General features: G+C 39.5%; 8 protein-coding genes across 14 annotated transcripts; 4 read left to right on the forward strand and 4 right to left on the reverse strand.

Annotated features, from left to right (window-relative positions):
* Window positions 1-13,435: 13,435 nt before the first annotated feature.
* On the forward strand, window positions 13,436-15,615 carry LOC105389001. The gene is made up of 5 exons (XM_048624477.1): window positions 13,436-13,487; window positions 13,895-14,106; window positions 14,439-14,574; window positions 14,852-15,111; window positions 15,412-15,615. The coding sequence occupies exons 1-5, from the start codon at window positions 13,436-13,438 to the stop codon at window positions 15,613-15,615; spliced, it is 864 nt and encodes a 287-aa protein (XP_048480434.1).
* A 1,415-nt stretch (window positions 15,616-17,030) lies between these two features.
* LOC105389019 (protein borderless) lies at window positions 17,031-41,668 on the reverse strand. The gene is made up of 9 exons (XM_048624724.1): window positions 41,495-41,668; window positions 26,746-26,977; window positions 26,152-26,433; window positions 25,103-25,293; window positions 24,596-24,811; window positions 24,106-24,334; window positions 21,506-21,712; window positions 17,703-17,927; window positions 17,031-17,261 (listed from the first exon to the last, which is right to left on the reverse strand). Exons 1-9 carry the CDS (start codon window positions 41,666-41,668, stop codon window positions 17,044-17,046), a joined length of 1,974 nt encoding a protein of 657 aa, XP_048480681.1. The 3' UTR covers window positions 17,031-17,043.
* A 3,589-nt stretch (window positions 41,669-45,257) lies between these two features.
* LOC105388997 (myosin-2 essential light chain) lies at window positions 45,258-48,915 on the reverse strand. 4 transcript variants are annotated; one of them, XM_048624726.1, is made up of 6 exons: window positions 48,761-48,915; window positions 48,660-48,687; window positions 47,513-47,694; window positions 47,073-47,114; window positions 46,185-46,331; window positions 45,258-45,507 (listed from the first exon to the last, which is right to left on the reverse strand). In XM_048624726.1, exons 1-6 carry the CDS (start codon window positions 48,761-48,763, stop codon window positions 45,424-45,426), a joined length of 486 nt encoding a protein of 161 aa, XP_048480683.1. In that variant the 5' UTR covers window positions 48,764-48,915; the 3' UTR covers window positions 45,258-45,423. The 4 variants fall into 4 exon arrangements, with proteins under 4 accessions (XP_048480683.1, XP_037975271.2, XP_048480682.1 ...); XM_038119343.2 differs by lacking the exon at window positions 47,073-47,114 and having other exon boundaries at window positions 48,761-48,912; XM_048624725.1 differs by lacking the exons at window positions 48,660-48,687; window positions 48,761-48,915 and adding an exon at window positions 48,248-48,522.
* A 627-nt stretch (window positions 48,916-49,542) lies between these two features.
* LOC105388996 (serine/threonine-protein kinase grp) lies at window positions 49,543-63,956 on the forward strand. Its single transcript, XM_048624722.1, has 9 exons — window positions 49,543-49,685; window positions 50,096-50,171; window positions 53,626-53,855; window positions 55,222-55,399; window positions 56,727-56,878; window positions 58,278-58,496; window positions 59,687-59,844; window positions 60,345-60,476; window positions 63,043-63,956. The coding sequence occupies exons 2-9, from the start codon at window positions 50,107-50,109 to the stop codon at window positions 63,292-63,294; spliced, it is 1,386 nt and encodes a 461-aa protein (XP_048480679.1). The 5' UTR covers window positions 49,543-49,685; window positions 50,096-50,106; the 3' UTR covers window positions 63,295-63,956.
* A 138-nt stretch (window positions 63,957-64,094) lies between these two features.
* LOC105388995 (protein phosphatase 1 regulatory subunit 14B) lies at window positions 64,095-88,407 on the reverse strand. Of its 2 annotated transcripts, none has more exons than XM_038119134.2 (6): window positions 88,295-88,407; window positions 69,184-69,351; window positions 67,617-67,742; window positions 66,570-66,662; window positions 66,189-66,230; window positions 64,095-65,924 (listed from the first exon to the last, which is right to left on the reverse strand). In XM_038119134.2, the coding sequence occupies exons 1-6, from the start codon at window positions 88,319-88,321 to the stop codon at window positions 65,883-65,885; spliced, it is 498 nt and encodes a 165-aa protein (XP_037975062.2). In that variant the 5' UTR covers window positions 88,322-88,407; the 3' UTR covers window positions 64,095-65,882. The 2 variants fall into 2 exon arrangements, with proteins under 2 accessions (XP_037975062.2, XP_037975063.2); XM_038119135.2 differs by lacking the exon at window positions 88,295-88,407 and adding an exon at window positions 84,390-84,582.
* On the forward strand, window positions 88,335-102,199 carry LOC119694051. Of its 3 annotated transcripts, none has more exons than XM_048624719.1 (11): window positions 88,335-88,704; window positions 89,459-89,628; window positions 89,855-89,955; window positions 91,434-91,636; window positions 97,387-97,495; window positions 97,906-97,966; window positions 98,050-98,138; window positions 98,462-98,568; window positions 98,852-99,085; window positions 99,549-99,684; window positions 100,589-102,199. In XM_048624719.1, exons 1-11 carry the CDS (start codon window positions 88,465-88,467, stop codon window positions 100,717-100,719), a joined length of 1,581 nt encoding a protein of 526 aa, XP_048480676.1. In that variant the 5' UTR covers window positions 88,335-88,464; the 3' UTR covers window positions 100,720-102,199. The 3 variants fall into 3 exon arrangements, with proteins under 3 accessions (XP_048480676.1, XP_048480677.1, XP_048480678.1); XM_048624720.1 differs by having other exon boundaries at window positions 98,855-99,085; XM_048624721.1 differs by having other exon boundaries at window positions 89,855-89,949.
* A 4,480-nt stretch (window positions 102,200-106,679) lies between these two features.
* On the reverse strand, window positions 106,680-112,431 carry LOC119694052 (blastoderm-specific protein 25D). Its single transcript, XM_048624478.1, is given in 6 exon segments — window positions 106,680-106,862; window positions 107,369-107,471; window positions 108,426-109,080; window positions 110,027-110,349; window positions 110,444-111,605; window positions 111,607-112,431. Coding segments are annotated over 6 exon segments (2,754 nt in total). The 5' UTR covers window positions 111,957-112,431; the 3' UTR covers window positions 106,680-106,701.
* A 262-nt stretch (window positions 112,432-112,693) lies between these two features.
* On the forward strand, window positions 112,694-115,613 carry LOC119694008 (chitinase-3-like protein 1). The gene has a single exon (XM_038119347.2). The coding sequence runs from the start codon at window positions 112,856-112,858 to the stop codon at window positions 114,395-114,397; it is 1,542 nt and encodes a 513-aa protein (XP_037975275.2). The 5' UTR covers window positions 112,694-112,855; the 3' UTR covers window positions 114,398-115,613.
* Window positions 115,614-115,814: the final 201 nt, after the last annotated feature.

The following is a 115,814-nucleotide window of genomic DNA, read 5'->3' on the forward strand; positions in this document are numbered from 1 at the left end:
GCGTTCGTGCGTTTTAGTGCCCATAACGGACGTTCTTTCATATCTATTCAATTTACATTTTGTTTGTCGGTAAGTAGGTCCAAGCTTACAAATGGATTATGTTTTCAAGTTGGCACGATCCTTAAGTAGCTACGACTATATGCATAGTTACTACTAACCTACCTAACTTAGAACTAGGTACTTACTTACATAACTATGACCAATAAGTACCAGTAAGGGTACGTTCAATAGGAAACCCCAAGAGAAGCGTGAATAATAGGAGCCTTTACCTTAAATACTTACAAAGTTCGTCATTTTAATTTTGCATCGAAAATGTGTAAACTAGTACGTACTTATATTGTAGTCTTGCTTCATTTGTGGGCACCATTCGTAATAAAACAGGAGCACAGGCCCTATTCCGGTAATCTTTGACCACAAAGCAAAACTTTTTTTGGTATGGTAGGTATAAGTACATAATACTGGTAGACGTAATACTGGTATAATGGAAGGACGAAATGTTTAAGATTTGAAAGACCTGGAATTGTCCGACTGGTCAGATTTAGCACACAATAAAGAATAATGACGCACTTTAAAGTCTTAAAAGTTCTAGGTAAGTCTTTAAAGCTCCACTTCGGGTCGCTTGGCCAGAAGTAACTTAACTAATCAAAGTATATTATGTCCGTGCGAGATGGGTAGGATAGGAGTTTGTTTCCAGGGTTGACTGGAAGAGATCGCGTTTAGGCGATAAGTCCGCCCTTGTATACTAGTTTAGTTTAATCTTTTACTGTACCTAGGTATTTATGTATACAATGATGTTGATTCTGAAGGCAGAAATTATAATTTTAGAGCTGTCAAAACCTTAATTTCTTTAATTAAAATTCATCTCTATGAGTGTTTCCGCAAATGTCATTTTTAGCTAGCAAAATTTATAGTTTGACAGCGTTAAAATTATAATTTCTGCCTTCAGAATAGCTACCAATAAAGTGTTAAAAATTAAAATAAAATAGAACCGAAAAGATATCCGTTAGATGAGAACTCCGCTGTACCAGAATAGCCCCGCCGAGGACAGCGCAACTGCAATGGCGCCGAAAAAGGACACGAACAAATAAGGGCCCAACAATACCTTTTAATTCTGGCAAATGATATGTAGGTGTCGAGAGCCTGCACTCTTGCTTTACAAACCATGACTTACTGGCCCTGTAGCACAGGGAAGGACCAAGGACAGGTGGAAAAGGGCTAGTACGGGGCGCATTTAAGACGTGACAAAAGTTCTACGTCGCGCTCACTCTTGAAGATGCGCTATGTGAGTGACAGCGATGCAAAACTTTTGTCACGTCTTAAATGCGCCCCGTACTAGCCCTTTTCCCCCTGTCCTTGGTTTCATACCTTCTTTAGGGCTTTCTTAGATACGGGTAAGGTAGTGAGGTTTTGCAAAATATTCATACCTACCTCCTTATGCAAACCCTGCATGGATAGAAGAAGGAAAGAGTAGGTTTTGTTAGTAGTTTACATTCCTGAAATCGTGAAATCGGAGTGATCCCCCTGTCTGGACTGTGCTGGCTTTGTCATAGTTTAATACCTATGTACTTATAGGTAAGTAGTAGTAAGTACTATAGTTGAATTTTCACAGTAGCTGGTATAACTTCTTTACTTACTTTTGTGAAGCTTTGAGATTAAAAAGAAAATAAATCAAATGAATCTTGAATATACCTAAACATCATAAAAGATGAAAGTTAACTTGAGATATCTTCTTAGGTCGCTGACGGGCAGTGGATGCTACCCTTTCTTTAAAACAGAAGAATAAGGACGCGTTTACACTAAGCCCGTGTAAACTGTACACAATGAAACGTCTACGTCTTAAGTATGTACAATATACACCTAGCTACCTAAACACTTAATTATCATTTAAATGGAGCAGCAAATTCAGATAGACGTCACAACAACAATGGCGAAGTAAATTATGCTCAGATTAGTCTTAGGCATTAAGTACTACTTCCACCTTATGGTAACAGTAGGTACTTACCTAGGATACCTAGGATAGCTGTTACAAAATGCTACTTATAGCTCGGGGTATATTTTGAATTACTATGTAGAGGGTGAAATTGGTAATAAATAACATCAGATGTTGAAAATAAACCATTTAGTTAATAATTAGGTATTATAACTTGTATTTTAAGTATTCGTACCTACATTTCGACTTCGTACCATCAAGGGTACTTATTACTTATACAGGGGTACAATTTAAATCATCACCAAAAAAAAATTGTACGCTAATACATTGCACCAAAAAAAATAATTAAAACCAAATTAATTAAAACAACCCCAAAATCGAAACCCCAAAAAAAAACGTTTACGTTCCAAAATAAATAAACACGCCTCCAAATAATTGCAACTTTACAATAGAAAATCTTTTTCGTCGCCAAAACGGATAAATCATCACCAAATTATGCTATACTAAAATATAAACATTGACACCAAAACTAAGTGTTCAATTTTTTTTGAGCCAGGGTACCTAATTGTATGGATGGCTAGCCTACTAGGTCATCCTTTAGGTTCTGTTTTCACCTAAAGCTATTGTGAATCACAGTTAATGTGAGTCACCCCCTTTCGTCACCACCAATTTTACATCCTGTATTTTAATGTCTAATTTTATTATTGTTATAATTATATTATAATGTGTTATAATAAAATTGTACCATCGGGAGGGAAAACATGCAAATAAAAAAAGTGCATTGCAGTGCTTAGTGCATTGTACTGCGAAATCCATCGAAAACAATTTTATAGTAAGGTGCTGGCTGTTACCTAGGTATCTATTTCTTACGTGTCACCTTGGATGTACTTTTACCTACATTTAAGTGTAAGTATAGTTACTTAAACCTATCCTACCTGTAATGTATCAAATACAAACTTATGGCTTTAGCAGCTCCATCTTACTGCTACCTTCCTGCCTTCAGTTTACAACGAGCCAAGCTTCCACACGCGGTGAACGTAACGCGATCAATTGAACGAAAAATTCGCGCCTTTTCACATTTTATAAATGTTTACGAATATCTCGACAGTTTTTAATTAAAATAGTGCTGTGATTGTGACTTCATTACTCTCTGAGTTTTTAAATGTGTCAGAATAAAGATAAGTTAATAATTTATTAGTTAAGGTGGCAGTTAAATATTGTTAAGTGTTGAAGGATCCCTCGTATCAAGAAGGCAAGGAGAAGGAAGAAGTAAGGAACATTTTTTATTATGGACTGATCAAACTTCTTAGTTACTTACTCGTTAACTTGATCGTGTTACGTGTATAGTTAGCTAAGTGCCTCGTTGTATTCGTCATTCGTCTATCAGCCTTTTTGATGACCCAAGTTTGATGAGCAATTTTCTAGAGGGGGAAAAAGGATCTCCAAATATCAAAATTATTTTAAGAATATATGTTGTTATGTTGTCTTGGATAAGTCAATAATTATTGTACTTAGGTAGGTACATTAGGTACGCCTTACAGTTTGTCCCTAGTGTTGCAGAAAGTTGATTGAAGTTCTACTGTTCTAACTAATTAGTATTTATAAATACTTATGTCTACTTATAAGCTTATTTACAACTTTAGAATTTAAAATTCAACCGTAAATTAAATATCACTAGCAGTGGGCCAAGCAAGCTAGTTACTACTTAGGTGCTTACTTACCAACTTAAGCTAAGATACACTTATTTTATTTTATTTTATTTATTTTTTTATTTTAATTTATTGCATGGAAAACCAACAGCTTTATACTAATAACAAGTTAATCTTATTTAAACATAAATAGACGAAAAGCTAATTATAATAATAATAATAATAAATAATAATAATTTATTTATTCATAAAGCCTTACAACAATAACAATCATAACATAAATTTACATTTACATCAATAATAATTATGTTTACATTCCAATACTTACTAATAATAATTACTAATGGTATAAAATAAATTAGGCTAGAACAAATTCATTTTGTGTAATAAGACCCCTGGCTCCTAAACTAGGGTAACCTGTATCTTAGGAGCCAGTGTTCTTCTGATGTACATCGCGTAGCCTGAGCAACAATTACAAAATAGCAAGCAGACGGACGGAATTTTAGGGAAAGACAAAAGTAAAAATTAAACTAAAATTTAAAATATGTTTTACAATAATAATAAGTAAATATTAAAGTAATAGTTAAAATAAAAATACAAGATATTTACAAATATAATTAAAGATATTGATATAATGTCCTAGGCAGATTACAATTGATTCATAATTCTAAATGCAAGCACAAGTCCAGGAAATTCATTTTATTTGAAATTAATTGTTCTGTTTTACAGTAATCAAGTTTATAAAGGAAATTTGTAATTTTTTGTTTACATTCATACTTGTTAATGGGATAAATGTTTAAGAGTCTGTTGATAACGTTATAGAGTCGCGCACTAGCAATTTTGTGCTGCGAGCGAGCAAACTCCGTTCTTGTTTTCTCAGTGGGGCACACCAGATCATCCCGGCGCCTGGTAACGTTATGCATTCCAACGTATGGCACTGTGGTGTGCTTACGAAGAACGATAGAGAGCACATAGAGCTGTCTGATTGATAAAACCTTAAGTTCTGAGTGTAGTTTTACCGTTGGGTAAATAAATGGTTTTTTGAGCATAACTTTCAGAACCTGCGCTCTCTCCAGCTCAATAAGGGTTGTTTTAAAACATCCCCCCCACACTGGAATACAATAGGAGAACAAGGATTGACACAAGGAGAAATATACCATCATCAAGGTATTTTTGTCTGCAGAGCCACGCAGTTTTTTAAATATATATATTGTTTTTCGGGCCCTTGCTATCACGGACTTAACATGGACGCTCCAGTTTAGGTTTTCGTCGATAAAAACTCCCAGGTATTTGATATTGGAGACTCTACTCAGTGACGGACAGTTCGGCTGTCCCATTTCAAAACACAGTAACCGCCAACTTAAAAAAAAAACGGGTCTTTGATTTATACATTATTTTAGGCTATTCCGCACAAAACTGCATTGTCAGAATATCAAAAAACCGCTTAGAAACGAAAATAAAATTTCTAAAAACCTAGTAACTCCACCCTGCGAAATCAAAAATGCCACGAAAACCATTTCAAAACATAGTAAGAGCCACCAACCATTTTAAAACACAGTAAGTGAAAATGACTTACTAGGTTTTAAAATGGTCAATGGCGGTTACTAGGTTTTGAAATGGTCAGCAAAGGACAATTTTCGTCCGTTAATTTTAGTAAGTCACAAATGGCATACATTATTACTAACACTTTTTTCGAACAAAATATCAGACATTTCAGAACCTGTATCTTTGCACCAATGAGACCTAGAGAGTTGAATTAAAAGTAGAACATAAGCAAATTTTGTCTTCTTTATAAAAGCCATAGAAACCTTTCTCGTCAGAACCTTTCTAATAGCCCTATTTGCATAAACCAAAATAAAAACAAGTTATAAATAAGATAAAACTGATTTTTAGATAGAAATTTAGGAAATATTGTCTAATTGAAAGCAGCCATAAATAATTTTCATGTTAGAGCCTTCTTAATATGGCTATTTAATTCATTTACATAAAACAAACATAAAAATATGCCCGTATTTCAGCTATTACTTATAGTGCCGTCGTGTAAAAGTGCTGCAAAATTGGATTTATAATATGTGAAGGATCCCAAACATATAAAAAATGAAATTATTACGCAATTATTGCAATTTCAATATACTTAACTTGTCTTAAATGACAAAAATAATGGCCCTTACTAGGTTATGAAATGGTCAGTGAGGGCGGTTTTAGGGTCAGAAAACCATATAAAACCTAGTTAGTGTTTTCTTTTGTGCATTACAGCAACAATTTTAGTCATATTTAAATGAAATAGTATTGTATGTAAAGCCTAGGTTCTGCCGCTTCTTTTAAGCCTACATTTGTTCAGATATCTATCATAGTTTTACCAGGGCATTGAAATGAAGGGACCAAAACGTTTTTTGGCTCTCCTGAACATTTTGTCTCATGGCTGTTACTGTGTTTTAAAATGGGACAGCCGAGTTACAATCCAGCCCCAATCTGTTACAGTTATGAGCTGCGATGGCAAGGTTATCCAGTTGAATGCTCTTGGTATTTCGCATTCTAAATGCGATATACTTAGTTTTAGCTAAATTTAAGGTCAATAAGTTAAAAGAAAGCCAGTTCATAACTTGATGAATGGCGTTTTCAGCATGGTGCACAGTGCTATCCCAGTCATCTCCATGAACCAGCAAGGCAGTATCGTCGGCATATGAAGAGATGCTACAGTTAGTTAGTTGAAGATTGCACAATTCATTAATATAGATCAGGAATAGAGTCGGCCCAAGGATACTACCTTGAGGAATTCCAAAAGTTATAATTTCATGTTCACTAATGTAAGGTCCTATTTTTACAGCCTGGGATCTATTATTGAGATAGTCTCTAAATATATTTAGCCCTACGCCACGAATACCGATGTCTTCCATCTTGCACAGAAGTCTAGGAACAGAGACAGTGTCAAAAGCCTTCGAGAGATCAAGGAAAATACCGAGAGTTTTCTTCCTGTCATCCAGTCTTTTTACAGCTTCTTCTGTAAGAAAAGCAACAGCGTCTTCGGTAGATAGACCTGACCTAAATCCAAATTGATTAGGGGCCAGAATGTTATTTATTTCGAGGTAGCTGACAAGACGGCAGTTCAGTAATCTTTCCAAGATTTTTGATAGAGCTGGTAAAACAGAGATTGGCCTATAGTTATTGACACTGTCCCTGTCCCCACCCTTAAAAACGGGATGAACTAGCGCCTTTTTAAAAACTGACGGGAATACTCCAGAACTTAGCGCCAGATTGCAAATGTGGGTGATATAGGGGATTAATTTAGGAGCGGAAGATTTTATGACTCTACTCGGTATGTTATCCCACCCTGTCGCACAGCCATGCCTAAGCTCCTTGACGAGCTTCTCTATCTCTGCGTGATCTGTGTCTAATAGAGCAAAGGAGTTAAGTTGGCTCTGATGCCTGCTAGGCCGATTTGGGGGTGCTTGATCTGGTAGTTGAATTTTGCTAGCAAGCTTCTGACCAACGTCTACAAAATACTTATTAATGGAGTTAACAGATTGTGAAACATTTTGTGAGCTTTTTAATAATTCAACTGGACATGATTTTGAAAGTTGGGTATCACATATATTTTTTATAACTTCCCAGGTGGCCTTAGGATTGTTTTTAGCTTTCGTAAACTGTTCCTGTTGATATGAAATTCTTAGTTTTTTTATTAAGCCATTACAAAAATTTCGGTATCTACTGTACGTTATTTTGATGATAAGATTGGTAGGGTTATTTTTAAGTTTTAAGTGCATTTTGTCGCGGTTTCGAATTTATTTATTTTATTTATTTATTAACAAACACATATTGGTACATATAATTAACAGTATACAACACCACATAAGCCTTCAAAGGTTTGTGTGTGATGCGATTTTAATCTACCATACAAGTTATTTTTAAGTAATGATTAACGTAGTCATACAATATAAGTAGGTATAAGCCATATAAGCAAAAATATTCTAGCACATTAACATACGATCACAAAAAAAATACAGCGAGCGAGACCGTGCCGGCCGGCAGATAACACTATTCATTTCTTCATAGCTCTTGATAGAATAGTAATAAGAGTGGTTTTTAATTACACTTGCAGGACGGGCGATCACACTAAAGAAACTACCGACATTGTAAAATTTATCACATTGACGACATATACAGGGTGCTAATTATTTTCTAATGATTGTAGGAAAAACTCTTTTAACTTTATTTTTATATTTAAGGGAGTAATTTTTTTCCGGATTTCGTTTGGAATACTATTTATTATGATAGGTACTTGCTGCGCAGTTATGCGTTTTCCATAGTAATTGTTGTGTTTGGGTATTTTGAGAAAGTTATTGGCAATTTTTCGAGTAAAGATTTTGTGGGATATGGGCTTTTGGATTTCCTGGTTAAAAAATTGTTCTTTGAGAAGCACGTATTTAAATTTTAAGTCCACGGGCAGAACACCACAGTGCTTGAATAGGCCGTTGCAGTTTTCTCTGAACTTATTTTTAATTTTAGGGCCAACTATGTTTTTGATGATTCTAGTCTGCAGGTTTAATAGGGGCTCGAGGTATGACTTGAACGTGCGTCCGTAGCTACTAAGTCCATAATCTACCACTGGTTCAACTAATGCCTTGTACAATGTCATCAATGTGTGGAAGGTTAACCTATTGCGGATGATGTATATTTTGGCTAGTATTGCCCGTAGTCTGTTATTGACTTCATCAATGTGGGGACCCCAGCTGAAGTGCTCATCAATCACGAGGCCGAGGTATCTCTGGCTCTTGACTAGCTCTATTGACTCACACTTGCAGCTTTGAGTCCTCAAATGTAGGCAGCTGTGACTATGTGCTTTCAGTTCGATGAGTTGGTCGTTTTTAATGTGAGGTGAGTGTATGTGAACCATTTTAGTCTTTTGTGCGTTGAGGACAAGTCCAGAATCGTGAGACCACATACACAGCCTGTCAAAGTCTTTTTGTAATTTTGATATTGCATCCTTGACATTACGATCAGCTGATATGATGCATGTGTCATCGGCAAATTGATATACCTGGCAGTGCTTCAGGACATTAACTAGGTCGTTGACATACACGAGGAAGTGAAGGGGTCCGATTACCGAACCCTGTGCTGTACCATGGGTCGCCACGCTTCGTTTACTTAGTGAGTTGCAAATTTTTACATAGCTACACCTATTCGCGACATAACTATCGCACCACTTAAGCAGTGGGCCCCTGATGCCACTAGCGTGGAGCTTTTGTGATAGTTTTTTATGATCCAGGACATCAAACGCCTTTGAATAATCTATGAACAGCGCAAAAACGTGTTTTTTATCGTTAAGGTGGGCATTTACGCTATCTGTGAAGTCCGACAGTAGCTGGGTGCAACTTTTGTTAGGCTGGAAGCCGTATTGTAGTTTAGTCAGTACGTCATGCTTACCATAAAACTCTTGCATTTGTTTACAGACTGCCTTTTCCACAATTTTATCTATGCAGGATAATATGGTAATGGGCCTGTATTTACCTACATCGTCTCGTTTACCTCCTTTATGGATAGGTCGTACGCAACCCTCTTTTAGTTCATCAGGATAATGTCCCTGTCGTATGCTTGTGTTTATTAGTTTGGCTATGGCGATAGATATATTTTGTGCTAAATTTATTACGTCAATGGTTTTAATACCATCGATGCCTGCTGCCTTCTTAGGTTTTAGTGTTTTTATTATTTTATGAACATCCCCTGCAGTAACCTTTTTGAATCGTATGCTGGCGTTAGTGGGCTTTAGATATGATGTTTCATCTAGTATGGGGGATTTGCACTTTGGTATAGTCGTTTGCACGTTAGTATTGAATTCCGTTGAGAACTTATTGGCAATTTCTTCGTCGGTTAGTAGGTAGGAGAAGCTATTTTTTATGGCTTCGTCTAGAGTAGGTTTAATTCTGCCAGTAATCCTATTAAGAAGCTCCCATATTCGACGTGAGTTTCCATGATTAATTTTAAATTCGTTTTTAAAGTAATTATTCTTACATTGATGTAACATCTTATTTGCGCGGTTTCTAATTTTATTGTATTGTAATCTAAGTAGTTTATTGTTACTGTCTTTGCGTAGTTTTTGGTATAACTTATTTTTATGCTCACATAATTTATTGATACTTCTATTTATCCAAGGTTCACCACTCCTATTAGTTTTTTGTGAATTGAACTTAAGCGTCGAAGAGGCGTTTTTATATGCATTACTAAAATTGTCTCTAATGAAGTTGTAAATTGTGTTAGGGCAATCATAATCTTTAATTTTATTCCAATCGCAAGTACTAAGATATTCCGACACTTTTTTCTGATCTATTTTTGTAATGGTCAAAGGAGCAGCCTGTACATGAACCTTATTAACGCATACAATCGCAGTCATTCTGTGGTCGGCCAGTACGGTGTCGATAGCTCCGGTGTACGGTTCAAGCGAGTGGAAGCGTCCGAATATGTGGTCCAAGCACGATTTACTTATTATTCCATTTCTTTCCTCAATTCTGGTGTAGTCAGAGATTCCGCTCGCTAGGCCGTGCCCGTAAAGGGTCGATAAGTAACAGTCTGTAACAGAGTTAGATATTTTTAAATCCAAGTTCATGTCGCCGATTAGTATGAGGTTTATACATTGGCTAAGTTTGTTTACAAGCTTATTCAGTTCGTCGATAAAACAGGATTTATTCTTTATAGGAGGTTTGTACAGTGCACACAGTGTTATGGGAATATTGTCTGGTGATACAATAGTGCCGATGAGGTTTTCAAATGAGTACGTTTTAATTATTCGTTGCGTGAATTTAAGTGGATTGAGCGTATATATAATGATGCCTCCGCCTTTTTGTTTTTTTCGTAACTCCGTGTGCATTGTGTAGCCTCTCAATTTAAATAATTCTGAAATACTGTCAGTTATGTTAGCCTCGGTTATAACAATAATATGAATTTTATTAAGGCTAGATGATACTAAACTTTCTAATTTAGGGAAATTTTTAATCATTGATCGGATATTAATATGGATACAGGTAAGGCTTAGGTTTAGATTACAATTCGTTTTAGGTATCTGTGCAATTAAATTATTTAGGTTAGTGCAATCAAAGATTTCTGTAATTTCTGGTTCTAAATCCATTAAGTATACTTGCGGTTGAGTAGATGGATAATCTATCTGGTAGTAAGTTACTTGTCAGCCATTGATAGTATGTCCACTTCGGTTCGTATTTGCATTACTTTAGCATTTTCATTCTTCTTAATCAGAATTCTACCGTTGCTCGTCCAGATAAATTTAAAAGAGTTGCGAAGTTGTTGCTTAGTTTTCCACAGTAAGGTTTTATTGTACTGTGTTAGTGCTTCGCGGATGTAGATGGGTGTTCCGGCCAGTTCTTTAGGTGTGTCTTCAAGCACCTCGCCTACAGACAGCGGGGTGTTGCGAGCGGCTTTGATCCATGACTCTTTCATGTTCTTGGACTTCAGCTCCACGATAAGGCTGCCATTACGTTCTCCACGGGGTGGTACCTCACGTATGAGCTGCATATCAGTTGGCTCGATCTTACTGTACCTGGCAATTTGTTTCACCATTGCATCTGGGGTCAGGTTGGGCAATTTGGGGATCCCGGCTATCTCAATTTGGTTGCAAAGAAGGTTCTGTTCGAATTCTTGCTGCTTCTCCTCCAGGACAGCCATTCGAAGCTCAATGTTTTTGTTGCTGTTTAGAATATTGGAATTCTTACCTTCCAGGTTCCTCAGCTTCGATTCCATGGTTTCAATGCGTTCCTGGAAATCATCGAATCTGTCGCTCAGAAAGTCCAATGAACTTTGTATGGGTCCTACTTCTTCCTTGATTGCTTTTCGTATTTCAGAACTGATGTCCCGGAGCAATTTCTTCACGTCGAATGCAGCTGTTTCAGGCAGATTTGGTGCGTGCTCCTCGTTCTCCTCCTCCTCGGGGACATAGAATGAGCCTCGCTTCGGGGTGTTCCTGCAGCACTCGTTACAGCTCCATTCCAGGCTGTTGGATGAGCGGAGCGCGGTCAGCTGTTTCGCTGATACTTTCGCACAGTCGACACTAGCATGCACCTTTTTTGTACATCTGCTGCACTCCAGGCCAGGGCTTCTTTTGGTAATTGACTTATTACACGAATCACATTTATTCATTTTATTTTTATAAAATATATGCAGTTACGTTAATTACGTCTTGACGTCGCAAAAGTTGCGGGTAGATTGGAAATTGAATACATTTGAGAAGTCCCGGCGTGATCCAAGGTTTAATGTTTCGGTCCCTTTTTCTGACATTGATTACCGTGGTGTTATCTTTTATAATATTCGAAATAGTAGAGACAAGTTTCTCAGCTGCCTCATTTGTATCAGATATGCTCATGATTGAGGACAAGTCGGCTGTGTCAATTTGACTTTTTATAGCACAATAGTCAACTCGGAGAGATGTTTTAACTACTTTCTTGGTTGAAGACCTTTTGGCATCAAAACACAAAATAACAGGTTCATGGTCAGTGATGTAAGTTTCTAGGACTATTGATGATGATGTTTTATTGGACTTAAGCATAACATGGTCTAGGCAATTTTTTAATCTAGTAGGGTAAATATGGCCTGGTAAAAGTCCATGAGAAGCTGCAAGTGTTAAGTATTCATGTGAATGAGGATCAACGTTATCTTTTTTTATGTCTATGTTTATATCTCCGATAACAGCGATACTCTGATATTGCTTTAAAGAAAAAAGTACGGTATTATATATATTATTGCTTTAAAGTAATTATAGGTTACTTACGGGTAATGAAAAAGTTCCACCTTTCATTGACGTTCCGTATGCCACTGGACCTTTTTCATTGCTCGTGTGGTGAAGTGTAAGTACCTACTTATTTACTATTTACTTACTAACATTATTCCAAGTACCTACTTCTATTTTATTTTAGGTTTGTATTAGGTTGATGTTTAGATATTTCCAGGAATACAGGTTATGGTTAATTTAGTGTAACTTGATTTTGACACGATTCTTGAGATGACTGCGACTAGCGACTGTAACGTGAGAGTTGGGGTTTTGTTATTATACTTACCGACATAATGTACAAATATTCTTCACACTGAAACATTCTTTACCTTTGATGTTTACGTACCTCACACCCATACCCATCTAAACAAATTGAAGCCTTAAAGGTCTTCCTCTACTTGCCAGGCGGCAGTGTAAGAGTGGTAGTACATAGGTACTTTTACTGTAGTAGGTTTTTTCAAAATACCTACTTAACTTTGATGAAAATGAAAAAAATGAAAAAATATTTATTTAAAATAAAGATTAAGAAGATACAAAAAATAGAGGTTGCAGCGTTTGTTAACAATTTAAAGGTGGTGATGTAGCAAGGGCTACCACACTAGGCTAGGCCTGTGTCGTGGACTGGATTCTAATAACATCTTCATATTATTTGTACAGGTACAAAAAATTATTGAATTAATAATCTATTCGAACAATGGTGACTATCTTCAGAGCCTTCAGACGGAACGTCTTCATTTTAAAAGTCGGTCGATATCTAAATGGAAATATTATAATACAGTTTTTCCCGCGAGCTTTGTTTCCAACAGGATTTCCGGGATAAACAGATTAAGGTATTATTCGAAGGTGTAGGCTTACTCTTTCCATAAAGATTAAAACATTTTCCCCAGAAAGAGTACCTAACCTACCAAACATCGATCGATACTTGAAATCTTATTGTATTTTTATATTAACTATTTACCTACTTGGATTTTATTAATCTAATGAGAAGTCACCTTTATATTTCAACTTAAGTAATTAATTTCAGGAATATAATGACAACATGATGAACCTGGTGAATCCCTGATGACTTCGTCACACACGCGGGCCATGGAGACCAGCAGGCTAGCCCCAGCAGTCGTCGCCATACAAATATTATTCGGTAAGGAAGTACGTCTATCTTCGAAGTTAGCTAGCTGGTCAGCTTACCGAGTTGGTTACGAGGGAGCTAACCCTCGTCATAGTCTCCTCTGCTTCTGTGTGGGATGGATAAACATAACCTGTCGTTGTTGGCAAACTCCAACGCCAAAACAAACAAACTTTAACAACAAATAAGTAGGTACCATCTCAATAGCTCTCAGCGGCCTGTAACACTTGCCGGTTGTGCCGGTAGTGGTTGGGTGACGAAGGCGATTGGAAAGATATTGTGGCGCTCCTTGGTAGAGGCTAATAGACGATTACTATGCTATGTATGTGGTACGCTATATATAGAGCCCGATGGAAACTGTTAAACTTTGAAAGACCATTATCATCTTCATCTATCTCACGCATGAACATGAACATCCCCAGGGCTCTCCCTAGGCCTGGAGCTGCTGGAGCTTCGCGTGCCGGCGCACGTGCCGCTGGGCACGCGCGCGCTGCTGGCGTGCCGCTGGGCGCTGGCGCCGCACGACTCGCTCTACTCCGTCAAGTGGTACAAGGACGGCAAGGAGTTCTTCCGACACGTGCCCAGAGACCTGGAGCCAAGGAGGAAGTTCCCGCTGCCCGGTGTTGATGTGGAGGTAGGCTACATTTTATTGAAGCAGTAGCATGTCTTTAGGTTACACATTATGCCGCGGCGCCGGCGCGCCGGCGTCTCAGTCCCCCAACCTTTTGCCAAGCGGCAACTGCCATCGTGTCCTGGGCATGCCGGGGCGACAGCAGCATGCCCGGGGCAAGGTGTCGGCACACAGTGCCGGCGGCTCGGCCGTATGCATAGCCGCTCGGCATGAACCCGGTGACAAGCCGCCGGCATGTGTGTAGTACGCTTTCCATCATGTGGTCCGATCCAGTGCCACACCACACAATCATCAGTAATCTTCCCATTTATTAATGTCGTTCGTTTTGGTTCCAGAAGTCGGACTTGTCAGGGTCTACGCTGACGCTGTCTCCGGCCGTGGTGGAGACGGCGGGGCGCTACCGCTGCGAGGTGTCGGGGGAGCGCCCGCTCTTCCCCACCGTGTCCGACCACGCCCACATGATGGTCGTTGGTAAGAATGAGAACCCATCTAGGAAATCATCTTATAGTGCGGTTGACTGCACTACTAGAATAATGGGTCTCTCTGTAGATTTATAGCCATTTCATTGGCTCCGCATTCATCATTCATTCCGCCTTCTGAATTGGATTTCCCCGGGTTATATCGATAGGACCAAAATCTCGGATGATGGAACTTTGTCCTCTAACCAAACTTCTTTGTTTTGTTAACTGTTCCCGCGAGCTTCGCATCCCTTCGAAAACCACCTCAAAATCTTCGATTCATTCCACAGCGCTACCATCAGAAGGGCCCACAATAACCGGTCTACAATCCCACTACCGCGTTGGTGAGCTTCTCTCCATCAGCTGCACGTCAGGCCGCGCGCGCCCCGCCGCCGCCCTGGCCTGGTACGTCAACGGTGAGCCAGCGTCACCCCTGACCCTGGTTCCGATGGAGAGCATACGTCATGATGATGGCCTGGAGTCGTCTAGCCTCGGGCTGAGCTTCGTAATCAGTGAGGAGCACTTTAGAGATGACGTGATTAAGGTTAAGGTGAGTTTTGGAGTACATATTTATTTCCTTATCGATACTTTTGTGGTTATAGAACACATGTAAAATAATATATTATGGAGAGTATACCTATCAATAGAAGTTCAAGTTCGTTTTTTTAGTATCAAACAGATAAACTTTCCCTAATATGTTTATAAATAAGCATGGGTGACTGGGCGAGGATTTGTCTTTATTTTGCACCGGCTTTCCTTACCAGCAGCGACTAAGTATATTGTTCAAGACTTTTCTTTCCGGGTGTAATAAAGTAACAGTCTAATCATAAGTACATACTTCTGATTTCAGTGTCTGGCAACTCTCGGGTCCGTCTACTGGCGGAGCAACGAAGAGAGCGCTCACAGGAGCAGCCCTCGAACCTACGATCCTGTGAACGTGAAGCGACAAGCTTTAGACCTGCACATCCAGGCTGACTACCGGAGCCCAGCCGCTGCCGTCATTCCCATGAGGTTCATAATGTTCCTTGTGGCTCCACTTGTTATTAACTTTTAGACAAAGGAATGTGATGTGCTAAGTGTGAATGTAAATACTGTAATTATGAGATAATTATGTAGATACGGGTGATAAGCGTAAGCTACCTAGGTAAAGCTTTTGTTTAGGTTCTTACCAGAAATAAGTTCTTATAAGTACTTATATACCCTATACCAACTAGGGAATTTCATTTCTTGAATAAAAACGGTGCGGTAAATTTAAAATATTTTCTGTTCAGTCTAGAAAACATGAGCTTTCCGTCATAAAATCCGGAGCTTTCCTGAAAGCTCACTCGCCCAAGTTGCCGACACACAGACGCTATTGAAAATACATTTCCTTGAGAGTTATCTAAATTAAAAATCTATACCAGGTGAAGTAAGTTACCTGAAGTAAGTTATTCTGCATGCATACAGGTGCTCCCCCTGCTCCTGTCGACCCAATCCTCGGTTTTCCACTCTGAATATTGTCCGAGAAAATAACATATTAGAGAGGGGAAAGAGGACATCTTAAATGCATAGAACGTAGCAGCGGCGTTGCCACTTAATAGTTTAGTTAGACGCTGAAAAGAAATTGTATATTGTATCCCGCTGCTTTTGTATGCAAAATCGGGATAAGCCACTTATTTTGAGACTGCCTGTGGCATGTAGGTCGACATTTTATAAATCCTTTTCCTCTTATACCTACTTAGATGACCGACTTGTACGAAGTTTGGAGTTTAGAAAAAACTACTTAGATATAAAAACGAAATAATTTATTTAAAATCGATTAACATTAAAACTACCTACTTACTTAAACAAACGGTCAACTTTACATCGTAGAAGCAATTAAATTGTTCAATAACTGAAGCTTTTATTGAAATGTTTCGGTGGTGATATTGATGATGATGATTAAATTATATTTTTTTGTTAAATAATACAAAAAAAATGTTACATAAACGATTTATGATGATATGATGCTTTGTTGATTTCTTACATAACTACCTTCTTACAGTTTTTTTTTTCATAAATGGAGGAGTGATAGAAATGGAAACGGCTAGGTAGTGGCAGAAAAATAGTTTAGAGAGCATAAACTTACAAACATTATAATTATTTTAACTTAGCCGATGTTTCTTAGATTAAATTTTAACAAGTGTGAGAATGGATTGATTTCTAAAAGTTCAAAACAATACAATACATTTATAAATTGTCTGTTTTTCTTAGATCCTAAAACAATGAACTGAATACTGCAAGCATAGCATACCCAAGCCCTCACACAAGTGAAAATCCAACCTAAGGCTGTTTTCAACAGCATCCGGATTTGATCACGCACGCTGGATTGCACTTCATTTTCCCGCGCCTCGCGAGCTTATTCTACGCGTTACAATGAATACATTTATGAAGCGTGCGGGGCAATCCCGCGTGCGTGATCAAATCCACATACTATTAAGAACCGCCTTACGCAACTACGCTCCTAATGTCTTCTCTTGTCGCGTCTTGGCGGGCACACCCGGTCCCGGGCGAGGTACAACACGACGGCCAGAACAGCCAGCAGCAGCGCGGCGACCGCGCAGCCCACAGCCACGGCCTTCAGCCGCCCGTACTCCGGCACGTGGATAGAGGCCACCCCGGAGCCTCCGGAGACGCACTCCACGCGCAGCCAGTAGCGCTCGCCGTCCTCTACCTCTGGAACTGAAGGGAGGAGGGTTTGGTTTGTCAATCAACAATCGATCACTGGGAAACAGTGATACATATACAGGGTGTTGCAAAAAGGGTGACTAAGCCGAAAGGGGTGACTCATGGGGTCATTCTGAAGAACTTTTGTGCTACAAGTTTTAAAATTTCACGAAAAAATATCATTTTCTATAGAAACAATTCCCTTTTCCTAAGGAGCGCCACGACTTTAGGCTTTTAGCTTTCCTGATTCCACCACATGTAAAATCGTCAATCGTCAGTCTCACGGGCTAGCTAGGGTCAATGATGGACAAGCTATTTATTTCAGCCAACCTTTATGACGAATAGGAGAAGAATAATAATTGAACTTGAGGGCATCAGCTCTGCTGGTAAAGCTAAACACGTTCCATTATATAATTTCCTCACACTGTTCAAAAAAGGACTAATACCAAAACTTACTCAGCATGTAATTCTCCACCGTAGACTTGGTAGCCACCAATCTCCTGTCAGCGCCAGCATAGCACCTGATAGTGCACCTGGACTCGTCCATGGGGTCTCGGTCCCAGCGCACGAGCGCGCCCTCGTCGATCAATCGCACGGAGACCTCCAGCTCGTCCTGGGCTCCTGGTGCCTGCGTCACGGGCACCGCGTGGAACGCTTCTTCTGCGCCCACGATCTCTGTGTCTGTAAGGGTTGTGTGTGTTTTGGTAACTATGTTATTGGGTCACGGTTGTCTAAAAGAAGTTTATACTTACATATTTTTTATAAGTGATCAGTATGCCTATATGTATGACTTTGTACCTACCTTTGAAACTTATGGACCTACTTATTTGAAATTGGGTAACAAGTTTGTTTTGTTTCAATGTAATCATAAAAACACATTACAATTGACAATGACCCACAAAACCAGTTTACTGGTTTGTCTGTGGATTCAGACTTCACTCTTAATAAACTAATTATATACGTTAGATTGTGACACAGCATTCAACGTTTTTCACGATATCTTAATCAACGCATTTAATGCTTACTGTCCAGAGATCAGAGTCCGAACTGGAAATACACGAAATGATCGTGGCTGGATCACTCCAGGTATAAAAAAGTCATGCGACACGAAAAGAAAATTGTTCATTGAATTGAAAACAACTAAAAACTCAGACTTAATTAAACGATACAACCTATTCTGTTCAATTCTTAATAGGGTTATATCTTATTCTAAAAGGACATTCAATGAAAATAAAATTATGAAATCTGATGATAAGGTAAAAGCTACCTGGAACTTAATAAATCAGCACGTCAAAGGCACTAAACAGATAGAAGTAAATAGCTACATAGGACTAACAGATGGAAATAAAAAGCTTTTATCTGATACCGGTGCTCCTGACCTGTTCAATAATTTCTTTAACAATAACGCAGGTGAAGCAAAAATTGGTTCAGGTACAGACGATAGCGATCAAATAAATCGACCTACACACAGTTCTAACACGATGTTTTCTAGACCGACGACATTGGAAGAATTACATAAAACGATACATTCATTAAAAAATAAGAAATCTTGTGGCTATGACAACATTCCAACCAGCGTAATCAAGTTCATATCTGAAGCAATTTCTGGTCCCTTGATGTTCTTGATAAACTTGTCACTATCTCAAGGAAAATTCCCAGCTCGTCTTAAAAAAGCACACATTAAACCTATACATAAAAAAGATGACAAATTAGACGTTAACAACTACCGACCAATATCATTGCTGGTGACGCTTTCAAAAATTTTTGAAAAGATCATGATAAGCAGGTTACGGTCCTTTTTAGTGTCGAATAACGTACTTGCGAGGGAACAATTCGGTTTCCAGAAGGGCGTATCCACAAATGATGCGATCTTCGACATGGCCGACTTTGTCGCAGAAGCTCTGGACCATCGACAGATCATCTCTACAGTTCTGCTAGATCTCTCAAAGGCCTTTGATCATGTTGACCATGAAACTCTTCTAGATATTTTGGATAGGTATGGGATTCGGGGCACTGTAAATGATTGGTTTAGGTCATACCTTCAAGACAGAGAGCAAAGCGTACTTTTGCCTGTCATAAATCAAAAACATACAATGGTCAACATGGAGTCGGAAGTATTGGTTGTCAGAAGAGGCGTGCCTCAGGGAAGCATACTGGGACCGTTACTTTTCCTATTGTATGTAAACCACCTTCCCAATATTATCAATGAAAAAATTATTATGTTCGCTGATGATGTTTCAGTCTTTTTCAAATTTGATAAAGACACCGTAATCAATAGGGCAACTGTCACTTCAGAGTCAATTCAAAATATAATAACCTGGTTTAAACAATTAAATTTAAGTACAAATGTAAATAAAACTAAAATGCTCCACTTCAGGAACTATAACACACCCAAAAATGACCTTGTGATAAATTATAGTGACTCAATTATTGAAAGTGTTCCTCACACAAAATTTCTAGGCATCTATGTAGATGAATACTTAAACTGGAAGAAACACATCGAAATGCTTGAAAGTCGATTAAGCAGCTTTTGTTACGCACTAAGATCACTGTCCTACATCTCCACAAGCAAAGCTTGCCTCGAGAGTTACTTTGCTTTTTTCCAATCCAGGATTTTGTATGGGCTGGCAGTATGGGGTGGTAGTGTACACATTGGAACTATTTTTCTTCTACAAAAACGTTGTATACGTATCCTGGATGGTTTAAAATCAAATAGGGAGTCTTGTAGGGAATCATTTAAGAAATTAAATATCCACACCATCACATCTCTATACGTAATCGAGCTGTGTAAATTGGTGAAGCGATACCCATCAAAGTTCCCCCCAAGACCCCAGGGCCCGAGCAACCGACTTAACGAGAGGCTTAAATTTGATTTGGAGGTGCCTCAGACCAGGACCTCTACATACTCTCGAACGGTCAAAATAGCGGCAATAAAAACTTTTAATAGCCTACCAGAGGATATCAAATCATTGACGGGAACAAAATTTTTTTGGAAATTAAAAACCTACCTGCTTCAACATTGCCCATATAGCCTCAATGAATTTTATGAGTTGAATAAAATTAATGGTTAAAAATTATAAACGTAATGCGAATTCAATATACTTAATGATTTATAATGATTGATTTTAATTATTTTTTATTTATTTTTTATTATATCTCTAAGAATTGAAATTATTTTTATTAATAATCGATAACATATCTTGCTATTAAAACAGTAATTGTAAGAATGATATGTAATTAAATCATAGGCAATGTTAATTTATAATGTTAATTGTGGTTATTTAAATTGTTATTTCTATTCTCATGCAATGTAATGTAATGTTAAATTATAATGTTAATGCAAGGCAATGGTAATTTATAATGTTAATTGTGGTTACTTAAATTGTTATTTATATTCTCATGCATACTGTGTTATTTTGTGCTACACCCAAAGCGGTAAAATTACATTGATACTTTTATTCTTGTACCTAAGACTAACAATATACATGTAATTTAAGGCAATAAAGAACTGAACTGAACTGAACTTATATTCTATTTTTAAGAAACTTAGTGCTTAACAATAAAATTAACTTGTTTAAACATCAGACAATAGGTATCTATATTTTACTTAACAAATGTTTTTTTAACAATCTTGAGAATCTTGCCTTATTTGTTTCATCCCTTATTTCAGTAGGTAGATCATTTAATAATTTAGGTAATTGTTTTGTTAAGGTCCGACCTCCATAGAAGTTATTAACCCTAGGTATTTCATATTTACCCTGAGTAACCATCCTAGTACCTATACCATGCTGGTGCTGTGTTATATGCTCCGTACTGCCATGGTTGTTCATTGCTAATAAATATTTATGCTTAAGGCTGACTGGTAATACTTTAAGAATTTTGAATAATTGACTATAATCATTTTGGCATTTTCTCTGTGTTTTTTTGTCAACTAGAAGTTTAAGAAATCTTATTTGAAGAGCTTCTATTTTATCAATATAAGTTTTAAATGATAAACCATAGCAGTCAAGGGCATAGCTTACTATAGAATCCACTAAAGCAAGGTAAATACATTTTAGAACATCTTTAGGTATTTTAAAACTTAGTTGATAAAACTAAAACGAGGCACGGTCTTATTTTTCTTCAGGCGTCTTCATAACGTGACTGAAGCAAGTGTACTCACAATCAATCAAAAAGTTCCAGTGACATAATAATATGGAGCTTTTTCATTACCTAAGTGGAATTTTGAATAACACCTATGAGAAAGCAGTAATACCAACCTAAAGTCCTAACAAACAGTGACTTGCTGAACATCCCATCTCCCAGGTGGTCCTGCGAGAGCACCCGGAGCTCGTACTCCGTGCCGGGCCGCAGGTTCACCAGCGTGGCCTCCGTGACGTCACGAGACAGGATCTTCATTGTGCGCCACTCGTGCACGGCGCGCTCGCGGTACCATATGTTATAGTCTATCTCGAGACCTTTGTGGCCTGTGAAACGGTGGGTTAAGTTTTGGTTGAGGTTGTAGCTGACTGGGGATGTTGGGAAGACTTGGCCAATGTTTGAAAAGAAGTTGGTATAAGTTCAGTAGCTACTGCAGAAAACTCAACAAGGTTCGGAAATGCCTAACTATGTCAAGTGCATGACCGGCGTTGATGATGATCAGGGGCGTATTTACCCTAGGGCTAAAAGGGCTACAGCCCGGGGCGGCAGGCGGCGAAGGGCGGCCGGCAGGCCGCCCTTTGGCTTTAGGTTGGAGGATTAAAAAAGCATATAATTTTTTTTAGGACGTATGCCTAGAAAGGCCCTGAGCCATCTTTCCACGTGTTGATTTAATGTCTAAAGAAATATGATTTAAAGTATGAAAGCCGGTCTTTGTTCTTTTCTGAACCGGTGGAATAGTCTTTTTTTTTCCGCCTCGGTATATTTTTGAAGGACATCTAAAGAAAAAAAAGTTTTGCCTCACTCAGTCGCCCTGCACTAGTATATTTCTAAATGTTCTAAAATGTACTCGTCTATCCACAAAAATCTTTTTTTTGTTCGGAAGATATCATTATCTACTCAAATCTATCACCACAATGTTCTTATACTTATATGTTATGTTCTTATCTTATATGTAGGTCGGTAGGTATTCTACACTTCTTCTTCTTTCGTGTCAGTGAACATGCGATTTTTTAAATTTGTCCAGACCAAAAAGAAGCAACTTGGATAGCATTCTGGTTGGCCTGGAGTAAATCTTCTCGAGTGCAGGTGGAAGGGAACAGGGGACAGGAGAGTAATGCTCCATAGTCAGGGGGCGGTACCACAGTCGCATAGGTTGGTACCAACAGTGTAGCCCCACTTGCAAAAATTGTCCTTGCTCTAACCTAGCTCTGCTGATGCTCTGATTTAGAGTCTTCAAAATGTGCCAGGGGAGACTGTAACCGGGAGCAAGTTGTTCCTCAAGAGGTAGGAGAGGATCCTGGGGCTGTTTTTCCTCCCAGGCCTTAGCCTTGCGTTTTGTGGCTTTTCATCCGTTAAGGAAGGTGCGGTAGTATGTGAGTTAAGTGGATGTCTGCATTCTTGTTTGGCTTTCTCAACAGAACATGCCACTTTTCGCCGTATGCTAGGGGGTGATATCCCAGCCAGAGAGTAGACTTTGTAGAGCGGTGTCGGTTTGATGCATCCCGTTACTATACGAACTGTGTCGTTAAGAGCAAAATCTACTTCTCTAGCATGCGCGGATCTTGCCCATCGACAATTCTACATCATCATCATCTCAGCCAATAATCATCCACTGCTGGACATAGGCCTCTCCTAAGGAGGGCCACAACACTCGCTCCTCATCCAACCACTACCGGCTACCCGCCTAAGGTCATCAGTCCAGCGGGCAGGAGGGCGTCCCACGCTGCATTTGCCTGTTTGTGGTCTCCACTCGGGAACTCATCTACCCCAACGGTTATCGGTTCTTCGGCAGATATGACCAGCCCACTGCCACTTCAGCTTGCATATTTTGACAGCTATGTCGGTAACCTTAGTCCTCTGACGGCGGATAACCTCATTTCTGATACGATCCATCAGAGAAACTCCAAGCATAGCTCTCTCCATCCAGTCCTACCGTCAGTGTCTACGTCTCTGCACCATACGTCATCACTGGCAGGACGCACTGGTTGAAGACTTTTGTCTTCAGGCTCTGAGGAATGGGAATCTTGCCCATATGGGGCAGGCAAATTAAGCAGCTGAGAAGCAGAGTGCTAGGCTTTCTTATTGGTGTTTTGGCAGTGAATTTTGTGGTTTTGTACGTGAGGGATCTATCCGGGGTCACTCCGAGGTATTTTGGTTACTTTGGCCTTTGTTCTTTTCTGAACCGGTGAATAGTCTATTTTTTCCGCCTCGGTATTTTTTTGAAAGAAAACTAAAGAAAAAAAATTGCCTCACTCAGTCGCCCTGCACAAGTTTATTTCTAAACATTCTAAAATGTACTCGTCTATCCAGAAAAATCTTTTTTGTTGTTCGGAAGATATCATTATCTATGCAAAGCTATCACCACAATGTTCTTATACATAGTATGTAGGTCGGTAGGTACTCTACACTACACTGACTGACTGCTCTTTTTGTTTTCTTTCATTCCTTGATGGGGCGGAAAACTACAGGAGCCCAGGGCGCGCAATCTTTAAATACGCCCCTGATGATGATACAAGTAAATTGATATCTAAAATTGATATCAAATATTGATATCTAAAGATCATGATAAGACCGCCTTTTGTACCCTAATTAAATTGCAATTTGTTATATAATTATGATTCTTTGTTGGTGTGCAAATAAAGCGTATTCTATCTATCTATCTATATCGAACCACTATCTAACTCTCTGGTATTAGCAAAGTGATATTGATGAATCTCACCAGGCACCCAAGTCAGATGAATCGAGTCCACGGACGGCAAAGCGCTCAGATTATACGGAGCTCTCGGAGGCACGTTCTCTATCAACAACTCCGCCTCGGCCCGCAGGGTGCTGGCCTCGTTCCGGAGCTCGCACACGTAGATGCCGCGGTCTTCTACCACCACGTCCGAGATGGTGAGGTTGCCGCCGTCCAGGTAGTAGCGGCCCGGAGCCAGCTCGGAACCGTCTTTCTGAAAATTGGAGACGGAGTTTATTTAGTGGTGCACATTATGGGGGTTTCGTTCAAGGGTTTGTAAGCTTATTTTTAGCACAATGTTTTTGATCAACGGTAACGTCAATCGGTTCTGAGAGTTGTTGTGCAAGTTTAGGATCTCTCAAGAACAAGTATAGGTGTTCGTATAGGCTGGACACCTTTCTTACTAAATCAAGGCATACATATACGTCACACACACACATACGCTTCTATTTCCATCTCTCAACCACCAACTCACCCTAACCCACTCAATGGCGGGCGCCTTCTCATCAGTGTAGGCGGCGGCACACGGCAGCGTGATGCTGGCTCCGAGCCTGGTGAGGTACAGCGGCAGAGGGCGGATGGCGAGCGTGGGGGGCCGCTGGACTCGCACCTTCACCAGGGGAGACGGGCCTTCGGAGCCCAGCGAGTTGTAGGGAGTGCACGAGTAGGAGCCTTCGTGGGATTCGTCTACCTGCGGTGTGATAAGTGATAAAGTAAGTAGGTACCTATTATAAACATTGACGGTTACCTACAATATCTATTTTTTTTAAATGCATGGTCAAATCATAGTATGTTAATAAGCCTAGCAAACACTTAATAGCCACTTTATACAAGATCTAATGATAATCCAGCCAAGGCCAGCCCAAACCAACTTGTCACGGGCCACCTAACCAATTTTTTACCTACTCTCCGCGCCTCTTGCGCGCCTCTGAACTCCATGCGATGTCCTAATAGTCGCCACAAACTAAGCTAAGATAATGACCTCGTTAAACAGCAGACTGCCGTTCCGACTGTAGAAGACTCCCTGCACATTGTAGGGGTCGAAGAGGAAGCCATCCTTCTCCCAGCGCAGGTTGGTGAGCGGCGGGTTGGCGCTGAAGTGGCAGTCCAGGCTCGCCGGGCGCCCGTGCAGGAGGTACCGCTCTTTCGGTGCGTACACCACTTTGGCTTTATCTGGAAAAAAGGGATGTTAGGGAATTAAAACTTGTACTTGAACATTGTGTGTGTTGGTGTCCTTCGAAGTTTGTTTGTCCGTTTGTCCCCTAGGGTTCCAGACCTATTAGCTGTGGTATTTTGGGCCCCTCATCTTGTCAAAAGACATTCAAAATAACGCAATGTAACCTGAGAACAAAGGCTAGGCGAATCTATTTTACGAAAATTGGCCAATTATTGAATCTTCGATGAAAAAATGACCAACAAAGATTGGCGATCATTAAATCATTCATAGATGTTCGTTGTTGTTGGTAATTTAGATGGTCAGTCTGCAGCGACTGGTCGACGGGCCCCCTTGACTATGAACAATTTGGAAAATTGAACCGCGTTATCCTTTTTGTAATACCTAAACTATGAGCGAGGCACATCATATGATTAAATAATATTTTACATTCTTTGCAACCTATTAAATACTAAAGGGAGGTAACGGATCTTAACACTGTTAAACATGATGTTGCTCTAAGGGGCCGTCCATTAATCACGTGAGGCTCAAAGGGGGGGGGGGAGGGGGTACTGAAAACCTCACGAAACATCACGAGGGGGGAGGGGGGGTTCTCGTTAGACATCACGTGTATTAATTTTTTGTCAAAAATTTGGTATTTCTGAACCGATATTTTGGACGGTGCAAAAATTTTATTGCCTTTACATAGACTTCCAAAAAAATACACGTGATCCAGGGGGGGGAGGGCGGGGTTGGTCCCAAACCTCACCAAATATCACCAGGGGGGAGGGGGGGGTCAAAAAATGAGAAAAACGACCTCACGTGATTAATGGACGGCCCCTAAGTATATTTCCGACAGATATAGAATCTTAACTTACATTGCACGTCCAGAAACGCGCTAGCGCTCTGCACCTGTCCGTCTGTATCCTGGACATGACACTCGTACTCCCCGGGGTCCGTGCTCTCCGCCTTCCTGATGACCAGACTCCCGTTCTCCACCAGCTCAGCTCGCGTCGCCAGCTCCGGAATCGCCCCGATAGGCGTCCCATCCTTGTACCACTGCACTATGGTCTCTAAATTCTTCGGCATACACTCGAACTCAGCTCGTTCCCCCTCCAAGACAGTTGAGTTCATTGGAGGTGTGACTATAAGATTGCTTCCTGGAATGTTGTTGGAGTTGTTTTGTTTAGATTATGCGGCACGAGTATGCAATTGTTTGGGGGATTTATTTTAGGATCGCTTTGTTTTCTGGGTCCTGCTGGTCAGGTAAATACTTTGTGGTAATAAGGTAACTAGGTAGATCAGATTATAGATGATAATTATACATGTACCTACTGAAATCATAACACAGAAGATGCCGTCTGATGTCTTACAAAGTACCTACTAGCGCACCCAACCACTGATCTAAACTTCAGTAAACATCTTTAGGCAGATCTATACCCCAATTAAAACCCAGACAATCCGAAACTCACCATCAACATCCAAATAATAAAACGTGCCGTTATTCCTCGCCGGCGGGGTCCTATTCGGGAACGTAACTCGGCAGCGGTACAGGCCGGCGTCGGTCTCCCTGACGGCTGAGACGTTGATGGAGCCCCTGCCTAGGCCCAGGCGCCCGTCGCCCAGCCGGGTCACGCGGCCCCCCCAGCGGTCCGCCAGCCGCGGCGCGCTGTCGCTGCTGTACCACGAGAATATTGTCTCACCCTGGAAATAAATGAATCTATTATAAATGTATCACATGACCGTGGAACTTGATGATGATGAACATGATGGAGCATGGAGGAGGCCTATACCCTGCACTGAGGTGACATAGGGTGTTGATGATAATGATTATTTTAAATGACTAGGTGTTACAAAAGTGGTATGGATTCTTAGTAAGCAAAAAGGGGATGACTTAGGGGGTCATTCTGAACCAATTTTGTACCAATTTTGCACCACAGTGTATAATTTTATTTGTGTTCAAAAGTGTAAATAATGCTTATACAATACAGAAGTGGGCGAAAAGTGGTATGGCTCTGAAAGCGCTCCCAAAAATCTCCGTAGATTTGCCAGAGATGTTTTGAGTAAACTTTTGCCCCCGTCAATCTTGGTACATAATTATACTCAGAACACTCGGAAGCTGACAAATTAATAGTTGTAGTACAGTTGGCTCCACTGAAACCTGATCCCCTCTCAGTAGCAATGTCTTTCTAATTTATTTATTTTGTAAATTGTAGATGGTAGTGGGTAGGAATATGCATGGACATCATCTTAAGAGCTTTTAGAGTTAGCTGGACTACGACATATTTGAAGGATTGATGGAATTACGAAAAAAAATTAAAAGAGTCGTACCAGATAGATAGTATTTGCCAGTCGTTGACACCCTAAGTAGATTATTTTATCAAAGAATTAGTTACTACCAGTCAAGGAAGCTCCTTTCATCAAACATTGTGCACCATAGGCAAGCATTATACCGCACTATAACCCTGCACTCCTGTTAACGGCAATCCAGCAAAGAGGACAATTTCCTCCAAATATTCGTTCCTCAGCCGGGAAGTCCCCGTGGATCCAGCTGAGGACATTGGCTTCCTCTTTCGACACCGTAATTCGTAAATGAGTCCGTGTTAATTTGTCACTCGCCCCATTTGTGAGCGTATCTAGCTTATTGAATTAGGTGTGACTGAGTGACTGAGGGTACTGAAGGCCACGGGAGATTGTTATAGTAGTTAAGTATAAGTACTTAACTATATTTAACTACTATAGATTAGGTATTTAATCATCTTATTATTTTGTCTTCGTGGATAGGTTTTGCCTACCTTGAATCTACTTTGGAGTTCACGATAACTACTTAAGACTTAAACCATGTTTAAATGTATTTAAAAGTAAATCAACTTTTTGTATCTAGTAAGATGATACCAGACCATAGGGCCCATTTAAACCGAGTATTACTTAGCGGGGAAAAACTTTATATACTTACGTAGATCTACGTAAACGTAGATATATCTGCATCCTTACAGCATAAAAGGACTCTTAACCTTGTCAATAATATTACTTAGTGATTTGGATGAAAAACCCACGAGATCCAGAAAAGGTTAACCCTACTGTACCCAACCCCATCATCTGCAGAGAGTGTGTCAGAGTTCACCGCGCGACTCGCGACCGGTTAATTATTCCGTCCATGCTTCCTGTCCGGGCTATCTCATGCTAATTATAGTAACTTCACCCTTATATCGAAGACTCTAAGGTGTAAGGTCTCGGCCTAGAATAGCTGTAGATGAGACTTTTTGACGAGTGTACCAAGTTACTGTCTCTCAGTGGAATATTAATTAATTGGAGAGATTCTTTGACTAAACTACTTTTAGGTGTATGATATCTAGAGGAAGTTACTTATAAGTACCTACTGCTGAGCTGACTGCAATACTGTTTTTGAAAGAACTGAAATAGATAAGTACTAGAACATAGGTACTTAACTATAACACTATCAAGTTTTTTATTTATAAACGCTTTATTGTACACAAACAAACAATATACAAAACAGATTACAAATTTAAAACATATAGGACGTATACAAAGGCGGGCTTATTGCCAAAAAGCAATTTCTTCCAGCCAACCTACGACTGGGTGAAAGAGAAATAGAAAATTAAATCTTTTAACTAATTAAATTTGAAGTAGGTACAATTAACAAAAATAATAAAACCTAACTATTATTAAAGCAAACATGAGACAAAACTACAAATATAAATATAAATAATATCATAATAAATTATAAATATAAAATAGAACTGCATACATATATACTTTAAATTATAAATAATATATATTATAAAATATATATATATATACATATATTATTTTATCTGCCAACCTAACGATTCAAAATAGTGATTCTTCACATTTTTTTTAAAAGTTGCCAGCGATGGTGACTGTCGCACGCTCTCTGGCAAGGAGTTCCACAGGCACGCTGCCTTCATAGCGAATGAATCGCTATATGAGGCGGAATTATGAACAGGAATGCTCAACAATTTGTTTTCTACCGACCTCAATGCTCTACCCTGAGAATGAGAACACAAAAATGAGAACTTGCACTTCAGGTATTGGGGAGATGACGGGTTATTTAAAACACTGTACAATATGTTGAGAATATGAGTATTCCGGCGAAGGCGAATTGGAAGCCACTGTAATTGAGCTCGATACTCAGAAATGTGATCATATTTGCGCAATCCGAAAATGAATCGAATGCACAAGTTCTGGAGACGTTCGAGTTTGCTGAGTAGCTCTTCAGTGAGGTCAAGATAGCTTACATCACAAGTTATTTTAAATATCCACAGGGTTTAGCCTGTAGGGTAATGAGAAGTGTCTACAAAGATCCAAAATTCATGCGACTAGGATTGGGATTAAATGAGACTGTTTCAGGCCACTAGGTTAGGTTACTTAGGTTGTATAATGTATAGTACCTAGGTTCCAACTTGTGCACTAACTAATTCCCTGTAAGCAATCACGGCCCCTTGCGTGTTGCAGCCGATAAGTGCTCTAAGAAATATAGCGCAGACATTGCCCACGCAGCGGCGGTATCATTCTAATAATGACACCACATCTAGATTAACGAATCTGGCAATGAGTAGGTGCATCTATTTGTTTGCTTAGGTTTGACCTACCTAATTAAAGACGGGAACAACTACTTATACGTTGTGTGCATTGCTGCGTGGTAAATTGGTTTCGTTGCACACCTCATCAGTTGACAGTCAATGTAATACACAATTCATAAACTTATGCGCCACTGAGCTCTGTATGGTACCTAGTTACATCAGCCAAGTGAATGACACATGGTATGTCAGCCAAATGGTTAAAGACCTCTTGAATCTATTAACCTGGAACTATGTGTCCGTACGTCCGTACAAAACAAAGTTCTTAACCCTAGACTGAACTAAATGACTGCATTCCTGCCACTTCAATCTGCGCGCGTCATTTTAAACTAATGCAGGTGGACTGTGAGTACTGTGACTGTCGTTCTGTGGATGTCATGGTCGCTGGGCGTGATATTCACGAGAAGAGAAGGCAGTCAGTGGTATTCCATCTGAAACTTTTCCTACAGGCCCAAGGCACGCCTTCAGTAAAGTTATGGCGTGAGGGCTTAGACAAAGTAATAACCAAAGTGGCCACAATAGGGAATATGCAAGTGGTTCAAATAAAGGTCAAATATTATTTATAATAAACTTTGTTGTTTCATAACTACGACTCCATCATTATTTTTGATTATAATTTATTTTTGAGCAAGTAAATAAAGTTGAAAAGTACAAAAAAACTTCGGTAAATTCTAACTTCCTAGAAACGTCACCCATTTTCTTAGGGCGGATGTGACGTCATAATTCTTTATATATCAATCTCAGAATAATAACTTCTTTGCGTTTGCGTATAGTTAAATAAATGTCAAGTGTAAACAAAGAAATGTTAATGTCACCGAGTATTTGTGATGCTCGTTGTGATCAGATACGATGGATCACATAAAAATTCTTCCAATACGAGTAGATCCTAGCCTCCTATAACCTCTCCACTTCTTGTTTGATATGCTTGTTTGTTTGCAAAGTTTAGGACTTTTTATATTTTTTGTTGGTAGTGTATGGGCTGCCACTAGTTGTTCTATTGTAATGAGGCGTAAACAGCCATTCGCTAGTCAACGAGCCACTCAAATATGCTCCATATTGCAACACAATAAAATTAAATTTGTATTGTAAGTATTATGACATGAACATGACACAAGTTGCTCTTTCTACTTTTAGGTTATAATGGCAGTCGTTAGTATATTTCAAAAGTTGTTATTTTTTTCTAAATTAAGTTATGGAAGAATTCTCGTAATCAGAAGAACTGGACACATTAAATTTATTACGCAGTATGAACGAGTAAACTGTGGTCAGCTGCGGAAAAGGACAGCAAAGACTATTGAAAAGTCGAGAGCCGTGTGCCCAAATATTAGGGAATATGCATATATTTTTATACTCTTATTCGATAGTTTAGATAAGGGGGTTTAGACCTTTGAGATATGCACAATGGTTCCATTCAAGAGAGCCAGGTGCAGGTTCTTACACCCCCACAGATAATAGAATAGAATGACCCACTAACCCTAGTCTCTCTTACTGAGAACCAAAGTTACAGTAAGTACTTACATACAATACAAATATTACTTTATATTCATATTGCCATAATAGCGTAATATTGTGTACAAAGGTCCTCTGGTTTGCGCGCTCCCATTTCAAAAGAGCTACTAGCAGCTATTTACGAGCTCCCATTACAAAACAGCCACTGGTCACACTTTATTACCATTACAAAACAGCCACTGATCACACTTTATACACTTCCTTTTTCGTTTGTTACCATGACAACATTGGTTTGTTGAAAATACAAAAGTACTCTGTGATTACTTGATTAGGTAAAAAATCTATGCCGACTGACGGGACTCATTATTCTGAGCCGTGAAATTAAACGATTATGACGTCACGACAGCCCGCCATCCTGACGGGAATTTCAAAGTGGTCGTGATGGTTGTAATTTTTTAACTTTCTTTAAAATACCTTAAATTACTTATTTTGGCGTTGAATTTTTTTTTACTATAATAAAGTGATGTAAAACTATCCAATAAAAGTATAAAAAAAAATTACGCATATTCCCTATTAAAGGACATGAAGATGATTATTAACGATGATACTTACATAATAAGTAGGCACTTATACATTTTGTATACACTGAGTAGACCAAAAATGCTGCTCCGAGGAGCGCTACAACACATAGCCATCAGTCTTCCTAATCTAAAAACCCTATTTGAGGAATTATAAAAATTTATAACAACGGATGAAAATGTTATGTTTTTATTTTTAGGCGTTGTAATATATTTCTAGTAAATGAAATAACACCGCTATAATCTATAGTTATTAAAATCTATTGTGTAATTACGGTATTATAAGTACTTATTTAATAAAATGAAAAAATGTGGCGGTTAGTATGAATTAATTTCTGTTTTGTTACCATTCTTGGGGCTTAAATAATTTATTAAACTTTAGGTATTCTTTAAATTTAACGTATTGAAGGAAAGCCACAGTCTTCTTAAATGACATTATCAAGGGAAAAAAGTCGTATATTCTTTAGAAATCAGTTAAAAATTCAATAATGTCTCAGTTTTGTTACCACAGTCAACAAATCAAGAATTATTTTTAATGCCTGAGGCGTAATTTAAACAACAACACATTAATAACTTTTACATAGGTTGGGGAATAAATAATATTAAATAATTAGAACCAAATAAGGTAACGGTTCCATATATCGCGGTATTCAAAATGGCGTCCTTATTTCGAGTTATATTTATTTTCATGATTATTACTCATTTTAATAGGTTTGGATACTCTAAAATTACATTTAATCGTTCATTATCTTTAACTGAAACTACTTGATGTAGTAAATATGTTTAAAATTGCCTAAAATTACTAAAAACTCATGTAATGTGCCGTGAGGGCGACGCCGCCATGTTTTTCATACAAACGCGACCCGGCTTACGTAAGGCCAGCCATATTTAATAATTGTGTTTTTTAATATTTATACGACGTTCAACTTTGTAAATAGTTTATATTTAGTTTATTATATTCTTATACTTACATTAAATTTAAATTTTAACTCTTTTTAAACTAATTTAACCCCTTTAAACTCAAAAACAAAATACCTCGGTATAAGGGCCTGATTTTTATACGTTGTTCCTAACTCCGAGTTACCCTCGGTATAAGGAAAAATACTATGTCATGATTTTTAGCTTATAACTTTACAAATAATAACATTTGAAGTATATGCTTGATTACATAATAATAATGATGAACGTGACAAGCTTATAACCTAATTCGGCGGTACAAAATATCCTCTAGGAATCTTAATATAACACGATAATTGTTGACCCAAAAATCATGGTTACATAGAAAACCTTAACTTAGTATGTATATTTGAAATGATAAAAAACAGTGTTATTTCATCGCTATTAACGTAAGTGATACATAATTTTACCAATATTTTATGTATGATTTGAGTAACAAATCTATGTTGTTTCTAAATCGATAATTTGATAACTCGGAATATGGATTATTAAAATACTTGCTGAACCCCTAACATGGAGTATGACATTTTACATAGGTAGGTACCTCGGAAATCGGAATATGACTACATCACACCTTCGCAGTGTCATCCGATGCCGTCATCAAACCATAAAATCAAGATGAATTAGCGACTTTCTTCCTATATATAAAAGGGGTGTGGATAGATATGCCTGACTTTACGAAACTACTACTAGATACTACCTACTTATTACTCTTTATAAAAGAAGAAAGAAAGAAATTTGTAGACGTAATACTTTATTTGGGTGAATAAAATAACACACACGACCGTGGAGTTTTTATAACACCTATATACACAATTGCCTAATTTCATTTCTGTATTTTATTTCCATTATCCTTCTACTTCGAGGTCTGATGGCCGTTGTAATATTGTTATCCCAAAATTCCCAGATAAATGAATGTCCTGTATACTGCATTTCATGTTTGGTTTAGGGGTCTGGTTGATTTTTTCATTTTCTTGTTGTTGTCACTGAAAAATAAAGTAAGTAGGTAAATTGTATGGATAGTTGACAGAATTAAGCTTATCCTTATAAGTTGGTACCCATTTTCACAAAACTTAGTGAGTTTAGAAACGAAAACGCTAGAACAAAAACCTAGGTTAGTAACTAAACTGATGCCAAATTACTGATAAAAACATAAAAATATTTCCATTTTACGTAATTTCCTAAAATAATTCGCACACAAGCTTACCTTATCGATTTTCCAATTGCATATTGCAAATACAAACATAATAATTTAATAAAAGATGTTTGTTTTCTAATGTAAAGACTTAACAAAAATACTTTCAAAGAATAGCGGCAAACTTTTCGGCGGAAAATTGAACATGGCGCCGGCGCGCCTCCAGTCCAGCGCGCATGCGCCATAGAGATGTACCTTGTGCAATGTTCCTTGCTTCCGAGACTTCCGACCTATGCTTGAATGAAAAAATAATCGATGCTGGATCGATTCCTAGGTAGATACTTTTATTATAATCATATTCGTTTATGGTAAATACATTAGGTACTCATCGGAAATTAGTACTGATAAGGTATTTGGCTTTTGTAAGTATTCGATACTTTTCCTCATCCCTTACACATCTACTTTTATTACGTATCATCAACTTTTAAACATTTAAGTAAGAACATAAAATATCGTGGAAAAATTTTAGACCTTACTTAGATAAAAACTATAGTAAAAAATGTTTAAATCATTCGAGTTCAATAATCGATTATATTCGATTACTGTCACTATTTCATCAATTTACCCCATCTCTACTCTATTTTTTTTTAATCGCTTGGAAAAGTCCATAGAACATCATAGAAGCATTATGAATATTTTTTCTAGCCAATGTTACCAGTTGCAATAATGAATTATGAAAATGTTACATAAATAATAGAAATTATCACGAAAACCAATATAAATGGAGAGTATTTAATTCTTTTCATTATTTTCAACTACTATTTAGAATAATTAAATTTATTTGGAGTACTTTAGGGTTAAAAAAGTATATCGATATTTTAGATTGTAATTTCCTTATGTTCATGGCCACACTCATGGAGCCACTGACAGGACTAACTCGGAATATGGAACAGGCTACCTCGGTATATGGAAGAAACCATAATCCTACCTCGGTATAAGGGCAAATCGACATGTGTAATAAATTATATTTTTTTAAGTTTAATTAATGTGTTATCAATGAATCTGTGTTAAGAAATATAAAATTTAACGTATATTCTTACAGAAGACAATATTTCACATCAATATTGATGGTTACAAATGCTTATTTTTCTTACTTACTTTCAAATGTTGTTATTTACCTCGGAATATGGACCCGTTACCTTAAATTATAAAAGTAAAGAGTTTTAAACAAAATAGTACAAAATCTTCGAACAAAATGCAGGGACAGCTACAAAACGGACGGTAACAAAATTGTTGGGCTTGGTTTACATGGCACCAGCACAAAATTTGAACATGATGAATCTAAAACATGGGCCCAATTTTACATGAAATTCACTTCAAACATCTTCATAATAGGTTTAACTCTAAATTGGGTTATATGGCTCGATAAAACACATTTATAACAAAAAAAAACAATAAATAAACAGTCATAGCAATCCGACTTCCGTTATTAAAGTCGCCATGTAAACCTGTCGATTTTGTTACTTTTTCATTCCATCTATATGTTACCGTACCCTCAGTAACAAAACCGAAGTAACAAAACACGCCCACCTAACCTTTGAAAAAATATATTAGCCGTTCAGTTACTAGCAGTGATAAACCAAATACCACAATTTGTTTAGCATTAACCATGCCTTTTAATACTAATTTATCGAAAGAAATGTGTTAATAAATAATTTATTACGGTAGTAACAAACCTGACGACAAATTTGGTCACAGTTCGACCGGTAATAAAGACAGTCTCACTGAGCAAACCACGGAGGCCTTTTTCAATTTTTTAAGCCGGCAATCTCTATAATATCTTAGTATTGCCATATTTTAAAACCGAAAAATAAGCATTTGGTAAATTTGCTTTTGGAAAAAGTGCGGTAACAAAACCGACATTTCCGGATGTATCAAAATCAGGGCCGCAATTGTTTTCGATTTAAAAATATCAAAGGGCTATTATTCGCACTTTTAATGATGTCAAACGATAATTATTTAGTAGATCTTCCGTAAAAACCACTCCAAAAGTTCGGCTACTTAGTAAAATTTTGAATAAATTGAGCTTAAAGTTGCATTTTATGCTGGGGACAGGGCAAAATCGTGGGTCACGACTTGTTAAAATATTTTTGTAAAATTCAGTTTAAGCAGGATTTAATTACATTTTAGTTATAAATATAGTCAATAAGTTATATCTTCAGTTAAAAGGCATTTTTTTCCAATATAAGGAAAGAAATCCCTGCAAATAAATAAAGAAGTTGAGGGACATGCCAAAATGGCCGTTGTTATAAATTTTTATAATTCCTCATTTACTCAACTCAACCGACCTCTATTCATCGATGCATCTATAAGACACAATTGCGATGACAATTACCAATCGCATACCAATGTGGCGAGTGTCCTGAATAGTCAGGCTGCAAGGAGCCGCCTGATTGCCTGGTGCAGCGTGCGAAGAGTGCACTGGAGTGGAGTGGGCCTCAAGTGAGGCAAGTGGAAGATGACACTCCCACGCGAATCGCGCGCCCTACTGATCCATTTGCTTGACCACCACTCGTCAGGGCTAGCAATCTCAGGGTCTAGATCTTTGTGAGAGCCTGGATTCTCTGTTAGGTTAAAAGTATATATAGTAGATAGATATACTTATTCATTAATTTTGTGGTTGTAGCTAACTCTAGTGCGATTTTTTGTGAATATGTATTATCGAAAGATATTGCGAAAGAGTTCCTTTATGTTTGTTATACGCTCACGGGAAGACGGTGAGGTTAGTTTATCTACCTCTAACCTCATATATTTTTCACTGAAACTGAAATTCCTCTCCAAATTTGAGTTTGATAGTCATAATTCTTAGGTATCATATCGTATTGAATCAAGATATACATTACTCCACTCGATCAGTTTTTCTGTAGAGATAACTTCTTTTCCCTTTCACGGGGTGCGGTGCGTTGTTGATTAATACCTACCTGAGTTCCTATAAGGTAAGTACCTGTCCTGTTCCTATACACTATCTCAGAGATCGAAGTCTCGATTACAAGTTGCTGGATGAACTTGGGCTTCACAATAATCCAGATAGCGACGGTGTGAAGTAAAGTGACCGCATTCAAATGGTTTATATTACGAAGAGCATTCTGCATAAGAGGCGTTGATTTCAAAGATTAGACGTGTGACTTAAGCCGTTTTGTATTATTTTGCAAGTACTTATATGTATACCTATTTCATTAAAAAATCGTAAGTATGTAACTTAACTAAGGTACCTACTTAAGGTATAGTTGGTATCTATCTACTTTACTTAGGTACATCTATTGTATAGGTATTTTATAGGGATCCTATACAGCCCTAAGACTTTTAGGTATTAAAGTTTGTAAATCTTATTGTAGGTAAGTACGAAAGTATGATAGATTTTTACATAAAACTATGAAAGTTTACAAGTGGCGCCTCTCGCGGAATCTCTGATGAATTTAAACTAGAGTTTGTAAACTTTATCATTAGTGTAAACTATTTATCATATCGGGTGCCAGCAAATTTATCTAGATGCGTATATACTAAATACCCCGGTACTCTATCGAAAATATATCTTTGGGTGAAGATTTCTCAACTCAGTCGTCACTCATCTCTGGTGGGGAAAGAAGCTCGTCACAGAAAGGTCTGTACTTAGGAACCCTCGATGGAAGGTCATTAAGTCGGTAATTGAACAACAAAGTGTGGCCGGGCCTGTGTCCCGCTGTCCTTTATAAATAATGGCCCGGTATCCGCCCGTGCGTCGATTGTTCGATCGGTTTTGTTACATGTGGCTGCATGTACTTACTGTACCATTGATATCATGATGCTACGGGACTTAACGGGACTGGTATAATTTATTCATGGGTTTTAATATTCTGGTACTTTCGGCAATTACACACCCTAACAACTCTTAATTCTTAATATGTGATAATTATTTTTTAATTGTCCATATGTTTTTTAAATGAGGTAAACTTAAATACTTAAGTACCCACTTACTTACCTAGGTACCTAGTTACTAGGTAATTCTAAGTAAGTACTATTTAGGTCCCTCTATCATGTGCATAGGGATTCCCGAAAGGGAGGGCTTAGTGTTCTTTAAGGTGATCTAAGTAGTGCATGCCCTCAATTTTCAGAAGTTACCCTCACAATGATAATTACACTCACGTGCATAAAGTTCCACCATTAACACTCAATATTATGTCTTTTTACCTGACTGCCGAAGGAGGAGGGTAAAAAGTAGGTATTTTTATTAAGTAGGTACCATAGAAAGTTAAACCATCATGCATGTGGTCATAAAAATTAAAACACCATGGTGCTGGGCTGAGCTTCATCCTCGGGTTGGTGCAATTATGTTTAAAAGCGATAATAATATGTCTCTATATGGTCTTTTTATACTTAAGTACCTACCTGGGTGAATTTCCCGCGGCCAAAATTTGCGTGGCATCAATGAAATCGGTACTAAAAAACAAAGTTCTAATTTTCTAATATTTTTTTCCGGTTATGTGGAATAGTAATCTATATGAAGCACTAAATATTTTATCAATAGGATTAATGGATACTTTACAAAAAAATATTAAACCTCCAAATCTTTCATTGCCGTGTTTGTCCTCAGGTCATCTCGTTTTGTATTATTCTTCATTGATGAAAAAATATTGAGTGTTTAGATTTAAACTTAGTTTTATTTGATACATTAATAGTTAAAGTATTGTTACGAAATACATTTATTCAAATAAATAAAGAATATAACGAACGGTAAGTGAAAATTCATGTGTCCCAGAACTACATTTCATCGCCGTGACCTAAACATGATCAAGGATATTGTTTTATCTATGAACTTGGGTCCCCCCCTCGGTGCGCTAATCGTTTTTTACAAGTGTTGCCTAACTACTCGACGTGGAAAGAGGTACACAGGTGTCCACGTTTTCGCGCTATAGTGAAAATTATATTTGTTTTTGGTCACTGGACATTTTTTCTTTCATCGCCGTGGATAGATATAACTTCTATAAAATTAAGTTTGTCTTCTTGAGTAAGCATTCAAAAGAAAGCATTTTGAAAATATTCATCTTATAAAGTGTTTGTTTCTTCGAATAGTAAATTCATTTTTTGTTATTTATATTTAATGGCTTGATTTTCATCGCCATGCTTTCATTTCCGTGGTTTCCGTGGCCAAAATTTGCTATGGCAATGAAAAAAAAGTCACGGCAATGAAAAAAATTTCATCGCCATGTCTTGTAAAATAATATGTATTCATTGCCGTGGCCTGGTTATTCATTTCCGTGGCCAGGTTATTCATTTCCGTGGCCAGGTTATTCATTTCCGTGACATGTTTTCATCGCCATGGTATGTACGATTAGGCAAATAAAAATATATTTACCATCTTTTGTAATACAGTTAATAATACCGATCACTGAAATTACCTACAGGACTTGTCAAATTACCTTTTTTTGCAGTTCGATAAAACGGGCGCGTATCGCGATGTATAAAAACTAAATGTATAATTTATCATTAATAACAATCACAAAATAAGTATTATTATCGTCACAGGACTAAGGTTACCGACATAGCTGTCAAAATGTGCAAGCTTAGGCAGGTAGCCGTTAGTAGCTGGATTAGGAAGGCTGAGGACCGAGTGTTGTGGCGCTCCTTGGGAGAGACATATGTCCAGCAGTGGATGATTATAGGGTGATGATGATAAAATACATTTCATATTATTATATCAATTAAAATATACTTTCATTTAGCATAGAGCTCATAAAATATTCTATCATATCACGTAATCTGTGTAAAATCCATCAACATCCACAACACCATCAAAACCCCTAGCACCAAAACCTTAAGATAGGTGCGATAACAAGGAAAGCGAGGAGGAGCGGTTAAGTGCACATGCTGCGCCCCACTTCGCTGTTGACGAACATGTGCACCTAACTGCACCTATCTTTAGGTTTTCGTGCTTTTGGTGGTTTGTTCGGTGATTTGTAATTCAGCACAGATCATGTCACATCATAATATATTTTAAAATTAACAGTTCGTATACTGTATAATATTATCATAATCATCATCATCATCATCATCTCAGCCATATGACGTCCACTGCTGAACATAGGCCTCCCCCAATGATTTCCACCTTGTCCGATCGGAGGCGGCCCGCATCCAGTGCTTCCCCGCGGCCGGTACGTGGTCTCCACTTGAGGACTCTTCTGCTCCACTGACCATCCTTAAAGCAATGTGTCCGGCCCACTGCCATTTCTGCCATTTGACTCGATAGGCCATGTCGGTTACTTTGGTTCTTCTACGGATCTCTTCATTTCTGATTCGATCACGTAGAGATACTCCGAGCATAGCCCTTTCCATAGCTCGCTGGGTGACTCCGAGCCTATTTAAGAGGCCTAAAGACCACGTCTCGGCACCGTAGGTCATCACTGGCAACATGTATAATATTATACTTTATGAAAATATAGATGTTATACTAGGTAAGGTTAATTATATGTTGTGAACGATATTAATGTGAAATTAAACATTTCGTTTTTATAAGTTGCAATACGAACCTCATAATACTACTTAAAGAATTCCATACTACATTCTTTATTATTTTATACATACTGTCGTTCTTTCTTTCGTTTCAATATCTATCCAAATATTTCTACCATACATAATCTGTCTAAGTTTGCGTTTCCCTCACAGTTTTTTTTTTATTGCAGTGGATTGATTCTTTCATATCCATAGCACAGTTCTTTCATTGCCGTGGACGTTAGTTTCATTGCCGTGGATGTTTTTTTCATTGCCGTGGACGCTTATTTCATTTCCGTGAACGCATGTGTCATCGCCGTGGCACGAAATTTTTGATCATCTGTATCTCGTTAAGTTTTTAACTTATCTGATAGCCATTAAGTAAGAACACTAACATTAACAAAAACTTTAATAAAAGCGCTTTTTCAATATAAAAAACCTAAAGATAAAAAAGTCCACGGAAATGAAGATTTTTTAGGACTTGTTGAAATCCACCCACCTATTACTTTTCACACACACACACACACACACACACACACACACACACACACGCACACACACACACACACACACACACACACACACACACACACACACTCACGCCTTGTACTAATGTACTCCCTTGCGGGGTAGGCAGAGGTGCATTGCTGCACCCACTTTTCGCCAGAGTGTTATTACTATTACTTTTCATGGGTGAGTATTAGATAACTAATTAGTTAATCTATGTTTTTCTATAAATACCTATAGCTCATTAAGTACAAACTACAAACTGCTTATATTGGTACCTAGGTAAGTACATTAAATCATTGTGTGGGTACATAGGTATGCTTGAGGAAATGTTTGTCTACCAGAGATGTCTGAAAGTTATCTGCAAGTGTGCAAGTATAGATACTAGAGAAATATAGGTGGGTACTACTCACAGAACCTCCACAAAACAAAACACCCAAAAACTCACATCCTTATCCCACTGCAGATGGTACGGGATCTCGTTTCCGAACGGAAAGTCCAGATGACAGTTGAGCACCGCGAACCCTCCCACGCTCGCCTCCAGACGTTCCACGTCCAGAGGCAGCAAGGAGGCTCCCACCACCACTGCCACGACACTGGACACCACACATCGCACCCACATAGTAATCCAGAAAAAAAAATTTTTTTTATACGTCGCGCGGTGGTATGGAGCTGTCGACTGGACTCTTGCGCAATCGAGCGGGATCTGAGTAATAGAGTTAACCTCAGGATTGTAAGCGTAATGTCTCGCCTCGCGTAGGCTTATTATCATTAGGATTAGTTGGATGAGGAGGTTTGGAAGATTTTGTAGGAATGAGTGAGGGTGTGACGTAGCTAGGTCACTTAAACCAGAATAATACCTACCACTTATAAGTAAGGATTACAGGAGCCTCGCTATGTAGATAGTTTGAGTCTCTGACGTTGCATAGTAAAATTTCCATAAGTATCCGCGTAGGTAATCGGTTCAATTGATATGAAAGTATAATATCACACTGATATGATGTAATAAGTTACTAAATAATACACCCAGTCAGCAAAAGAAGGAACGCAGGTTAGTTTTAGCTGGCGCCTCCTGTAATTATGTTGACACTTTTTGTCTTGAATCATAATCATAAAAATATTGCTTATTAGATGCAAAGTTTTATGCAAGACTCCCGCGCAGCTAATGTCTCATACTCAGGATCACACTAACGCCGAACCGGAAAAGCCCAATCAAATTGTTAAGCACTTCAAAAGTTCTGCATATTCTTTGCCTTCTTAAGTCAGTGGGTACCTACCCACGGGTACTGTATCACTTAGGTACTATCGACGACCGAAAGAGGGTTGTAATAAGTTTGAAGTTCACATCTAGTCTATCTGCATACCGATGTAGTTACCTCTATATATTTTATATACCTAAATGTTTCTACATTTATCGAGGTCTTCATGTGGTTGATCTTTGATTGAATACGGATAGGGTACCTATTCTATCTATGTATGTAGGCGGTATACCACACCTATTTATGTGGGAGTGGAACAGAACGCAAGGTGAAGTATCCATGACGACGAATAACAGAGGAGCATAGAGTGAAAGCAGAGTGTGAAAAGACGTAAAGACGTAAAGACGATTAAGTTTGGTATAAATTAAACGACGTGATACATCATTAAAATACTACTTTTTATTTATCCCCACAAATTTGTCAGCCGAGTGTGGAGGGCGCTCAATTCGACTTATCAACGCAGCATCGCCACCACGCCGTTTGAGCTATTAATAGGAGCGAGGATGAAAAACAAAGATGATTTAGAGTTATGTAATTTAATTTCAGAAGAGACCAGAGCATGTTTTTTGCAGGAGAGAGATGATTTACGGTTAGCTGCTAAAGAGTCTATATTGAAGATTCAGGAGGAGAACGTGAGGAATTACAACAAAGGTAGGAAGGAGAGTCACAAGTACAAGGAGGGAGACTTGGTGGCAATTAAGAGGACTCAATTTGGTGTGTGTCTTAAATTGAAACCTAAGTACCTAGGTCCCTACGTAGTGAAGAAGGTGAAGCGGAATGACAGGTATGATGTAGAGAAATTAGATCCCAGCAGCGAAGGTCCAGGTCGTACTTCTAGCTCTGCAGACCACATGAAACCGTGGCCAGACCATAAAGAGTAAGTAAGTTCTTATTTTGTTTTGTTATTGCATAATATTCTATTGGTGTCGGTATGATAGTGATGATGAATGAAGAAGTCAGTGATGGTAATAAATAAGTTATGTGTGAGCAGTAAATAAAGTCAATCTAGATAGGTTTTGTAATGATTGTAAGGTTAAGTCTTGAAGGCTTAAGGCTCATATTCTTTACAAAAGGTGTGTTTAAACAAAACAGGTATTATAGGTATTTTGAATAGGTATTTCAAGATGTTGTTTGCATAGAATAGTTGTTTATGTTTTTCTGTCTAGACCCTAAGTTGAAATCTAACTAATCTAAATTGTTGTTAACTTGAGTTGCTAAGTTTTTAGTTTTTTGTTTTAATAAGAAGATTATCTTTAACGTTTGATAATGCTATGTTTTATATTGTGTGTAACCTTGTACTTTACAGTTATTGTAATGAATAAGGCTGACGGCAGCCTTAATGTCAGGATGGCCGAGTGTCGGAGTGGAACAGAACGCAAGGTGAAGTATCCATGACGACGAATAACAGAGGAGCATAGAGTGAAAGCAGAGTGTGAAAAGACGTAAAGACGTAAAGACGATTAAGTTTGGTATAAATTAAACGACGTGATACATCATTAAAATACTACTTTTTATTTATCCCCACATTTATGTATTAGTCTATTAACAGTATCCTAGCCATTTATCTACTTTTTCTAAACCTCAGAGGACATGAGAAATGACTCATTCCTCCATGCCAACTGGAACTATAAGTACTTCTTCTCGTGAAAGCTTCGTGAAAGTATACATTCGTCAACGCCGAGTTACCAATGTTTTTTTGGCAAATACAACGGTCCCTTTTCCGCTTTACGCAGACATAAAATTTATTTGGAAAGATGGTAGGTTTATAATGATGACTTCACTAGTGTATCGCTTTATCTATTATTGCCTTTGCTCACCTGCAGACCGCTTGAAACCGCCAGACAGCCCACAATGGCGGGCTGGGAAGGACATAGGCGCGGTCATAATTGCATCTAGTATTTGTAGTTTTGTACTCACGAAGTATTTAAAATGCGTAGTAGATCATCCGTAGTAAGCCCTGCCCCAGTTACAATTTAACTCAAACTAGTAAATACCAGTGTGAAACTATGGAACCTAGGTAGTTATCGTAACAAACTTTTAGTTATCGCTTGAATATATTAAATAACGTCTTAAACAGGAAGCATGGGTCTGGCCTGAAGGTCTGGGCTGAATGAAGAAGGCCGAGGATGGTGTTTTGGTGGAACTCCTCGGGAGAGGCCCATGTCCAGTCTTGCAGGATTACGGGCTGATGTTGACGACCCTTCTAATCACATAAATATGTCACGTCGTTATTGGATACTCGGCCAGATTTTTACCATCACTTTCAGACACTATCAGATAACATAATTTTAAATTAGTGATGTGTATGTGTATTCAGGGATGATGGTAGCAATTTTTATGGAATAAAAAACATATTATTTATAATACGAATATGTGTATTCATACAATTATAAATAACTTGTTTGTACATAATTTAAGTAAATTAACATTATGTATATTTTAATCTCTTAAGTCTACATAGTTTTAGGCGATATCATTTTGGAATCAAGGGTTAATGGGAATCGTTATGTTAAAATATCTACCTTGTAAAGGGCTCTTTGCTGCATCAATGGTAGAAGTCAGTACATTTAAATGCATTACATTCGAAAATAAAATCAAAAGACTATCAGATGAAAACAATCCGATATTTAAATAATATTGTCTGATAAAGAAATGCGTAGTTCAGTAGAAGATAAAAATGCAATGTTTGATATAAAACGGATGCAAAGAGCCACGTTACATTCTATAATACTTAAATTCAAAGAAACACCCCTTAAAATAAACTACAGTACATGCGTCAAAATGTTAGTCGTTGTATGAGGAAGACCCTCTTTTGGAGTTCCCATCTCTTAGCCATTTAATTTTTCTACAAAAAAACTTGTTGTATTTCTGTGTCTGTAGAGTGGTCTTTATCTAGCAGAAACTATTCATTGGCTGATGACGATTTTAAACTCAAGAAGTAGTCCATTCTGCGTCTGTGGAGTGGTTTATATCTAGCAGAAACTATTCATTGGCTGATGGCGATTTTAAACTCATGAATTGGTCCAAACATGTGGCCACAGTTGACCAACACTCGGACGCATGTACTGTAGGAGCTAGTTATATAAATGCCGGTGGCGGCGGTACTGTCGCGGACAGCTCAGCCCTGCATGATGAGGTGCACGAAGTTCTCGTAGTTGATGTTTCCCTGAGAGTCCTCCTGGCCTTGCAGCAGTTGCTCCACCTGAGAAAAGAACATTTTAAATTATTAAGAATCCTTTGGTAGATACGGATTATGGTTCAGTAATTATGAAGTACTAGAATGAGTGATAAAGAGTTGTAAGTTAGGGATAGAACATCAATAAGGAAACTGTTGTAAATAAAAAATAACAAACGGAAACATATCACAAATATATGGATAATGTTAACATTTATTACAGGAATTGCAAATTTCAGAGCAATAAAAACGAAATGCTTAGCTACTGTATAATCATCTCACAATAGATACAATTTCTAAATACGTCAGGTTGTGGATTGCTAATGAGAGATGGTGGTACTGTTATAATTTACTTTTTTATACGGTCGAAACAGAACTGGGAATCTCGCTATTCAGCGCCCAACGCTACGCTTGTCGGTACGTGATCTCCACTCGAGAACTCTTCTGCTCCACAGACCAGCCACTTTTCTAGCAATGTGTCCGGCCCACTGCCACTTCAGCTTACTGACTCGCTTAGCTATGGTGTAGATTTCGGTTTAGTATACCCTTTTAGCAACACCCTGTATAAGCGTAACTTTTCTTCTGTCAACCAGTAGAAAGCGAGCTCGCGAAAGCCTGGTTGACGGAGAAAAAAGGCGATCCGTTTACTTTACGCTTATATGTGCTGAGACCCTAAGGCCTAAGCTTATTGGCAATGTACTGACCTCGTCATCGCTGAGCTTCTCGCCCAGCGTGGACAGCAGGTGCCGCAGCTCGGCCGAGGAGATGAACCCGTTGCCGTCCTTGTCGAAGTGCCGGAGCCCCTCGATGAAGTCGTTGGCCGTGTCGCCGCTGCGCGCCTTCGAGATTGCCTGCGGACAGGGAAAGTTTTGAGGAATGAGGCAGGTTGTAATGAAGGAACAGAGAAGACTTTCTTCTAAAGCTCCTTATGGAATACTTTTAAGTGATGAACTATGAAGGTATGTAAATTAAAATAATGTACTGCTGTTCTATAAACAAATAAACATACCTACATTTAACAAGTTGCCAGTTACTAGGGTGCCCATGCAATACTTTCAAGACAAACATTATTAATTAAAAACATGGTGGAAACTGAAGTAATATAACTAAGAAGTTAATGACAAAAGAAAAATTGCAACTGCATGAAATCCCTGACTTGCCAAAGTTGATGCCTTTGATTAGGATTTATAAAGAGCTGACTATAATATGTGGAAAAAATGGTTGACTATGACAATTCAGTTTAAATATCTCCAAAAATTCATTGCAGTGTTAATACTGCAGGAAGTTGCATAACAAAATTGATAAATGGGTTATTAGATTACTGAAGCATGTTAACATAAAATAATAATAAGTATCTTCTACCTACAAGTACACACACTCACAACTGCTAGAACAAACACACTCACACAACAGCTAAGAGGTTTACAGTCCACATTCATAAGTGCAGTAGCAGTTACATTCGCTTGTACATAAAATTGTTAATGCCTCAGCCAGTCATAGACCATCTGGGAAACATTCATAGAAATATCAACCTTATAGAGGTAGTGTACTTATGAAGGCATCTGTACAACATATGACATGAATACACATACTGTTCTGGATTGCAGTTGCCGAGGGGGTCCCGTGGACAGTACCTTTCCAAATGTGAATTTAGAACTTGTTAATCCAATTAGGTAATTTTGTGTCTTCTTATAAATGTTTGGTGACTGAGTTATTTCTAATGAAGTGTAACTTTTTATTAGATGCAGTAAAATTTGGTTTAGCAGGTTGCAGTCTTAAATAGAAATAAATGGACCTACTGAGTATCAGTACACCTTTGTTATTATTATGTATCTCTTATGTATGATGATTATCGGTTAGTTATGGAACAATTAGACATTCTGTGAAAATCACATCCCTATTGAGATTAGGCTCTGATGTAAACATTATTTTACATACCTAATGACATTTTCAAAAGTAATTTTACTGCATCTATTTAAAAAGTTGGATTATAATACACAAATGTACCAAGTACTACCAAGACAGTTCATACCTGGTAAATAGGCAGGAAGACTTCGAAGGATATCCTCTCATCGGGCTTGAGGTGGTGCGTGCATTTCTTCACATCAGACTCGGTGGGGTTCTGGCCGAGGGCGCGGAGGGCGTCCCCGATCTGAGCCACATGGATCTTGCCGTCTCCACGAGAGTCAAAGAGCTGGAATGCCTCCTGGAATTCTGAACATCAAATGTTGCATTTTAAGTATAAATTATACTAATGTATATACTGCTATTTACCAGAAATAAAGAAGTGAAAAGTTGAAAACTCTCCAAAAACCTGTCTTTTAAAACTTTCATGACATAGTTTTACTGTGGCTGTTTTATAGATTCTCAATTTTCCACTGGAACCAGTTTTTTTTACATAATTATGCTGAGTTGGTGACTTTAAAATGTAAGGTAATTGTAATTTTTATCAAACTTTTGCTATAAACAGGTTTAATGTTATTTTATACACAAATTATAACCATATGGTGTTAGAGGTCACTTATTATAAGTCAATATCTTGTATTATGATTATGATGTTAGCACAGATTGTAGATGAAGATTAGTACTAGATGTTGGATGTTTTAGACTACCAACCAAATTTTGAATAATTTGTGACCAGGAAAGCTCATAACTACTGCTTATATCACCTTTAAGTAACTAGGTACCTTCAAAAGTACTTAAGTACATCTTATCTTGACAGTATGTATTGTAAAATATTGCAATTTTTTCTAAGTTATGTTTTTACCTTCAACAGAGTTGAGTTTCAGTTTGCTAGGGGGCTCGTACATGAACATTTCGACTATTTAACTGGATGTAGAGCACACAGGTGTAGCCTCAGCCCTGCAGGCACTCACAATGACGGCAACTCGCGCTCGGCGGCCGCGAACCGCCAGATGCTTTTAAAATACAGCCTTATAAGGTAAGTAGGGCGCCTGCAACTCACAGCTTTCTGCCCAATGTTGATCGACTCCGTGACATGAGTCATGCAAGACTACACGCACTCGCCCAGCCCAGCCCACCATTGCACAATAAACCGCTACACCCAACACACTAAATACTTCTGTGATCGATGCAATTAACAGGTATTTCAAGTTTAAATGCGTCCAGAAGATAATGGAAAGAAAGGAAGCGTCGATGTTAAGAATTTGTTTACTCACCAGCCAATTGGTCTTCGGAATATCCGGCCTGCGAAAGGGTATTTCAATGTTATTATAAGGTAAAACTAATATGCATTTAATATTAAAGGTCAAATACGTACCATTTTTCGTATTTTATGGAGATTAGAGCAGAAAATTTAGAAAAACGTTTGATTTCAATAATTTTATTTTACTTTCATTCAGCTTTTGTCTCTTTCTGACGTACAGAATGTGTCATGCATACGTCATTTTGCCAAACCGCCTTACGACCGTTCGGAACCTTCTAAAATCAAATTAAAATATTGATTGCAAATAGAACGTTATTTCAATCAAAATAACATTATAAATAATATATAATGATAATTTTAATGATTTATGAAGATTAAATACAAATATAATAATCACCTTGATCGGCTATTAATACAAGAAAAAGCTCGTCGGAAACCATTCTCCAAGCATTCTATTTATTGAACCGGCACGGCATAACGAACGCTATCAAATGTTATGGATTATGGAGGGACCTTAGAGGGACGATTCGTCTTTATTTGCGGTGATATGATTATTTCAGTGTTTGTCTTTTTTGCTGAGGTTTCGATACAATCTTTGCGTTGGCGAGAGTGTAGAAGTAGCATTTGCTCAAGGCATGAACCATAAACAAGTCATATTTTTTTTGAGGCGCGCGCTGTCGAACTTGTCTATTGAATGTACGTTCAAAACCTTATATAGTTTTACTTTAAAGTACGTTTGGAATTTATTTCTAACTTCGTTTATGTGCAAAATTTGTAAATTTAGATATTTTACAAGATTATAATAATTTCTAAAGTATTTTTACACTATCACGAATTCTATTTTACTTTAAAAGATAATAATATTATGTTAAGAAAATAAACTATTACAACATTTTGAACGTGATGCAGCCATTGATCTTTTTCATCCGGAAAATGCCGATTGCGCTCGAAGAATGATGGCGATGGCACGGTCGGCACGGCACGGCAGTTGAAGTTCAAGAAGTGTTCGTAAAAAGGAAATGGTGTAGCCGCTGAAACGGTTAGTTATTGTTTTATGTAGTCTAGCCCCTAGTAAATACGATATCTCCGGCCGGCACGCTTTACCCGCCGAATTGGTCCAAATTATCATTTCGGGTGTACGATTCGATTACCGTTATCGGACAAACGAGGTGGGAAGGTAACGTCGCCGCCGGCGTAAATCGCTTTGTTACTCTCCACGTGCCTTCGCCATTTGCACCGAGTTCAAGTTCTGTCAATCCGCCCGTGAGGTTACGCCTCGCTGTGGGGGCTAGCACAGATTTCGGCATGCATCAATAATTCGCGACGGTCTATCGCCGAAAAATGGCGAACCGCATTGTGAGCGCGGCGTGGTTGTGGTGGACCGTCTGCCACCACCCTGGCGGGGCGGCGGCGCGTGCAGGCGGCGTGACTGATGCGTGTGTGTTGCAGGCGGAGGCACCATGGCCGGCGAGTTTGTGGAGGGCTGGCTCGTGGCGCAGGTGCTGGGCGAGGGCTCCTACGGAGAGTGAGTACCACCTGACCTTCTTCCTCATTCTACACGCATGCCGCTGCTTCTCACAACCCAATACCGAAGTACGCATTTAGCGCATGCAACAAAGGATTTAAAATTTTTAGGTTATATCACATATCACCACTGTCTCTGGTTGGTTGAATGCTAATTTTGTTTGTGTTTTTCATCTGGCCCACCCAATGTCCTTGAGGCCATGATGCCGAAGTCCTGACCCAATTAATTCCATTTTTATTATTAATAGATTTTCTGTATTTTTGTTTATCTGCACACCTGCTTGATGAACCAAACATATGTTTACATTTTTATTTACAAATATAACCTTATATGTATTAATTTTATAGCCTGTGTGTGTTAAATGGATATTGATTCTTTAGTTTTTATTTTAAAATATAAAACATAAATCTTATTTAATTTGAAGTAAAATCCTTGCAATGTACAACAATACAGAAATTCTAAACATTTTATTTCCAGCTGATAGGTACATTACATTTTGATATATTAATACAGCCATTTATCTTTAAATTAATGGATAGCAGAACTGCAAAAAAAGACCATGAATTAAATGACCATGAACACAAAATAAATACATTTGGCTCTCCCACCATAGGGTTACAATTTTTTGTTCAAATAATGTACCCTCTCTTTATTATTATATTTAAACATCAATGTGTTGTGGGATCACAAAATTTAGTTTCCTATGCTCGGGTTGATGCATCCAAGTAGTTTGTAACTCCATAATAGTCCAACACCCGATCTGTCAGTCTGTAGTGAATTGAATTATAAGTTTAATATTTTTTTGAAGTATTAACATAGGACCATCAGGAGATTATGGTGCTAACAGTCTGTATGTGAGAGTAGCAAAGTTAAATTTAGTTTAAAAAAATACTTTAAGTAATTTTTTACTGAATTAATGCACTGCTACGTACATCTAACTAACAACTATCATTGTGTGGATGGGATTAAAGCTCTCCAGTGTTAATGTTTATTTAATTTTTCTACCTTTGTTAGGTATTCTATATTATTTTTCTGTTGATGCAGACAATCCCCATACTCATTTCGCTCATCTTAAGCTGTACATAAATAAATAAATACATATTTCCAATCAGCCCATACCATATGAAGGGTACAGGGAAAGAGAGGGCTCATTGATGTCGATTCTGAAGGCACAAATTCTATTCAATTCAATTTGAATTTTACAGTATTTTTTTAGAAAACCTTAATTTTTTTTGTGTAAAATTCGACTCTGAGTTTCCCTGTAAATAGCATTTTTCTCTGGTAAAATGTATATGTCGCAGGCAACTGATTTAATCTCCTGTTTGATTGAACCACTAGCCCGTTCATTGGATGGCGCTGTTCAGTTGTATGACTAAAGGACAACTCGTCAAGTCGTTGATTGTAACGTTTGACGTCTTGACTGAACGTCAACGTCGTGACAGCACTAAAATTAGAATTTGTGCCTTCAGAATCAACATTAATGAGCCCCTTCTTTTCCTGTACCCTTCATATACTTCCTCATCGCATCTCCCGACCACCTCTACCATGACGGCACGGCTTTTCTCAGAAGTGAGGGCGCAGCCTCCGAGCGGCCCGAGCCGCCGGCGGCCATTGAAAGGCGACTTGACCGTGACCGACGGATTTCACAGACAAAGACGGAACTGCTGCATTTCGACTAGAAAAAAATATGGCGCCGAACGGCTCGGCGCGCCGCATCCTTGAAAGTTTAACCACCCCGCGCGGTCACTGCCTTGTTTTTCGCCAACTTGCAAATGGCTGCCATCACAAAATAAATGATTGTTTGCACTCTTTCGGCGTCACGTTCTGTGGCGCGAGACCCAAGCGTAGCCAGGTAGATTATCTTTAGGTAGTCTTGCGTTTATTCCGTATTTTTTTCAAGTTCTCTGCCTATGCATAGAGAGACTAGGATTGCTACAACAGTATCGAAGATAAGCAATAGCGTTTCTCCACCATAAATGTACATTTTTCTCGAGTAAGCCACACCAGTTAGTTACGACTAGAGTCTAGGATTGTAATTTACTGTATAATCTATAATCCATCAGCCTAATGTCGCCATAATATTTGAACCTGCTGTAAATTTCCATCTCATCTCGGCGACAGACTCCGGTCGGCGTGGGCGAACATTTCTTCTGAGAAGTTACTCATATCTTATAGGCTCAAACATTAGCCTAGATACTAGGACCGTGGTAATTAAAAAACAAAATTTTCCAAGAAGAACTGGCTATGATAAATACCTAAATCACATTGTAATATTAGTTTTGTTCCACAGGCTTCCACTGAACTGTCGATATAACATCAAACGCGGTATTAATTAAAGCATAATTTACATCCACCATGTTCCGCTGAGCAACTTCTTATCAGTCTCCCACGACTCAACTGTAACCTCCATTGTACCCATTCTAATTCGCGAATAAGTCACGTATGTAACACAAACTGTAGCCATGTTATGTATTCTCGCTATACATTAGGTACCCAACGCTTACCTCACTCACAAATCTCGTGACGTCACGCAATATCGTTCTCTTTACATACAGGAGATGTCAATATGGAAACTGGTTTATTTGAATCGTTACCCTTCTAATGGGACTGAATGTAACTCGTTCATTACAGCTCAGTCGAGATAAGAGCCGGTGATGGCGTGTTATATAATTGAATATGCCATTTGATTACATTACTGTATTTACTTATGTTAGGATGTCTGTCTAGGGGTTTAATCTAAATATCGGTATATTATTACGGAGGAAATTAACATTGATCAGTTAGATAAGGCAGCTGTAGTTTCATCAACTCAAATACTTCAACGCTGGCAGTATTCTCTAATAACAAAAAGTACATTTTTCATTGAAATACAGCAACAACTGAGTTTCAGTCATGTTTCAGCCACTCTTGTCTACACAGCTTCCGTCGCAACTTTAAAAGCTTTAGCACGACCATTGTGTACTAACAGAATAATGCATAACTTCGATCCTAGAGCTTTCCCGGAGCCACAAGTTTAACACTAGTGGGTGTAGTCTGGTTGGTAACTTGTTGTCACAAAGTTAGCTTTCGTGTTCGGAGTTGTCTTGTTAGGTGAAGGCAGTAGTGATATCTACATGAAAGTTATTGCAGTTTAGGTACCTAGTTGTGTGCTTACGGTCGTAATTTATTGAATCAATCTTTCTGTTTATTTGTTACACAACATGTCATAAAAACTCACAGATCGAAAAAATATATACATTCACGCATAGGAAATAAAAAATATACATTCCATCATCTGCCAATTATCATCCACTGCTAGACTTCTCTCTGCTAGGCCTCTCCCAAGGTCTTCAAACAAACACTTTTACCACCACCGATCCATTTAAGGTCTAGCAGGCTGGAAGGTACTACAAGGCTTTACCCCTTCCCTATCACTCCCCTTACCTTCACCCACTAACCACCCCTCCACCCACAGGGTGCGGCTGCTAGTGAACGCGCGCACCGGCGCCTCCGTGGCCCTGAAGACGGTCCGCTCTGACCCTGCCTCGGGCTCCGCGGGCACCACGCTGGCGGCGCGCGAGGCGGCGCTGCACCGCGCGTTGAGACACCCGCACGTGTTGAGGTGTCTCGGCGAGCGCACGCACGGGGACTTGCACTACATGTTTCTGGAGTACGCGCAGGGAGGGGAGCTGTTTGATCGGATAGGTTAGTCGGTTTTTTTTATTTTTGCATGTCCCATTGTACAGCGAGGTGTCAGAGACGACGCCGAGTAATAGGCGCCAGGACACACATTTTGTGATCATTATTATAGAGCGTCTAACATTCCATTGACCTTAGGCGGGTTGCCGGTGGTTGGATGAGGAAGGCCAAGGACCGAGTCTTGTGGCTCTCCTTCACGAGAGGCCTATGTCCAGCAGTTGATGATTATTGGCCGATAATGATGATGATGTCTAAAATTTCAAGGAAGATTGACAGTGTTAAGAGATAACAATACGGTGGCTTATATTTACAGACACTCATTAACATAAGACACGTGCATTGTTGCACCCATTTATCGCCGATCGATGTCGCAGGGCGTGGTAATGCAGCTAAATTTTGAGGCGTATCCCAATAACACGAGCACAGCATAATATCTGAAGTATTCTAAAGTTAATAAACCAGCCGGGAATCGAACCCGGGGCCTTCGGCGAAGTCACCAGCCGCTGTCGCGAACTGGTTCTTACTGGGCTTTTATTGCGCAGTGAATCGTTTACGAGCGAGCGTCTGGCGGAGTCAGTCTGCGTACAAAAATGATGCGTTTTTTTTCTTGTTACAAAAAATATGCGTGTGTGAGTTGTTGCTAACTCGGTAACAGATAGGTAATAAAATTTTGAATATTCAAATGATCATTTTTATGCACACCTCATACGATGCTGTATTAGCAGTTACATAATGGAGTATCGTATTTCATTTACGATGCACTATAAACTATAACATCCATCAATCGGTTTGATTGGTATAGTTCAGATAGTTAGTGCTCCTACTTAATTAGGATAGCCCAGTGCATTATCATTTTAGATTTAAACCCCTAACCGTATAACAGTGGTTTGATAAATCTTATGAACCGACAGTAGACCATTGTTGATATTACAAAGGTATTCTCATCGATTATTTTAGACCTATCCGAACAGCTATTGAACACTTTTAAGCCCGTTCATACATAGGCTTTGACTTCGTCAGTGACAAACGTTTTCACCGCCGTAAAATGATTCGCCAGTCAAATTAGCGTCAGCGCGCTGACTGACTGTTGTTTAATTACGTGTGGGGCAACCTGAGGCTAGCACGGGGCGCATTTAAGGTAAAAGTTTTGCATCGCGCAGCCTCGAAGCGATGGTGAACTTGTCACGTCTTAAATGCGCCCCGTGCTATAGCCTCAGGTTGCCCCACACGTCCTAATCAAACAACAGGCGATAAATCATCTTAGAAGGCACATTCCGTGTACCCCTACTGACCGACTAGCTGATCCCATATCCTCATCCAACAGAGCCGGACTTGTCCCATAATATCATTTAATCCACTTACCCCCCAACAGAGCCCGACGTGGGCATGCCGTGCGGGCCGGCGCGGCGCTACTGGCGGCAGATCCTGGACGGCGTGCAGTACCTACACTCGCGGGGCGTCGCTCACCGCGACCTCAAGCCCGAGAACCTGCTGTTGGACCACGATGATAATGTCAAGATATCCGACTTCGGCATGGCCACGCTCTTTAGGTGAGGTATGTCGATGTTCACTTGTTTATTTATTATCCTAGGTTGGGTTGTTTATGGAAATATTTATTGCATTCATGTTGTACCGTTAGCCTGCATAAGTAGCTATACACTAGTGATGGGCCGAATGTGGTTTGAACCGAAGTTCGGCTTCGGCCGAACATTCGGTAAAAATTAAAAGTTCGGCCGAAGTTCGGCCAAATATTCGGTTAAATTTGTAGCTTTCGTAATTCTATTATACTTTGATAAACTTCAAAGTGCAAATTTTTGTTAGACTTAAGTATCGTAAAGCAATCACTGAATACCAAAAATGGTGTGAGCATAAGCATACCATTAATATTTATGAAATACGTATTCAACCATATCCCACATCATCAAAACAACAAAAATATTGATCCCCAATTTAGATGCAATGAAATAATAACTTGATACATTTACCCGTTTCTGAGAAAAAGTGTGGTGACAGACAGACAGACGGACGGATAACAAAGTGATCCAATAAGTTTTTTTCCATTCGAGATACGGAACCTTAAAAACGAATACAGCTGTTCTATAAATTTTAGTATTTAAGTTGTTCTATGAAATAAAGGGTTTTTTTTTCGAGATTTTAGAGTGGTTTAAAAAGTGGCCAAGCATTACTGGTAGTCTCACTCGCCTACAACTGATAACAACACTGAAAAAAATCCACACTGTATTCTATAAAAAAATGTAGAAATAGGTGTGCCGAATGTTCGGCATTTGAACCGAATTTCGGCCGAATACCGAAGTTCGGTTAAACCTGCCGAAGTTCGGTTGAACCGAATGTCTACCGAATTTCGGCCCATCTCTACTATACACTTTTGTACCTTGTCAAACTACCTACATAACCGACTGTCAATGTTTGAATAGGCAGTTTATGAGTTTGACAAGGTACAAATGTGTACAGCTACTTATGCAGCTGACTGTACATAGGAGGTTACAGTTTACAAAATCAGGTGTCATTACGTCCCCGCTTTCCCGAAGGGTATTGCTTTTGGTACCTTAACCTATATTTCTATTCAGATGTTTAAACATAATGATACAGTGGAGAAAAAAAAACTTCTCTTTTACAGTCATAGTCCTATGATATGTTCAGTGGATGGTTCACAACACAACACATCCCCAACCTTCGCCATCCAAACCACTCTACCGCATCTTACCTAGCACCTTCCTATCAAGCCATTCCCCACAGGCACGGCGGCACACTCTACCTGAGTCCTTGGCATAGTGATATGTTCAGTAGACACAACACATCCTCCATCACCATCCAAACCACTCTACTGCATCCTTACTAACAAGGCATCCCCCACAGGCACGGCGGCAAAGAGCGCGTGCTATCCCGAGTGTGCGGCACTTTACCCTACGCGGCCCCCGAGGTTCTTTCGGCGGCGCAGCGCCCGTACCGCGCCGCGCCCGCCGACCTGTGGGCCGTGGCCGTCGTGCTGGTCGCCATGCTGGCTGGAGGTCAGTGGAGGGTGCAGATGGAGGTGTTGAGGCAGATTCTGAAGTGCGGATTTGATCACACACGCGGATTCCACGTCTTAGAATGAATACTTGTATGAAAAGAGCACTTGTGGGTGTCGCGCATGCGGGGAAATCCGCACGATGTTAAAAACAGCCTTTACTTTAAAGGCACTCTTTGCTGGCTGAACAATTCAGAATCTGCCTCGACCAGTTCAATATTGTAGTATGTTTAATACTCTCAATTGTACATAGCCATTTTCATATATCTTTGTTACGTTAATGTGTTTCTTTTTACATAGGTGTCCATCATTGGGCATTGTTTTCAGCATGTCCCTCCGTTACCCTAACTCCCTAGTAACATTAAGCATGAAGTTTGAATTAACCATGTCGCATGTTCACGCAAGTGCAGTGAACGTTCACGAAGACCGCTAGTGAAGCTGCATGGGCGCGGCTCGGCTCTTTGGTATCCTAGCTGTAGGCGTTTACGAAGCGGCCTAAAGTTATGGTACCGAAGTCCCGGGCCTCGCCATTCGCTACGTACCTTTTTTGTTTGCAACCTTTTTGGTAAGCTTATTTTTTGTTATAACTTTTTTTTTGTTGTCGTACTGAAACTAGCCAGATCAAGGCCTGCCGAGATTATCTAATATGTTTGTGTTGTTTTACTGCAGTGTTATATTTTTTTATTGTTATGCCGTCATCATCATCAGAGGCACTTAGCAGTTCACTGTTCGTTCAGAGTTGAGCTCAGTAATGTTGGATGTTGTTAGACCAACCATAAACTACTTGGATAGTAGTATTATTTGATGCTTATAATAATACTACTATACATACTATTATTATAGTTTCCTAGCTATAATAATAAGGGAGAAGTTTCCTTTATGGCAACACTATTATTGTGCAAGAGCCCTAGTCTTGTCGCTTGGACTGTATATCTCACATATTGTTTCCAATATTTAATAGTTTCTTAATGGATTTGATTTGATGCTAATGTACTAGTGCATTAAAATTGTTTACCTAATCTTTGTTTTTATGATTCTGTACTAATAGTGTATGTAGAATATAACTTACATTGTACTTATAGTGATACTTACTACTACTTAAATTATCGATTACTTATTTAAGTTGGCCATACTTTCACCTAAGTTTAATCTACAGGTCTTCCACTGTGTGATAATATTTTGTATATTGTCTTATTGTACAGGGTGGAATTTTGTAAGTTAACCTCACAAAGACAGTTCTATGTAAGTACCTATTAGTTTGAGACCATCACTTATAGAAGAGTCTTCACAAAATTCCACCCTGTACTTTGAATGTGTCTTTAGTATATATCACTGTCATCACATTCTAACACTCAACCACCATCCTTACCAACCCTTAAACCTGCCACCGTCAACCGCAGAGCTCCCGTGGGAGAAAGCCCACCCTGACTGCGCCAACTACGCAGCCTGGCTCTCCGGCGGCGGCGCGCGGCCGTGGGGCAAGCTCACCACTCGCGCGCTGACGCTTGTGAAGCGAGCGCTGCAGCCGGAGCCCGCCAAGAGATACACCCTTGAACAGCTGATGAGGCACCCCTGGACTACGGCCAGCGGGGCGGATGAGGTCGACTCGCCTAAGGAAGGTATGTGGAGATGTGGGAAAGGGTGGAAATGGAGAGGCCAAGACTGTCTGGCTGGTTGGCTTTGCGAGTTGTAGATAATTTATTTGGAGACATGGATTGAATTGGCACCAGTGATCGAGATGTATTTGCACTTTGCAGTTGAAAATAAATTTTACATTTGGTAAAAGGCTTCGTGGTAACTGATTCAATCCAATATTTGTAGCACTTTAAGTGCAAATACTGCTTCCACTGTGTCCTTCATCTAAATAAACTGCTTTATATTGAATGTATTTAATGTAATGAGAAGACGCAAGATCTACCAAGATGGAAAAGTCATGTAGCGGTGATGAATTTATCTGATTATTGGTGACAAGAAGAGGAAACTAACGCAGGTCCATTCCAGGTACTAGGTGACTCTGAGTGGTTGAATATCTCAGAGCTGTCTGGTGCCTCAACATGGATCTCGGTAACCAATCCTCGAGACAACCAACTCACCAACTTCTACGTGCTCATCAAGAGCATAACACACTCTTGACATCAACAGCCAATTGGAATCGGAACCTATTTTAATATGAGCGAAATTGGACCGAGCGTTCACGTATCATGCACTCCTGGCTTGAGACTCAACACTACAGAAGACAGTGGATGAAGAAAAGTTACCCGACAATGGAAGACAAACGAAGCACCGCGCCGGCGCTTTGGCGATTTAGCTCCATGACGTGTCGCAGGCTCATAAAGCTAGATTACCAAAGCACCGTCCGTGCTGGTACTACGGTCGGCTGCCACTGGATAATATCACTGCTCAATGCATGTCTTTGTTAATGTTTTATGTATTTCTTGTGTCTGTGTATAATTACTTTTTTGATGAAATCATGGACTGCTGCTTTGGCTGTATGGCTTCGTCTTCCTTTCTAGTAGGAAAGTCGCACCGGACAAACATTGCCGACTAAACATTGATCTTTTTGGCAAAACTCGGGTCGAATTTGCTTTAACATGAAGACCGCTTTTTAGTACTGTTCCAACGTTAATTTCATTAACAGTGCAAATAAATGCTATTGTTTCGTAAATGCTATTCCTTTCGGTAGACCGGAAGAATAAGCGTACAAATACGGAGGCCTTTACCCTACAGTGGGCGATAGAAGGCTGATATAATGTTGATGATTATTTTCTATCCCTCAACCGCCCCTGAACCAACCACCCCACCCCCACAGAGTCGTCGTGGCGCGGCTACAGCTCGCAGCCGGCGGCGGCGGCGGGCGCGCTGTCGGCGGCCGACATGGACGACATGCTCAGCTACTCGCAGCCCGCGCACGCCGACGACATGTTGCTGGCGACACAGAGCGACAGGCAGACGCAGCTCACGCAACAGGTATGGACTATCGTGAAGACGGATAGAGTTTTTATGGGTGAGCCAGGAACTTTCTGATAGCTTGGTATCCTGATGCATATTCCTACCTCTTCACCAACATGTCAGCGTACTGCTACAATCTTTCAAATTCATTAAAGTTACCCGTATACTGGTAGCTATTCTGTAGGCAGAAATTCTAATTTTAACGCAGTCAAACTATAATTTTGCTAGCAAAAAAATACATTTGATACATGGAAACATTCGTAGAGTCAAATTTTAATTAAAGAATTTAAGTTTTTGATACCTCTAAAATTAGAATTTCTGCTTTCAGAATCGATATTGATAACTAGTTGTAACAAAGTGGTATTTGTACTAAGCCGCAACTTTGATGATGGTCACCCTTGCTTAGAATGCCACTTTTGCTACATTTTGTGTACTCAACTCCATAGTAAACTCCGTATGACCCCAAAAGTGAACAAACAATGCTGTGACTTCTATTCTAACCTTGTTCCCCCCCACAGAGCGTGCTCCAGCGCCTAGTCCGGCGCATGACGCGCGTGTGGGTGCGCGTGGACGAGGCGGCGGCGCTCCACGCGCTGTGCGGGGTGCTGAGCGAGCAGCACTACCAGCACCACTATGTGCACCCGAGGATCGTGAGTAGTCTCACTGTCTGTAGTATAGACAGGGTGTCCACTTTCTAGAAAGTCAGGGATAGTCAGGGAAAAGTCAGGGAAGCTCAAGGTGGTCATGGAAAGTCAGTGAAATTGATGGGCCACCTGGAAAGTCAGGGAAAAATGACTATTGAAGCTTTTTTTTTTGCAAAATTGTAGTTTTTTTTACAATTTTAAACGTAAAATACATAAGTCATAAAATAAAATCTCCTAAGCCAGATTCCAGACTCAGTTCATAGTTTGTTAAAATGATGTCCCCTTAATTCAATTTGTTTCAAAAAAGTGTGATTCAGCTTGCCATTCTAAACAACTTTTGTTTTAAGAGTTTTAGGAGTTGGTTATAAAAAAAAAGTCCTCATATAACGTGTTGGTGCAAACGAACTGTCGCTCTATTCTCATACCTACTTTGGCACGTAATGAAAAAATTTAAGACGTCGCGCCGATACGAAAATATTTGATTTCGGTTTTGTTTTAGTTAATTTGGTTTTTAAGGCCCTCACATTACTATACCCCTGGGACTGGTACAAGTTTTATACACAAAATTATAAAGTTTATTTTATCTAAGTACCTGCTTAAATTTCACATTTTCATTTACAATCTGAAAAATAAAATGAGGAGACGTACTTTCAATGCACACTACTAATCCTACCATCAATAAGTCTGTTTTTAAGGATAGATAATAGTTCTAACCAACGTCTTTTGCAATAATAACCAGTGGATCCCGCTTTGGCTTCCAGATTTAAATGTTATTTTTAAAATTAAAAAGAGCGGTGGTATGTCAGTTGGGTAAGCGCCCGCTTCTCACGCAAGAGATGCGGGTTCGAATCCCGGCGCTGACAGGTACCAATGAGTTATTTTAACTAAAGTACAATTCATACCATCGCTCTTACGGTGAAGGAAAACATCGTCAGGAAACCTGCATATCTAGATTTAGCACATCTATGTATGTGAACCCACCAACCCGCTGTGGACCAGCGTGGTGGGAAATGGTCCAAGCTTAGGAAGGCAGTTTATTTAAGAGAGCCAGGTGCAGGTACCTACCTACACAGAGACTAGAATAGAAATTATAATATATATATTTCTCAATTTCGCAAATACTAAAAATAATTACACGTTATGACAAAATAAACGTATTTAAACTTTGTTGTAAGTACCAAAAAATCAAGTAGGTAGGTACTTATTTTTACTTAATTTATCATTGTTTTCTATGTACAGAATGTTGCAATAGTGGTTGGTGTACATAGCCAAAATGGGGTGACTCAGGGGGTTAGTTCTACGAGTTTTTAAAATTCGCGATATATTATTTTTTTCTTCAATAGTAAAACTTCACCTGGCTTACAAAGTTGGTATAAAGCATTTTTATTCGAATTTTGTGTTGTTCAAAATGACCTGCCTGAGTCAATCTCGACTCTTTCGGCTTAATATAGATAGATAGATAGATAGAGTACTCTTTATTTGTACACCAAGAAATGATTAACAATTTTTCATAGACACTTAACTAGGGTACAAAAGGCGGTCTTATCGCTTATAGCGATCTCTTCCAGACAACCTTTGGATGGATGGACTAGAGATATAAAAGGGGTACAGTGTACTTACTCAAGGAATATAGTATAATTTAAGTTATTATTATCTAACTAAACACTAAATATAAGCAAAAAAAAATAATAAAAAATACACACAAGTACATACGCCTACTACATGTATTATAATACACAATTATATACAATATAATACATATATAAATATATACAAACACATATATACATATAATAATAATAATAATAATAATAATAATAATAAAAACGTTTATTCCGTGCCATCGCACACACACAGAAAAAAAAAGAAAACATAATGAAAAACAGTAATAAATGAACACAAAGACCTTATGACTAAACAAAAGAAATAGATGAGAGGATATGTGTGCGTTGTCTGGCACCGATATACATACATATATCATATACATACACATACATAATATACAGATTTTGCTGCCCCTTGTATAAATATTTTACGCAGTCGAAGTTCGTATAATAAGTTTGAAGCAACTGAACGGAAAACTTTCAAATCAAGCTTTTGTTTATTTTGATCTCTGGTCAGGGAAAATTTCTGAAATGGTCAGGGAAAGTCAGGGAAAAGTCAGGGATTTTTTGGAGCATTTTGAGTGGACACCCTGATAGAAGATGTAGGTTGTGATGATCTTGTGAGTTCTACTGACGCTGCAGGAGTTAGGTAGGTCATTATAGGATCGGTCACAAGCCTAGCTACGACTGATGGACATAGGCTTCTCCTAAAGTCCACGTCAAGAGCCACAACTATGGCCGTGGACACTGTCCTCGGCCGTATTCATCCAACCAAGTGTCTTTTTCGAGCTAGAAAGCTTTTACGATGACTCATCATTAAAACTGACAGACTTTAATTTTGTAAGGTATGTGTTCACTCACATGTTCTTCGACGGTTGTACATCATCTTACAACACTAACCTAGGTCCTAGACCAATTACGTAAGCCTCATCAGCACAAAGCTAACCGCCAACCCTTTACCTCCGCAGCTGGCCATCGAATGCGGCTCTGGCCTCAAGATGCGCGCGTGGGCGCTGCGAGCGGGCGCGGCCAGCGGGGACCCCACAGTTCTGTTGGAGTTCCGCCGCTCCCGGGGCTGCGGGCTCGAGTTCAAGCGCCGCTACCTGCAGATCAAGCAGGCCCTGGCTTCCATCGCCGCGCCCCCGCCGCCCCTGAGCCGGGACCTGTTGGCGCCCCCCATAGCCTCGCAGGATGTAGGCGAAGCCATGGATGAGACGTGACGTGGAGGTTTATGTCAGTGTATGAGATGTTTGGCTTACTTAGTTGCGTTCCCAGTAGGCAAACTGTTAGTGGCGAAACGGTTTAGTATGCCGAGTGTTCACAGTTAGCTCATTTACGCTGACTCAACGCGATTTGCAGCATTACATGCCCCGATGAGTAACGAGCGAACAGTTAGGCTACTGGGATCGCAAGCTTAAGTTAAAGTTTGTAATCGAAAGAGCTGTTAAATTGATGTTCAAGTTAAATGGTCTGATTTTTAATAGTGTGATTGTTTTAAATATGTAGTAGGTTAGAGCTTCCACGACTGCCATGGTTTCTGAAGCCATAATGAGATGTGTTTGAACGTAGTGGAATGTTCCAAGTCAGATTAATTATTCATAAAACAAATCTGATTTAGCGAAGCATGTTTTTAAGTATATTTTAGTGAAGTCGCCGTCTGTAAGATAATTCAAGGCGCAAGGATGTTTGTTTTAGATTTAGATATTTTTTTAACCTAAGTATGTATGTGTAAGTAAAGCTGGGCATCCGCCATGTGATAAATGACACTGTTAATCTGCACAATAGCGTTTAAAACATATTTTTGTACTTGTTAATACTTTTATATTTAAGACTGAATCATTTGATACTTTTAAAAAGATACAAATATAAAATCATTTAATTACGTCCTTCTTTAATTTAACTCTTGATAGGTCACAATATTATGAATCCATAAGGGGATATCGTTCTATAAAGGGTTTTAGGGATTATTAAGTTCCCTGGTATAGGGCATCATTTACATAGGGATAAATAAAACCAAAAATGATATTTTTCTATTAAAATGGTATATTATAAAAGTGCATGTCGACGGGCGGCGAGTAGTTCCGGGGGATCACTCGAGCTTACAAAACAGTCGTAATCGGTTCATTTTTGAAAATAGTTGTTTCAGGCCTAAACATGTAATTAGCGCGATGAACATTATTCTTTTATACATTTTGGAAACACTCCTTTAAAAATTAGATGTAACGAGATAAGAGTCTTAGCGCTCTGAAATATTTTTTCTTAAGCTAGAATGACCTCAGTCGCCGCCCGCCGGAGCGTCGCAATACGATTTTACTTTTATTTCATTAATTCACTATTTCATTACGACGCGGCCAAGTTAGTCATACAAATCACCAATCGTAGGTACTATTAGTATTTTTATAAAGATCTGTAATACCGAATTAGGCCGAAATGTTATCGACCAATATAATAAGGACCATGCTTCAACGGTTAAAGGTACTAGTGACAATTAAAATAACCTGAACCACAGTATCGAGAAAATGCAAACCGTGATACGTTAGAGATATGAGCATCTATATATTTTGGCTATCAGTTAACCTTACATGTTTTTGTATATTGTTTCACATTCCTATAGTACCTACTAATTTGTAACTTGAGACTACGATGGCATCGTTGTAATTTCATTTCACAAATACCAATCAATGGTTTCTTGTTCTAGGACAGCGTAAATAGCTGTGGTATTATTGTATAACTATTTGAATTATCGGTTACGTATGTAATTAATTACGATTCGACTACCAATTAATGCAATATGGCTTATAAATTTTGTTAACGCGTTGTCATTATTCGTGATTTTATGAGATTTCAATACCGTACTTACCATTTACTTGGCGATCATCACATTTTTATACTAAGAAGTACATTACTCTTATGAACAGACGTGCTCCTCAGTACGAATTCAATGGACAATGATATGTGGATTGCATTATATTTGTTCCCAGTTGACTGGGAATAACTGATAATTTATATTTGTGGAAACGCCTCCGAAACGGTTCATAAAATGGTAAAATGTATACCTAAATCAAAAAGATGCTTACAACTAGTTGAACTTTTACTGCTAAAACACGGCCCCTGTCGAGGCACTAGCTATTTACGTTTAAAATTACACATTGACTAATAATCCCATACAAAAAGTACAGCTTAGTTCACAAAACCTTTAGCAAAGTCACATCACATACCAACATTGACGTACGTAACGCGTTACACAAGCGCTCATTATCTTTGTGACCAGTCTATTAGTAGGCTTCTTCAAGCGGCCATCCGTCAGTCCATGTAGACTTTACGCTATTGGATTTAGTAAATACGGACAGCCACTTTTGAAATAACCCTATGTGGATTATCACAAACACAGTCTGTGCTCTATGTATAATACAATAATCGACATCACGCATTAGGCATGGAACTACTCCAATATAGGCAGTTCTTTATCTAATATCGTAACTTAAAAAACAAATTTCATGAAATTCTACTTAGAAATACCGGCACAAATCCCGCATCTCGAGACATATCGGGTTTACAGCAATGCGAAGCCTAGGGTACACAAAAACGTACACACATAAGATTACCTATTTATCAATGATTATCAAATTAATCTAAATATGTATAAGTCCATCTACACAAATCGAATCTCGTTAATAAACTGAGCGTGAAGACGGCTCGCACAATCCTTCACGTGCCAACCAGCGGCGGCCATCTTGTCCTGACGTGGCACTCAAAATGGCGGATACAATCTCGCCTCGTGATATTTGGTTCCTGCGCCCATCGCTCCTTACAGAGTCTTTGCCTTATCTAACAAATCGTTGATGAATTTCTGAAACAGAAACATAATTTTGTTATTTATTGATGCACGCAGTTACTAACTATTTCTACTTGTTAAAACCAGAAGAATGGGGAAAAACAAAGTTAAACTTTGGCAGTACATTCCAGTGTGCCTTTCAGGTTCTGATCAATTACATTATTGGGGAGAAAAAATGGCGACTGAACCAACCAATTAGAACTGGGGAATCAGGCACAGTTGTAATAAGCTTTTAGTTTTCTCCCCATCCTTACAAAATGTATGTAGAGTAGAGCATACCTTTACATCTTTTTGGGACTTCTTGGCATCAACTAGTAAATCCTGGAACAAAAACAAACCATTAGATAAATCAGTCAAGTCAGAAGAGCTAGTACGGGGCGCTATTAAGACGTGACAAAAGTTCTCCGTCGCGCTCGCTCTTGAGGCTGCGCGATGTGAGTGCGCGCGATGCAAAACTCTTGTCACGTCTTAAATGCGCCCCGTACTAGCCCTTCAGTTTCACAGTTGAGAAAGTCAAGATAAGTAGAGTTTCAGTATGGAATGCATTGCTGTGATTGGCTGAACCATCATTGAGAAGGTCTTAAGTTCATGCTTAGGTAGATTTACTCAAATGTGATCATGCAGTAACACGATGAATCTCATAAAGTGGTCCATCATTACCGCGAGATGGCGCCTCCGGTGGTCGTCGCTGTCCATGTCCAGCAGCTCGTCGATGTCCACCTCCACCTCCGTCGTGGGGTTCGAGCTGTCCTTCTGAAATACAACGCAGGGTTCATATATTATTCAGGGTGTAAATAAATACATAAGATAAGACAGACAAGGGTCAATTTATACTGAGACAAGGTGGATCGCATCGAAGCGTCTCTGTCTCTACTCTCTGTAACTATAAAGTGACCCTAAGGTTAAAAAAAATGTATGGGAGATAAAAAACTAAACTTATTGCTAGGGTATATTTTTTGGGCAAGTTGTTCAGTTTAATCAGTAGGTAAATTCATTTACATGAATTTTACACCTGTATATGTACGAAGAAAACTAAAGAATGTGATGGGTATCTAATCTCTGGTACGGCCAAGATAAAGGTTTATTCAGATGAGAGCGATATCGTTAACAGCATGTTTTATTGAATGACGCACAAATTAGTGTGTAAATCTTATCAGTGTTATTTTACAGTGATCCATTTGTCTTGATTATAGTTTCGGGGGACGCACAACGTACCTACAGGCAAGCATAGCGTGAGACGCTGAACGGCAAGCTGAACCGACCACCCCTTAGAGAGCAGGTAGCCGGTAGTGGCTGGATGAGAAAGCCCGAGGACAGATTTGTGAAAGGCCTATGTCCAGCAATGGACGATTACGGCTATCAATGATGATAGGTATGAGTGGTGAGACTGAGTATTATTTAATTCATCATCATCCGCTGCTGGACATAGGCCTCTCCCAAGGAGCGCCACAACACTCGGTCCTCGGCCTTCCTCATCCAGCCACTACCGGCTACCCGCCTAAAGTCGTCGCTCCAGCGGGCAGGAGGGCGTTCCACAATGTGTTTGCCTGTTCGTGATCTCCACTCGAGAACTCGTCTACCCCAACGGTTTTCGGTTCTTCGGCAGATATGACCAGCCTACTGCCAATTCAGCTTGCATATTTTGACAGCTATATCTGTAACCGGGGGAATAACGTTAGGAACACCCTGTATAACGTGGATACTCACAGGAGTCTCGTAGAGCTTCTGCAGCTCGTCGTAGAGCCACATCTCGACGGCGAGGCGCTTGCGGATCAGCGCCATCTGGTGGCTGCCGTACTTCGCCGTCAGGAACTTCTCGCGCCGCTCCTTCACCTGGAAATTACCACACAAATATTATTATGATTAAATTCTTAATGGCAGATAAATAAGTTATGTATTCTATAATACATTTCCAGATAACCCCGTCTCCCTCCTTACTCTTCTAGTTAAGAATCATCTTCAATTACCTAGGTTTACTTGTCTAGACTATTCGTAATAACTAAATAGAGGCAATAGATAGCTTATGATGACTATTTTTAATTTAAAACCTATGTTTTATATACCATGGACTAGACTGCTAAGATGTAAGTAGTAAGTACCTAGTAGTTTGTTTGTTTGCCTACAAGCTATCTACCTATAAGTAACTATAGCAGAACCAGCTTCTATCATAATCTAGGTAGGTAAATATGTATTTTAGATAAGCACAGCTCAAATAAGTATATTTCCAATATTTAGGTCAACAAATGGCGGCACATCCTGCAGCACATTGAATGGTAATCATTCCCGCGTCCCATAGCACAGCGATTGCCAATATCCTAGCTGGGATGAGGGCAAAAGCACTTAGCTAGTGGGATTATTACGTAGCTGATTATAACTTTAAATAGGTTTGACGATTGAGTTTTAATTGAATTTTATAATTACTATTGTAGTAATGGTATACTTAAAGTCGCATTATTTGTGGCAAATTTTGATTTTAGGAAGCCACAGTTTGTTACCTATTCCTAAAAGCTTCCAGGCATTAATTTACTATACATACCGGGAAATGGATTAGTTACTGGATTGTATAATGTGATAGAATCTAACTAGGAGTAAAAATTCAACCTTTACTACTGGTAGGTAGGTACTTACTAGTTATTATTCTGTCCTTATGTAAGTAAGTATAGGTTTTTCACATTGTTTTCAGTTTTCACATAGTACCTACCTAACCCATAAATGTAGGTACTTATTTAACTAAATGCTGTATCGGCAGTTTCGTAGCGTGATGTAGTACGAGTACAGTGCACACCTCGCTCTTATATGAATATGCATTTAACGTTACGTCAAAGCTGTTGTATTAATGTATTATGCATTCAATTTTATAGAGCAAGGATAATTTAGCATGGAGAATTCGTGTCTCCTTTGGGAATATTTTAGTCTCTGGAAGATATCAAAGGGTAGCCTACATACTGCCTGAAAACGTGCTGAAAACTGTGTTTGATATACTTCCTAGTGCTGAATAATAATAATGATCATGTAGGAGCACTGCACTCTGCTTTTCCGTCATGCTTCTATCAACCTACTTCCTTGGCTATGTTTTGAAACCGATCTTTTTACCGTGGCCACGACTGAAGACATTTATTTATAAGTAAGTAATAACACTATTTGAAGAGACCCATTATTTCGGGAGAATGGGACCGATTCGATAGATGGACTCGACTGATTCAACTGTCTAAAAGTGAACCTGTCATATTTAACTTCTATCACCTTTGGTGGGCAATTCAACATTATAACATACCTCTCCCTTGTCGCTAAAGTTGACATGCAGCCCCGACTTGGCCGGCGACCGCTCGGTGGGCGACAGCGCGGGGTGCGCGGGCAGGGGGGCCGCGCGGGGCGGCACGGGGGGCGCGGGGTACGCCGACACGCCGCACTCCATCCCGCACTCCGCTCCGCCTCCTCCTCTCTGGAACAATGGCGATTGTTGACGTTAACAGCTGATAACGTGATTACATAAAGTCATGTTGTAAGAAGGTTGTAAGGAGAATGAGAATCAAAATGATGGTGGTATAACTAGGTGGGTAGTGTAGGTGCCTGTACCTAATCCTTGTGAAGAATCGCTTGTGATCATCTAACGATGAAATACCAGTATTTAGACATAACACGAGAGATTTCAGCCAATTTGGTGGTCACCACTCAGGTCTTGGCTGTTTTGTAGCAATAGCTAGTAGGACGATACTATAAAAACATTACAGCACCTAGTTACCTACTTATTGCATGTTAAACAAAAGGGTGTATAGGTAGTATAAGTATGTTGTGTAAGCATTTATAAATTCTGAATTGGCTATTAAACCTAATTAATTCTTGAGTGACCTACTTCACGCAGGGAGCTCAGCTTTTATTAAACGACACGAGGAAAGCTCTTAGCGCAAAAGCTTTGAGGAAAGAATCTAGAACAAACCACATACCCGCATACCTACCTAACTATGTAGAGATTTCTGTAGGTCTAGTACAGGTTTGATAGATTGTCGAAAACTATAAAAGTTTCAGTCTTCTCGCATACAAAGTCGCGCCTCTAGCGGAAACTATCAAAGAAACTTTAGACAGATAATGTAGGTATGCAGGTGACAGAAGAAAATCAAAACTTTTTTCGTTACGTAAATTTCAAAACCCGTACTAGAGGCCCGGCCCGACATTACGCTTTGGTTTGCTTTTCTCGGCAATCTCGGTGTGTTATTGTTGTCGTATCGATTTGTTACAGACGGGTCAAGGAGGTCGGATTGGTATTATGCATGAGGATCGATCTATTCTGGAACATTTATTGTACAACTGTGGAACATAATGATTGCAGTGTTCTTTCAAGATTTTGAACTTTACAGGGACCTACCCAATAGTTTTAGTTAGCATAGAACACCGAGCTACTCATAGATACCTTATTGTACCTAAGATTGCTTTCCATTTAGTAATATGCCATTGCCATTTGACAACAACTAGAAAACTGGTAACACTTAATACCTAGTAGGAGGGGTAGGAATGTAGGTAGGTACTTAACGAGATAGAATAGAATAGAATAGAATAGAATATTTATTCAGAAAATACTTAATGCTAAATGTTATTTACAATAATAGGTCAACTCTTAATGCTAAAGGTAGTTTAAAATGCTGATCTGAACTAGGAAATAACAGAGTTTTTCCTGTATTTCAGATGGAAAAGCTCTAAATTAAACAATTTTAGAATCTAAATTAAATAATCTTTGAACAGAAAATATTAAGGTATCTTACTTTCTAAATGTTTTATGTTAGATTTATTATAAACAAGGCAATTTATGTTAGGTGTAGGTAATTATATAGGTTAAAAGTACATATTGTTTAGTTATACATTAATAATAATAAGTTAAATTAAACGGTAACAATTCTCACTTGACAATAGTTAATAAGTTCTCTGTATCTTCGTAGGACATCTCTTGTAGAGATTTCTGGAGAACGTTCTTACACTTGGTGTAAGTTAACGGGTAAAGGACCAATTTAGCATTTAACCTATTGTAAAGGATTGGTCCCAAGAACAAGTAAAACCTAGATGTTAACGCATGTTTGATTGTCTTTATTGTGCAAACTTTATCTACTCTCCTTTTGTTTGTTAATTCTGGGCTGTAGGGAAGTGCCGTGTGCTGCATTAATACTGTACTTGAAATAAATAACTGGCGGACTGTTAGTACTTTGCATGATTCATATAGAAGTTTCGTCGGATAACGGAAAGGGCGAAATGTTGAGACTTTAAGAACTGCTCTATGAGCTCTTTCGATCCTCAATAATAAGGTTTTAGCCGAGCCACCCCACGAAGTGATACAGTATGTTAATACTGATTGGCACAGCGCAAAGTAGACTTGTCTGATAATTTTGGAATCTGATATAAAACGAAGCTTTTTAAATACAAATATTAATTTACGAACTCTGCTGCTTAGAGCTTCTATATGTTGCTTGAAAGATAGAGTTTCGTCGATGATAATACCCAGATATTTAGTTATAAAGTGAGTAAGTAATCTATTTAAATAGGCGGTAGATAACTTTGATGGATTGTGCTGCAGTGAATGAGAACGAACCACATGCATCATCACTGTCTCACCACAACCTGTGGTGACACCTTGTTGATGGATTAGGCATCTACCACTTCTCTTGATGACTAACTGAGAGTAAAACTTAGGTAGGTAAGTACTTACTTAACTTAGATACCGGTGAAAAGAGAAACACGTATACATACCTAAGTATTTAAAGTAAGTACCTACGAAAGTACGCCTCACATGGTCCACATACAGTAGATAGAATAAGTAGAAATAAAGTATTTATCTAAGTATCTACCTGACCTGGTAGGTACGTGCGTGTTTTTTTAACGTTTGGTGATTCCATCAGCCGTGCGTAACCGCTTGATAGCCAAAAACACTTTTTATAACAATAAAAAGGCTTGACTCATGCCTTCATGATGCATTGTATTGTGCCGAGTCACCTCTTTTGTTAATCCGCCGAAGCAAGATGAATACTGTTTTTTACTCATCCATGTCTTCACAGGTGCCACTGCCAGTGGGTCCCTCTGGCTTACGAAAATTTTTGCATCGGACCGCCCGCTAAACCGCTTTACGCTAACCACGACACGATCACACGACTAGGTATATCTCGTTGTATTCAACGAACCGATCGCATGGTAGCTCTCATTCTTTCGTTCTGTCAACCTAGATTAACCATCCCGACTGCACCAGTCGGACAAAAGTCGTGCTCTCCACGTTAGAGGAACAGTACCTAATGTTTCTTTTGCTTGTTTTGTCGTCGATGCTGTCGGGCATCTCGTCCGAGTAAAATTGCATTGACGAAAGTTTAAAATAATGAAATCAGTCTAGCATTGGCTGATGGCTTTTGATTCTTTACCTCAGACTGAACCAAGACTGATTAAATATATTTTTGAACTTTCCGCATAACAATTTTACGTGGAATAAAGTTTAGTTTACTTCGCCTGGTCTAACTTTGACTAGACAGTTAACTGTCTGAATCTGCGATATTATTTATTAGTATTAGGCACCTACCTACCCTTTAGTTATACGAACGAGTCATTAAATCTACCAGTAAACATTAAACTTGTAAGTACAGTGCACACACGTTCCTTGTTTCCCGGAAGCCAAACAAACAGTGGGAAGATAATTCCCTTGATGTGGTAATGTGGCAGACTTGTTTATACTTCATGTGTAGGTACAGACACCTAGTACATCACCTACCTACGTAGGTACCACCGTGACAAGGCGATACGGTAATCTTGTTAGCTAATAGGTAGCTGTGCGAGGAAAGACTTATTGGAAATATTGGCGAAGACGGCGTGATAGGTGGTAACTTTTGCGTGTTTTAGTTAAGACAGAGACACTGATCAGTCCAGACCATATTAAGTTACAAGCTTATTAATTTATCTGTCTCCTTTAATAAGAAGTTTATTGCAGAGGTGTTCAGTAAATTGTATCGAAGTATAAAGGAAAGGTCTTGGTAAAACAAAATTCACTATCATATAACATACATAACACACCTCTAAATATACTCCTAAAATAATTTCACGTTGCTCGGCCCGAGCACTTCAGCTGAAGCCGAGGCTCGTTCCAAGTGGCTCCCGGGGGCATCGTGGTTTCATGGCACTGTTTATTAGGTAGGGGAGACCGGGGACAAAAGTAACAGCGGGTAGAAAGTAACAAAGACTCTGTGGACTTCCCCAATAGCCTTAACGTCCCAAGCTACAGCTGGTAGGCAGCATGCGATGCCCCCCGCGCATGATATCATTTTCCGCGCCCGTGCCGCGGTGCAAGCTTGTTTTAGTGAGTATTTCGTGATTTTACATACCAAAAGTAAGTTTTTTGGTGTTTATTCATTTAGTGTTTACGTAGAATTAAGATGCCAAGAACCATATGACTATTTGTTCATTGATTCATTATAAGATTGTCTGTAGTATGTCATAAATTGTTTTCGAATAACACGTGCTGTTTTAAAGTTATGTCGCCTGATATTTCAAAAATAGGGGTGGGTACAAAAGTAACAGCTCGCGGCAGGACAAAAGTAACGAATTACTTACGTAAGTTTGCCATGTCACATTATAAATTTTTATTTTTTGTTGTTTTGATTAGATATTTGTGTCATAATATTGTATATTATGGCACAAATAAAACAACTTCTTATCAGTTAGTCAGTTTAAATGATGGATCTCATTTACAGTTTATATTAAGATATTTTTTTTGTTTTGTCAATAAGTCATAAGTTTTTTTTAGTTTCGATAGTTTTTTAAGAAGTTTTCTTAACTAAATAGGTAATTTGATTGTTTTTTTTGTTCTTTCTTTTGAATCGTATTTATAACATTGGGCAGAATTTATGGGTTGTTACTTTCGACCCATGCCTTGTTACTTTCGTCCTGACAATGGGGTCGAAAGTAACGATTTCCCTTTTTTTTTTGAGGCCTTAGAAATGCTAAAATTCGAGATGTATTAAGTAAAGTAATAATGGATATTTGTAGACTATAGACGAAAGTTTTATGTGACTATATTTATTTTATCGTAAATGTTATTAATAACGAGAAATCAGACAGAAGATGCAAACTGTTACTTTTGTCCCCGGTCTCCCCTAAGTAGATGATAAACTTAATGCCACGTGTATGGTCAACGCTCTTTCATATCTTACCTAGTACCTACTTTGGTAGGTCGGTATAATTTAAGTAGCGATACTCGTATGGAATATAAACCAAGAACAGTTTAAAGTAGTCTAAGAGTTTACTTTAATTTTGAAATCCCACTATAACCATTAACATGACTTCTGTGTGCTTGTTTTTCATACTCACAAGTCTGATGCCTACATAAGCAGGTACCTATGAGATATCTTAATTATGTATCCAATTACCATGCCACAGAAGCTACTTAAATGACCTTTAGCATGCATCAAGGATTATCTTTCGTCCACCAGGAGATATCTAGAAGGTTTTTTTGTTAACATTTCTTGAGACAAAGGAAAGGAATGGCAGCGTGAGTCACGTAAGATGATGTGACCCAGATACGGGGCACTGGGGGGCACTGAGGGGCACGGGGGGGCACGAGAGACACTGGCTGACGAGAACATTAACCTTGGAATGATTGATCATGAGCGCTGGCGAACTTCTCATAAAAACAAAATTGATTCTGGCTGGAGAAAGTCGGCGAGGTGTAAAATGTCGTATAGGTACTTAGGTATACGTACTCAATCGTTTAAAGTAAGTAAGTACTTATCCAATCATAATAATATTGTGGTTAGTAGAAAATACGCAGTAGCTGCTATAAAACAACATGTAAGTAGATTAAATCTTAAACTTCTTTTCACTTTACAAAAGGAAATTTCGAAATTAGGAAAAGCTAATTAGTTAAATTATTTTTTGCCTAAAAACAATGGAAGTCAACAATCAATTTTGCAAAAATTAGACCACGGTTTCTATGAAGGGACGAGCAACATTAACAAGTTTACAAATAAAACGAAACAGCCTGTATATGGACGGAAGTCTCTCGAGCCAATAAAGAGTGATACCCAATCACCCAAACCCTCGGCTCGGTATCGGGTTCCAACAGTTTACTTTGCTCTCGCCTCGTGTTTGGTTCATTTATTTTTATTGTTGACTTTATATCCAGAGAATAAGCGTTTTTTGGGGGCATATAGGAATTAGGACATCGAATCGCATGTGTTGTTGCAAGCTGTTTCGAGAAAGAAAAAATAGAAGCGCTGACTAATGGCAATTCCGGATTAACGCAAATTTGGATTGGTGAGGCTGTAAAATATATTGTACAATAGAATATTATACTTATTATTATATAAAAGATAGGTAAATAAGTTATTGTAATCGTTCCATCTAGATGCGTGTAATATATCCTTGCTAAAAACAAGTCAATAGGAAATAGAAAACCTCAGAAGATGTTGCAACATCAAGTATCAAGTTATCCCACGGGGTGACTGACACGTCACGGTGGCCGGGCACCCCAGCCGCCGCCGACACCCCACACCGTAAAGACCTGTCTTCAGCAACCTGCGATCCTGTATGCTGATTACTGGCTACAGACCGCTAGCTCCCAGGGAAATGGACTCTAGGAATGCTTTTGTTTTGCCATCCAGGCGCTTCTCACACTGCTACGCATCACGCTGCATTTTGCGTGCAAGTGTGTCCGAACGTTGCTTGTAAGAATCTCCGTTTGTATAGAAAAGACGTGAAGCCCAACAGAAAACGCATCTACTTTGCGTTCATGCAAAAACATTACCCTCCTCCTTCGGCAGTCGGGTTAAAAATCAATTTTAACGCAACACGCTGCGAGATGCAGCAGGGCTGCTCTGCCTGCGTCAACTTATCAACGGAAATTCATTATTATAAGCAATGAGGGACACGTGATTTTCCACACATCTCATACAGTATAAATTTACGTAAAGGTCAAATTAATTTACGAGCATAAAAATAACCAAGTATTTCACTAGCGGACGCGAAGATGCAGTTGCTTCACCGCGACCTTCCCAAGTCGTAAATAAATAGTAAATAACACACGTAACTTCCTAAAACACTATAAATTACCGTCCACTACCACATTAGGAGCTAATCTATCCACACGCCATTCAACTGAAGACGAAGAATGTATGTCAAGTACGTACGGAATCATTTAACACCATATACATTTAAAAGCAAAGATAAGGTGGACTCGTTAGAGGGCCTAATAGCTAGTTGTTTTTTTGGCAACAACTTTCTCTATGCAAAACCAGACTGTTTAATCTATTATTCTCTAGATAAAGTCTACTAATTGATTGCTGAAAGTACTTAGGGACAGACAAAGGCGAGCTAGATCTGCCCTAGATACCAACAAAATATCATCGTAATTTGACCGCAAATTTAGAAAATGTAGTTCAACTTACTATGGAAGGAAATGACACAATTACCAACAATGATACTAACAAAAGCCATGACACTGCGAATGACTCACTCCAAATCTGTGTCAGTTAGGTACCTTCCTACTAAGTACCTATGTACCTCTACGTACAAAAAGAAAACAATTTAACTGTCATCTGATCATGATCGCGTAGAGAAGAGAGCGACATACATAACGGTACACGCGCTTCGAACTACACTACAGCCAAAGAAATATGAATACCCCTGCTTCGATCATATATATATTACCCGGTATATATATGATCGAAGATATCCCTGCTAAACGTATTTCAATGAGATTTACAAAATTCACGAGGCGTAACTACAGAAACATAGGGTCCTACTAAAAAAATACGGATGTGGAAGCTATTTATCAAGTCACCAATCTACATAATAAATAATAATAGTAAGAGAAGAAAACTCTATGTAAATTAGTTTAGGTTCAACAAATCCCAAAGTTAGCTAAGTACGATACGTACCTACATAATTTAAATAGGTATTATTGTACAGCAATTTTGACTTTTTTATCACGCATTAGTAGCTATGGGCGGTTTATTTCGGTAGTGCGCGGGGGAGGCCACGTGGGCAGTAGAAAGCTCGTGGTCTACTGCTGACGGCTATTAGCAGACTCATGATGGAGAAACCAGCACGCACGTGCTACACGCTCTGGGGGGTTACTCTACGAAATGCGAAGTTTCGGAGCACTCCAGCAGAGTCTCGAGAAAACTACACGAGACGCAGCGAATACGAGAGTGTAGGTAGAGGCCCTATTCTGCAAAGCTCGCCAGTATAGTTTTAATAGTGAATAGTTTTGTCGAGATCCGAGACAAAACCTCTCGTAAAGAGTATGGAGCGGGCTTAATAATATCTGTGTTACGACTAACGACTCTATCTCATTGCATAAAATGTGCCGATTGCATGAGAAATCTCCGAAATTTCGTATTTCATCAAGTTTGTTTAGCCCCAACCCTTCTCGGCTATCTATTCTATTATAGCAGTAGGTAGTCTAATCAAGGATACTTTGAGAACTAGGTATGTGAGTAGTATTAAAAGCTTATGCTCACGAGCTTCCCATTTCCACTAGCTGATCCGTGAAAAAATAGTGTAGTTACATTTCTATCAATTAAGCTTCAATTTCACAATAGTCAGTAAAATCGTAACCAGGGAAAGGTTCATCAATTATACGTCATCTCCATATAAAATTCTTGACAGATGTGTCAAAAGTCAACCATTCCTGGTTATGCTCTAACCGCCAATGCAGAAATTGGCACTAAACCTTTCATAATAATAATTAAGGCTCATGTCTTTTCGTAGTTTACAAACACTGGATTACAAGAATTGTTTATTAAATTTGAACGATCATTAGGTATATTGAATCGTATCATGGCATGGCGGGGCTAAGCAATATGTAAGCAGTGCGTGCTTGCATAACACCCATACATTAGTGTCACATAATATGAAAACACATAAATAAGCTTCCCATAAGAAAGTTACTACAAAAACTTATGCTTTTAGAACCGACTACTTAATGGCCCGATTTCCTTATTCATTCTTCTGTTTTCCAATAAGTTACGGCTGTTATACTGAGGAAGTATTATGTGAACCATGAAATAAGAATAAACACACGATTAACTACGTACTTAATATAAAGTAACAAACTTCTCAAAAAATCTCATTTTATGCAATTTTAAAAACCCTAATTTTTTTCCACATAGGTATTGCCTAATTCTTCAGAATATCCCTAATAGTTTTATTTTATTCTTTATGTTGGTTATGAAACTTATAAACGAGATTAGGTTACTTAAAGTCTGTTTAACGGTTCATCAACAGTCGACTGTCCCGCCAGTAGAACGATACGTCACTTAATCGCGACCGTTCAGAATCTCTCAATTTAGTATCTGAGATTAAAAAACAGATTTTAGCTTAACTTGGTTCATCGCACGAAAATTCATTGAAATAATAACAGCGATGACTGATTTATGAAAATGTATTCCAGTTGGTAGATTTTCAAAGATATAAAGTTTCATCTGAAAATTACTCTAAGATCTGAAATAATGTTGGAGTCACAAGGAATAATTCATCAGAATATTTGCGCGCGTGCCAAGATCAAATGCTTAGGTGTAATAGTAATAACAGTTTCACGAATTATGTTTGTTTTGTCTACGAAATTAGGCTAAAAGTTTAATGAATGCCTAGATATATGTACTTACTTACATCATTTGCAATAATATACAAGGTAAATCACATTCGCATCAATTCACTGTTTCAAACCGTTTTCACTAGAGCTAGAGGTCGACATTTAGGTACTATTGTAAGTATCTCTTTTTATTGTAAATTTCATTTTCCACTAATACAATTTACAGTATGACATCGCTAAATAAAATTTAAGTATATGCCTTCAGAATCGACATCATTGCCCATCCAACGTTTTCTGCGTAAACACATCGCGCTGACCTTTCGGCTGTAAACAATTTGCCCAATTTACGCAAAGCTGGGTGTTTTGCACCAGTGGTCAATACTGCAGGAGAAGTAGGTCATAGGTGGGTGACCGCCATTACAGACAACATGTTTGGCAAATGGGAAATTGTGCGGAACTTGCTCGGTAAATCATGTGAGGAAACGCGCGGGATACCGAGCCACTGAAGGCCTAGCACGGGACGCAAGACGCGCACGTGACAAAAGTTCTATCGCACTCGCTCTCGATGTGAGTGAGAGTGAGCGCAACGCAAAACTTTTGTTTAATAACAGTCAGGTAATCACATCAAAGTTGATATTCCATCAATATATTTTTTGTCCATGTGAAGATTTGAATAATGATCTATTTATACAGCGACATATCGATCGGTAGTTCGGTAGGTATTCGATACAATATTTTTAGATAAGTAAGTACTACAATATTTTCAGTAAATTGTTAAATGTCACGGACGGCACTTATACTATTCAAACGGCGCGTGGCGGTTTTCAGTACCTATAGGATTAATATTTTAACTCAATTCCGAGAGATAAAAATCTAGGTCTAACTAGGAAAAAACTTACTTAACCTCAAACGAATCCCTTAAAATTTTACGATTAAGTATAATTTAAGAGCCGTTAGCGTTCCTTTGAAGCGAGCAGTATTTCAAAGACGGAAGCTGTCGCTACAGGGTGATCTATTTCAGGCGGCTCAACGGAGAAGGTAAACGAACTTCGCGTGAAACGAGCGCTGAAAGAGCTCAAGTTACCGGTTAAAGATTCGCTGGAGGAAACTGCATTTATCAGCAAGCCTGCTTCGGCCTGCTATGAAGACATTGAATAGGTCGTTAGTATGTAATAGCATGTACTTATGTTATATGCACTATGCACCTATGACCTAGGACCTAGGTAATTTAAAAAATAAATATGTTTTGAATAGGCATATCGTTGCTGTAACGCCTTTTCATTGTGATCGCTCAAAAGTGTGAGGTGGTTCCCACAACAATTAGAAGGTATTATGCTTTATTTAAGTTATTACTTAAACAAATACCGTATTCCAGTAAATAATTCTGTCTCCTCGGAAAAACGACTCCAAAGATGTACATCACGACCCATTACGTCCCCACTGCTGTAAAGATGTACATACATTGTACTTAATTGTATAAAAGCAGATAAGTACATGCACAAGTGAAACTGATAACACCCCTCTTTTACTTTTACCATCGGTATAATACCTAATATCAATAATTTTACATAAGATAAATTTTTTCCACAAAAAAGGCGCAATTTCTATCCTCTTTTCAGTAAGGTCGTTACCTCCGCGGGGGCCCTCCCTGAGGGGAAGAGGGGGGCAGGGGGGGCAGACGTCTAGACACGGTCTAGCACTCTGTGATAACTAAATAGAGCTGGATCCCTGTAATGTAAAACGAATCTTCGTTCTAGGAGGTACCTACCTACTTTTGAATTTATTACAAATGATTTTATTTTTTGATTTTCTGATAATATCAGATTTAAAATGAAACTTAAGTACGATTCCCAATCACACTATCAAACATTACCTACAAAAAAACAATGCTTTCGGATGAGTGGCAGTCAAAGCAGAGCTTACAAACTTGACAGCGAAGGTTTTTGATCGTGTCACTATAATGCATACTTGCCTACCAATGTTTGAGCCATAATAGCAGTATAAGTACCTAGGCTTTACCTAGGTAAGGTACAAAAGCACTGTAAGCGCTGCTACACTTCGGCCTATTCAATGAGCTCTCCACACCCTTTACAGAACAGTTAAAGTGCTCTATTTACACTCCCTACAAAGAAACAAAGAGTTCTGTAGCAAAAAATACATTCTGCATGTATGGTGTACCACCATTTTTAAGCTGCGTACAGACCGGCCAAACGAACGCCAACGAACGGGTTTCGCTGACCTTCATTGCCGCAATCTGCCCTGTATTATGTATGATATCCATCCATCCAGATAAATATCCATCGTTAGGCGTTGGATGGGCCGGTCTGTACGCGGCTTTAGACGAACTGAAATAGCAGTATCGGAGGGTATTTCACAGTTCTGTTTGTTTCCTCACAGTCTGGTGATTGCTTTATTTGCAGATGCCACTATAATTCCTTGCAATTAACGTTGCAATTGCAAACCATTATCTATCGGGCTAATCGGTATTACGACTCTGAGCAATAGGCGTAATTAAATGTGGGTAACGTTTACATGCAAGTACTTAGCAATATTTTTGCGGCTTTATTGCAGTTAAGTTGTGCTATAAAGTTATCAATGAAACTTTCCGTTTCATCATAATTTAATTTTAGGAGTAGATTAGTTACAGTATGTTTAGTTTCTATGCTATTCAGGTTATAGACAGTTTTATATTTATTCACTTTGTTATAAAGATAGGGTCCGAGGTAAAGAAAGAATCTTTTAGTGAATGTAAAGTTAGGAGTGGGAAGTGTACAGATTCGGTCTTTACGTCGTGTGTTAGAGATAGTGTGTGGTGTTCAGGTGTGTTGAATAAAATTAAAAACAAACTGTTTCTATCTCGCAGCTACCACAGAGATTCGGTTAAATAGACAAATATGAGACTTGACTTTTAGAAAATTTAGTAATACTTATAGAGTTTGATTAAAAATCAGCATATAAAACAATTCTTGGCGAATGGACGCCAGAATCGTTTTCGAAAATCTAGAGTGAGTGAGTATCTCATCTGATTCTGGGATGCAGGATTCGTAAAGCCATCGCTCTGATAAACACACAGTCCAACAATAAACATAATTAACTACAGCGACGTCATTCCAGAACTGAAAATAGACATGAGCTTCAGCAACATAAACAAACTAATATTGGAACGGATTGTACAATTAGGGTGACCATGTGGCGAGGTCCGGCCCGGAATGTCCAGTATTTTACCCTGCTAATATTCGATTTAGTGTACTTAACTAGTTGTAAATTTTTCAATGAAGTAGGTACCTACATTGAAATAAAAATTAAGGCCAACAAATCCAGGTGCATTTCACGCCCCAACGTCATTATTAATTATTTCTATTTTGGGCTATTTTCTTAACGATATGCCTAAATATTTGTACTGAATATTTTTGATTCTTTCCTCGCGAGGCGAGTGTATAATGTCTATATGTAAGGAATATTTACCACGAACAAAGACCTGCCTGTCTTCACAGTGGCTAAGCAGCAGTGTTCAGCGGGCCAGGCGCAGCGCACCCGACCGCGTCGACGCACCGGCTGCGGTTGCGACAACTCACATAACTATTTATTACACCGCAGCATTGGTCACTGACCCGCGCGTGAGGCATCTTCACGTTACCTGTGTATCCAGGTCAAAGAACACAGGATTGCAAATGCTACGCAAGTGGTTTTATAGCCAAGTGCAATGTGAATTTTTTGCATTCCGTCTGCACTGCATTATGAAATGAATTAGATTAAGTTAGATCTCGTTAGCTTTGATAAAATGAAGATGTCTTGTCTTAGTTTGTCCTTAGTGGCAAGGTTTAATAAAATAATTATAATAAAGTTTAAACACGCTGAAGCACGGATAGTGCACATAATTCTTAGAAGAAAACTGCAATTACATAGTAATTATTATCGCAATTACAATTACTTCCCCGGTAAGCTGGTAAACGACTTGCATCGTAATAGAAACGGAAGCCTAGTTTCTATTAATGCGTTTGGATATTGAAGTTATAGCCTTCCTACACATCCATTGATCTAGTGCAGATATGATAGTAACGGCGACATAGAAAATATAATAGAATTGTGGCCGATTTCTTTGCGGCAAGATATTTTATTACTTAATGTCATATTTTTGCTTAGCTTGCTTGTTGACGCGACCCAATAAGACTTTGATAACACAAGTATACATTAAAGTATTGTATATTTTAAGGTTTACAGGTATTAAGCAGATGTTGTCTTAGAGATAATTCTTATTACCTGTAGGTATAGATAGGGGAAAAATATATTTTTTTTTCTATAGACTCCTTTTTTTGAAGTCCGTTAAAAGGCCGCCAGCCGGCACCGAACGCAAAACGTTATGCTAAGAGCGTCGTATTCAACGAAGTTATTCAAATCAAATGAATATCTAGTCCATTTTGCATAATTTTAAAATTTAAAAATGAAAGTAGGTATGTACTAACATACTGATGAAAGTCACTACCTATCTAACTTTCGTTTAAAATATTATGCAGATGATTAAATATTGGTATGTACCTATAAGCTAATTCGTATATTTTTAGGGAAAATATCATAATTTCTTCGAATATTTAAATGTATTTTAGTACCGAGTTACGTAAATTTTATAGCACCTATTAATTACGCTGAAATAGTTGAATGGAAAAAATGTCTAACGAAGCATCTTCAAATGGAACTCTAATTTAATTTATTTCACGAAGCCACTAAAGTAAGGAGAGATTAACGTTTTAAGCTGATTAAGTTGAAAACATGGAAAGACAAACTTATATTACACAGCAATTTAAGCGAATAAAGGATGTGTGTATTTGTTCTAACATAATTACAGTAAGTATAGTCACTGACAATAATCCACAAGTACCTAACTAAAATTTAGGCCAGATAATTATGTTAAAGTACCTATGTTAGTTATTTCAATTGCTATGAAAATAAGGTCATCAACCAATAACATTGTTATCGCATAGATAATATCGAAGACACCTGTGATATTGTTTTTTTGTTTTTATCCTGAAACTGTCATTGAATTTGATTTACCCTAAATTTACCTTAAATCCTTATTATCTTTGTAAAGCGAGTCAATGTCAAAGGGATTTGGATTAATAGGAGTGAAGCTGATAGGTTCTTCTGTACTTAACTACTATGTCGAAGTTAATAACTAGATAGATAGGTACGTGTAGGGCTAGGAAGGAAGGGACTGAATGTCAATACGCGGTTCCTTGGGTGACGCATCGGGAATTGCCACATCATGGTTACCCTATTTATTCTAAGAACTAGGTAAGTTCTAATCTATGTAAGTACCTACGTAGTTAGATTTAAGAAATTATGTAAGTAGATTAGGTAGTAGTAAGTACTTTGTTTATCCGATGGTCTACCTGGTATTGAAGATTAATAATGTTTGTTAGACAATTTAAGTAGTTAGTAGGTGTATAAATAAACTGATCGAAATCATGATAGTAAATCCACTAAAATCACGTCAATGCATGCTTATCTATCTGTTGATTTTATCATAACTTAATCGATTAGTTAATGGGTCAATCAGAACTCGGAAGGTATCAATCAACAATGCTACAATCCTCAAGGGATACCTAGATACCTACTAACCAATGTATATTATTTCCACATGTTTGCTCCATATCTGTGAAATTACAATAGAAAAACCAATTTGAAAACAAAGAACATCCGGCCGATAACAGAGCGCCTAAACAACATGCGATTATCCGGCCCAAAGGACCATAAAACCTAATTCCGGATCGAGTCCATTATGCGAGAATTTCGAACGCAATTATAAACTTTCGAGCGTTTAAAAAGCAACGGAGATGTTCCAGCTACCGTTATTCGGTACCTATTCAAATCACCGAAAGAAGGTAGAGCGTTCCGGTGGCGTGAGACGAGAGGAGATGAGATGTTCGTACCGTGATATCTGCGGTCAGTGCCCCGGGAGGCAGCGGGCGACGGCGGTGGCTCGTCACTGGGGTCGCTGCTGGCTGGTGCACTGTCACTGTCACAGGGTCACAGCGGGGGACTGCACGGCACTAGGGGCAGCGGACAAACAGAGAACACGTGCGCCCGGTATCGCGAAACAGCTTTGACTGACGCACTGGAAATAGTGTTGCCGTGTTCGAAACAGATTTCTACCAGAATGTATGAGTTATTCTAGCTGATGATTTCAATGCTGTGTGTACGAGTTTAATTTTACTGAGTGATTTGTTATGTGTATGAGTGTCATTTAATATACCTACTTATTAAAGAAATAAAGACAATTATCTGTTCAATTGACGATTATTGTATTGTATTGTATTTATTATTCATAATATTCATTACATGTCAGGGAAAAAATAAATAAAATAATAATAATATAGAAAATTAAGTCATACCTAAACTAAAATTAAATACTAAAATAACATTTAAATGTACGTAGTAGTACAAAAATTCGAATACTAATAGATAGTCAATGGTAAATTATACAATAATAAAATGTCAAGATAAAATAAGATTAGATAATTAGTATGGAGATCCATACTGACAGAAACGACGACCTTTCCGACTCAGCAAATAAATGACCACCTGCAATATCGTTATAAAAGCGTTGTAAAAAATATATATCTAATATGGATATTTTAACATTATATAGTGTATCAGTGAGGATTATGCACTTTACAGGAGCAAAAATGCTTTAAATTTCTACCATAATGTGGTGCACTGTCACTGTCACAGGGTCACAGCGGGGGACTGCACGGCACTAGGGGCAGCGGACGAACAGAGAACACGTGCGCCCGGTATCGCGAAACAGCTTTGACTGACGCACTGGAAATAGTGTTGCCGTGTTCGAAACAGATTTCTACCAGAATGTATGAGTTATTCTAGCTGATGATTTCAATGCTGTGTGTACGAGTTTAATTTTACTGAGTGATTTGTTATGTGTATGAGTGTCATTTAATATACCTACTTATTAAAGAAATAAAGACAATTATCTGTTCAATTGACGATTATTGTATTGTATTGTATTTATTATTCATAATATTCATTACATGTCAGGGAAAAAATAAATAAAATAATAATAATATAGAAAATTAAGTCATACCTAAACTAAAATTAAATACTAAAATAACATTTAAATGTACGTAGTAGTACAAAAATTCGAATACTAATAGATAGTCAATGGTAAATTATACAATAATAAAATGTCAAGATAAAATAAGATTAGATAATTAGTATGGAGATCCATACTGACAGAAACGACGACCTTTCCGACTCAGCAAATAAATGACCACCTGCAATATCGTTATAAAAGCGTTGTAAAAAATATATATCTAATATGGATATTTTAACATTATATAGTGTATCAGTGAGGATTATGCACTTTACAGGAGCAAAAATGCTTTAAATTTCTACCATAATGGTAGAGTTTTCCGAACTGTTTACCCCGGGGAGGTGGTTGTTTGCGCACAGCTGTTTAGTGATTGCACATCTTTGTTGAACCCTACATCCACCTGCCATCGTCTCATGAAGAAATCCGTTTTGCAGGCGATATACAGTAGTATATATGTAGTTCGGTACAGTGGCAATTTTTCTCCAAATTAATATTTTTTCAATAATATTACTCAACTTGTATATCTCAGTTTTAGTTTCAATGTATTTATTAATCACAAAAAAACACAATTAAATAATGACCCACAAAACCTAAACCAAAATATCTACGTTATATATTTAGTTATAAGTAACACACAATACACGCATGAGTCACTACTAGGAATCGGATTATGACTTGATAACTGTAATGAAAATGTAATAGATTTAAAGTGGTAATAAAACGACACCCAAAATTTTGAAAAACATAACGGCTGGCTACCCTACACTGTTCCGCATAATGATGTTTTTAGAAAATAATAGTTTATCTCTATCTAGTTAGGTAGGTATTATAATTTAAGATGAACAAAAATAATCACTGAAAATTGTAGCATGGGTGGAAAGTGATTAAATATACAAGGTGTAGTTAGTTTCTGAACTACGCCACTGCGCCGCGCCGTAGTTACTGGAAATTGCATATTTAACTTTTGCGCTTCAATTCGTAAATGACTTGGAAACTTTGTAGTTTCGGTCCAACTGGATAAGAAGGGTGTTATACGTATTTATTTATTATGTTATTATATTTTGCGCCCGCCTGTGGTCCGAAACTCCGAAAAGTAAACACAAGTCTTAGACAACACAAGTTACTAGATAACGGTTGAGACAATGTTTCAAAATCTAACTTTTCAGGACGTTCTCAACATTAACTAGTGATGGCCACTTCTAATAAGTAATTTATAAAATCGTGTATTTACCAAATTTTTATAAACAGAAGAATAACATGATTGATTGATGGCATGATTCAACAGCGGCCTGGGGCAGAAGATTGCAGGCTGTGGTTCTCGGAACATCACCATCATTGGAGTTAAAAAGGGCGTTTAGGGGTCGAACTTATAGAAAATATAATTACCAAAAACAAGTTCTACCTAAGGATTTATCCCACTGATTCCCAGTAGTCCCATAATACCTACATCTTCTAATTAGATATTTCATTTAGCTATCTCCGTGTTATTTTGTTTGCGTTGTGTCAACTTGTCTAAGCAACAAGGACAAACCAACCTATTCTCAGCGGAATCAAATCAACTTTGATTATCTTTTTCCCATTCAGGATAGGAATAAGTATTACGGATATCTGGGATAGAGAAAATCTGATTTCCTTGTGTAGGTTTTTTATACGAATTTTGTAGATATTAAGTAAGTAAGTACCTATATAAGAATAAATTTAATAATCTGAGTGTGCGATGGCTGGATGGCGTAGAGATTAATAGTACGAGTATAGTATCTCTGATGTGGTGTGGTGTGACTGATATGCTGGCTGGGTCATTTAAATATTTGTTTAAACACAGATTTTGTCCTCATGCTTCAGAAGAGAAGTTATGCTTTATCTGGAGCTAATTAAGTTACAGATACTCCGAGTATACTTAGTTACGTAGGTAGATAGGTCCATTATTTACAAAAATACCAACGGTATTTGTTGTCAGGCTCAACGTTCGATAAAATTGCAAAATACAAGTAGGTTTATACTACTTATCATATTTGCAACACAGAGCTATTAAACCTCTGTACTTAAGCCTATTTAGCACTAGCACTGATTGCTATATTTCAGGTTCAGGATAGCTATACAGGTATGCTTAAGTACCTACTTAGGCATATACTTATTAAGTTGCTTATTACACTTAGGTATTACCTTGATACCCATACCAAGTTTGAAGTGAAGTTGAAGTTGAAAGATATGTTACTTACTTATATGTACCTAGTTAATTTTGATAAAGATGTAGGTAAGTACTTACCTAAATAAAATAGAACTTTTCCCTAACTAATAAATAAATATCAACTCCCCAACGTTAAGGTCGGGTGTACTGAGAAGTCGTTGACCGGGGACGTGAGGTGACGGGCGCGGGCGTGGAGATCAGACGTATGGAATGGAGCGACCCAGGCCAGCCCGGGCACTGTCCCTGTCGCATCCTGACCCCGGACGGGCCCGGACCACAACACAAAGCATCACGTGATGTGGGCTGTTGCTGGGGACGAATCCCTTGTCACTTACAAATTCGTGAAAAATTACTTACCGTAATTAACCCGTTTACCTTTGGGAACCCGAAGTTTACAATAGCACCCCTTATCTATTACTCTATTAGGTAGTAGGTACATAAGTCAAGCTGTTAGAACTCACAGTTTTCACCCTTCACACATCAAGCCCCAATCAACACCAGCCAGAATCTATTAATTAAGTAATAAAGGTTCAACTCACGTTACGGAATTTGAAGAACATTGACATGTCGACAGCTGGTGACACGCGAGGGCCGCGATAAGACTGCCGGAGGCGCCGGGCGGGCCAATGACGCGGGGCGGCGCGCGCATGCGTGGTGGGACCCCGGGCATCGATTGGGGGCTCGCGCGGCAGTGCCCAGGTGTCGTCTGATGATGCGGTCGTCGGCTCTGTGGGTGTGTCTGCTGGCGGCGCTGGCGCGCGCGCGGGAGCTGGACCCTGCGGCCTGCGCGTCGCGCTTCGACGTGCAGCGAGACAAGATCATCAGGACGGAGGAGTCGCGGGAGATGGGGGCGAGGTACCTGTCGGAGCTGGACGTGGGCGCGCGCGCCGAGTGCCTGCGCCTCTGCTGCGAGACCGACAACTGCGATGTGTTCGTGTTTGAGGAGAAGGTTGGTGTTTGTGTAGCTGGTGGTTGAGAGGCTGTGAGTGTGAGGGAGGCTAAAGGGTTATCGGTGTTTGGAGGGTGTTAAAGTAGGTTATGTGTTATGATGGTGTAACTATGTACATACTTTGGTATATTTATTAAGGTACTTATCTTTTCCGTCTAGCAAGTGTAAATTGTGTTTTGTAATGACCGATGTGGCGGAAGATATTTTACTTTATGGAGCACTAGCAAATGGTAATACCAACATCGGATTAGGTAACTATTTAAGCTTTAAATAACAAGTAATTGGAAGGACTGTGTTTTCAGCAAGTCAATTTTTTTTTTTCGTGCTGTTACCAATTATGCATTTAGTCTACCCTATAACTTATAAGTAAGTATGCTATAGATAGGTAATAAGCCTCTAACCTAAAGTATGCCATTTAATAACCGTTATCAATGCTTCTGTTATTCAATCAATATCAGTACCTACCACCCTATCTAGCTTACTAATAAAACTGTATAATATATGAACATGATTGTATTTTACTAATCAGGCATCCAGTCCAGTCCTTTCATATTGAACATACAAGGATTAAAACTAAAGACGTCAGACAAGTAAACCACTATCTCTGCTAAAGACACATCAAAACCTCACCCTGTGTTAGAGTTAACATCTAGGCATTAGTTTGCATTTACTTAGACGTCGCATCGACCTACTTTATAATCATAATCAAGTGTTCAATATACCGTTCAACCAACCCCAACACCATCCCTTCCAGAGCCCAGGCAGCTGCTACCTCTTCACTTGCGGTCCTCCAGAGGACTTCCGCTGCAAGTTCACCGCCCACGGCAACTTCAGCAGCGGCGTGCTGGCCGTCAGCCGGCGCCTGGCTGAGTTGCAGGATCAGGAGACCTTGGCCAGTCACGAGCAGCAGCTGGCCAGCCTCAGGTAGGGGGGAGGGGGGGAGGGAGGGAAGGGGGGGGGTCGAGCTGCAGGATCAGGAGACGCTGGCGAGCCACGAGCAGCAGCTGGCCAGCCTCAGGTAGGGGAGGGGAGGGGAGGGGGGGAGGGGGTGGCCGTCAGCCGGCGCCTGGCCGAGCTGCAGGATCAGTTTACACTGTAAACGTTTACTACGGAAACGTGTTTAACCAGCCCCTATTTGTGTTAATTTCAGAGTGGCAACAACAACTACAGCGCGGAGCACCACGACCACGGTAACCGCCCCCGCCCCGCGCCCCCCGCCGGCGCCCAAACCCCCGCAAACACCCGGTAAGGGTAAGGCATACTTACTTACCCCTTGTTCTACCCTCCTAAAAAAAATTAACTTTCAGTTTTCGGCGGCTGCAAACTCCTGCTTTGTCTGAACCCTGTCGTGTCGTGGGTCTCCTCATTTTGTCATCGTACGAGTACGGTCTCTAGAGGCTATACCACTGACCCTGCAATCCTCACACCATTATTGGTCAAGTCAAGAGTCTTTGGTCTGTGCTCAGGAAGAACGTCCGACAGTTATTGAGGCCTTCTTATATCCCATTTTACAAAAACTACCCTTATGTAATAAGGGTTCTGTCAGATGTCTTTCCTCGTGGAATGGGATATAATTATTAAGTACAAATCCTGTAAAAATTGATTGTTTCTTGGCTCTAGAAAAGAAAGATCCAAAGGCTATAAAGTGTTAAGTAGGTAAAGATAAGTCCACCTTTTGTACACTTATTTCTCATATTTGTGCAATAAAGTATTAAATAAATAAATAAATAAAGATATCTGGGCCCGTTCCTTAGGAATACCTGAATCTACTTCAGCGGTGCCGATTAGAGCCTATATACGATATCTTTTGTACTTACAATTTATTAATGTTGGAAACTTTGCGAAAACCAATTTGGAATCTGAAATCATCAAAATGATGGTGGAGTATACCTACTTAGGACCCCATATCATATTGTATGAAATAAAATATAAAAGCCAATCCTATGAAAGATGACCGGCCGGAAGCATCAATAGAACTGCGTGTGGTCTGTCGATCATTATTACTACAAGAGATTAATCCGGCGACCAACTGTTTTCAATTCAATTCGTAATTCACACGCCACCGACATCGATTAGGCCCGCATCGCCCTTTATTCCCTCTATTAACTCACAAGCTCACAACGGAATCGTTGAACTGTGAAAAAGAAACAAGCAATCCGCAAGATTTATTGTCTTCGTTGCCGTTAAACTTTATGGACCCTCATTATTTCATTACCGCTGAGTTCCTTAAATGGCTACCTTCAATTTGGAGACGGCAAGAAAGGAGATTCCCTGTTACTTAGTCACACTCACACGGAACAAAGGCAACTATTTGCTTAGCTTGAAAAACATACCTATCTTTAAAATTAAAGACATAATAAGCATAAGTACCCATCAAAGGCATATTAGGTGAAGGACCTTATATATCACATTTCGTTTTATATAAAAATCCAGGTAAGTCATAGCGTAGGTAGGGTGTAGTGAAGCAAATACTACAATATGGACCGGCTGTGATTCCATCCATATTGCAATAAGTATATTTGTTTCACTAGGTAGGTATACTTACCTACAAACCTATTGACTGGATCACTGTCTAGGTCTTTGTCTAACTAGCTTAAAACCCCCGCATCCCTCGCTATATATGTATACGCTATGTGTCAAAAAGGCTATAAGGTTATAGGGAGTCACCACCTTTCGACTTAGTATATCCTTGTTGCAACACCCTATATTATGACCGCCCTCCCTTCTAGTGCGGCGCTGCAGCCGCTACCAGTTCGAGTGCCACACGGGCGGCGAGTGCATCGCGGTCTACAACGCCTGCGACGGCGTGCCGCAGTGCGCCGACGGCAGCGACGAGGCTCCGGAGCTGGGCTGTCCCTCCGCCCCGCCGCTGGACCTGGCGCCACCGTCGACTACCACCACACCGCCGCCGCCGACGCTGAAAGCTGTGCCGGTTTGTTTGTTGCAAGATTTTATGGACCAGTCAACAGTCTATTTACTTACGGCCTCTTCTTAGAATATAGGTGACTTACGACAGTACTATAGCGTTGTCACCGTGGACGTGGTGAAAGGGTTATAGCCAGTCGGATGAGTTGTCAGTCCCGTGCCGCAGTTCGCCGACAGCAGCGACGAGGCTCCGGAGCTGGGCTGTCCGTCGGCGCCACCGCTGGATGTAGCCCCGTCTACCACCACAGCGCTGCCGCCGACGCTGAAAGCTGTGCCGGTTGGTTTGTTGCTAGATTTTATGGTCTTCCAGACAACAGTGGGCCGACTTACTGCGTCTGTCTTCTTAGCGTATCTGTGGCTTACAGTACTGTAGTGTTGTCATCGTGGTGAAAGGATAAGCAAGTCGGGTGAGTTGCCAGTCCCGTGCCGCAGTGCGCCGACGGCAGCGATGAGGCTCCGGAGCTGGGCTGCCCCTCCACCCCGCCGCTGGATGTAGCGCCGCCGTCGACTACCACCACACCGCTGCCGCCGACGCTGAAAGCTGTGCCGGTTGGTTTGTTGCAAGATTTTATGGTCACCCAGTCAACAGTCTGTTTACTTACTGCGTCTTGGCGTATGTGACTTACAGTACTATAGTATTGTCATCGTGGTGAAAGGATTAGCCAGTTGGATTAGTTGCCAGTCCCAGAACGATCTGTGTCCAATAACGATATCATTAAGGGCCCGTACAGGGTGACGTGCCGCGCCAATTTTGGGTTTTCAATGCTCTTCTCACAGCACACGCAGTGACACGCACACATGTAAGTTTGCACAGTGGGTCGATAAACTTTTACTCGCCAACTTTATTGACAATTATGTTCAAGTACATTTTGGGTGATTTTAGGGTAAGTAAGTATAATTCTTACTTACACTGGTAGGCACCAGGAAAGAGTAGAAATTAATAGGGGTGCCACTTTACTCTATACTCGGAACCCGATTAGCTTTCTCAAACAAATGTGGTATTTACTTGTAGAAAGGTAACTACAAGTATTAAAGTGTAGATAATAAGTTTCGGGCATCCTCCAGCCAACTGAACCCCGACGACAAAGCAAAGTAAATACATAGTGTCGCAAAAGGGCTATACTAAGCCAAAAGGGGATGACTCAAGGGGTCATTCTGAACAACTTTTGTTCTACGAGATTTGCAAATTCGCGAAAAAAAATATTCGTTTTCCATGGTAAAAAGTCACATGTCCAACAAAGTTAATTTCCAAAACTCGTAGAGCAAAAGTTCAGAATGACCCCCTGTCTTACTCCTTTTTACCGGAATGCCGAAAGAGGAGGGTAATGTTTTTTGATTGTATGTATGTATGTTTGTCTGTTTCTTTGTTCCCTCCTGTAGCCTAAACGGCTTGATAGATTTTGATGTATGAGGTATTGTAATCAATCATCGCGCCATCAATACGCTTCTAGCGTATTGATGGCGCGATGGTTATAGGCTATGTGACGTTCTATTAAAATGTACATAGCGCCCTCTAGAGGACATAACGTGATGATCGAAAAAATAATAATTCAACTTTGCCGTGTAAGGTATCAAATGAAAGGGCTTGATTTTCACATTATAAAAATATGCATATTGAAGGTATTTAAATAACAACATCAAAATTATTGAAATAAAAAATGATCATGAACTACTGACGTAAAATTTCATAAAATAAAAACAACTAAAAAGTTACAAATAAAAAAATACAATTATAAACAAACGAAAAACCCGACTGTACGCTAAAAACATGAAAACAAGTCCCAATGTTAATGGAAAGTATCGCAGGCGGGGACCAACTTGACCGCCACTCAAGGCCGTTTTCTAAGTAACATTCAGCTAAATGGTGAACCCTCTGCTGGTCCCCGCCTACGATACTTTCCATTAACATTGGGACTTGTTTTCATATTTTTAGCGTGCAGTCGGGTTTTTTGTTTGTTTATAATTTGTTTAGTACTATATACCGCTTCTTCAATACCTGTAAGTAAGTAATATTTTTTGGTAGCAGCATAATATTTTTAATTAATTTTAGGGTTTCTAACGTCAAAAGAAAAAAAGCAACCGTTATAGGATCTCTTTGTTGTCCGTCTGTCACCGCCCTTTTTCTCAGAAACGGGTAAAGATATCAAGCTGATATTTCACATAGATGGGGAGTAACCCAAAAAAAATATTATGGTACTCCCTGTCCCACACAAGTAAATTGGGGCTTATATTTTTTCCAGTTATTTTGATGTGTATCCTTTTTTTTCTTTGTTGTTTTGTATAAGTATGTGTTTGTTTTCTTTAAATCTGTATTTTTTTTGTTGTTGCTGTCTATGTGTCGAATAAATGTATCTTTATCTTCAAGTCACGCTATCTATCGTTTGTTTTTTTTGTGGCTACTGTCTATAGAAGAAATTCCGTCATTGACAATTTTACGTTACGAATTTATTTTTATTTATTTTATTTTTACATTTTCGTGGAGAACCAACAGCATTTTGTTAATAAATAATTATTACTTATGAACACATAACGTAACGGCACCAGTAATGGACATGGAACCAGTAATGGACACTTACAAACTTATTTTGTTTAAAATAAGAGTATGCATAGTTTAACGAAAATTGCAACACCTTAGTTTCAAAGCCTAGACATCCCTCCTTGTTATATAGACAAGTTACTTATGTCATCCATTTTGATTCAAAATTGTGAGGCAAAAAAGTTCATTTGATGGGGGTTCACAAATGAAACCGAGATTTGTTAAGGAATTCGTTAAGGACTTAAGTGTAGATTTTGGTCGGTGATTTCGTTTTATTTTAGGTATATCAAATTGCTGTGATTTTATGGAAACTATACTGAATTACGCACATATTTATAAAAGAATAGGAGAGCTTACGTTTATAGAAATGATTTCAGAGGGGGGTGTTCATTACTGGTTTGCAAATTTTCAGTAAATCCAGTTATGGACAGGTGTCGAAAATAATGTTTTAAGGTAATGTTGAATTTTCTTATTTCATTGTCTTTAGAATTTCATAATTATATTGGTAGTTTTTGTAAAACATGAATAAAATGAAGGATACCAGTATTGTACAGGTGTCCATAATTGGGTGTCCATCACTGGATTTTTCATATTGCCTTAGAAAAACGTATATACGCCCAAGCAAATGGGAGATGCTATTATGGATGTACATGATGGCCACTGCAGCCATGCGTTATGGAGACACAAACATAGTGTAGGGGGAACCCCTACATCTATTTCTAGTGTTCCAGAACAAGTATTGATCCAAGATGCATATGAAAATCCAAGTCTTCACGCGACTGTTGCTGTTGTAGAAAAACACGCTCACAGAAGCAGAATGTACCTAATTGAAATAAAACTAGTAATATGATAGTAGTAGTTAGCACATCTAAATATGTGAACCCACCAATCCGCAGTGGACCACCATAGTGGGAATGGACTATTTCCCTTAGCTTAGGAAGGCAGTTTAGACCTAGGGGTACAAGCACAAAGGTTTCATTCGAGAGAGCCAGGTGCAGGTACTTACAGCCCCACAGAGAATAGAAATAGTCAGTGATCGTGTGACGAATAGAACAGTTAAGCTTGGTAAGAATATCATGAGAATTTGAAAAGAAGGGATTTTAAAAGGGGAAGGAATTGAAAGCAAAATTTTAGTAGAAAAAAGGGAAGTGAGATAAAAGTTTGTGAAAAGAAAAGACTTAAATTAAAAGCATTTTCTGGCTGGTGTAAATGCAAAACCTGGATAACCCAGATGATATGACAAGAGGATTTTAGGAACGCAAGAAGTTGAGACGAGAGTGTTGTTGAGAGAGTGAAAGATATGTATCACCAACGATACTAATGTCGGTACTGTTATACGCTTGCGACACCTGGTAGATCACAAAGATACATAGGTACACAGAAGCTGCAGGTCTTCAGTAAACGCTGTCTCCTGTGGAAGATTTTCTGGCCCGAGATGATCTCCAACATAGATCTGAGGAAAAGCTGCCATGAAGATCCTTTTGGTTCACAGACAAAACGCCGCAAATGAAGTTGGAATAGCCATACCCTGCGTAGAGACTAAAACAAAATCCTGAGACTGGCTCTCGAATGGAATCAGCAGGGTAAGCGTAAGCAAGGCCGCTAAATAGACCTGGCGGCGCTCGATCGGACGGAGATGTGGGAAGTTTGAATCACGTGGTCCGATGCAAAGCTGGCTGATGTCAACAGTATGCGATAGAAAACTGTTGTGTTTGCCCTCTGCCCCACTGGGGGAACATAATGATACAAAGAAAATGAATAAAATGCAGGAGGACAGGATTTATAATGTTATGAATTGGAAATTTTAGTGTTTCCGTAAAAACTTTTTTTTTAGAAAGTTAAATTAGCCGTCTTTGATAGCTCCCACAGTGTAACTGGCGACCAAGCCTGTTTGTGTAAACGGTTATGATTACTAATCATAGTTATAATTATAATAATATAAGCATAAAATCATATTTTATACTTTTATCCAATAAAAAATCACTGTCCAACATTGGGTGTCCATAACTGGAGTTTGGGTGTCCATTACTGTGGTTTTAGGACATATTTCACAAATATACAATTTCCTGAAGTACTAATCGTTCAAATCGAGCTAGTGTACATTCATCTTAAACAGCAAGATATTCCTACGATTCATACCAACTTTCAATATTCTAACTCAAAAACTGAGCGATTAACTTCCAAATCATTTGTAAAAAATCCTTAAGGTGTCCATTACTGGTGCCGTTACGTTAACAACTTGATGCCATTAACAGAATGAACTTAGTAAACCCAGTAAACCTAACACATCCAGAGGAAAAATAAAATCTCTTTCTCTCTCTCTGAAAAACATACCCAAACTGCCCAAACTCGATGCTTTTAGCTATTAACATCTATGAAATAAAATTGAGCCACCACCGTGTTACTGCCCTCATCAGATCCTCACGAGGCCATACCTCAACCAGCACCAAGAGACTGTATTTTTGATCCCTAACCTAATGTTCGTGGGTATTGTCATCACTTAGATCCATTCGCTATATTCCTGCTCCTCATCAGACCTTTACGAGACTGTAATGTCACGAGAATATTGCACACTATCAAATTTAATTTAATGTATTGAATATACTGGAAGAATTATGCTTCCTCAATTTCAAATCAAATTATGTTGGTGTCATAAAAGTTGAAAAAGTGCAATGACAACCAATGTGCAGTGATTTTGTATCTGTACACGATAAGATCGCGAGCTGTCAGTGCTGCCTAAACCGACGTGACCCTTCTTTCTTTGGAGGCCAGCGGCCAACTGAGTCAAACGTCACTTGTGTTTATGATTTTATAACACTGAAAGCCGCCATAGATATTTGTATGAAGATTTGAGGGAAAAAAATTGCTCAAGTTTGGGATTAATTTACACAAAATAAGTGTATGTTTATTAAAAAACAAGGTATTTAGCGCCTAGTCCAAGCCTTTAACTTTATAATTTGATAAGAATCATATGAAAATTCTTGATGATTACGACACAGTTGTTACAATACGGGAGTGGTTTTTCGTCATATTCTGAATTTAATTTACAGTTATCCATAAGCATTTACTTAAATTCGAATGATTCAGCACCTAGCTAGACTCTTCGACTACCGGTGTGATTTTTTTCAAGGCTGTAGAGCATCATTTACTACATAATTCTATGACAATGCCAACCCTCGATTACCTATTGCTGACCCTTACAGAAATATATTATTTTGCAGGAGCCAGTGGATCCTCCAGTGAGCAACAGCCTGGCGGAGAGCCCGGTCGGCGAGCGCTGGCCGCACCGCCTGGCGCAGGCGCAGCCCCCGCACCGGTTTACTGCCAATGGTAAAAGTACATCACATTATGTACCTACCTCTAAAATGTCATCAATAAATAAATAAGATCAAAAATGTACCTCTACAGGTGCATTCCGAGCTTGCCCGTGTCGTAGAGATTTACGGCGCGGATATAAGCAAAAATACCTAAATCTGCTCCACTTCCTCTCCTTCTCCCACTACGCGACTCTCAAGCGACGCAATGAACGCCTATAAAAACAAGTCCTCGACGCGTCGTTGACTCGTCAAATATATGCGACCAAGGCTGGCGTCGCAGTCGCGTAGTGGTAGAGGGGGTAGGTGGACTTTATAATATGGAGGAATGTGTTCTAAAACGATGATGCACGAAAGTATACCTGTAAGGCAGAAGCAATCAATATGTGTTGACAGAGCTGACATCACAGTTTTCTACTCTTACAGAACCAGCTACAGGCTCACATATCTTCAGTCATAAGGGAGGACTTCTCCAGGAACCAGAGACGTAAGTTATAAAACAATATTCCATCATTTCCCCACCGTTATTTGATAATTCTACATCATTAACCTGTAATTTCCTTTGTCCAGTAACGTGATGTCAGGAGGAATGATGGGCCAGTACCCCGCGTTTGAAACTCCGTGGCAGAGACGCACTCCCTGGAACCAACCAGCCCCAGGTAACCATACACATTATATTACATAACTATCTACGTCGTAAATCGTCCACATTGGCCGTATGAGTGCCACAGCGGTCTGTCTAGCCTTCCTCTTCCAACTAATACCGGCTACATCTCTAAGATCATCAGTGAGCTACCATCTCACATTCAGGTACAGGCGTACCAGGGTATCCTACTAACTACCTCTTACTCTCTCCGTAATGTTATTTACATAGACCAATTATTGATAGTGAATAAAAGAAAGAGGAAGGGGGGCTACTTTCGCGTCTTCTTCTTTTCTGTCACCCGTGATTCACTGCAAGGGAATCTTTGCTCTTCTCCAGGCATGGAGAACATGGTGGGCGGCTGGGGCGGGCAGTACCCGCGCTACGACTGGCCGGAGGCGGACCCGCGCCGCGCCTGGCCCGTGCCGCAGCCCAGACCTGAACCGGTAAGTGGAGGCATTAGGTTAGAAGAATAATCATCTGCTTCTTCAACATATCGCAATGCTGCTGGTCAAAGACAGTGTGCCTAGTTACCTATGCATAGCTGGAGAATGCTCTTCTGAAAATATACACGCTTTAGGCACTAGGTATGTTACAGCCATCATAAAGCTTGGTTGTAGGTTAAATCAGGATAAAAAGACACATAAGCAGCATTATCAGCTGGATTAGCTGAAATAAGTGAAAATAAAGAACGGAGTTGTACTTAATAATACTCTAATCTTCTTTCAGCAGGAAATGCCAGTCTACTTGCCTCCAAAGACGATGCCGGAGACGGTGGGGGTCTACTCCAACCAGCAGCACACGTTGCGGGACAGTCCCAAGAAGGGCTTCGACCTGATGTCGAAGCAGACCCAGCCAGAGGTCGCCACCGAGCGCGCGGCGCCCGCTGATCTGGAAGACATCAAGGTGGAGAAGACCACTGTGATTGAAAGCACTACTAAGAAGAAGGAGTTGAAAGCTCAGGTAAATTTCCTCTTAGTTAGGTGTCTTTAATAAAGACAGCAAGGTAGGTAAGATAAATACTCTTTATCTTACCTACCTGTGCATAGCAGGCAGTCCGAACCTCGCATAGCCATCCGTAATGAAAAACACAAAAATTAAAAAACCTTTTAACATGATAAAGTATAGATACCTACTTCATCATAAAATATAATCATCATCAGTAGGAATTCAGTCACTGCTACATACATACGGCTTCCACGCTTCTCACCCTCTTCCTAAAAAAACTGACATCTTTATCTCAGCGCCTGAGTTTGTTTTGTAAGGTCGACGTTGTAGTTGCAGCGGGCCGAAGGAGTGTGCCACGCGCTACGTTAGCCTGTTCATAATGACCTCCACTCTGGAAGTTGTTTACCCCAGCACTGACCGCTTCTTCTTACATATATCTCTCATTTAATGATAACCACCCCATCATTGTTACCCTCAGCCGGCACCAGCCAGCAAGCCGGCGCCAGTCCAGGCCACCAAGAGGCCGGAGCCCGCGCACCAGCACTTCACCGCCATGGACGACCACGACGGGCTCAGCGAACACCCGCCCGCCGCCGTTATGTTGCTTGTACTAGGTAGACCACCTATTCTGTTATTTTATCTGTGGGGGTGTAAGCACCATGCACCTGGCTTTCTCGAGTAGAACCTTTGTGCATATCACCTTGGTCTAACCTGCCTTCCTAAGCTTGAACCATTTCCCAGACTAGGGTAGACCACCTAATCTATTCTTAATTTGGGGTTGCTAGAGTACAGTGGACTGCAAAGAAATCTGACCACTGTCAGTGATAATGCTGGTGGGAAGGGTCAGATTCCTTTGCCCCAGACCGTACCTAACTATCAGCATTTGCTAAACTGGTTTTCTTTTTATCGTGACTAATAAAAGAGCTAGACTAGGGTTTTTCGTCGTCCGATCGTGGTGTCATCATCATCCCTGTAGCTAAGATACGAGACTGGAATGCTGATGACTTGATATACAGAGTGGCCCAAAGAGTGACGTCCAAAGGAAACATTTTGATTCTATAGATAGTTTAGATCAAGGGGTAGCCAAATCACCCCCATGAAAACTTTTTTTAATTTTTTTTTATTTTTGTGGCATCCTCTTAAATTGTTTTTTAACCAAAAAAGTTTTAGCTTCCTAGCTGTAAATGTAAGTTAGTTATTTTACGATCGAGCAAGTCAAAGTTATCCAAAAAAAATATAAAAAATAATTAATCCACTGAGGTAATTTTTCTTACAAAATTTGTAAAAACATTGATAACTCCTAAACTACTAAAAATCGCTGAACATACATGGGGGTGATTTGACTCCCCCTTGACCTAAGGAAACATTTTTTTTTCTTTTGGACGTCACTCTTTGGGCCACCCGGTATAGTTCTACATGAGGGAACGACTTGGATATAGTTATTAAAGCTTTACCACATTTACCACATTTACATTTACCACAATGACCTTCAATTACAACAACAAACTGTGTCCCCAGGTATCCTCATGACCTCAGTGATGGGGGTGATGCTGGCGTGCCGCGCCCGGTCGGCGCGCCGCCGCCTGCGCCGCGGCAAGTCGCCATTCGCCCACGACGCCGATTACCTGGTCAACGGCATGTACCTATAGTCCTAGGCGCCACTAGGACTGTAGGCCACTGAGGAGTCCTAATTATACGTCTGTTGACGGTGAAGAACAGAGGAGGAGAGGTATCTTTGGGAGTGTCAATCAAAGTGTCAGATGGCCGAGTGAATGAAAAAGCAATGTGGAAATGCGGATGTGGGAGTAGGAAAGAGTATAGACAGAACTACGATTAGAGTGAGATAGCAAGTCCGACCGCCATTTTCATATTGTTTCTTTATTCAGAGGCGTTATAAAGTGAAATATATTTTGTAATATTGGATCTCCAAAATTAGTATGAAACAAAGCAATTCGCCATCTCTAATTAGAGCAGTTTCTTCCTCCTTTTAACCTGTTATTGTTATCTATCATGAATGGTACTTTATTTATTACAAAATACCTTAGGCAACCTGCATGATTTTATGGAAGATAAAGGACGTAGGTACTTATAAAGGTTCTATGTTGTTACACGCTAGATCGATGTGCCTGTGGCATGTCGCTAACTACTAATTATGAACCAAAGACTGGTGTTGAAGAAATGAAGACATTACCCCAAGCTGCGTATTATTCTATTCAAAATGCGTTAGGTACCTACATATATGAGAAGGTCCAATATGATTTGGTTGGAGGTAGGCTATGGATGCTTGGATTAACAAGTTCTCAGGGTTTGCCAGCCTACTGTTTGAAATAAAATGTTTCAAGGTTTAATGCCTACCACGTTGTATGTGTTTGTGTGTCGCTGTCGATATAGTGACATCCGCGGCCGTTGTGGTTAAAAAATAAGCACGTATCTACTTAAAATATTAACCACAATCAATATATTTTATGAATTACTTAGTATTAATTAAACGAATGCTTTATTGTTATGTCATATTCCCCAATAAATACACCTTATATCCCCCAGTGTTAACCCTCAATAGGCCACAGGATAATTAATGTTTGTAATGTCACCTTGTTTTCATCAATGAAGTAATTTGAATAACCATGCCCGTCTAAGGGTACTTACCTTGGTACATTTTCCTATTTCTATAATCATAATTTATTTAAGCAAATGTAAAGTACCTGAATTGTAAAAATCATAATTTACATTGATTTACTTGTTTAAATTTGATCATCAACTAGTTAGCTAATAGATACGTAGGTAAAATTAGTATCAATTAAATGTTAAATTTTATATGCAAATGACAATGTTACAGAAAATATCGTAGTCAAGTATTAAAAAACCTTATTGTACAAGATTGGATCGGTATGTAGGTACACAATATTGTGAAAGATAATTGAAAACCTTTAACCGATATGCTGCCGGTTTTATAAGTAACAAGCTAGGCAGAACTTACTTTTGTTTTTGTCACTAAATCTTTTGTCTTATCTTTCCCAATACATTAGAAAGTACCTACCGAGACTTATGTAATATATACTTAATAATAATTCATATTATGTATATCTGCTATCTTTAAATCGGTAAGAAAATAAACTTTTATTTCTGTTATATTTGGAGTTTTCTTTATAAAACAAAAGAAGTTAATACTTTCAACTCTTTATTAATCATTTCATAATGTTATTCACTGACAATAAACGTAAACATATACCAAAACCGAGCCTGCAGTTTGCCAAACTTATAGAGCTTCAATAATTAAATTATACAATATTTATTCGCCTTAGATATTACGTAATCTAAACGTTTGCTAATAGAATATTATGTGGAATACAATGACATGATTTCTTGGTTTGTCGTACAAATCCTACAAAGCTTAGAATATGAAAAACAGCTGAAGCGATTCTGATTATTAAAAGCAAACATAATTAGTTAGTAAGTTCAATAAAAGACATTATAGAGGATGCTACTAAATGGGTATTTTAATGTAAAAAGGGATCACTTAAGATATTCTCAGAATGAAAGTGATTCTTAATTACGTACCTATTACTTATGTGAAGCATTTCTTATTGCAGCAGCCATTTTTGCAACACCCTGTAGACAAAATGCGGGCTCGGTCGAACAACAATTTGCTTAGGACTAGCTACGGGGGCTAAATTCACAAATCAACAGGATCACAACATATTTAGTGCTGACCCATTTTCATAGGCCCACTCTTACAGTACATAGGTAGGTACGGTGGCCTGCGCCTAAAAGTATACAGGCGGAGTTTTTAAAATAGCGATCTCAAGCTCACATGCTGCTCAAGCACATCCACATAAACACCACTGCTACACACATCACACACAACACGTCCCCGGATTTATAACAGATGTAGCTGGTCCCTTCATCATCAGGGATCGCTATTTTAAAAACTCCGCCTGTATACTTTTAGGCGCAGGCCACCGTACATTACATGTAAAATTCGCGAATGATTATCTATGTACACATTGAAGGCATTGCCTCTACATTCATATTAATTTGTAAACCTAACAATGTCATTTATATGGTTATAATTAGTTATAATAGACTATTAAAAGATTTTAAAAAAGTGAAACAGATTTAAGGAAAGAGTAAATAATATATAGGAATAACACTCATGGTTGTAAGAAGGAAGTTTCATAAATCACACTGAGTAATATTAATTATAATTATTCACGTAAAAGTATAATATGTATTTCGTAAGTATTATTTATCATCATTCATTTTATATATCATCATATAATCAAAATCACTGGTTTGCAATCAGCTCCGTCATAAAATTCGTTTTCAAAAAGCAATAAGTATAAGTATAGGCACACTATGAAGTTTTTATTTAAATGTTCAATAATAAACTTTCGGAAGGAAACTCAACTCAACATCTTTGGTTACATAAGTAAGAGAAGTTGTGATTTTTTTTATAACAACTGTATTAGTACCTAAACTGTCGAGAATTATTCTAGGAAATATAATTTGTCCACTCTTTTCAGCTTCCAATGAATTAACATAGATATAAGTAATGATTTAATATCTCAGACATTCAGTTTTTTTCTACAAGAACGTACAGTTCCCCAAAATTGATCTTTACACAACACAATTATCTATTCGTTTTATTTAACTTTATAGATCAACGCTAACTCGTTACTTCTTCAACTCACTAGATGTCAGCACTGTCAAGTTTGAAGCACCAATAACATAATTTATCACATTTGTGATAAGGGGCGTGCTGATTGGTTTATCAACATGTTTCAAATGCTGCCATCTAATGGCTGGATCACTAGATTCTTTAACAAATTTCTGTGCTGAACACCTAGCCACTATACCTTTTTTCACGAGGAAAGACAGCTGATACAATCAAAAACTTCCCTTATTCAAATGTAATAAGAGTCCTGTCAGATGTCTTTCCCCGTGAAACAAGGTATAACCGTGCAAAATAATGATTATAAAATATGTCTATATTTTGTATTGGAATGAAGCAAAATTAGTACATAGTTACATGTTAAATAAATAAATAAATAAATAAATGTTTTATAAGCATATTGGGATACATAATATACTTGAGCCACTAGCTACAGTATCAGTATTAATGAATGAACCTATTAACAATAAAATAAGTATAAGGTAGTTTTTATAAGAAATATTGTTTTATAACTAGTTGAACTTATGAAAAACAATTTGATTGGACGTTCCTGCATGATAAGAATATAATCAATACTTAGGTAATATAATTATCTCAATTATTATTAATATGTTTTTAACAATTACGTTTAATTTGTGACTGAATCAATATCGTTAACGTTAATATTTCGCGCTATTCATAACGAAGTAGTGGAGAAGGGACACTGACGCTTATTTCAGGGACTATGTAGTTTAAACTATCGATAATATATTATTGAATAATCAAATAAATCAGGAACCATAAACATGAGGGGGTTGAGTACTTAATAAAAGTAATTATACATATTTAAAGGCACTTTTTAGTTAGGTATTTCCGAAATACAGGGTGACTTCCACCAAACAATACGTAATTACCTAAATCTATTGCTCTCGTGCTTTGACAGTATACTGACTGAGCAGGACATCAAGAGATTTAATTTCATTTAAATATTTGGTGCAAGGCACCCCTACTCGGGAGCCCGATGCAAAGTTTGCAATACTTGGGCTTAACGTTTTCTTGCAGGTGATCACTGATAAAATTCATTATTTATCATGTCAAATTCATTATTCCTATCTAAGGACTGTTAAAGCGTGTAATATTTAGAATGTTTTAAAGCAGACTTTACCTTTCTTTGGCAGTACATTCGTCATAAGTTTGCAAGATACGTGTAAAACTTACCTACTATACGGGGCAAAATTTATGATATTGAATTTGCATACGGTTTAAAGCTGTTAAAAATATTTTGTGGCGGATTTATTAGCAGTAGCATATAAATTTGACTCTTACGATTCGAGCGATTGATTCACGATAATTTTCAAGATAGTTTATGTTGAAATTGTAATATTTAGAGAAAAAAAATAGATATCAAGTAAGTATCAGTCTACCTCAATTCGCAAGATAAAAATATTTTAAAATCAATAATTCACTAGATTTCAATTCCATTTAGAAATTCAGTCACTTAGTAGGCATTTTGTTACAATTTACTTACACTAAATTAAGTAAAAATAACGATATGTTAAATGATTTATATGTATTTATGAGTTACAGTATATATGGAATTATAATGTACACAAATTGTATAATAATATATTTTGCAAGTAAATAATATGGTATCGTATAAATTATGTATAAGGCAAATTTATCATTAGATTTAACCAGTGCGGTGTCAAATTGTTAATTTTCATAGACATTCGACATAAATAAGTAGCAGATTACAGTATACGAACAAACAACGAAGTTTGAATATTGTTAATCTGAGCTGGTGAGCAAAGAGGGCTGGAATTCAACTAAAGTCTGTTTTTTCATCTCATACACTAACTTGACAGATTCTGAACGGTTCATCAACAGTCGATTGTTCCGCGAATAAGTGACTTATCGTTCTATTGGCGGTACAATCGACTGTTGATAAACCGTTCAGAATCTATCAATTTAGCATCTGAGATTAAAAACAGACTTTAAATACCAAGACATGGTGGTCTTGGCATGGCAAATAGTTCAATGGCACCACAAGTAATCAACAATTATGACAACATTCAAAACAAAGGGAAGATAGTGGAGTCTCAGTAATTGTAAAACACGATAAATGCTTAAACTTAAAGGCGTTTCATTGTCATAAACATAATCTTATCTAATCCAGAATCTTCATCATTATTATAAATAACGCAAAATGTCGTCTGTCTCAGTGACCTAAGTAAATAAATCATAAAATAATTGTATTTTTTTTTCATAAGAATTGGTTTTTAGGTCGTGTCAGTCGAGTGCAGATTCGCTGCCAACCATTTCGTCATATTTAAATATTTTATCGTCGGATTAACCACTTAACTGGAAATAAATCTTTAAAATGACTATGTGAATACGAACTACTTTTAAACCTTAGTCTTTAGTACGATTTCAACTGAACCAAATGCTAAGTAACGTTTGTCTTCGACGCAAAATCATTAAAAACAATCTCAATATTTACCTTATGCAGGTCCTAAAACCATTGTGAATGTCTAAATCGACAGTGCCACATTGTTCGTTACTACCCCTCTTAAAAGATTATCTACATATTAAATTATGACTTCATATTCACAATCGTTTCCTTTCCGTGACGTCAAACTCGGCCATTTCTAAGCTAAGCAATTCAGTGAAAAAATCCGCCCTAGACGCAAGCGAAGACGAGCGAATAATGGCTTCCGATGCCGATGGTGCAAAAGGTGACAGTTATAAGTAGTTCAGTGAGTAGTTCCACCGTCAGTCGTAGTGTCGCTAGTGTCGCCAAAAATCGTTCGCTTTAGCTATCGGCAAGGGTGGATTTGTACTGAAGCACTTTCAGGTCTCCACATATAGCTCGTTAACAAATCTCAAATTCTTCATACCCACAACTCGATCCCACCGTGAAGTCACACTCGCACCCCGGGTCCCAGTAGCCTGTCCTATGACGTCACACATACACCTCCCGTCACAACAACCTGGTCTGGTGCTGGCTGAGCTGGCAGTTCTCGACGTACAGCTCCTTGACCAGCAGGTCTGCGCTGGCGAGGCGCGCGTGCAGCCGCGCCGCCGCCGCCTCCGCCGCCGCCACGCGGGCCCGTAGAGCGCAGCCTTCTGTGCGCGCTGCTTCTGTGGGTCGCAGATTTAGATAGATAAATAATAAATAAATATGTAGGAACGTCTCATAGATGGTCGGATGACCCCAAACCAGGCAGCACCTGTTATATGGGTGTCGAAAAGCTTTATTATTATTATAATCAAAGATCTACACAAATATACATAGATAGATACATAACATTAACACGCAAGACACAAGTAAAAATATCTGTCTTTAAACAAATATCTTCCCGGCCGGGAATCGAACCCAGGACCTTCGACATAGCAGTCAGGTTCACTAACCACTACACCAATCGGTCATCAGGGTGCATGTAGCTGGAGCAAGTAAAGATGAGGGTTACACGCGCGAGTAATATACGCAAGCTATTTGTTCGAGTTTTCCAAGCATATGTTTTTACGATGCATACCTATAACCCGCGCAAGTGCCTCAACATGCGCAAGATACTTGCACCGTGTACAAGCACCCTCAGTATAGGTGCTCACTGCTCATAATATATGTGGTAAAGGGTTGTACTCACGCTGCACGGCATCGAGGCACAGCTGGCGGTGGCGCAGCGCGGCCGCCAGCTGCCGGCAGCGCGCCTCCAGAGCCCCGCACGCGCACGGGTTGCGCTGCACCATCTGGAAACAGATATTATATTTTATTGATTAAATTGGAGCACCAACAGCTTAAACTAATTAAATGAAGAGCAATATAAAATTATAATTTCGTTGTAAAAGCCTATTATAGGTGTTCAGTAGTTTTAGCGTGAAGGAATTGCAAACATACACATTTACATACATTAAATTTTATAACATTAGTGTACTTAATTAATAAATGTTGTCTTAAATATTAGACACGGGCTCGGGCATCCCCCAAAACTAGGCAGAGCTTACTGTACACGCCACACCGTCAGTTCCATTTATATACTTTACTGTTTATCCCGCAATTCCCAAGGGAAACGCTTTTTAGCGCAGAAAATCTATCAGAGATCATCCAATGCAGCAAAGACACACCAAAGTCAAACGTTTTTATTCATCGTATAAATATATTTTTTTCTGATGAACGTAATTTATTTACAAACTTCTCTCCGCCATTTCAAAGTTATCTACAATGTGCTAAACTTGCTAAAGTGATAAATGCGGCCGTTTTTTTAGACATCGCGTGATGGCTAACGACATTATCACCTATATTGGATCAGCGGTTGATAGTAAATCTTCCGACTCACGTAATAACGTCACATGTTCAGCGTGCTTTACTTATTGCGGGGGCGTCAGTCAAGCAAAGCGAATAGATAAATATTGTTATTATGTTTGTATGTTAACTATGTTACTTCTAGTGTAGGTATATGGCTGGGAAAATTAGGTGCATAATTGTAGTGCTCTAGTGCTGGCCTTTTGAGGTTTTGATAAGCTCTATCATGTCCTAATCTTTGTATATTCTATTATTATAGCATTGTATATTTATTTCTATTATTATCTATTTTAATTTTTCAGTTGTTATAGATTAAAAAGTCTCAGACAGCACTTTAATTTCTGCATGAGCTCGTACACTTCATTTAAATTAGTATTAATATAAATAAATATTATTCTCACCTGAGCCTGTTGCCTCAGTTGTCCCTCCAGCTCGGAGCAGTGCAACACCTGTGGCTCGTCCCGGAGTGTCCCAGCTGAGGCACTCCGCTGGGTCATCGGCCTGCGGATGGGACTCAGCCCGGGCCGCTCCCGGTCACTGTCCGACGAGCTCCGCACCTCCGGCTGCATGAACGCTGGGTTCTGGTAGTTCCGCACTGCCTTCTCCGTCCTGCCTTGAGGACTGTGGATCGTGCCCTGACTCCACAAGTAGTCGATCGGACTCGGTCTATTACTTCCGTTCACAACGGGTCGCTCCTCTAACATTTTAATCTTTTCCTTTAGCTTTTCAATCTCTTCCGTTTTCGCCTTCAATTGTTCTTCCGTGTCTTGTTTGTATTTGTCGAATTCGTCTTGTAGGTCGTTGAACTGCAGCTCGAGGCTGTAGCTCTCGTCGATGGTGGGCAGCCTGCCTGAGGGGCTACCGGGGGCGGGGGCGGGGGCGGGGGCGAACTGCTGCTCGTACTCGGAGATCTTGTCCACGAGGTCGGACAGCCGCTCGTCGCTCGCGCGCTGCTCCTCGGCGTGTAGGTCCCGCTCCTCGTCCAACTTGCCGCTCCAGTACTCTTCGCACTTGTCGTATTCCAACTTCAATGCGTCCAAACTTGATTCCAAGTCTCTGGAAAATTGCAAGAAAATTCCAAGTTAAATAGACATAGCCAACTTCACTTAACTTTTAATAAAAATTGTGAACTATTGAAATTTTGGAAGGTACTAGAACATAGTTTTAGTTTTTTTAGTTTTATTTATTCGGGAAACAAACAGCTTAAAATAATAATAATTAGAATAAGGATTAAATTTAACACTCATGCCAACAAAGTTTCCTCAGATTCAAAACACTCATTAAAAGTATTTGGTGAACAAAAACAAAAACATTAAAAATGAAAAATAACAAATGAACAAAAATTACACATAAAAAATAATGACAAACATGAGAAGGTTACAAATCAGTTAGTGCTGTTTTTATACATTTTTTGAACTGGCAGAAAGAGAGGTGGAACAAATCTACATCTACGAAATTACTATTGTATTGGCGACAGGATCTCAAAAGAAACATGTTGGCAGCATAGTTTGTACTTCGATGAGGTACATGGAACAAGGATCTATGTCTATTGCTAATTCTAGGACAACGAATACTTATATTTTCCAAAAGATAAGGCGTATCTAAGGCATTGTGCAATAATTTGTACAGGAATACTTGGTCTCGCTCTGTTCGACGTTTCTCAAGTAGAGGCAAATCTACAACATCCTCAGTATTTTTGTATTTGCGCCAACATAAATGTTTAATAAATTTTGATTGGATTCTTTAAATCATATTCTTATAAACATTATATTGTGGGCTCCATACTATAGACGCATACTCCAGAATGGACCTCACTAAGGCATTATATAAAAGAATCAAGGTTGAGGTATGTTTAAATTCTCTGCTCATGCGCAAAACAAATCCTAGCATACGATAGGCTTTATCAGTGATAATCTTAATGTGACTGTCAAATAAAAGCTTGCTATCAATGTAGACTCCTAGGTCCCTCACTAACATGACTATATAGACAACCAACACTCACTTCACTAAATTGGAAAGCTTTAGCTTTTCCTCCTCATGGCTCTGTTGAGCTTCGGCCAACTTCTTCTGCAACTTCTCCACCTCTTCATCATTCCCTTCAGTCTGTACTGCAGCGTCCACGGCTTCGGTCGCGTCTGGGCCGCCCGTGAGCTCCAGTACCCGCTCCTGGATGGTCGCGATGATGCCTTGTAGAGCGGCGCAGGAGTCGCAGCCCGCCGCCGCCGCCGCCGCGCCCGCCCCGTCCAAAGCGCGCTGCAGCCGCCGCACGCACTCCAGCTGCCCGAACACCTTGTGATCCAGGCTCATGAACGACTGGTCGCATTCCTGCCAAATTACAAAACATTTATCATAATTATTATTTGTCAATTAATTTGGTATAAAGTGTAGGCTAGTATAGGGGAAAAATTGTCCAACTCACGTCGGTGCATGACGGTGCAGACAGTAGCGAGGCGAGCGAGTGTTCCGGCGCGCCGACCTCCTCCCGCCAGCTGGCGCCGCCCGCGTCCCCCGCGCCCGCAGCCGCCCCCGCGCCGCGCGCCGCCGCCTCCAGCTCGGCCACCAGCTCGTCCGTGCGGTCGCGCAGCTGCTTGTTCTCGAGCCGCAGCTGGTCCAGCGCGGCGGCCAGCGCGGGGTCGGGGCCGGCGGGCGGCGGCGGCGGCGCCTCGCCCCGCGCGCGCAGCTCCCCCGCCAGCGCGTCCCTCGCCGCCGCCAGCGCCGCCGCCCGCCGCTCCGCCGCCGCCGCGCGCCGCGCCTCCTCCTCCGCGCGCGCGCGCAGCTCGGCCGCCTCCCCCCGCGCCCGCGCGCCCTCCGCCGCCGCGCGCGCCTCGCTCGCCTGCAGGGCGGCCCGCGCCGCGTCCCCCCGCGCGCGCTCCGCCGCCAGCGCCTGCTCGTGCGCGCGCGCCTCGTCCCCGCGCCGCGCCTCCAGCGCCCGCACGCGCGCCTGCAGCGACGCCTCGATGCGCGCGTGGTCGTCGTCCACGTCGCGCGCCAGGCACGCGGCGCGCCGGTCCGCCGCCGCCAGCGCCGCGCGCAGCGTGCCCGCCTCCGCGCGCGCCGCATCGCCCGCCGCCTCCGCCGCCGCCAGCCGCAGCCGCTGCAGCGCCAGCGCGGCGTGCAGCAGCGGCGCGCGCGGGTCGGGGGGGGCGCCGGGGGGCGGGGGGGCCGCCAGCGCCGCGTCCAGCGCGCTCTGCAGCTCGGCGGGCGCCAGCGCGGGCGCGGTGAAGCCCAGGTCGCGCAGCAGGCGGGGCGCCGCGGGCACGCCCCCGCGCTCCCAGGCGCCGCACACGGCCTCGGCGCTGAGCTCCGGCTCGGCCTCCGCACCCCCCGCGTCCCCCGCCGCGAGGGTCTCGCTCAGGGCCGAGTTGAGCCGCTCGAAGAACTCCGCGACGGAGAGGTCGGGCGCGCCGGCGTCGTCGAAGATGCGCTGCACGAGCGCGGGGTCCAGCCCGTCCATGTGCAGGTCGGCGCACAGCGCGGCGGCGGCGGCGGGGGCCAGACGGCGCGCGGGTAGCAGCGCGGGCGGCGGGGACGCGGGGCGCGGGCGGCGCGCGGGGGGGCGCGGGGGACGGCGACGCGGACGACGGCCGGGAACGCCGCCCGTAGCGCTTGGCGCCGACCACCAGCTTGGGCGCCACCTCGCGGCCGGACGAGTCGTCGTCGCTGGCGGGCGCGGCGGGGGCGGGGGTCGCGGGGGGCGCCGGGGAGCCCCCGAGCACGCTCAGCAGCCCGTTGCGGAACTGCGTGAAGGTGACGCGCTCGTGTGGCCGCTCGAACAGCGAGTCCGCGAGCGCGGCGCCGCGGTCCTCCAACTGCAAAGTATCACACAGTTCGAGCACGGCAGACTTGTCTAGGGCTTCCTCGTTATCTACGTCGAATGTTTTGAACACGGAGTACAGCTGTTTTTCGTAGTGATCCATAGACGTTCTATCCATTGCTGGCGATGCGGTTCCATTAGAAGCACGAGTTATATCCGAGTCTTGGACATTTACTTGATAAATATATGGAAAATTTACTATTCAAATCGACAAATATGGGGTTTTAGAGAATTTTAAAAAGGTAAATCGTAAATAAAATTAAAATTGACAAAATAAAAAGTAGATTTTGACACTTTTTGGTTGACATTCCATTCGATGATTTGTTGACTGTCAATGTCAAATGTCATGAACATGACAAACGAACTGACGAGAGGGACAGCATTTACAAAGCTATTTTATATATTGTTTTAAGCATGGAAGTAATAAGTACTTACGTACGTTTTAAGTTAATTACGAAAAACTATAACTCATATTATACCTAAATAATCATACATTTCAAGATATCTTATTTTCAAATGAAGTTATCTTGCGGAAGGATAAAACTATTATATTAATTACGCAAGGTTACTGAAACTTAATACTTGCTTTATGATGCTTTACAAACTGTTATTATTAAATCGTTTCAATGTACGCACTGTACCAATAATATCGTGTTATCTATCTCATGTTATATTTCAAATAAATAATATAACGAAATGATAAATGCATAAATTCTATACCTAAATGATAATTTCTAAAATTAAATTGGTTAATTTAATTTTAAAAAACTGGTTGTAATGTGAGGAAACTGGTGGATAGACTTTTTAATAATGAATTATGTTTAGTGTAATTAAGCGTTGGGATCGATTTTTCATCTCAAAATCTCTTGAGAAAAGTTGTTTGTTTGTTTACTTTGTGTCTTGTGTATGTTGTGTCTCCAAAATTTGTAAACAGTGAGAAAACTAGAAAGAAGAATAAATATTTCATACTCTTCATCTAACCTGATACCTGCTGTTATACCCAAAAAAGTCTAAATAATGACCTTCAGCTATCGTGACGCGGCATCGGGAACTTATTATCAGGCAAATGAAGTTGTTGTTGTAAACATGAAGTCTGATTCGTCTGATTCACCACCCTCATCGGATGTCCTGGAGCTCATATTTGACGCAAGAAGAGAAAGTTTAGATAAGCCAGTCAGTCATTTTCGTCCATCGATTGTGTCTTATGCTTTATTTGCATTATCAGTAGCCGGCCTGTGTACGATGACTTTTATCATCACAACTTCCGTCCTCTTCGTCCAGGAGCCGCCGCCGCCGCGCCCCACGCTGGACTACCTGGCCGAGAGGGAACTCGCCTTCGCCAACTATATGAATGACAGGCACAATGACATGACGTTGAACAAAGTGATATCTTGCTACTACAACACTCCCTCAGAGAATGGTACAAATGATCTTATGCCACTTGATATCAATCCCAAACTCTGTACTCATATAAATATAGCATTTGCTCAGGTTGTTAATAAAGAGATTGTATTGAACGAAAACCAAGAACGGACTATAAAGGAAATCATAAAACTGAGGCTGAAGAATAAAGATCTCAAAATATTGCTCTCAGTAGGAGGTGCCGGCGGCCACAACGGCTTCTCCGAGATGGTGGTGGACCATGCATCCAGGAAGACATTCATAAGATCTATCAAAGCAATTCTGAGAAATTACACCCTGGATGGAATAGATCTGGACTGGGAGTTCCCAGCAATACACGCCGCCCGTCCAAATACCACCAGCAATGTAACTGTTAATGCTGCTTGGGCCTCCATGGTCATGCAGAACCTGGGCACTCCCCAGGTCTATGAGCATGGCCGTGAGCGACAACACTTCTCCCAGCTACTCCGGGAAATCCGCAATGAGTTCTTCCGGGAGAGAAAAGACTACCTACTCACTGTTGCTGTCGGAGCTCCCAAAATCATTGTTGATACTGCCTATGATGTGGAACAGTTGAATATGTATGTCGATTATATCAACCTCATGACATATGACTTCCACTCATACACCAAACTTACACCATTCACTGGATTAAACTCACCACTGTATCCAAGAGCTACGGAGCAATTATACCTGTCTACCTTGAATATAAACTTCACTGTTAACATGTATGTCAGCAAAGGCATGTACCCATGCAAGATTGTGGTGGGGATACCCACTTACGGACACAGCTTTCATCTAGTGAACCCAACCAACATAGACATTGGCAGTCCAGCTTCAGGCTTTGGAACTCTTGGAAGCTTAGGATTTGTGGATTACTCGGAGATATGCAAGTTCATCAATGACCACACAGGAGACGTCATTGTGAAGAAGGACAACGAGACCAAAGTTCCTTATCTGTATCACTCTCATGATTGGGTCTCCTACGACGATCCCATCAGTGTCATGGAGAAAGCAAAGTACATCCTGGACAACCGTCTGCTGGGCGCCATGATCTATTCACTGAATGCCGACGACTACCGCGGAGACTGCCAGGTGCTGGGTGTTGATAAGAAGTTTCCACTTTTGCAGTCCATCAGAGACACTTTTAACAAGTAGATCACTGTTTTCTGACATTCCATTGGCATTTGTTTACCTGTTTTTTTCTTGCGACATATGTTATTTTGTACATGGTGCAGGATTTCATGGCTTAGGGCGGGCGCGCGGGGTGGATGCGCGGGGCGGGTGCGCGCGGACTGCGCGTGCGGTCCAGGTCGGGGCGCCCACGCGGGCTCGCTGGCCCTCGCCGCGCTACTGCCCGCGCCGCGCCGCCGCCGCCGCCGCCGCCGGCGCGTGCGCAACCACACAGAACACACGCGCGCCTTCATTATTCCTTACTTATTAACTTTTACAGTTTGAAAAAAAAGTAGAAGCATGCCACTTAACTGTTTCATTTACTGCAAGCGTTTCCAGTCGGCCGCGGCGGCGCGGTCCGGTGTTTTTGCGTCGATCGCCGCCGTTACCTAATCCTGCCTGAGTGTGGGTGGTGTGTTGGTGGCGCATGCAATATTATGTAAATTGCTATTGATCACTTACTAAATCAATTCAATTCTGCAAGGTTAAATGACTACATCTTACACTTATGTCTACATTCAACAAACCTGTTTGTTAACTAATGCTTTTAAGTTTTTGCCTTTATATTATAAATTCAGTTTAATATTATGTTTATAACATCGATATAGTCAATTAATTTAAAGCTATTTTTAATTTGAGGGACCTGTAAATATTATACCTAAGTTATTTTAATTGTATGAAAGAGAAACTTGGCTGTGCGAACCTACCTAATTAATTACGCAGTAGGTAGCCATGTATGATGTACCTACCTAGCATGATATTGTTAAGAAATTAACTTCAGCGTGAAGTAAGTTTATTTTTGTTTTATTGAGGATTATTTTAAGTGAATATGTTTTTATTATTTAGGATTATTTTAATTGAGTAAGTATATTGTATACTATATGTATGATGTATACTTTGTATATAAGTACCTAGGTACCTACCTACTGTGATGGACGCGATTGTGAATTTTATTACCTACTTATGTGATTTAAAATTATTAATGTTGGCTAGTATCTACGTTAAACACAGTGTCATTTTATTACCCATACTTATACCTTCGTAGTTAGTAAGTAATTTCAAGATTTTATCGTAGTAATGTTTAACAGTAGTTTAGTAGGCTGATATAGTCTATAGGTAAATGTATTTTACTATGACAAATTTACAACTATTTATCTTTGAACTAACTTTAATACCTACATTAAATATGAATGTTGCATCATTTGAATAGTTTTATTTCCGTAGAAAATGAATGATTCCACTAACTGTACCATACATGGCGTAAATACCTTATGTTCACATAACCTTATCTTCTAGCTAACAGGCATAGTGCTCCAGACAAGTTGGCATGATGGCTCCCTTTCTACATCATTAACCCTAACTGAACACCGTTACTACCATAATCATACTATAGTAACTTGAT

Source organism: Plutella xylostella, chromosome 12 (genome assembly GCF_932276165.1).
Source record: "Plutella xylostella chromosome 12, ilPluXylo3.1, whole genome shotgun sequence".
Taxonomy (NCBI): domain Eukaryota; kingdom Metazoa; phylum Arthropoda; class Insecta; order Lepidoptera; family Plutellidae; genus Plutella; species Plutella xylostella.

Coding starts and splice junctions, on each gene's coding strand:
- LOC105389001 (XM_048624477.1), top strand. CDS start 13,436: ATGGAGACCAGCAGGCTAGCCCCAGCAGTCGTCGCCATACAAATATTA. Junction 14,107..14,438: donor TGCCCGGTGTTGATGTGGAG/GTAGGCTACATT, acceptor TTTTGGTTCCAG/AAGTCGGACTTGTCAGGGTC. Junction 15,112..15,411: donor ATGACGTGATTAAGGTTAAG/GTGAGTTTTGGA, acceptor TTCTGATTTCAG/TGTCTGGCAACTCTCGGGTC.
- LOC105389019 (XM_048624724.1), bottom strand. CDS start 41,668: ATGTGGGTGCGATGTGTGGTGTCCAGTGTCGTGGCAGTGGTGGTGGGA. Junction 26,978..41,494: donor ATCTGCAGTGGGATAAGGAT/GTGAGTTTTTGG, acceptor ATTTATTTCCAG/GGTGAGACAATATTCTCGTG. Junction 24,335..24,595: donor CCGCCATTGAGTGGGTTAGG/GTGAGTTGGTGG, acceptor TCCAATTTTCAG/AAAGACGGTTCCGAGCTGGC.
- LOC105388997 (XM_048624725.1), bottom strand. CDS start 48,296: ATGTTCATGTACGAGCCCCCTAGCAAACTGAAACTCAACTCTGTTGAA. Junction 47,695..48,247: donor GAAACTCAACTCTGTTGAAG/GTAAAAACATAA, acceptor TTTGATGTTCAG/AATTCCAGGAGGCATTCCAG. Junction 47,115..47,512: donor TCTTCCTGCCTATTTACCAG/GTATGAACTGTC, acceptor ACATTTGGAAAG/GTACTGTCCACGGGACCCCC.
- LOC105388996 (XM_048624722.1), top strand. CDS start 50,107: ATGGCCGGCGAGTTTGTGGAGGGCTGGCTCGTGGCGCAGGTGCTGGGC. Junction 50,172..53,625: donor GGCGAGGGCTCCTACGGAGA/GTGAGTACCACC, acceptor CTCCACCCACAG/GGTGCGGCTGCTAGTGAACG. Junction 56,879..58,277: donor GGTCGCCATGCTGGCTGGAG/GTCAGTGGAGGG, acceptor CGTCAACCGCAG/AGCTCCCGTGGGAGAAAGCC.
- LOC105388995 (XM_038119134.2), bottom strand. CDS start 88,321: ATGTCAATGTTCTTCAAATTCCGTAAC. Junction 67,743..69,183: donor ACTTTAGCGACAAGGGAGAG/GTATGTTATAAT, acceptor GGTAATTTCCAG/GTGAAGGAGCGGCGCGAGAA. Junction 66,663..67,616: donor AGAAGCTCTACGAGACTCCT/GTGAGTATCCAC, acceptor GTTGTATTTCAG/AAGGACAGCTCGAACCCCAC.
- LOC119694051 (XM_048624719.1), top strand. CDS start 88,465: ATGATGCGGTCGTCGGCTCTGTGGGTGTGTCTGCTGGCGGCGCTGGCG. Junction 88,705..89,458: donor TGTTCGTGTTTGAGGAGAAG/GTTGGTGTTTGT, acceptor CATCCCTTCCAG/AGCCCAGGCAGCTGCTACCT. Junction 89,629..89,854: donor CAGCAGCTGGCCAGCCTCAG/GTAGGGGGGAGG, acceptor TGTTAATTTCAG/AGTGGCAACAACAACTACAG.
- LOC119694008 (XM_038119347.2), top strand. CDS start 112,856: ATGACCTTCAGCTATCGTGACGCGGCATCGGGAACTTATTATCAGGCA.